The sequence below is a fragment of the Melopsittacus undulatus genome, chromosome Z (genome assembly GCF_012275295.1).
Source record: "Melopsittacus undulatus isolate bMelUnd1 chromosome Z, bMelUnd1.mat.Z, whole genome shotgun sequence".
NCBI lineage: Eukaryota > Metazoa > Chordata > Aves > Psittaciformes > Psittaculidae > Melopsittacus > Melopsittacus undulatus.
In genome coordinates, this window is record NC_047557.1 from 13,148,790 (window position 1) to 13,267,148 (window position 118,359).

At 37.5% G+C, this 118,359-nt stretch overlaps 1 protein-coding gene across 1 annotated transcript; it reads left to right on the plus strand.

The window, feature by feature from the left end:
• The first annotated feature begins 55,048 nt into the window (after positions 1-55,048).
• SLC1A3 (solute carrier family 1 member 3) lies at positions 55,049-117,298 on the plus strand. The gene is given in 11 exon segments (XM_005151991.4): positions 55,049-55,186; positions 56,729-57,003; positions 76,015-76,152; positions 97,256-97,460; positions 99,398-99,440; positions 108,518-108,813; positions 110,247-110,343; positions 110,345-110,481; positions 111,720-111,914; positions 113,358-113,492; positions 114,691-117,298. Coding segments are annotated over 10 exon segments (1,632 nt in total). The 5' UTR covers positions 55,049-55,186; positions 56,729-56,822; the 3' UTR covers positions 114,896-117,298.
• Positions 117,299-118,359: the final 1,061 nt, after the last annotated feature.

Sequence of the window (118,359 nt, forward strand, 5' to 3'; positions counted from 1 at the left end):
TCCAACCTCAAGTATTCAATCATTCAATCATTTAGTTCATGTCATAAATTCCTCAAAACAGAATTTTATATTAATAAAGCATAATGTGACAATCTACAGAAAATTCCAATGACTGGTTCATCTGCACTCTGAACTGATGCAGAGGCTCATTTTACACAGTCTTCACTAGGCTATCTAAAAAAAAACATGATAATTCAGTTTGTACTTTGCTCATCATACAGACCAACAGTATCTCAATGTCCCCTTGTACTTGTGTGATCGTAACTACTGTCACTTGTTTTATATTGTTAGATTTTTAACAAACATTCATGCAGTGGACTCCTGGTCCATTAATGAGGCTTACTGGCATTAAAATAATGCTATTATTACTTTGTGAGTTAATGTAATTAGGTAATAATAGTTACTAAACTATGATTAATAATATTGAGATATTTCTTTAAGCTATTCATCTTGCTAAAGTATAAAAACTGACAATACCATAGAGTAATAAATTCAAATGCAGACTTTCAGTAATAAGTAAATGGGATGTCCTCTATGCCTATAATCACTGAGAAATACTAGTTTTTTCCAGAAGATGGTGCTTATGTGCCACTAAACACAACAGAGTCGTCCAATTTCAGGCAAGATTCCCACATGGTAGAACAGAAAATAAAACTTAATTCATTATTTTTGTTTTTCATTTTGAAAAGATTAAATGAACTGTCAGGATAAGGAAACAGCATCTTTCTTTCACATGAGATGAATTCTTCAAGTTTTTTAAACTGGGCATTCACTGAAATACTTTTTTAGTGCTGCCAAGTACTAGTAGTTAATGCACAAAACAATGAGAAATAATTTATAGTTTTTCTACAAGAACAGAATTGTAACGTGTTGTAAAAATGGATTATTTACATTTGCATTAGTAAACACCTGATGAGAAGCTGCAGTTTCAATAACTCATTTTTACTACTTTGGGTTAAGAGAATGTTTTTTTAAAGCCAAAAGTGAAGATAAACATACATTCTCAAAAATTAGGTTAGAAGGGGTACTTTGAAATTAAACTGCGAGGTCGTGTGCGTGTAATAAGGATCTACAAGAAACTAATTTCTTTTAAACAACATTTTCATTTATGCAATATCATTTACCCCACAGCAACACAAAAATTATTTTAGAGGCTTTGGTATCTAACATTTGGAATTTCAGAAGTTTTATTTAGAAAGCTGATTTGGAGATGTGAGTATTGCTCTCCTGCTACCTGTTGCCTGTAAGGTCTTGGAAATAACCTGTCTTGTTCTGAAACTTTACTTAGACCTCCTTAAATAAATGGTCTCATTCACTGTTTTGAAACACAGGACTAAAAAGGCACAAGAGAATAGGAGTGCTCTTCTGTTATGTCTGCGCCTACAGAGATTCACTGCTAGCCCAGAACACACCATCTCCAGAAGCAGTCAAACTATTGTGGTATTTAAAATGGCATGATGCATGGCAGTGCTGCAGTTACCATAGTTCGTCTTAGACGTATGCCTGGTTCTTGCTCCATAGGTATGCAGACCTCTGTGTCTTGTTCAAATTCTTTGCTGAGTAAGGTCATTAAGTTGAGTTTATAGCCGGGATGGTAACTTTGTGATGAATCAGGCAGATAACTCTGCAGTCTTGGTAGGGTAATGTTTGCCTGCTTCTTTTGTTCCATGATGTGACAATTATTCTGTGAACCTGAATTAATCAAAAGCTTAAAAAAAAAGAGGGAATCCCAGAGTGTCTGCAAAATAAACAGCACTTCCAGATCTATATTATTTGTTGTATATGCATGAGCAATGCAGGGAGTTGTTTTCAAACCTGGTTTGGTAGAAGGTAAAGTACAAAAGGAATATGCTGCATGAGGAAGGAGAATTACATCTACCAGCGTTATCTTCATTTTGCTTGCAAAATCAACTCTACTTCTTTTGGTAGAACTTAAATGACTTAACATGTGAATTACATATACCTAGACTTTGCCCTTCCTTGTTAGGAGGTTCTTTTCTCTCACCTGTTCTCTACGGAGCTTAGAAACACCTATCTTGTGTAGTTGCAGTGGTGCAGTGTTTGCTCTCCTTGAAAGAATGACATAGGGCTCCCTATAGGGCAGTCTCAACAGCTGCTCCAGATTTTTTTGTGTGACTTCTTCAGGGAAAAAGGCTTATAAAAGATCACACTCTCTTTATCCAAGTATTTGTGAGCCAAGGATTCTCCTGTTAGGCTTTCAAGCATCTCAGACAATACAAGGTTAAACGGAACATTTTCCCACACACAGCAAATACATTTCCAGTGTTTTTCGCTCATTTACTGGTGTCTGATAAGGGCTGAGCTGAAAGCATAAGCTCAGCATGATTCAGTTAAACAGCTACTCAACCAGTGCATACAAGAAACCAGGCTTCACCAAGTCCAGCATTCACTGAAATACTTCTTTTTCCGTGGAGTCACTCCAGTATCCCTGGCAAGGATGTAGTGGCACTGCCTCTCATCCTGCCCATTACACCTGGAAGTCCTTGAATAATAGACTGTAAGCATTTCTTTCACAGAGCTTCCCAGTATGTGGCCTGGTCACTCTTTCCTCGCAGCTACTTTATCTACCATTATAATGGGACTGTAGCATTTGTTCCTCTTTAAAACCTGAACTGGCAGAAATGCACTTTTCAGTGAAGTGTTCTAATGGAAACTTATGCTCAGCCTCAGCCACCATAGCTGAAACCTGTGGCCAAGAGGCTGGCATGAGGCTTTGTGGGATGGCTGGTACAGAACTGTTAAATACAACAAGAGTAAACGCATGTGTATACTGGGTGTGGAGTTACTCAGCCCACACAGAGCCAACAACTTGCTGCCTCCCATGTGGAGACATACTGCAGTCCTTCCTAAGGAAAGCTGTGAACCACAGATCTTGATTTTTGCAAAACTACACAGACCGCTGACTAGACCAAAATCCCAACTTCCCTCTTAAAGTAAGGTCTTTTCTATCCTAATGTATACTCTGTAGACAAAATAGCTTAAAGCATTAAAATACACCCTGTCCTTTCTTTAACTGCCAGTCTTCTGCAGGATTCCTCTGTCAGTAGTTCTGAGAGGCTTAACAGTGGTATAAATACATGCAGCAGCTACTGGATGTAGCTACCTACAGACTACCCTGGACTGGACATTCCTGCATCCCAGTTTCATAGAATGATAGTTAACAGTCAGAAAAGACCTTAAGATCATCTAGTTCCAAACCCCTGCCATGGGCAGGGACACCTTGCACTAAACTATGTCACAAAAAGCTCTGTCCAGCCTGGCCTTAAACACTGCGAGGGATGGAGCATTCACAACTTTATTAGCCAGCCCATTCCAGTGCCTCACCACCCTCACAGTAAAGAGCTTCTTCTTTATATCTAATCTAAACTTCTGTTTGCCAAACACCTAATTCATACGTTTAAACAGAATTTTATACAATTTTCCCCCCACATATATTTGCCTTTATACAAACACCCATAATATGGGGAACAAACGAAGAATTAGAGATGTGTGCATGTCTATGGGGATATAACATGTATCACAGAAACATAGCAAGATGGCTCCTATAACTGGAGTGTTGGAATGGAAGGTTACAGGCTCTTCAGAAAAAAACAGGCCCAGCAGATGGAGAGGGGGAGTTGCTATTTATGTTAGGGATAGGCTGGAGAGCATGGAATTTTGTCTGGGGACAGGTGAGCAGTTAACAGAGAGTTTGTGGGTCAGGGTCAGAGGGGTAACAGCAATGGGGGATGTTACTGTGGGGATCTGTTACAGACCACCTGATCAACAAGACTCTGTGGATGAAGCGTTCTATAGACAGATAGGAGCAGCCTCACTCTCACAGGCCCTCGTCCTCATGGGAACTTCAACCACCCCGATATCTGTTGGAGGGATGATATGGCCTGGAACAAGCAATCCAAGAGTTTCCTCTATTGTGTGGAAGACAGCTTCCTTCTGCAAGTAACAGAGGAGCTGACAAGGAGAGGTGTCATGCTTGACATGCTCACCAACAGGGAAGGGCTGGTTGGAAATGTGATGCTCCAGGGCAGCCTTGGTTGTAGCAATCATGAGACGGACAAGGTTGAGATCCTCAGGACAGTGAGAAGAGTGTGCAGCAAGCTCACTGCCCTGGACTTCAAGAGAGCAGACTTTGGCCTCTTCAGGAACCTGCTTAGTAAGGTTCCATGGGATATAGCCCTATAGCAGAGGGGGCCCAAGACTGTTTTCTGATATTCCAGGATCACCTGCTACAAGCTCAGGAGTGCTGCATCCCAACTAGAAGAAAGTGCAGTAGGAGGGCCAGAAGGCCTCCCTAAATGGATAAGGAGCTGCTGAGGAAACTTAGAGGGAAACAAGAGGCTTATAAAAGGTGGAAGCAAGGACAGGCAGCCTGGGATGAATACAGGGATGTTGTCCAGGAAGCTAGGAACCAGGTTAGGAAAGCTAAGGACCAGTTAGAATTAAACTAGGCTAGGGATGTTAAGGATAACAGGAAGGGATTTCTATAGGTACACTGCAAACAAAAGACAGACTAGGGAGAACGTAGGCCCCCTCCAGAAGCTATCAGGAGAACTGGCTAGCCTGGACTTAGAGAAGGCTGAGATTCTCAATGACTTCTTTGTTTCAGTCTACACTGGCAAAGGCTCTGCTCGCACCAACCAAGTCTTGGAAGGCAGATGCAGGGACGGTGAGAATTAAGACCTTAGGGTCACTGTATGAGAGGATCTGGTTCGAGACCATCTTAAGAACCTGAACGTGCACAAGTCCATGGGACCTGATGAAATCCATCCGCGGATCCTGAAGGAGCTGGTGAATGAAGTTGCAAAGCCACTGGCCATCATATTTGAAAAATCATGGCAGTCAGGTGAAGTTCCCAACAACTGGAAAAAGGGAAATATAAGCCCCATTTTCAAGAAGGTGAAAATGGATGACCCAGGGAATTACAGACCAGTCAGTCTCACCTCTGTGCCTGGAAAAATCTTGGAGCAGATTCTCCTGGAAGGCATGCTGGGGCACATGAAAAACAACAAGGTGCTTGGTGACAGCCAGCATGGCTTCGCTAAACGGAAGCCCTGACTAATTTGATGGCCTTCCATGATGGGGCTACAGAACTGATGGGCAGGGGTAGAGCAGTTGATGTTATCTACCTGGACTTGTGCAAAGCGTTCGACACTGTCCTGCATGACATCCTTGTCTCTAAATTGGAGAGACATCAATTTGATAGGTGGATCACTCGGTGGATAAAGAACTGGCTAAATGGCTGCACAGAAAGAGTTGTGGCAAATGGCTCAATGTCCAGCTGGAGACCAGTAATGAGTGGTGTCCCTCAGGGTCTGGTGTTGGAAATGGTCTTGTTGTCACCTTTGTTGGTGACATGGACAGTGGGATTGGGTGCACCCTCAGCAAGTTTGCTGATGACACCAAGCTGTGTGGTTCTGTTGATACGCTAGAGGGAAGGAATGCCATCCAGAGGGACCTTGACACGCTTGTGAGGTGGGCTGATGCCAACCTCATGAAGTTTAACCATGCCAAGTGCAAGGTCCTACACCTGGGTCGGAGCAATCCCAGGCACAGCTACAGGTTGGGCAAAAAGGAAATTCAGTGCAGCCCTGTGGAGAAGGACTTGGGGGTGTTGGTCAGTGAGAAACTGAATATGAGCCAGCTTCAGTGTGCACTTGCAGCCCAGAAAGCCAACTGTATCCTGGGCTGCATCAAAAGGAGTGTGACCAGCAGGTCAAAGGAGGGGATCCTGCCCCTCTACTCTGCTTTCTTGAGATCGCATTTGAGTATTGTGTGCAGTTCTGGTGTTCTCAACATAAAAAGGACATGGAACTGTTGGAACAAGTCCAGAGGAGGCCACGAGGATGACTGGAGGACTGGAGCACCTCCTGTATGAAGATAGGCTGAGAAATTTGGGGCTGTTCAGCCTGGAGGAGGCTGCATGGAAACATCTTAGCAGCCTTCTAGTATCTGAAGGGGAACTATAGGGGTGCTGGAGAGGGACTATTCATTAAGGACTGTAGTGATAGGACAAGGGGTAATGGTTAAAACTCAAACAGGGGAAGTTTAGATTGGATATAAGGACTGGACATAAGATGTGCTTTACTGTAAGGGTGGTGACACACTGGAATGGGTTGCACAAAGAAGCTGTGAATGCTTTATCCTTGGCAGTGTTCAGGACCAGATTGGACAGAGTCTTGTCTGACATGGTTTAGTGTGAGGTGTCCGGGCCCATGGCAGGGGGGTTGGAACTAGATGATCTTAAGGTCCTTTCCAACCCTAACTATTCTATGCTTCTATGAATTTTGACTGACTTTTAACTGCTGGTAACACTACATTTGCCTACTAATCTTAACAGTTCTTTCTCATCTTCAAGTCTCTGCATGCATTAACTAATATAATCCTCTTAATCCTCTTAATTAATCACTTTGTTACTTCTTGTTATTGCCCCCACCACCCCAAAATGTTAAGGACTGTCCTGAAGAGTTGCTGCTTAGGCTTTTTTACTGCATACAAAATAACAGAGTCTTTGAGAAAAGGTAGTCACTGCAAAGGTGTTATAGGAATTATAAAGAAAGCCTAATACTGATGAAACACAGGTGACATATGCTTTTAAAAGCTCATTGTATGTGCATCATCTTTTATACAATTCTTTAGTATTGAAAAGTACTGCATATTGAAGAACAGGTTCATTCTCCAACCTAATGCATATTTTCTTCAGAGGTAACAAAAGATAAATACCTAATAAAAAGAGAGAAAGAACTAGTTAAGGACAGGCAAACTTGCAGGTTTTTCTGAAATTATAAAGTGCACAAACACAATGGCTTAATGCTTTAAAAATAACCAAAAGATTTTATTTCTTTGAGGAGAAAAGGATTTTCAGTGAAGTCATGTATAAAAATAACCAAAGCTAATTCTAAATTAAGTTTGAAAACTGAGAAAAGAAGGACCGTCTATCCTAATAATGCTGTCTAAAGTGCTGTCACTTGGAATGTTAAGTTTCTTTTCACAATAAAACTTGGATCAGAATGGAAATTAAGTGTTTGCATTTTAAGGACTGAGTCAATCTTTAGAATATTTTCTGCAATTACTCTTTCCCTGTAATTCTTTCTTGAGCTTTTATCCTGTGTAATTTTCACATGAGTGCACTGCTTCTTAAATCATTAAGGGTTTTTTTTCCCACCTTGTTTTGAATGGACCAAGGACTTGTTCCAATAGAGCAACTGCTGTACTCTAAATCAGTAGCTCTCAAACTATTGTTTGCAGTCATCCACAGAAAGCTGGCTTGTCACATGGTGCTGGCTGTAACCTTGTAAACAGAAATAAAAAAACACTAAAAAGATGTATTAAATGCCTTCCCATGACATGGTCTCAGCAAACAAAACTGAAGTGATCATGCAGTGCTCTAAGAGAATTGTGAGTGTTCTTTGCCAAATCTTGGAGGTTGGCTGTAATTTTGTGCACTTTTAAACATCAAGTGCTTCCCTAGAGTATCAGAACTACTTACACAGAGAAATCTGTTAGAAGAGTAACAGTGAAGAGTGGTGAAAAAAGAGAGGAAGGCAAAATAAAAACAATACACTTCAGGATGGTAGATTCCAACAAACTCAAGGAAACATTAGTTAAGAATTTATGGGAGGCAAGTTCATAGGGAAAAGGAGTTAAAGAGACCTGGCAATTCCTCAAAGAAATGGTATTGACGCAGAAGTACAAGCTGGCCCAATGCAGAGGAAGGATGGAAAAGGTAGAAAGAGACCAATCTGGCTAAGTCATGAGCTTGTTATTAGCCCTAAACACAGGAAGAGAACACAGAGAAAGTGGAAATTAGGTTAGACTGCTAGGGAAAGTATTTTTCAGAGGACACAGAACTCAGGCCAAGGTACAAACAGCTGCAATTAGAAGGAAAATCAAGAGTAACAAGAAATAAATATGTAAGTAATAATTATATTATTAAGAAGAGCAAGGACAACTGTCCCAAGTGACAGCCTCATGAACAGCTCATGGAAGCTATGTCTTGACTTTCCTAACACAGAGTGAATGCATAATTTGTTGGAAAATCATACCCAGAGTATACCTATTTATGTTTAGCTGTCAAAATGGAAGGAAGTATTGAGTGATACCATGATTGGAATGAAGCTCAGCAGGCATGAATACAAGTACTATGTGAAAGCAGAAGCAGTGACCAATCACCTGTACAAATACTGCACATGAACAGCTGGCTAAGGAGGAAGCAGAGGTAAATCACAAGCTGCACAAGGCCCAGGACTGACTTGCTGTTCCAGAAGCAGCAAAGCTTAGACTGAGTTACATAAATAGCCCATCTACCTTGGAATAAGTCAAGTAAACTGTCTGGTCCAATTAACACTGATAAAAGCACAGGGCATGCAGAATACAGTATCCAGCTTGGGGCATTGCCCTTCACTTAGATCCACTGGGCAAACTTAACAGAGCACCAGGATATTCAGACAGCTAGAAAGCAGAAACTAAATAAAACAACCACAAGAAGCCTGAAATGTGATAATAATCAATATAAACATTACTGTAAAGTGAATGTTTTTCTCTGTATGTGCATGCAAGTGCTATCAGCTGACCCTATGCATTGTAATTCCCAAATCTTAAGACACATTCCTATGGCTCCCCTTAGATACTAAAAGAGTTGTAGCAGACAAACTGAAGTTTGTCTAAACCAGTGTTCATGCTTTCATTCCTATAATGAAAATATCATATTATATACCACTTTTATTTTCATAGTTGGAACCAACTCAACGGTCATGTTCTTCAGCTGAAGCAAAAAACACACACAAATACTGCTCTCAAATTCATATTTATTTAATGCTTCTTCACTTTCCTTTTAAGGCAAAACACCATCCAAAACTTAGTAATGCTCTTCTTTCCAGCTTCCATTCACATTCCTCTCCCCTATACAGCAGACTCTAAAACTGTCAGCTTTTACCTACGGTAACCACTCTTACACATACTTGGAAAGCTCCCTTGAAACGTCTCTGAAAAAAATAAGACTGCTGATTTCCTGATCACTCTGCAAGACTTGCTTTCACAAATAAGCTGGTGCATCTAAAATAGAAGCAAAAAATTGGGAAAATTCACAGCAGACCAACTATGAATACCCTTATGCTTAAAATTTTACTCTGGAATGTGATAATGGAAAATTTGTGGCTACCTCAATTCAGAGTTTTTTTAAATAAGGTTTATCCACTGACCAAAGACACTGAATAATCAGATATCATGCAAATATAAAGCACTTCACAAGTACCAGATAAGCTGCTTTTACCATTCATTTTTCTTTACTTCTTCTCAAGTTATTCTACAAGGCATTAAAACAAACAGAATACCTAGTCTAGTAGCTCACCTGTGCAAGGCAAACCATGTTATGGTTGAAGGCTGTGCCTCCCATTTTGTATCTCAGTGTGCAAATCTCCTCAAATCTCTTTTCAAGAGCAGTTCTTGGTGGTGTTGTGGTCTTTTTTCCTGACATGGAAATGAGAGAGAAATCCAGATTTAAGAAACATCACTTTCAACTGTGAGAGCCGATTTAGTTTCCTGAACAGCTAGGCTAAAAAAGACACAGTCATTGATATGTTACACAGTGGATGCACAGAAAGAGCTTTTGGAAAGAAAGAGATCCACTACTGCTTCAAAATCCTATAGTCAGAAAGGGTCCATATTTCAGAATGTCAGCAAGAGAATTAATACAAAGTAACTCATACTATGTTTTGCCCATTCAGACTAAAGTCTTCCCTCCCTGAAATGCCAATCCTATAATTTGAAATGGATTTGGAAACTGTTCAGAAGTTTTTTTTTACTGTACTCAGTCTGTGGTCCTTGTAAGAAACTGAGATTCTCAGATCTCCGCTGCTACTACATTTTGAATGGTTAGTTAACAGATACCCAACCAGGTGCTACAGAAGAATTTGAGATTTCAAATAGTATATAAGCTACTACTTTTTCTGCTGTCATCAGCAGATAGTAAAAAATCAGCCTTTCACAATATATAACTACAAGAACACATTTAAGGGCACGTACACATGAGTGCAATCGTATAGGTACTAGAGCATAATAGAGCCCTATTTACAGCATGAGTGCATACTGTGTTCTTGGGGACAAGGGGTTTTAAATACTTACAGACAATACCTACGTAACAAGCTAATGAGTTAGATGCAGTAGTTCCGTATTTAGGGCACAGCTATGAAAACTTGACTAAGGATGCAAAAATCAGCCACTGAAGAATTTAGTGGCATGTTCATGATTCAGACAGTTTTTGAGTTCTTGTATTTTCAAGTGAGACAAAGATAGTTTCTTCTAGTGTCATTTTGGCAACAGGTAAGCTAACACTCCTACAGGAAACTAAGGCCCAAGACATACGAAGTTGGGAAAAACTCTTGAGTACTGGAAAAGATGACTTTATACAATTTTAACATAAAGGTGAGGTAAATTTATTAGTAACAATTATGTTACTAACATAGACACAGGCACTGACAGACATACACAATTTCTTCAGATTGGCAAAAACATTAGAGAAACTTCGTGCCATTTTGGCAGTTACAGTACTACTAAAATAGAGAGAAGTATCTATAATTTTAAAAATAGAGACGCATCCCTAACATAGATTTGTCCTGTAGGTAGCAAGTGGACAATTAAATTTCTGTGGCGACACTTAAATTCTGACTGCACATGGCATAATCTGTTTTTTTCAATTTAGACCAGCAGTACTTTTATGATGCAGTGATCTGCATAATGCAGTGTTCACATTTTTTGTGAGGGATTTTACTGTCTTTTCTTCTCATTTCAATGTGCTTCCTTTTTCAGAGTGCTGTTCTCTCCTGGTGAATCACTTGCAAGTACCCTGGCAATGCTACATCTTGCAACCAAATGAAGGGTTTTTCTCTCTCCCTTGTTCTGGGGGTCTCTAATTTGCATTTGGTGCAAATAGGATGGCAGTTACTGTATGCTCAACTGATTTTTTTACGGACATATTTACTGATTGCCTAAGGGAAAGGCAAAATCACCTATCTGCTACTAAGTAGGATCTTGCTCTCCCTCAGACATGAGAAAAAAGCTGTAGCCATTTCTAGTCAAGGCTAATTGAAGAGAATAGCAGGAATCTGAAGTTTAATCCAGGAGGATCCCAGTAACAGCACCAGTTGCAGTGTGCTGGTCATGTTTCTGTCCTCAGAGTGACCCTGCAGGACTCCCCTTTCCTGTCTCAGCATCAATGCAGGCAGTCCCCTGAGGATGGACATTCCCTAATCTACCTTCAAGATGCTAGAAGGATTAAATAATAGATGTAAAATTTATTTACAAATAACTAGGATGCTGCAGTGTTACATTTCTGTGCCACATCGTTCAAAAGGTCTTACAAAACACCAGATGATAAGGCTGGCAATGAAAGGAGGCAATATAAGTAGTTCAGCTAAAAAGGTAGGAAATAGATTTTTGAGGCGAAAACAATGTTCCCGTGAAATCAACTGATTCAGTGACACCAGCTTTTCACTCCAGAAAAGTAACTTCATTTGTTTGTAAAGGTAGCTCTAGTGTTTGTAAAGACTGAGTAAGAATATAAACTTGATTTGTACTATTATTTAGAATTTTTCCAATTTTGGTGAATGAATACACACACTATACCTTTAGGACACAAGTCTTACTTTAGACACTAAGCATATTTTTGAGGAAAAGAAACACTCCATTTTATCAACAGAATTCTTATATGCAAGTGCTTCTTTTCAACTGTACTTGTACCACCATAACAAGCATAGCAAGTCTCTGAGCTGAAAAGAACTGAGTGTCGGTAAATGTAACATTTACTTGCCTTTTCCATTCTCCAGCCTTCCATTTATGACCACTGCTAGAGACAAGAGTCTGATGGACACTTCTGGTGTGGTGCAGAATGGTCATTCTTATATTCTGATGTGGTAATCCTTCCTATTCAGGAATGACTGATGTGATTAGCTGCACCTTAGCAGAAGGAAATTGCACTGCAATATGTTAACCTTTTATCCCACTCAGACAGGCAATGTTGTCTTAGCTGTGTTAGGTCACACTACTCTCAAATCCTGATCTGCAAAAATGCAGGTTTTTATGTTTGGGAGGCTTAAATCAATTTGTGGAAGTACCATAGAGGTCCAGCTAGTTGTTGCTTCCACTGTAATTCCACATGTCAAACCTAACTTGCCATGGGAACAGGAGAGCCTGTCTACATAACCTCTAAGTAAAAAAGTCTTGTACTTTAAGAAAAGTGTTGATTTATTTTATTTGCTCCTTGTGACATCATCTTAGCAATGTACTTGTGCACAACTGAGAATAAAGTAGAAAAATAGCTACAAATAAAGATAGGAGAAATTACAAATTAATCCCAAGTAAAAAGATCTGAAAAGTTCCCAAATGCATGGCTTACATACTCACCTTTTTCTAAAGAGACCTCTGAAGTTATTTACTCCATTCATCTACGTAGTAATTGGAGTAAAGCTAAGATGCATCTGCAGGTGTACAGTTATCTGCAATAAACATTAAACACTGCCCAAATCAGAGATGTTTAATAAATGTAAATTAAAGAGCATAACACGGGAAACAGAAGACTACTTGAAGCTTTAGAAAGGTTAAGTATTGTGAAAGGAATATAGTCACAATGCCTGCATTACTGGTGGGTTTAGAAAACATTTTTCAGTGCAAAAGGAGCATATTGTTTCATCTCCTGATTAGCATCCCTGAAACTTGAACACCACCAAAAGCCATAAGAGGAAATAACTGAAGGGTCCTACAGTAGCACAGATCCTGTCTTTGTCTTGCATACTAGTGAGACTTTCATCGTTTGTCTGAATGGTGTATTTGAATTGCTTTCAGTGCAAGCATTTGCTGCCCCCAAGAGTTGACAGCTCAGTTCCCATGGTGCTGTGTAGTTTCTTAAAAGATGTTTCAAATGTACAGTATCACATTCCTGTGGTTGCTATAGTAATAAAGCACTTGACTTTTACAACCTTGGACAGTGAAAAATGCTCATATAAACCATGAAGAATAAATACCAGAGTTTCAAGCTCATTTCTGAGGGGATTTTGGTTACTGATGTGTACTTTCTGTCCAATATTAACATGAAACTGAAGTAATATAATCAAAATAACCTCTTCATCTAGACAACAGAAGTTCTGCCAACCTAATTTGTGCAATATTAGCATAAATATATACCTGAATATGTGTATTTGTGAAATAGTGCCAATAACTGATTAATTGTACATTTTCCTTTACAATATACTCATCCCATTACTTTCTAATGTGCATCTTTATTAGTGATTTTACTGAAAAATGACCATGTGGCTATTTGTGTCCAAAGCGAGAACAGAATGCAATCCCTGCACTATAGAACTAGTATACTGAAGACTAAACACCCCACCCAGACTCATATAGGAGGGAGCAGAGTGTCCCTCACCTACAGAGAGGAGATCCACCTGGGATAGCATATTTTTCAAGAAATCCAAATATCAAAGGCAGAAAGAAAACAAAGGAGTGGGACACTGACAAAACAGAAGTGCAAACCCTAAATAACAAAACAACTTCTCTTCAGGGAAAATAAAAACCAATGTGGAAGTGATTCAGCATCTCTCACACATACCTTACAGAAACACGTGTAAACACAGAAAAAAGAAGTATAAATGCATCATACACCTAATGAAGAATAAAGAAAAGTGAGGGAAGAGGCAAGAAATGAGCTGTGAGTGTGCAGTGATATGGCTAAAAACGTAATACTTTTTTAATTGCTTATGCTTATGCCCAAGTAATGGGAATGTTGCTCATAGTAGCAGTCCTAGAAATTTAGCACATTTATAAAGTCCTGTCTTACTTTCCTAGTGTGTTTTTCTCTGGCATTTATTAATATATTATCTAAGTTGCTCTCTCTTGTAAATCTGACTTTTACGACACTCATGAAATGAAGGGGGGATGTACCACTTTACAAATACAATAAAGCGATGGAGTAGATACTCATTAATTGTAGGCAATTACTCTGAGGTGTGCACTCTATTTCCTACTTTCCCTGAAAGCAAAGAAGAAACAACAAACAACAAAAAGTGCCCAGCTTTTGTAATGGGGTTTCCCTTTTTTCTTTTTTTTTTTTTTAGCTTGTTCTTGCTTGTTCTTAAACCAAGACAACAAGAATTTTAGACTTATGGCACAGCAACTGTGCTAAAGGAGTAACTCACATCATTAGCAGTTGTTGTCCTTCGGAAGGCCCTGAGAGGTATCAAGACAAACTACTACTTAATCAGATGCACAGATACTTGTTAGGAGAACACTGAAACACAGAAAACCTGGATACAAATTAATGTTTTTAATGCGTTCTTTTTCACATCTCTTGTTTTCTGCATACTGCATTATGCTAAAGGGTGCTAACTTAATGCTGTGGAGAATGTATCACATCTTGACACTCATGGGTCTGTCGCAACGACTGCACTTTTTTCACCTCCCATCTGTGCTGTGGGGCTACATCGTCCTTCCACTTACTTCATGCTGGAATTGGCACTAGTTGGATACCTTGAATGGTCACTTTCACTTTTGTCTGCCAATATTGCTCAAGTTGGGCAGGTTTCTGCTGAACATAGTGCATTACGGCAGCTAAAGGTAGCATTATCAGTGACAAGGCAAGATACAAAATAATGTACCCTGTGCAGGAGGGGGAAAGAGCAGGCAGGTACTGAGGATTAAGGGATGTGACAAAGATGATCTCCATCTTTGTTTGCTCACCCTTGTAAAGAACTGCCACCTAAAACTTGTATCTGTCTACCTCTGCATTTTCCAGCCTCATTTCTTATCAGTTCCCTGCTATAATGTTGTGCCATTTGTGTGTGTCTCCACGCTCCCTCTGCCTCCCCGCAGCCCGTTCAGTAGCCCATTCCCCTTGCTCATCTGTCCCACACAGGTGTTGACTCAGCTCCCCATACTGCCCCTAGTTCAAGTCCTTGTCTCTGCTGCACTCCAGCCAGGTATTCTCCTGCTCCTGCACTTCCTGCACAACTGAGCTCAGGATAGACCCTGGTGCTCCCAGGATTTGCTTGCCTGGAACTCAGCTACCAGAAACTATGCTGCGAAAGGTTCTGTACCTCGGCTACCACACAGCACGCACAGCCATGTTTTCACAGCAATGTGTACAGGCTGGCCAGCATCCAGAACTGAGAAAAGACAACTCCATCAATCTTTAGATTAAGGTGCAGAACTCTTAATAGGTCTTGGAGCATATTCCAAGTGAAAAAATTGATAGCATAACTTCGTATATGTGGGTGAAGTTCCATGGGAGTAGCTATAAGCAGGCTCTCTCTATTTGCAAAAAACACAGTAAAGAAATAGCAGGCTTTTCAAAGAAAAGCTTGATACATATCTTTTTTAATTTGAAAGAGAAAACACTTTCTCCACCGGAATAAAAGCATTAAATACAAACACATTCCTCCAAATATCCAATCTGTAACACACATTCAGCCTGTAATGTGAGCAAAAGCTTGACAATGCTATATGCAACCAAAGGTAAATTCTTAATAAAAATGTCAGTCAACCTCCATAATGGAAAAGGCTACCAGCCCTACCTATAATTACTGTTGTATACATTACAGCTGCAGGGTTGTGAGTTTTCCTGCAAGCTTATGCAAGTTACAGCCTATTTCTTGCAAGTCTAAGGAAGTGGGTCTCAAAGAATTATCTGATAGGAGAAAATTCCACAGGAATTAGTTCAAGCAGCGCATCCACACAAATTCAAAAAACTAAACACCTGAACAACCATGATGTTTCAAGAAACTGTCAAATACAAAGAAGCCAAGATTAATACCATTTCTAATGAGGCAATATGATATCTGCACAGACAAACAGGGAGTTTTCATTATTACAGAATTCTGAAGGGCTTGAAATATAAGAATGTTAGGTAATGGCATTATTCCAAGTTGTAACTAATGCAGTCAATGAACTAAAAAGATTTCATTAATTATTCTGAAAACTGCAAAAGGTTATAGTGTAGGTATTCAAAAGGCTTGTTTTAATACTACAGAAATCCAGCTTAAAGCAATTTACATGGCATACTAAGACAGCAAGAACTTCATATTTAGACCTCCTTAAAATCAGACCTTCCTCCAGTTTTTTACCTGATCTTTGATATAATCTAAAAAACCAACCTAGGTATGCGAAAGATGACCTCTCTTTTCAATGTGTTGCTAATAAGACTTGTTCATCCTTATAGTTTGAGTTTACAGCAACTATAAGAATAATTATAGAAAGTACTTATAGTATTTTTAATAGCAATAAATAGACAGTTCCACTCACAGATCTCTGAAGCTTTGGATCACATGAGTAGATGTAAAGTAAGGCCAATACTGATTGATTCTGAAAATCTTTGCCACATTATTTTTACCTCTGGATTTTTTTTTTCTTTACAGCAGATCTTTACACCAGCATGGCATGAAGTCAACCTCTGCAATCAAGTGAACAACTGATCCTTTGGTTCACTGGACAGAAAAGAGACCATTTTGGATCTTGAGGTCCTTTCCAATCCTAACTATTCTATGATTCTATGGATCAAAATTTCCTGTTGGCTAAAATAAAATGCTACCCCTTGCTGCCAGGTGTTCAACTTTTCTCAGCTAAATGCAGATGAGAGAGACATTTCAAAACAGCAACAGAAATAAGAAATATACTTTTAAATACACTGTATTTTGCTTTGAAATTACTTCTTGGGTTGGACAAGTTTCACCTAAGATTACTTTTCAAATGACAGTTTATTTTCTAAACCATCCCCACTTCTGTCCATTTGATCATTTTAAGTCTTGGTTAAGCTGATCTGAAAATTAACACATTAAAATTAATTTTCTTTGGAGAGAATTTAAGTAGTAATTTCTTTTGCAGCTGTAAGTATTCCCCTGTAAGAAACGATAAATGTAATAAATGCAGTTCAAAACAGAAAAAGACGACAAGAAAATCTCCAAATATACCAAACTGCTGCTGCATCTTCTGCTACATTGATTACTTTAGTCCTGCATACCTCTAAACACATGCATGATGAATGAAGAAAGCTAATAAAGATCACCAGCAGTAGGGATTGGTTCTGAAAAGTAGGCAGCACTATATGGCTAAACTAGGTTCTTCTAGTAACTAAACAAAAGCTGTATCTATGAAACGCTTCATCGAAAGCATGAACTTGATCAAAAAATGTAATCTAAGCTAGTCCAGTATTTTTCCTGTGAAAGTAACAGACATACTCACATGTACTACACGCTATTAACAGAGAAAATACCATTGTGGCCAGGTTGAATTCCTACTGGGGTAAAAAAATAAAAAAAAAAAGAAAAAAGAATGAGATACTTTGAGCGTCGCTGTTTTTTTGGAAGTTTTTTTGATTTTATTTTTTAAAAGACAGCTTATAAGAAGTCTGATTTTGGTGACTGTGGGAAGATTGAACTACATCATGCAATCATTGCTCAGAAACCCAAGACTGTCTTTCCAACTAGCATACAGAAAAAAATCTCTTCCACTCCCTGCTTGCTTAAATCACAGTATGTGTGTTTCCACCAATCCCCCGCTCCTTAGATACTTTTAATGCATACACATACCTTCGTCCTCACCTTCCCTTTCATAAATCTTGTGCAAGACTCAGCAAGTACCCAAAGCCTCAGATAGCAATCTATAAACAACTTAGCCTCTAGATACTGAAAGGGCACTCAGTCGTTATCCTCCATCTGCCCAATAAATACCTCTCATGGCAAAGCTCAGCATCACCGAGGATCAGCAAGGAAAATTGCAGTCTGTATCTTGTTAGCAGCATTTATGCCTCAAAAGTTACTGGCAAACTTTCCTTTCCTAACTGGGGAAACCAGAGTGGCCTTGTCCACAGAACAATCTAAGCAATTCCTCAGGTTTTGTATTTGGATGATGCATCCCTCTTGGTTTAGCTACCAGTCAAGGAATGGTACATATACATGTTTCCGCATTTTGACTGAGCAGGTGGCAGCAACGTACCTTACAGCTTGAGTAAAGTCTGAAACCTTCCTAGATCAAAGATACACTTCCTAGCAACCATTCAACAGCTAACATAATGTATTTAATTTTTCCACTAATGAACTAAAAGCAGAATCCCATCTGCACATTTGACTGTGCTGGAAGAAATAGTCACAAAGAATACATGACACGAACACAGCTCCAGCTGATCAAAGATAAATTGTTTGCCCAGCCTAACTTGCTGGGACAAGAAGGTTCAGAGGGGTGGAAAACATCAGCAGAGAAAACAAGAGACCACTGAAAGAGAGCAGGTCTTCCAGCCTGAGAGCAAACTGCTGTTTGAGACTCGACTGACATCCTGGAGACTAAATGGGTTTGGACACTACCACAGCTTCAACAAGATATAGTGTGATGCAGAAGGAAAGCCCAGGCAAGGCAGGTCAGTGGTCCTGCCTGTCGATGGACACAAGCTGCATGGAGCTGCAGTGTCTCTCTACCACCCCTACCCCTCAGGCACTCCAGGAGCCTTCCAGTGCCCCTGCTGAGACTACCCGGCAACTGAAGATGAGATGGAGAATTGGTTCTGATTGGCTCAAATTCCTGCATGGCCTGCTGATTGGCTGCTGCCACGCTCGCAGCCTGCCCTTCGGGAAGGTTCTCCAGACACCAGGAAGAGTCTGTCAAGGGATGAGGGTTGGGGGGGCATGTGAAGTGACCAATGGAGGGCAATGTCGTCTGTGACCTGCTGATAGGCCTCATCTAAGGAGTGTGGACTCTGTGTTACACGGAAGGTACAGTCATGGGTTAAGGTTTCCTCAGCAAATAACTGTCCATTGCCTGACCTGTGGTGACTGACCATTATGTTTCCAGTTTTTTCAGCTGTTTTATTAATATTTACCACCATTTGAAAACCAGAGTAACTGCATTAAGGCTGTTACTCCTGAACATTTTTTCCCATATTTGAGTCATTTTCACTAATGCTGCTCCACTCTTTAAAGTATTTAATTGACCATTACAAAAAGCCTTACTTTAGCTGTAGGAAGTACAGCATACAAACAGTCTGAACTGTATGCATGCTTGTCAACTGCTATATTACTTTGTAGCTGAAGGAAATCTTTCAAAGCAAGCTACAAATTAGACAGTAGTAAATGGCTATTGCTGCCATAGGAAGGTGAACAGAAATCGTTCGGACCAAAACTCAAACCCAGACACTGTACTTCCTGTCTTTTAGATTTTCTAACATGTAAATTGACCTTTACAAAGAGGATTAACTACTAGAAGTGTACGGCTGAAGCCCAGCATTCAGCTCTGCTCTTTATTGACCACTAGAGCAGGTGTCCAGAATCCTAATGCAGGGTTCTGCAGTTGGCGTTTATATGATCTGCATACTAAGCAGAAGTCACCATTGTCTTCTAGTTTTAATTTATTGATGGCCTTAACAACGGCTATTTTGTTTCTAATTATACTGTAAATTGCTAGTACAAAATTAAACGGCACTTTGGACTCTAAATACGCACTTCCATGAAGTACATTTCTTTAAAAACTATTTTATCAGATAACTAGATTTATGCTCAGAACTTTCAGGCTTTCTCACAGAAAATTACCTTGTGGTATTTTTGTTACGTTAATGGCTTACGTGTATCATTATTTTCTCAGGAAAGCTTTTTAGTATGTACTAGGTAAGAGATGGTGGTGTAAGAAGGCGTTTTCAAAAGTTGCAATAATTACAGGCACATTTGTGTCATTGCAAGATGAAGTCTAAGGCATTTGAGAATCTCCTCTCTTAGCAGTTCTCGCAAAAACAGGCCCAAATATTCCAATAGATTCCAATAGATTAGAAAGCCTGTTATTTATCTAAAGTCACCATGCGGCTTCAGTTTGTAGTTTAAAGTATATCTCATCCAGGTGGCCATGGGAAAGAGCTGAGGGCTGACAGGGAACATGGAGTCCACCATCGCTGACTGCAGATCTGGATGTTACTCTGGTTCAGACTAGTCCATGTCTTCCAAGAAGTCATCTCTACTTCACATGTGAATTTAAACTAAATGGCTTGCCAAATGCTTTGTGACCTGTCTTGCTGAAAGACACTCTGAAGTAATAAGAGTTAGGTTCATTCCCTGGAGCTCAGAGCATTTTAAACATCTAGAAAGGTATGTCTCATATTAGCCCATTTTTGTGGATGAAAAACCCCTCAGGTTTAAAGATTATAAGTAACTTAGCCTGAGCGATACTAAGCACCCCTCCAAAGTTTAAAGCAGACATTCCATCTCTCATTTCTACCCTGTGTTCCCACCAGAAGACCATTTTTCAGTGAAAACTGAGGGTCATCATGTCCTACAGAAAATAACAGGGGTTAGCATATAACTCAGAAACTAGGTTTACTCTATGGAACGCAAGACTGCATGCCTACTCTTCCAGGGCCTGCCTTCATTTTTCTTCTTAAAAGTATGGAGGTTTTGCATTTCTCCCATGTTTACCAGATGTGCAGTTGCCCATGGTGAGAGTATCATTTCTAATGTTACAGAACTGCAAGGCCATGAAAATGTAGTGAGAACTACGGCAGCCATACAGTCAACTCTTGGTTATGTCTGGGTAGTCATTTGCTCTGTACTCCACCTTGCCAGGCAAGCTTGAGCCCTTCTGCTATCAGAATGGCAAAACAGTTGTTTTCCATCATGTGGAATATGGTCCTCATGTTGCCAGTCACATAATAGCTGGCAAAATGAATAACTGAGTAAAGTGCTTGGAATAAAAGAATGAACAAAATTAAAATCTAAACATAAAAATTAATTCCGAGGGGGGAAAAAAAGACTAAACCCAAATCTTATCTCAAACTCACATCATAAAAACAAAATCCTGGTTGCAAGTACCACTTGCAAAATTATAAATTCATTACAAAATACTTTAGAAAAATGTTTTAATGAAATTCTTTAAAGATTAAACCTGGGTTTAGATCTGTGAACATCTGATGGGGTTTAGTATATGATAAGCAGTAGATTTAAAATTCTCTAGGGAATATGTAAACTCAGATATACTCTGCCTCTTAATTCCCAGAACTGAAATCCTCCCCAAATGCATTGGAATCTCTGTAGTTTACTTGAACAAATGTACCCACTGCTGAAATGTAGACCTTCCTCCTCAGCCCCTTGCACTGTGAAGAGGCATGATTAGTTGTTTAATTCCATGCAGAGCTCAGTGCAGAGTGGGGAAAAAATGATAGGCTTACATCAACAGATAGTAACCAGGATGGGTTTGGGTTTTTTTTCAGTTTAACATTGGCAGAGGCACAAAGGTAATACTATATTCTTAAGAAAAGTCCTGTAAATATCTTCACTATTCATATGAGGGCAAGGTCTTGATTTCATATTTCTTTCAATTGGTACCAGCATCTAGTCTGCTGTAACATTTTTTGAGACAGTTTTTAAGATAATATCTAGCAAGAGAAACTACTACAAGCTGAGATGCTAATGTGGTAGCAACAGCAGGAACACCTTTTCCTAGCTATGACATACAGCTTTTGAACCTATTAGGATAATTTGTGAGACTCTGTTTAGATTAGAGACTGACATAGGATTTGGTTAGAGACTGACATAGGATTTGGTTAATCTGTGTAACACCTGCAGAGTTTTCTACAATGAGAAAGGGTTGAGCAGCTGCACAATGACGCTTTAAACTGCGTTATTGGAAAATCAGCGTCAGGCTTGAAAAAAGGTCATTAATCATTCTTGCTGCTACTCCACTTTCGAGGCAAGAAGAATTAAACAATCATTATTTCTAAACTGACAAATGTAATCAAAGTACTGAAACTTAAGTTTTCCAGATTCCTGGTTACTTGTCTTTAGAAGATTGATACTGTCATGTGATAGGTGTTTAGCTCTGCTTTGTGCACAGTCCTCCTCTTGTCAGTATCTAGAGCTGAACTGAGTTATAAACACCAACCTGTGATTCTTTCTCATATGTTTAAAGTGTGTTGTGTGTAAATAGAAATGAAGAAAGGAAAAAAAAGCCTGGAACAGGGATGCAGTGTTACAAGCTGCTAAGATTGAAAAATACATTTATTTTAAGGTAATATATCATCTCTGTACATCATGTATTAAGAATTGTACCCATTGTCAGGCTGTTCTACAAATCTGTGAAAGAAAGGTAAGATGATTACTCTGGCGGATACACATAGACATATTTGTATTTTAACAGTGTTCTCACATTGCCTGTTCTGTGTTTCTTGCCTTCACTCCAAAAACCTTTGAGGTAACTCAGATAGTATGTGTATTACTTGCTAATAATTCATGTGTCTAAGTTACGTTTAAAACACATCTGGTTTTATAATCTAGAATAATACACATTTATGTGGCACTTCCCATTGGAGGAGAAGTAAGTGCTTTTCAATGATTTGTGAGCTGAGGTGTGGAAGACTTATGAAATTTCCTTCATTAAAAGATAAGGCACAGAAAGGTTGAGATATTTATAATGAGACCCTGATGCTGAGTCTTTATCTCATTGATTTGTTTGAGTGGTAACTGTAGACAGCTGGTCCTTTTGAAAACCAATGAAACAGATCTTTTTAATTGTCTATAAAAATGGTTTTGAACTACATGGTATATCAAAAAATACTCAGTAGTTCTTTGAAATATTCAATATCAGAACATAACACTTCTGAATATTATTCCAGCCCCTGAATTCTCTACACTGCCTGTTTATTGCTCTCAGTGTTCAAATTTGCTCTGTGGTGGTCAGCAAAAGGGACAGTGCACAAGACCTACGCTTTAGTAGAAGTCAATTCTTTCCATTGAATTTGGCATTTTACTGCTGAACAGATTGAAGGGCCTTTTCATGGAAAGATATTTAGTTTAAGGAGTCAGACAAAAGAATAGAAAGTACGTTTTTCTGAATCCGTAAACAGACTTCTGAACTTCTCATTCTTACCAGTCATTTACTGAAGGATAATCTTTCACATCTCCTTTTTCAAGCCCAGCGATATAGCCAAGTCTATAACATGGTATATCCATAGCATATTTGAAAGTGGTATGAAATAGGTATAACAGGAAAGCATCTGGCTCCTATTTATGTTAGTGAGACCCATATACATGCCCCAAGTGATTTGCATGGTTGGGGTTGGTCCATATCTTAGAAAGAAATTAAAAGATTCGCATTGCATAACAGAATTTTTACAATGGAAAATTTACTGTCTAGTTTACCCAGCCAACACTGATAGATTTCAGTGGGAATCACATATCTGCTTACAGATGTGCAAAAGCGTTATATTTTAAAAGCAATGAAAATACTCAGTTTCTTTTATTTCATAAAATCACAGAATGGTTTGGGTTGGAAGGGACATTAAAGATCATCTAGTTCCCAGCTTCTTGCCATAGGTGGGCACACCTTCCACTAGACCATGTTACTCAAAGTCCCATTCAGCCTGGCCTTGAACACTTCCAGGGTTGGGGCATCCACAACTTCTGGATGCCCACAACAGGGCAACCTGTTCCAGTGTTGTTCCTTATCACTAGAACCATGAAATTCTGTAGGAGTGTCTTTTCTCAGAGGGAACATTTCAAGGAGATTAGTTCAAAAAGGTCCATTAAGGTCTGGGTTGCAACAACTACAGGGGCTAAAAGTGCCACTGGTATCCAGTCACTTCTGTATCTGGGTCATTCTTTGATTATTCTGTTTAAATGGCTACAACTGAAGCAAAACATCTTTATTTAACAAAAATACCTTTTTTTAATTTTAGTTAGAACACATATTCAAAATATTTTCTGTCATGACATCTAACTTCCGTTCATTATCAGTTCAGAGATTCCCAAAATATTTTATGTGTAATTCAGATAAATACAGTTTAGAAGGGAAGCAGAATTGAACTAAGTGCATGAGTTCTCTAGAGACATCTCTTTCAGTCCCTCCCATTCACTGCCCTATCCATACATCTAAATTTTTACTCAGTTTAGCACTGAAGTTAGCTTACCAGCACTGTAAGCATGCACTCCCTGGTACTTTTCACTTAAGTTGTAATTTTAAAAGGGGAATGACTTATTTGAATAATTCTTCCCTCTGTGTAAATACTATTTGGGATAGTTTATTTGCTAAGCTGAAACTTGTTTTTCCATTCACACAGCAAAAGCAGTCTTTGTGATATAAAATAAATGAAGCCACTTGTGCTAGAGGGCATAAAGAAATGCTGAGAAATAACCAATGCCAAGACCTTTCTCTTCCCTTTACTATGGTTTCTTCAGCTATAAAATGAATAAAATATACTGAGGGGCTTTGTGAAATATTTTCAAATTTACAGATGGGAAAGCACTACATGAGAACTAGCTATTGTTTTTATTATAATTGATTTAGTAGTATGGACTAAAATCTGCATTTTGGGAGGTTAGATTGAACACAGAAGTTTTGCTTATTTAGTCACTCTAAAGAGATACAGGTAAATATAAATATACTTTAATATGTCATCTCACATCATACACTGTCAAAGCAGCTATACAGTAAGTGAGGATTTGACAAACTGAGCTTACAGCAGAATTCTTTTATCAGGCAGAATCCTTTCTAACAGGAGACAGGATTCTGCCTAATAGAAGAATTTTGCTGTAAGCTCTGTTTGTCTAACAGGAGACAGCATTCTGGATGTGTGATGAAAGGCAACAGTCTTAAGAGACATGCCTGAAAATTTGAAACCTTAGGAAAATGTTTACAATAATCTGGATAATACATGCAATACACATAAATGTATACGTGTCCTGTGATGTCACTATTTGCCTAAGAATTGAAAACTAAGGCCCAATAGAAGTTTCCAGATTTCCACATATATGCTGCCTTCCCATAGATACAGCTTTAACTGTAGTTACAACATTCCAGGAAAACTCTTAATTTCTTTTTCCTTTGTTCAGATATCAAAGCTCTTTATTTAAGACAAACTACATTTCACTAGAATGATCTCTTTTCATCTCTGCTCTATAAAGTAAAATACTACATGCTGTAGCAGTGAAATGAGCAATACTGACCTTTACAGCAGAATATAAAACAAAACTGCAGTATTTCTTCATATAAATGGTAATTTATGAATGTTATTTAATTTTAAAATATTGCCATTCTTCAAGTTGTGAACACCTTCCGTAATACATATACCTAGGAATTTGGGGGGTTTTGCTTTGGTGTATTGCTTTTACATGTCTGGACGAAAGAAATGGAGTTATCACTAGCGTCATAAGAAATTTGCAGTACATTCTCTTGCATAATTCTTTCCACCAGGCTGGCACTAATCCATGGACAATGCAGATGAAAGTGTAGCCAGCAGTTTGGTGAATAAAACTGAAACCAACCCATAACTTTTAGTGGAGCTGGAAACAGTAAATTCTGTGAAGACTTGACTATGGCTTTTACAAGTTTTAAATAGTTGGCTACTGTGCAGGTATGCTGCCTCAGGATCACATCTGAAACCAAAATATAAATCACTCTACTGCAATTCAATCACCAAGTTTCCTCAGTTCCATCTCTTTAAAGATGTCAAAACCACTACCCTTGTCTTAAGCATTTTTTGTACCATTGCGTAAATTTGCTGAACATACTTTTTTTTCTGAATGCATATAAACTTGTCTCAGTTAAATGAGAAACTGTAAAAATTCCAGATTCATATTTAATTGCAGATTGGATTTGCAATTAGGTTTATTTCATGAGATGCTTTTGATCAACAGTTCAGATTAGAAGGAATTTTGGGATTAGAAGGAGTCAACAGATCAGAAGGATTTTTTTCAATTTGAGAAGGCAATAATGCTGACTATGTAGGCAAAGAACCTATAGCAAAAAACCACAATGCAATTCCAGCATCTCCTGCTAAGTATTATCTGTGAATTATACTAACTTCTTTTATTTGTTGTTGATTTTAATTGCTCAGTTATTAATAAAATTATGGATTTTAAACTGATTTTCAAGATGCTGCTAATACTTCTCTACTAGAATGATTTTTATTATTGTCTGGTACACAAACAGACATTGAATCAATTGTGGATATGTATCTATTCTACAGAAATGCTTTGGGCAAGCTTCAAGAATATTCTGGGACATAAACTGGGGAAAAGTTAAAGTGACATGAATATTCTCATTAACTGCCTTCTTTTTTTTCCCTTTTTTTTCAGAATTTTTCTGATAAGCAAAGCAGAAATATATTTCAGGTGCCCATCCAAGCAAATAGTATCATAGAACAGAGACACTTGGTTGGAATGGACTTCAAGGGCCACCTGGTCTAACCATTCCAGGCAAAAGCATGGTCTAGACAAGATGTCATGACACCTTGTCCAACTGAATCTTTAAAGTGTCCAAGGCTAGGGAATCCACCACTTCCCTGGGGAGATTACTCCAGTGGCTGATTGTTCTCATTGTGCAAAATTCTCCTCTTGTGTCTAATTGGAATCTCCTCAGGAGTAACTTGTGCTCATTACCCTTATCTTTTTCCATGTGATTTCTTATAAAAAGGGAGTCTGCATCCTCTTTGTAGCCACCATTTAAATACTGGATCAGGGTGGTAAGGTCTACCTGAGCTTTCTTTTCACAGTGCTGAATAAGCCCAGCTCTCTCAGCCTTTCCTCACACAATAGGCTGCCTAGTTCTTTGGTCATCTTTATGGCCTTTCTCTCAACATTCTCCGGCCTGTCCACATCTGTTTTGTATATTTGGGACTAAAACTGATCACAGTAATCCAGGTGTAGCCTCACAAGTGATGAGTAGAGTGGAATTATGACTTCTTTATGTCTGCTGGTGATGCTGTTGTTGGTGTAACCCATTATTCTGTTGGCTTTCTTTGTTGCAGCTGCATCACATTATTTACTCCTATTGATCTTCTTGTCCACCAGGACCTTGAGGTCTCTTTCCACAGAGCTTCTCCCTAGCTGATTAGATCCCAGCCTGTGCTTTACTCTTGGACTGTGTTTACCCAGGTGTAACACCTTATGCTTGTCCTTGCTGAACTTTACAAGATTCTTGTTAGCCCACTTTTCCAGCCTATCTAGGTCTTCCTGCAGGCTCTACCTTCTTTCCATTTGCCCACTCAGTTTGGTAATGCCAACAAACTTCAGCAGGGTACACTTGATCCCATGTTCCACATTACTTAGGAAGATATTGAATATCAAATAGTGTTGGGCCCAATACAGTTACCCCACTTGTGACAGGTCACCAGCTGGAAAAGGAGCTATTCACCACCACTACCCCATGAGTGCAGCTGGTCAGCACACTCCCCACTCAAGACTAATAGCAGTACTATGGAGACCTTCATGACAGACATCAAAACTATCTTCAATATATTATCTCCTGCATATTTTGTGGTATTTGCTTCATGCTAGGCTTCACAGAAATACAGTACTTCCCTGCCATCTAGCTTACTAGTGGACTGATAGCAAAAGATGGAAACAAACCTATACAGAACACAGCGACATACTCGTGGAAGCTGCTCTTTGGCAGACCTACACATTATATAAAAACACTGCAGAAATTTAACCTCTGAGGCTGGGTTGCCTGCGGATTCTAATCATGACTGAAAACTTACAAAAGATAGGCAGAATGAAATAGGAAAATGAGACAGGTATGTAACTTGTGTATGTGCTCTGAAGTGCAACAAATACCAACAGAAAGGTGGGGATGTCTTCCAGTAAACTTTGCTGCACTAACATTTTATAGTAAGTGAACAATAATAACAAGTGTTCGCAGTCTGTGTCTTCTACTGATAAAAAATCAGTAATGTACAGCTACTGGCCATTAGCTATTGAAGTAGTTGGGAGATTGCATTTTTATGTGTTAAATTAGGTGTAAGTACATCACACGTATGGGTTTTGGGCACATTCTGGTGGAAAAGTTTTTTCAGAACTTCGTATTTTTGTAGGAGGCCTTAAAACCATGGATATAAATGGATGCAAAAATGCACAAGCAAGGTATATAAGGAAATTGGTCTTTATTAGACTAACTAATAAAGTTAGAAAAATACAAGTTACTTTGGTTTTACTTATTTTGAAATTATTTTTATAGAACTATGACAGTTTCATGCTAGGAAATTATTTTCCCTTTGCAGTTTCTCTTTTAAGTGGCTGGGCTTTTTCTGAGATCTTGGTTTCAAATTAAATTTATTAAGGTTCCAAAATCTCTCAGATAGAAAAAGACATATGGGAGGTTTTGCTGATATTTGAAACTTCCAGATTTCTCTTCATAAAACCATTAGTATTAGCAAGTCAAAGCATGTGTCTCATTTATGTTCTGACTTTTTCAACTGTAATTTCATAACAGTATTCTGCGAATTTTCATGCCATATTAGCTTTGATTGATTTCTTCAGTAATTTTTTTATGTAAGGTTTTCATTTCCACAGCAGGAGGAAAACTGGGACAGAACCAATCTCCATATGTAGGACTAGCACTTCATATTAATATTCAGATTAGTGGAAAAGATAGGATCAGCTTCCCTTTTTTTCAAGGGGGTTTAATTCTGAGAGGGTAGCTCTTGTTCCTGGTATACTATAATGATTTGTTGTTCCTTTTAAAATACAATTCCATGCAGACATACTTGTCTGCATTTTGATGGTAAAGTGAGCACAGGAATCCAGAAAGAGGAATTAAGATGCCTGTTCAGACATCTCTTCTATTTCACAGGGCCTATCCAAACTGAGCAGTTACACAGCTGTCTTCCAACTGAGCAAGTCTGGATGCTGCGGGAGGATGCATTTTATGCCTGAAAGTTTTCAGGTGCAGCTGTGGTCCCTTGTAATTTATTTTTTTTTCAGACTCAGCTGAGCGCTGGTTGTTTCATACTGAAGGCAGTTATGCCGCATGATATGTTAAAACCAAAATGCAGATAAATTCTCAAGAAAATGCTAGACCTTTTTATTTGGTTTTCACACTGATAAAAATTGCAGTGGCTGGATGTGAACTTCAGAGTCCCAAGGAAGAGGAAAAATGGAAGAATCAATTCATGGAAGCAATATGATATTGTGTAACACAGTGAAAATGAAGAGAGAAATCATGAAGCAGGATATAATATCTAGTATTTTTCTCTGCACGGATACATTACAAATAGGCATGAATAGTAATTCCAGAAAAATGCAACAGCATAAAGTGTTATTTTTTTATACAATGGCTGCAGTTTTGAATATACATTGCCACAAAATGAAGCCTATCACCTGTAACTGAATCCTGCTACTCCCAGTGCCCCAGGGAACCTCTGTTCATTTTTATATGCCACTTAAGAATGGGAAGTATTCATTTGTTTTAAAAATACACTTCCTGCACATTTTGGTAGTGAAAGGAACTGCCCACAGGGCTCTTCTACCACTTCCAACTTTTGGTCACATAATTAATTTGTTTACAACTACTATGGCAACGATGACTGCTATGGCAACTCTTGATAAACTGCCAGAAGAAAAGGGAAGGGAAGGAAGGTTAGAAGAAAACGCATTTTGCAATAAACTGCAGGAAGATAAAGCATTTTTATCTTCAGCTCATGTGCTGCAGGAACAGATTCTGTTCCCCTTTCTCACTCAGTGACTTAAGGCATAGAACTGATTATGGAGCAAAAAGCTAGCAGGAAGAATCAGGCTGTCTGAATTTTTTTCACAAGCTTAAATTTCCCACTTCTGTGGAGCTCTTTTCAACTCTCACTATATTGCTGACTGAAGAAACTTAATAAACCTTAGTTTAAAATCAGTCAGCATTACTTTTTTTACAAGTTACATGGATCGTGCAAGTACACACCAGAAAATTCTTCATGTATTTAATTTCATAAAACTCCTGTACAAGCACTCCAGTGAGCCAGACATGCATTTTGCAGAAGGAAGACTGAGATAGATAAAGGAAGAGTGAAGTATCAGACGCTTGGCTGAGTGCATACAGACTTGGATTGCAGTTGACAGCAAAAGCACAGTAGCACTTTATGCATGTTCCAAACCATGGCAAACATGGATTACATGCATCACCTAATAGTTCAGAAATGCCTTATGAGAAATGTCATGGTATCTTAAAGCTTAAGAAATAAGACATGGAACCCAAATCTGTTACAGCAGTACTTCATCACTACTGTGCTCAGACCCAGAAGGCTTTAAACGATATGTATACGTTATTTTTGTTCATAAAACAAACAGTTACCTGCATAAGTTATAAGTTTCAATTTAAAATTTAAGTTTCAAATTAAACTCCAGCTCAAAGGGTAGAAAAGATTATTCTTATTTAAAATATCAATAGTTCTTAGCAGGTTGTGTCTGTTGCTTGGACACCAAAAATTGAGATCCTTTGTGGGGCATGCTTATCATCTAGAATGACTCCTGTGCCTGTTGTGCTCTGTGGAACTCAGCTGGAGGTGTGGGGGGCACAAAGTCATGCAATCTCCACTAAGTCTTCTGTCTGTTCTTGTATATCTGCCTTGTTTGAGGAATAAGCACCGTTCTCAGCTTTTAGTACTAGGGAGCATCCCTAGGGTTAACTTACACGCATCCATGCCCAGACTCTCCTATCCTGACACCTTCTTTTGTAAAAGAAAGTCATTTAAGCAAAAAAAATCTCTCTCCTGAATCTCATCTTTTGGAGTTCTTTCTAACTGTTCTTCTGAGCTTACACATTGTGCCTCATTCAGAGCTAACTCATTTAGATTCTTTAGATGCTTTATGTTCCATCACTTTCTTAAATAAAAGCTTACTACTCACATACCTCCTAGAGGCATTAGCAGAATAACCACCACCACTAAACGCATACACTCTCACTCTGGCATTCTCAGAGGAAAGCTTGTGTCTTTTCAGCATAATGCCAGGTACTTTCCACTTTTTAGAAGCTCTCATAGAATAAGAGGACATGTTGTTAGATAATATTTGACATTTACCTCAGGAAGACTACACGTCAGAGGGCAAAACAATAACTTGAAGCTGGGAAAGCACCTGGGACAGCATAGACTCCAAGACAATGTAAGAGGCAGACAGAAAAGACAAGTCATTATTCTCCACCTTCTGCCTTTGAACAGCTGTTAAATCTATATAGTTTCCTATCAGTAACTATCAGTGGCAAATACAATGGCAAAACTTTGATCTTCATATCAAAAAGAGATCTTTTCAAGGGGTACTGGTATGAGAGGGAAAATCCAGCTCTCTATTCATAGGTTTTCAGAATGCTTAATTTACATACAACACAGGGGCAAGTTAATTATATAAGGTTCACTTTTTTTAATTTTTTTCAAAACATTGTGAATATAAGGTAATTTTTATATTAGTATCTTTGTAAAAAGGAGTCTAAACTCAGGATTTATTTAGAAGACTCCATATGCCTTTGTAATATGAGGTTAGCAAACAAACCAAACCAAAACCTAGTTGAGAAAGTAATAAGTAGGGAAATTCAGAGTATGTTGTAGGTTTTATATATGATATATAATTACTGTATTGTATCAAATGATGCCACATACCAGTATCAGTTAGCATTTTTCCAAACCATAGGTTTATTTCAAGAATTATTTTTTGAAAAATGTCTTTAAGTGGTGTCAGGTGTGATCTGGCGTAATAGAAATTACCTGAGCTTCCTTATAGACAAAAGTAATAACACAGAAATATTCCATTCCTTTTCTCCACTGCTGTTCCCCAGTAGAATGAGTAACTAGAGATTTGGCATACTTTCTGTAATCTTCCCTGACCTGTCGTCTAATCTCATTCATTAGGTGAGATAAAAATAATGTGTTTAGCATGAAGATGCTAAATGCTTCACTGCCTTAAAGTAAAAATCCAAGGCACTTATGCATTTGCTTGGAGAACCACATTCAGATTAAGGAGGTGATTTAGCAACTTGCAGTTTCGTTATTGATGCCACAAAGTTAATTCACAACCAGATCAGTCCCTAAAATTGACCAACTGTTTAGCTTGGCTAGAATTCATTCTGTCGAATAAGACTTTGGGCAGCAGCTTGAGCAAAGACTTAATGAAATCAAGAAACTGCACCTTAAGGATATCGTACAGTTATGTGCTTTTAAAAGCTGAATACTGCTAATGGGCAGGATAGCTCTCTCTTCTGTCCCTGTTCGCATATTTCTACTCCTTCTCTTACATTAGCAGTGGTGCTTTTTTGACACTTCAGTGGTCTGGGTCAGGAAGCTAAACTGACATTAAAGTTATGGGGAGGGGGAAAGCTGCATTCCAATTAGATCTCACCAGTATCTCCACCTCCATTTAGATATCTGGCAAAACAGTGAAAAGTGCGATAGGGCTCAGAAAGATGAGGTGAGGGCAGGAAATGCAGAGAGCAAAGTGAACACAGGCTGGACTAACTGCTAGAGCAGTTGGAACTGTTCAATGTAGATGTTGGATCTGCTGTTAACATCAAAGAGCATTTGAGTGCTGGCACACAGATCATTGTTTTCTCCTTACAACATAAAAGAGTGTAAATAGGGTCTGGTAGTTTTACCTTTCACACAGCAGTCGTGATTTGAGCATTTTCCTTGTCATTGGAAGATATAGATTGTATTAAGTCTGCCTAGTGATTGCATGTTTTTTTAATTTTTATTTTGGACTTACATCACACATAAAAGACAAATGTGAAACAAGAGCACATGGAAAGTTTATTTTTGAGTATTTTGGTCTTTATAGAGTCAATAAAGATACCTGAGTAAAGCATCCTACTATTCATCAGAAGGTAAATGAGGTATCTACAGTGTCATGTGGGAACTAGAAAAGAGAATTTTTAATGTATATGCAGTTAATTCTGTAAAGATCAAAGCTCCCTTTATAAAATGAATTGACTTTGCACTGTGCTATGACCTTCCTGTCCTGTTCTTTGGGCTTTTTCTTTTGTTTCAATATAGAAATCCCTGGATAGTGAGTACAAAATAACACCACCTTTTTGTTTTCCACTTTCCTTTGGGTTTGCAACTTAATATGCAACACTAGTTAGCCTTAAAAATGTTTCTCCAGGTTTAAAGGCATTCAGCCCATTGCCGACTTACTGTTAGGAGTCTTCATAGACATCCAAGTACTAATAAATGCAAAATAACCCGTTTTTCATGTTGCCAGAAGAAAACTTCAGACACAAGAAAAAAAAGGAAAGTAAATATTTGTTCAAGACTCTTTGAGAACATGGGTTCTAGTAATTGAGTTCTAATAATAGTATTTCCTGCATTTTCACACACGTCCCTCAACTGAAAAAATTTATGTGTGAATAAAATTACAGTGTGTAGCCATTGCTAATCATATTATGCAGATACCAGAGTCACAGCTTCTATGATTTCTTATTTTACCTCTTCAGAAGAAGAAGCAGAATAGGAGTACATTTCAAATATTAATTAAAAGTAAGCCTTGTTTTCTTTTTTTTATCCCTCATGATTCTAAGCATGGTTGCAGGAAAAGAATTGCAGCCTTAACAATGTACTACAAACCTTCATGCACAAATGGCTGAAAAGGACCCAGCCACCTAACATGCAGAAAGAAGTTACCAATCAACCAAAGAAGTTGATAGCATTTAATAGTTATGACCTGACAGATATGTCTAACATGAAGAACAGAGCAAAGAACTAGAATGTTCATAGTAGATTTAAAAACTGACATCTAAGACTTTGAGAACCACAGGGACATGACATCTGAATAAAAAGGAAATATGCACAAATAACAAAACACTATAATCTAATGAAGAACCCCGAAGCAAGGGGTAAAGTCTTTGTGAATATTAAACACTGAATGAATGTTTTCCCAAATCTTCAAAATGGTGAGGAAACAGAAACCCAAAACTCTATATGTATATTGGACATACTAGACAGTTTCCTTAGCCTTTCACAAGACAGCTGCAAAATAGCAATGTCCTCTAATGCTAATTCATTGTTAGAATATAATAATGGCTGTTCTGGGTCAGACTGAAGATCCCTCTAGCACAATATTTTGTTTCCAGTAGTAGCCAAAAAGAGGATCCTTAGGGAAGCATGTAAGTACAGAACATAGAAGAATAGAGCCTGCACAACAGTGAGTTCCCACATACTCACTCTCTACTGCTGCCTTATAGTTGGTCCAAGTATGTCTTAGAGGGTTATACTAAAACCAGAACACACTAAAGCTGCAACATGAACAGGGTTTGTTTTTTAAGGGTATTTTCAGGGTTTTCAAAACTGCATGGCAAATATTAACAGTGAAACGTAGAAGTCTTGAGCAGATGTCATACAGAGAATCTATGCTTAAGTTATGAGACTATTAACCAAAAAAGCCCTTCCATTCCCTTGGTCATTCAGACCAAGAAATTACCAACACATTTCCCCCCAAAAGGAACACTCAGCCCATGTTCTAGGAAGAGCCAGATGAAAATGGTAATTCCCCTTCAGCTTTTCAAGTCCTAGGGTTAGTCACAGACCTGCCTTAGAGGGAGGGAATCTTACATGGGTGCTTGGCCAAAGTTGTTTACAGCTTGAAACTGAACAGCCAACCTGCTGAATATGAATCTTATTTAACAACAACTAACTCCACAGTTTCCTATAACTCAGGAAAAGATGGGAAATTACAGATTTCATACATGCACAGAACTTCTTAGTCTGTGGACAGCTTGCAGTAGTAGTCCATAGCAAAATCTGTAGGAGGAGAGTAGCCACCACACCCCTTATTCCAGGATCTGCAAAACTCTTTTGTAAATCACCAGCAGAAAAGACGTAAGTAGACTGAATCCAGTTTCCTGCATGGTTGGCAGACCCACTAATGACTGATGTTATCTAACTCCACTCACTTCAGCAAAACATACATAAAATCAGTAGCTGAGGACAGTTTTGGTAACTGTTACTCTCTTCAGCTGGTTATGGTCTTTATCTGCAGTATGTTGCTCCCAAAGGAACATCCTGTCTTTGTCATCCTGTTGAGGGAAATGCCCTCAACACAATAATGCTATGCGAAGCCAACAGTGTGCCAACAGAACGACAGATCTGTATGATTTAAAGCATTGCTGCTTGGAGCCTTCTCCAACCAGATTTTGAGTATCTTTACTGAGAGAGAGTTCACAAGCTCTCTTGTCCCCTGTTCCAAAGTCTATCACCTTTATGGTAATAAAAAATACTCATATGAAGTCAGAATTTCCCTTGATCCGACTTGTGTCTGTTGTCCACTTGTCCTTCCACTGTGTACCTCTGAGAAAAGACCCACTTCACAGCTTCCTGCTGGACTCACTCCAGCATGTGTCTTTCTTGTAGAGGAGTACTTTCTTATACTTGATGCAGTAGTCTGACTGAGGTGTCACTAGTGCCAAGTAGAGGAGCAAAACAAATTCCCTTGAGCACCTACCTACACTCTAAGTCTTCTTATTAATGTGCTTGGCCTTCTGCAAGGACACACTAACATAACTGTGAAAATAGGTTATTCTTAACAGAGGCGGGTACTTATGTGCTGACCCTAAGTTACAAGGCCAGTAAAAAAAAGGTTCCCTTCTCATTGTACACTTAAATGTATCATCAGGACTTTCTTATTCAAATGTAAAACAAAATAATTATGCATCTCTTAAGCATTACTGTCCAGCATAGGACACATTCTCCTTTCAAGATGGCAACTTACTCCTTAGCCCCTAAGAGAAAAATAGTACAAACGTTATTTGATCCCAAATACTAAAGAATGCAGTAGAAAGAAACAGTTCAAGGGGAGAGGTGTAATGAGAACCAGCAGGGAGGACTAATAGCATGGGAAGAGAGGAAGAGGGACTAATGAAATGGCAAAATGCGAAAAGACAGGGGAAAGGGCAAGAGATTATTGTAGAGGTGAAAGGTAGGGAAGAAATAGTCCTTAGTCTTCATAACCATCTGGAAAGTCTGGCAATACCAGCAAAGGCCACTGCTCAAAACCTACTGCAAAAACAGACCCTGCTGACCTCCTCTTTCAAATCCTTTTATAGTTCTAAACACTATAAAATCTATCCTAGTGTTTCAAATAAACTCAGTGACTGCTTGCAGTGCGTGAATCCTTGATCAGTCTTTTGGCTCTGCATAATCAACTTTCCGCAGTACACTGAGACTCTGGCATTGCTTCTCAGTGGCCAGTGCCAACAGTAACCTGAGTTTCAACCATTTTATATTTGGTAAGATTAAGAATTTGCATCTAAATCCAGTCACTTGTTTGGCCAGAAAGGGACAGTTTATGCTTCAATTTTATTTATCAAAACCAATAACTCTAGCAGTTTTCCTGAAACCAGTTAATTTTCTGTTAATTTCCCTTTTCAGCTTCAAAACTCTGCTTTCAAATTACCCCCCTTTTTTTTTTAGCCATTTGCCCCAACAGGATCAAACAGGGCATTTTTGTGTAATGAAGTCCTTTCTCCATGACCACAGCTTTCACTGTGGACAGCAAGAACGTTGCAAATCAGGCTTTATTTATTTATTGTATTTGTTATATAACACCCATCCCCATGTATCTGGCTGCCCTACAAAAGTTAAAGACAAGAATAAATAAGGCTATACCCAGTGGCCAGAGAGAAGCAGCTGTTCTGCCAAGAGAAGAGCCAAGAAAAAACAACTCAAAGAGAGAAGAGCCAAGAAAAAACAACACAAAGAAAAAGAACTGTTGAGAAAATCAAGATAAAATGATCAAAGATGCACTGTCTAGAAGGGTCAGCAGAGTTTATTATCCAGGCTTTTGCATGCCCTTTCTGCTTGACAAGGATTTTATGGTCAGCCCTGAAGGCTAATGCAGGTGGAGATGCTGTGCAAACCTATCAGTGGAACAAAAAAAATGCTGTGCAGCTGTCCAGAATTCATGGCGGTGTGAAAAAAAATTGAAAGAATCATTACAGTCAACTGTAACTTCTTAATAAAGTTGAGGAAAGTTTATGCTCATTTGTCAGAGCCACTGCAATAAACAGTCATGTTAAAGTTACTGTGATTGCATAGCAAGAATCAAACAAAAGGAAATAATCTTTGCTACTAAGTAAATATTACAAGTAATGTAGAAATTAATTAATTTTGAACCCCAAGAGTAGAGCCATATGGTGTTAAATTCTTAGACAGTTCTGATGCCAGCCAGATCCTCCCAGCTTTTTAGTCAGTGTGACTGTATAAAGATGTAGAACCCTGCCTGGAAGATGCACAGTTTACATCTGAGCTGAATTACGTCATTCATACTACTGGGCAGGCAATGAGGCTGATCTGCTGTTTTGCTGCTTTTTCCTCATGTTCACTGCTGACCTGGCATTTTCCACTGGAGATCCATACTTGTACAGCAACAAAATGTGAGTATTTTAGTGCAAAGATTATGCATCTTTTCTGTTTGCAGCTCTGCCAGCTCAGCTACAACTCCTGTTTATTGCTGGCTACTCACTGGTGCACCCCTTCCAGTGTCTACCATACTTTCTGTCCTGCCAGCAGTGCTTCTCTGCAAGCACATCCTAAAACATTTCAATCCAACTGAGTCAAATGCACAGGATTCAGTGGGAATCTTGCATATTTGTCTAGTTACTAAATAAATCCTAATAGCTCAAAACAGCATGGATGCAGGCTAATTCATAGTAAATAAAATACACAAAGTCTTGACACCATATATAATAATACCTGTTCATTCTCTTCCCTTTTATCACCAAAATCCTAAGCACTATTAAAATTTGTTCTATCATAAATTTGTGGTTTGGAAAACCTTCTGAAAATTCCAATAAATAATTGGAAGTTACTTTATCTTCCACCAGATCCCTCCCTGAGGCCTCAAGCTCGTGGCAAATTTCCAGCTATAAAGATTTTGTAGCTGTTTCCCATTCCTGTATTCCTTTTAATGCTACTTCCTTCCCAATCTCCAGACTCTGGAAGAAAAGCCAAAGAAACAAAGTGCATTCCATTCAACTCTTGAGAGCAGGGCCAATTCCCCAGCAAATTGATTTGTGATGTGCAACCTACCTTTATTCTGTGTTTCAGACAGAAAACCCTTCAGGGCATAGTCTGACTCTTTTCTGTGCTTAAAGGACACAAAAGGCCCAACCCTTTTGGGAACCTAGATGCTATCTGGATTCTGAGAGATGCTTTGATCGCCCTCCATTATCAGACCATCCCAACAAAACAGCAGGTTTAGACTGCTGAGGCAGTTGCTATCAGACATTAAATACATACACAAATTAATATATATTTCTTCTTTTTAAAAGACTCCTTGTCGTTATTCTTCATGTATGTTGGCCTAAGAACAGCAAATCCACCCCTTCCAATCTCTGAATCTCTGCTCACAATTAAGCAGGACCCTGTAGCTGCATGTAGCCAAGTATGAGTTGGCCTGGCAGTCAGAAACCAAACCTCTCAATACACATATCCAAATACAGATTTTTGAAGATGTAACAGTTGCAGATGGACAATTGCTGATGCAGTCATGGTAGGAAATACATGGAACACAGATCCCTGTGAGCATTTTGACACCACTGTCCATATGGAGTTACGAAATCACCATGCAAATAGAAAGGGTGTTTCTAAAATGCTCATCACGCTAGGCCCAAAACGAACACATGCAAAGACTGAATTATCTCTTGTCCATGGAGAAAATATTACTTTTGATTGCAAGATTGAGGTTTTTGGCAGGGTACCAGTGAGCTCCCAGTGTGGCTGCCTGTATGACACAGAAGTGTATATGTCTAGAAGGGCAAGCATAAGATTCCCACTGTGCCAACATATCAACCTTTGTGAACACAAACATGTAATGAAAAATAAGAAGCGGCAAGACTATTATCATGCCAGCAGTACATGCTGTATTTATTATTCCAGTGCATATGCTCTGAATAAAAAGATCTTTGCAGGAGTCCCACTGCCATTCTCCTTCAAAATTAGGCATTTCTAAATCCACAACAGCTGATGAGAATACTTTTCAAATTGAAAAAGATCCTATGCTGAGAAATCTATCTTAAGAATGTCTATTCTTTTCCTGCAGTCTTTTCGGTTTATATTTTGTCTTTGTGGTGTATCTCATATCACTGTCAGTTATTGAAGTGTATCCAAAAGGTACTCTTGCAATGCAGTGTTTAAGGACAGCATCTCTCCAAGTCTCCTCAGGCACAAACTGGCTGTCATTGAGCAGGTCATGAAGAAGATGCATAATGTAGAAATAGAATTTCACATTAACCATCTGTGGCAAAAGAAATTTTAATAATTTGAATTGTTCCTCTTCACAGTTATAACTTAATTAGAGCTTTAATTTGAAACAGATCTGAGGAAAAGAAATAATTTTCTGAAGTTGTTTTGATTGTTTGATTTTTAAATTTTGATAGAAGATATCATAATTGTAGCAAAAAAAATTGATAACCATTTCAACCCAGTTTTACTCTTTTCAGTTAACTTAATTTGCATCTACGTTCTATATAAAACATCTTCACAGTAGTCCTGGGAAGGAATTCTTAGCACTTCTTGTAAGTTATGTGCAATGTCTTTTTTTTAATCTGAGTCTGCCCAGAGACTGTACATTTTTCTGAAAACAAAAGAGCAAATTGCTATACTTTGTTGGAATCACAACTCTCACATTCTTATGTACTTGGAGACTCTACTCTTTACTCTTCATTCACAAAGAATCCACAGGCACCACCGGAATGAGAGCTGTGCCAGGGGTAAGGCAGCTTCAAGATCAAAGTGCAGATTTATCAAGAAAACAATAAAGAATAGGAAAACAAAAACACTTTAACTATACAAAGTCATTGTACATTCAGAGCAAGAAGATTTCACTCATTACCACATTTGTGAACAAAAGGGAGAGGCAGGCATAAAGAGGAAAGACAGAATTCATTAATGAAATTGCAAAAATGTAGCTGAGATTTGTCCCTCAAGTTTCAGTGGATGTAATATGATCAGTAATGGATTAACATGCTGGAAGTGAGAGGTTTGGAAGCTTTTCTTAACCCAGAAGGATGTCTGATTTTAAAGTAGTGCTGTAGCTGTTTGGAAAAGTCTCCTCTAAAAGTTTCTGAGAGTACCTATGGGAAAAATATTGCCATATTAAACTTTTCTAATAACGTATTTGTTTTAAACTTGGTAGAATCTACAACAAAAAGATGCAGAAGTACCTACAAGGAGAAGGAGTTAATGATTTCTTCAAGCCAAGAATGTTCAAGACAAGAATTGTTCAAATATATTGCACAAAATGCTATACAGATGGCCCCAAAATACTGTAAAAAACATTTTCCAAATTATGCGATCAAGTCAGTTTATAACAACAGACAATAGTGCAATAAAGCTAGAGAAATGGTATATAAAAGTCATTCTAATGCCTTATTCTTTGAGCATCACTTTTAAGACTTTTCTGTCCCAAATCCATCATCCAGAACTTTTCTTTTTGCATATTTCCTGATCAGTTGTGCAGGTTGCACGGAACTCCTGTGATTCAAAAGTCAGTGTGTGTACTGACTTTCACATGTACGAGTGAGGGGATAAACCAGGGGATTATTTTACATATATTGCTGAAAAAAAAAAAAAACAAACCAAAAAAACGAGAAACCATTATTGGTAGGGGGGAGGCTGGTTTTGCTTGTCTGTTTAGGAAAGGCCAGGCTGGTTTTGACTATGTGGATCACAGGAAGAGAAGGATATTATTAAGATAGCAAAGTAGGCAGGATGTAGCCTACTCAGGTCTAGCTGTTACCATTAATTCTGAGTAAAACTGTCCTATTTTCTCTGTCCTGTGGTAGAACTAACATTCCTGTCCAGAGAGTGAATGACTTCAAATATCTTTACATAAGACGAGTGATTTTTAGATTAGCATATATAACTTGTTTAGATGTCTAGGCTTAGGTTTAGAATCACAATGTTTGCACTGGCTCTACGGCAGCATCCAGATTTCACTGAGTATTTCTGTCACTCAAGAGCTGTTTGACCTGTTGGTAACAGTAAAAGGGGGCAAGTAAAGGTGTAGAGCCCTCAGCATTTCGCCAGTTTCCAGAGCAGAAGCAGATTGTCGACAAGAAAGGTGTTAGCCAGGTACTATTTTATTTTCAAAAATGTGTAGAAGATCCTGCTTTGCTGAGTATTAAGCATATGAGCTAATAGTGGGTCATTCCCATGTTCAGAACATTATACATTTCTAGTGAGAACTGTTTTCTAAAGAAGCTCTGACCCTCAGCTGCCATATAGGACTGTGCTCAACATTTCTGTTTGTTTTCTCTCTTGCTCTTTGCCTCTGGCAAGCACACACAGCCTGTCAGTCCTGCAGCCTCATGTTTGTTAATGCGCCAGCCTGTTCCACGTAGCTTCTCATTGGCTCTTCCAACTCAGCTGTTACTTTGGGCTGCAGTTCCTGTTGGTTCATGAAGGAGAATCTGACTATTCCTTCTTTACTATTGTTTTTAAAAATAAAATCTATTGTATTAAAATTTTATATTATTCTCATAACAAACACTGACATCTTGTTTATGAAAAAAACCTCATCTGTTGGCATTTACAGACATTGTATTTGTGGCCCAAATTATAAAAACATGTACTACATAGGGATATTAAATAACACATGAATAGACTTATACATGTAATCAATTGTCTGCAGCTTTCTGAAAGACAAATGGAATTTTCATTACGCACAGCACCAAAGCTCATTTTGAAATAAAGTTCATCCAAAAGGCATTTCAAAAATTACATGAATGACATCTGAGAACTGTTAACACTAAGTCTTTGACATGAAAGCATTTAGAATTGTAGTCAAGGACTGATACACAAATAAACAATGAATAAACAATGGAAAAGCAGCATTCTGAGTGTTAGTAAACACAACATATGCATAAACATGCTTCTTTGCTTCCCTGGAAATATTTTAATATGTTTAACCCTATGCAGTTAATTTCATAAGATGGGTGAGGTCAGCAAAGACCACAGCTCTTCCAAAGGGTCATCTTCTCTCAGCTTTGCCTTCCTTTCTACTGCCAGCTGCACTCTCCTGTCTTTTGTTCTTGCCTGGCTATGATGCTTGCTGTGATTCGGTTCAAGTTACAAATCAATAAAGAGTTTTGAAAATAGGAAGGTTCCTAAATGATTTGTAGATGACTTTGTAGCCCAGGTTATATTCTAGTAATCTCATGTATGATTGTCAAAGATTTATTTAAGACCCATATACAACTATGCAACTACAACTACATATACATATACAACTGCAAGTTTTGCAGGCTCATAAAAGGCAAATACAGATGTCAGAAAAGTCTTCTCTTCTGTGGACTTTTCCTAGCAAGTAATGTGATCAACTGGCCACCTACAAAGTATTCATGAAGATAATGGTCTTTTCTAAAAAACCTTTCTTAATATCCAAAGCAATTGGTGGATACCTTAACATGTTGTCTCAGATGAAAGAATATCTTCTGAACAAGATAAAAATCAGCTACTAAACAGAAATTTCATAGGATCCTCCACAGTGACACCTTTTCAAAACATCTAGCTTTCAACACAGTCAAAGATACTGACTTACACCAATGCCAAACAAAATCATAAGCTTTTATCTGCAAAGGGTCTAAACAATATTGAAAGGTGTTGAACCCCCCCCCCCTCCCGGTTGAATATGTCTTGTGTCTTCTTGTTCAGAAACTTGTCAAAACAATGGTATATATAGATAACTTACTTTGAATTTGTAAGTAAGTTCTGTCTGCATAATCACTAAGTATGATTGTTCAAACAGAATTACACTTGTGTGGTTGATTCATACAACATTTTCCATGTAGAGAACAAAAGTTGCATCATATACAGAACATAATTGGCAATATTCCACAGTAAGTTGAGATTTCGCCTTACTATTTTATTTTAATCAGTTTATGCAGTAACTTTATACTAGTTTTCTTTTTTAGTAGAGACTCTAAAGTCACTATTTTATTATAGTAGTTACTCAAAAACTCTAAAAGTTATTGTTTTATTAAGCTGCTATAACCTGATACAGGCTTTAAGGTTCAAATCTGAAAAATCAAAGCTCCAAGAAACACACAGTTCACTATGATTTTAATAGTTTCACTTTCACAGTTCTATTTCACAAAATACCAACCAAAACAAAACCCATTTTCTCACATTGGGCTCCTTTTGTGGCAATAATATTTACTTATGAGACCTAAAACCTACTGAATGTTACACTATCTTCAAGAATGCTCTACTATGTCAAATGTTTCTGTCAGTTTTATGTATATACTTTATATATATACTTTACTATGGATAGCTGTAAAGGGTACATGTGGTTTTGCTAAAAGATTCCAATGTGCCATAAATGGTAATTTTATTTTTTTAAATTTAAAAATATCTTGGGGAAATAGTATTAGTATTGCTCACAGTGTCTGTAGCAAACAAAATTGTAAAAAATCATTAAAAACTAACTGAAAATTTATGTTCATGTTGCTATATTGTTGCTATATGATGTACCATAATATGCAATAACATTTATAGTCTGTTGCAAATAGTATTTTTAAAATGGCTTCTATTTTGCATATACATTACACCTATTCAAACTCTTCCTTGCAAACAAGTATTCCAAGGAAACCAAACAATTATAATATGCTCTAAAACCAGTTTTCTGTATAGAGCTGTTCTGCTGAATAAGAGGTGAATTGTGCAGTTTAAAAACAAAAAGGGAGAAAAAAAAGGAGACAGATTGGAATAGAAATAATTGTGCTGCTTGAAGATTGCTATGCATGCTGCATGCTGAAATCTCAGCACAAAGTGATATATGAGAATTCTGAAAATTCTGCTGCATTGTACTGTGTTAAAAGTACCAGAATGAAAAGAATAATTTTGAGATGCTGAGACTGGAAGAGGCTATTATCAGATACTGATGCCCTGTTCGGAGAACTGAGTATACCTCTTCTCCAGAGCTCTTATCTGAAACACTCAGAAAATGAATAGTACTGTAAGATGTTTTAATATTACCTAGAAGTCCGGAGCTGAAATTTCAATCTGGAAAGCAGTTTAGTAATAATTAAAAAACAAACAAACAAACACACAAACAAAAAACCCCCAACCCAACACATGAAGAAGCTAAAAGATCTCATGTACACACCTTCAAGCAGATTTCTTATTGTAATCTGCATAATCACAATGACAAAAGAAAGTAATTCAAAACTTAGAATATACCAATAACTTATAAAGAGAGATGTAAAAATTGGTAATTTTCAGTCCCAATGTGATTTCAGCCGAAAACAGTTCAGGTAATGGTTTGATACTGATAAAAAAAAAATTAAAAAGGGGACGAAGTTTATAGTTACCTTTCACAATTGCATGGATATTTGGGCTTTTATGAAGATTAGTTTACTGTCCAATATGTGGCGTGGGAAAAAGGCCTGTGATTGTCCTGTGTCAACCACAGCAGCCAACATTATAGTCTGGTAGGAAAAGGTTAATTCTGCAGGGAAAAAAGCCCAACTCAAAAAGCCCCTAAAGATAAGTGAAAACCTTACAAGGGAAAGAGCCATCAGCAGAGACCTTTCTCTTGAAGGATGAAAAGCGCTGGAATATTCTTTATGAATGCTATGTCTAAAAATGACCTTACACAAGGGGAGCATAGTATACCAAGTGGGGAAAAAGAAAGAATCATAGAATCATAAAATAGTTAGGATTGGAAAGGACCTTAAGATCATCTAGTTCCAACACCCCTGCCATGGGCAGGGACACCTCACACTAAACCATATCATCCAAGGCTAAAAAGAACCAAAAACCCAATGAAAGCAAAATCCTGATTACTTACTGGCAATAGGAAGCTGATACCTGATCGCCATCCCAGCGTACTGGAAAAAATGCTTTTCCAGAATTATCTAATGATTCCTGTTTAATAAATTCCCTGCTAATACGTTCATCTGATAACACTACATGCTTCATGACCCATATGCTATGCTGTCATTTTTGAGGCTTTGAGGGCCTTACACTAAGCATCTACATTTTTAATGTAATCTCAGGAAAGTTCTGTGATAGGCAAAAAGCTGCACTTCCTGGACCACTGTTCCCACGTCTTAGAGAAGAGTGAGTTATCTGTGGAAGATGGGACACATTGCTACAGATAGTTCCTGGAGTTTTTGGTAATGCAAATGAAATACATTAAGGGTTATGCTTCATATCTATTTAAAGTATAATTTTGTAGTGTGTTTCAAATGTGTAAAAACCAGCATCTATTAAAAATATTTACAGAATATTAAATATACACAACCTACATAACCATGCACTTCAGTGGAACTAATAGAAGTGAAATTAGTAACATTTTGTGCTTCTTTGCACTACATTTATAGAACCCTTAGGTATCAGAGGAAAGAAAGGAATGAAGCTGTTCACACATCACTAATAAAATGGAGGAAATTATTTTTTTTTTAAATCTGAGGCAAAATGTTTTCAATTTTAATGGTATTCACGTGGGTCCATCAAAGTAAAATATCATTCCTGCAGTTCAAACAAGATTTCAAATGTTGTAACTAAATTTTGTGTGCAAACAGGAATTCCAAGTTTCATTTGTTACTGAACCATTATAGACTTTAATAGCTTGTGATGATACAATATTCACATAATTTGTTTTAAGCTGTTTGAATACAACATGACAAAAGCGGCTGAATGCAATCATTTCATTCATCTCTCATTTTATTCTCCTACTTTGAATCACTGTATCACTGGAATTCTGTCTAATAACTTATCAGGAACCTGATCCAATAATTAAATGCTTTCATATTCCTGGGCTTAGAGGAAGTCAAGAATAGCAAATATTTTTCAAAAAGTATTCAGGTCTCAGAGAAAACACTGCTTTAAGGATACTTATTCCAGGATGACACATTCTTAGAGGTGATATGTTTATAATGTTTAGGCTAAAACAGAATTCCTGGGTAATTCTACAAAGAATGCGGTAGTGATTTTCCAGAATTAATGAATCATCAAGAATTTAGTGTCAAAGCACAGCTGACTGAGTTCCTATTCAGCACTTCTGAATCTCTGCTCATTGAGCTAAGCAATCAGTGGACAAACAGGCTTTTTGCCTCAGCAAAATGTGAGTCAGGAGACCTGGATTCCCATTGTCTTCTCTGGGAGTTCTGCCTGTGTATGGAGTGAGTGGGGACTTGTGGTGAATGGGAGCCATTCACAGCATAGCTAAGTAAAGCACCCATCACCATTTTGAAGTTAATACTAGGTGGTAGACATGACTGGAAGAAATACAGACATTTTTGGAGACATGTGAAAGACTTGTATAAAGCAGCACTTCAAATGTATTGTCTCTTATTTCCCCCTGTTTTGGCCTGAACTTTTTTTTTTTTTTGAAAGATAGCTGGCTCTTTTCTCCAACATTCCTGTGGTTTAACAGATTAATTAAAATAATTTCCTTTGCACGGAATTATAGGTGGAAGAGACATCCCTGTTTGGAGGGGATGAGCTGACATCCTTGCAGCTAAAAATGGCAACCTGTTCCACTGTCCATATCGCCTATCACTGTTTAGTTGAAGGAGAGATTTCTAACTACCAGTTTGCAGCATACTGCTATGTAAGTTCATACCCACTGATCTATACACTGACAGCTGTATATTTGTGGTACAAACTCCTCCATGAACACATCAGTATGAGTGAGACTTTCAGTCACATTTTCCAACCCAAGTGAGAGTTGGTATAAGCAGGCAAAAAAGGAGATAGAAAGAAGTAAAGAAAAAAGAACAAAATAGCAGGACAAGAGAGCCTATAGGAGAAAAAAAAAGAAAATGAGAGAAGAAAAAGGAGTATTACAGACTACACACAGATCATAAAGTAAGGGGTGGTTTGGAATAGGTGTTTTTAGAAACAAATAGGGCCAATGTCTAAGCTTCCCTCAAAACTCAATTCACTGATTCAAGTGAAAACAAGACCTGTCCTTAGTTGTTTTTCTCTCTGAGGAAGGTAGTGGTGAGCTAAGAATTGAAAAGGAATATAGACTTAATGAAAATAAAGGGAGAAGGAGAGCAGTGAACCAGCAGAAACCTGGGGAGCTGTAGCTCTACCAAGGAAAATAGGACAATGGGGGTAGAAGTTCAGAGGGAGTAGAAGGGATGGAATAAGTGACTGCATGAAAAACAAGCCTAGTGAATCAGTAAATGGATAGGATATCATACCGTGGCTGAAATACTTGATTTACATCTTTCTTTTAAAAATTTCTGGCCTGAATGAAAAGACTTCTGTTTATGGTCTTTCTACAGATGCATTTATAATATGCATCATTGTATAGCAAAAAAAAACTTAAAGAAAAAAACAGTCTCGAGTGCATTAATCCTTTGTGTTGCTACGGAAAAGACAGTTTTCAAATGTGGACTCAACACATTCTTGTTTCTTAATTTTGATTAATTTTTAATTGCAATTTTCTGCATTTGTTCTGTATAACAGTAATATTAATATCCTTTCAGAAACTGAGTGAAGAGCCTAGTCCTTCTGAACAGAACAACTTGAAGTAATATACGTATCACACCAGTGATACCACTTTTGAAACATACTTGTTCACCCTGCTACCTAATGCTTAATTTTTCTATAGATCTGATGACAGGCTTTTGATCAAGAAGAATTATGAGTAGCAAGTATTAAGGGACTGTTCCTCCTTTAAGTAAATCACAGATTACCAATGAGTTCTGAGGCCCCAGATCCCAGCAGAGAATGGAATTTCAGAAAGAAAAACAACAAAATAAGTGCTGACTGCCACACATCCTGAGTGTCTGGGTGCCAGGGATACTATGAAACAGATATTTTGAGATTTTCTGTGTTATATTGAAATGGGATCACCCAAAAGACCCTAATGACATTAAATCACCTCAGCATATGTGGACTAGAAAGACAGAAGCAAAGGAGACTTTCTTCCATTCTGTTTTCCAAACCTGATGCTGCTTTCTCCCTTGCTGAAAATTTGCATGTTTTCTCAGAGCCTGTTTCTTTCTCACAATAAACAATGCAAAGCCCTCCTGCCAAAAAAATGTCCAAATGCTAAACAGTTGCTATTATAGTCATTATTATAACAGCAACTTTGAGTTCTGTGCTTTTAAATTATAATTATTTTTACAAAAGATTTTTGTATCTTGATTGCAGTAATTATGATACCATAATAGTAAATGCACATTTAAAAAGTCACGTTAACTTACTGCTCCAAATAGATGAGTTTCCTTAAATGAACTTGATAGAGATTAGTGGTCTTCTTTGTATTTATTTTACTTGCTATGCTAAAACACACTAGGAGGCATTAAACAGCAGATAAACCATTGTTTCATTAGAAAAATGTCTATGGACAAAGATGTCAAATGAAACACAGTGTTTTATATTAAATGTATTTCACAGAGCTAATACCAGATTCTAATTCAGAAATGTATATTTCTCTTTAGTCTCATTTCTCACTAATTTGCCCTAGCTTTGTTAAAGAATCACAGAATAACAACGGTTTGGAAAGGGACCTCAAGAGTCATCTGGTCTAATGTTCCAGGCAGAAGCATGGTCTAGACAAGATGTCAGGACACCTTGTCCAATTGAATCTTTAAAGTGTCCAAGGCTAGGGAATCCACCACTTGCCTGGGGAGATTATTACAGTGGCTGATTGTTCTCATTGTGAAAAATTTTCCTTTTGTGTCTAATTGGAATCTCCCCAGGAGTAACTTGTATACATTACCCTTATCTTTTCTGGGTAAGTCCTTGTAAAAAGGGAGTCTCAATCTTCTTTGTAGTCAACCTTGAAGTACTGAAACATGCTGGTAAGGTCTCCCTGAACTTTCTTTTCCCAGTGCAGAACAAATCCAGTGTAATGGATAGGAACCTAGCTGAGAATTTATTCCCTCTCATGACTGAGAGACATAACAAAGTATGTTGTTTGCCACATTGTAGTCATAGAATCACAGAATCACAGAATAGTTATGGTTCAAAAGGACCTTAAGAACATCTAGTTCCAACCCCACTGCCATGGGCAGGGACACCTCACACTAAACCATGTCATCCAAGGCTCTGCCCAATCTGGCCTTGAGCACCACCAGGGATGGAGCATTCACAGCTTCCCTGGGCAACCCAATCCAGTGCCTCACCACCCTTACAGTATAGAATTTGTTCCTTATATCCAATCAAAGCTTCCCCTGTTTAAGTTTTAACCCTCTACCCCTTGTCTTACCACTACAGTTCCTAACGAAGAGTCCATCCCCAGCAACCCTGTAGGCCCCCTTCAGATACTAGAAGGCTGCTATGAGGTCTCCACGCAGCCTTCTCTTCTCCAGGCTGAACAGCCCCAACTTTCTCAGCCTGTCTTCATACAGGAGGTGCTCCAGTCCTCCAGTCGTCCTTGTGGCCCTCCTCTGGACTTGTTCTAACAGTTCCATGTCCTTTTTATGTTGAGGACACCAGAACTGCACACAATACTCCAAGTGGGGTCTCACAGTGAAGTATTTCTTCTTAATCTCTGTTCCTTCTATCCAGTAATAATTTAATGTACTGCTAACTTTCTTCAATACTTTACTTATATACCTGTATCTCTGATTTGCCTTATTGCACTTATTCACTATATAGAGATAATTGCCTAGTTCACATTAGTGTGCTTGCTTTAGTGTGCTTATTTGCTTTAGTGTGTTTGTTTATTAAACTCTGCATATTATACAGCTAGTGTGTGTTCACTTTGAGGTGTAGCCTGTTTGTCAGTAGAACACCCATGTGTCTCAACCTTTCCTTACACCACAGGCTGCCCAGTCCTTTAGTCATCTTTGTGGTCCTTCTCTGGACCCCTGCAGTCTGTCCACATCTGTTTCGAGACCAGGACTGAACACAGTATTCATGTGTGGCCTCACAGTTGCTGAGTATAGTAGAATGATAACTTCTTTATCTCTGCTGGTGATGCCCTTGTTGAGGTACCCAGCATCCTGTTGGTTTTCTTTGCTGCAGCATACTGTTCACAGTGTTTAAGTGAGGTCATGTAAAGAAAATAGAGCAGTGAAAAAGGAATCTAAGACCTATTGTACAGTCTAATACATGTACTAATGATAAGCCTATACCCTGTGTAAAGAGCATCTAATATAAATGGCACAAGATCTAAGAAATGGACTTTTTCAACAACCAGTCTGGTAGGGAATAAAGACAGAAAATAGTTCAGCCAGAGGGACATCCACCAACGGTGCTATTATTCCAATATGGGACCTGTGTGGGATCACTGATCTGTTGCTACCGTGACCAGCAGGGATTCGAGGTCACCATTTAGAGTACCCGTGGCAGTTAGTACTCCCAGCCAGATTTCCCAAGGGGACTGTTAGTAGCTCTTGATTCACAAGCTACTGAAGTTTATAGCTATTCAAAAAGAGGTTGTTTTTTAAAAAAAAAAAAAAAGAAATCAGGAAGAGGAAACAGAGAGGGACATGAGAGAAAGGGGGTAGCAAGTTTCTGGCTCCAACACCACTCTGTTTTGTAATTTGCCACAATGCTGTATTAAATTTTACAATGAATCTGTCTATCCCTCGACGCCCATTTAAGTGGTTGTCACTAGCTGTGAGAAAGGCAGTGAAGCCATACTATACAGTGTTTTGGATCTGAAACGCTATCAGCTATTGATGTAGTTTTCTTACAATGACACAATCCCATCCTATCTCCCGTCCTTCCAAGATAACCTTGCCTATTCTTTGGTGAGAACTGCGCCATTGTACATGCAGACATTCATAGTTGTGATAAGACAGTAGGGAAAAGTTCATGAGCCTCATCTTCTGCTGGTATAACTTCATTTCCCTTCCCCCTTCTCCCAAGAGTGAGTGGATGATCTGTCTCCCTGTGTTGAAAGGAAACAAGGTTCTCTATTCAGCTGCATTCAAACATACAGTATGTGTTAAGGCCCAGACAGCCCATGATGCTGAGTGGAGATACTAAAGGTTCATGTTTCTCTGCTGGGAGTTTTCACAGAGCAGAAAAGTAATGCCACTTTTTTGTTGTGCAACTTCCGACTGACAAGTGGCAGAGCATAAAATCACAGTTATTCTCATGGTGCAAGGCCTCAAAATGTAGGGAAAAAAATTACCAGGAGGATTTATTGGCTGGCTTGAATGAGCAATGTTAATACTGTAATGGGACACTAAATAGAAATGCTGAAATGGGTCACTGAAAATCTGAGTCCTGCTGATTACATTGGCCATTACAACTAATCATTTTGCTTAATCTCAGGCAAAACACTTTGCTTTTGAAATGTTCTTTTGATTGAATATAGCATTTTAAAATAATAATTCAATCTTTATCATCAACAGAAATTTTACAACATAATTTCTATTGATAACTGAGCTTGTCCAGTGATCTTCATTGTATCAAAGATAAACTCAAGTTCAGCATAACTTGTAAAGGAAGTTTCCTACTAAAAGTGACCAACAGCAACATGCTTTGATTCACATCATAGAGGGCTGTTAGGAGGTGTGAACTGCACCCGTTTAGGAGAAACAAAACCAGATCATACAGTCCAAGAACAAATGGCTGTTCGGGTCACCAAACAAGGTTAGGATTAATTCAGAGTAACACTTCTGCAGTGCCTACATTGCAAACGTTACATCCTCGATACCAGCCATGGATCTACATATGTTTTCCTGTAGCTCTTCATATTTGCTAACAGAACAGTCTGTATCTTCTATGATGTGTGTAGAGAATATCAAGTATATAGATTACAGCACACAATCTGTTCCCACTATCTTCAATACAGTAATTACTGAAGTAAATTCCCAATTACTTCAATAAATAATGTGGTAACTGTAATTGAATCAGATTTTAATAAAAAAAAAACAAAGTGTAGTTTTTACTTTTGGCTGACCATAACAGAAGTATTTGTCAAATACCACTCTGATAAACAGATTTGAAAAGAAACAAGTACTAACCCTCAATATCTCATACTCATTTTAGCATGTTCAAAAAAGCAAGAGCTAACCAAGTACCTCAGGAGAAAAAAACATGCCATGGTCCTGTGGAAATATTGAGAAGCCTAAGGCTGTGTCTTAGCTCTGCCAACTATTTGTTAACTTGTATGGATTAAATTTGACCCCTTAGAGACTCAGTTTCTTCATTGCTACAACAGGGTATGATGGTAATTAACAGCTGTAAAATGACTTTGAGCTTGCAAGGAGCTTGAAAAATATTCTTATTTTGTCCAGCTTAATTGAAGACTGGGGACGCACTGACATACCATTTACCACACAGTATTTCACAAGAATTTTTGTTCCAATTTTGACATTTTGGTTTCAGTAATACTTTGCTGAGCTTATACCTAAGCCTCCAAAACTTCAAAGATTCAGCCAGTATTACTTTATACTTCTGGTTTATTAATGTGAAGACTTTGAATGTTAGAAAGTTTGAGTTTTGTTACTATATGGGAAATGAAATGGTTGTGCATTTTGTTGCTTCATTTCCACTTCTTGCATTTTCTACAACTGACTTCCCTGGGTTTTTGTTTGGTATCTCTGGTCAGCTGAAAATTACAAGACTTCATGTTTGAACAGCAGTTTCCAATCTAATACTTTTACTTATTTTACAGAGACATTCTGATAATTTGCTGACACACAGAGTACATTCACTGGCTGATTTTTTTAGCCACAACCGAGCAAGGGTTGAGTTCACCACCATGTGAATCCACACTCCCTGGTGAAGATGAGGTTCAAGTTAAAGCCAGTCCTTATCCTATGCTTGCATTCCCTGTTTTGCATGCCAGCTGGTACATTGTCAGAGAAGGGCTAAAACTGAAACCCAAAGCACAGGGTATAATGCTGAGCTAACAGGGCAATGCAGACAGGCTCATCAAGGCCTTAGTTCATTCCTTGTCAATTTTTATGAAAAAAAAGCCCCACCGCCAAAAACCAGAAACCAAACCAACAACCCAACCCCAAACCAAGCTAAAATACAAAACCAAAACCAAACAAACATGAAGCATCTAGAAATTATTTTGCCAATGCAAAATTGGTGGTATATACCAATGCTTTTGTGTATTCTCAGTGTTGACTGATTCAATTTAAAGTCTGCAATGTTTCTAGTAACTTCCATGGCTTAAGTTGCTCTTCCTAGAAACTAATACCACTACTGAAAATTACAGACAGAAACACTTAATTAGTAACATTTTAATTTTTTCCCAGTGCTAGTATTAAGTACTGTATACTAAATCTGTTTAATCTATTGTATATGTAAAAGAAACTGCCAATTCATTGTGATTTCATATGTTGCATTGTGGCATTGTACTGTGAATTGTGACTCATTTATTACTGTCCAGAGATATCTAAAATACATGTTTATTATAACATAAAGAATAATACTCTTTATATAGTTGCCTTATTTCATCATCAAAGTTTAAATCAATAAAAGAAGTAGATTTCAGGAAATGAAGTGGAGGAGAAAAAAGACAGAAAGAAAATTTTTAGCAAAAATGTGTTGCCAAAAAACTCTTAATATTTGTTTTTCTAAGCACTTTGAGGTATATGTTGCTCACTAAGAGCTAATAAAAGTATCATTGATGAAATATAGCTAAGCTATTTGGCTGCTTATTGTCTATTTTCATTTTCTCTCACCAAATAGCTAATTCCTTCACAGGATTATTCTAATTTCTTGTAAATTCCATTACTAATGATGGCATTAAATGAAGCCATACTTCTAGATCACCTCATTTGAGACTGACTTCTGTCCCATTAAGGCAACTGGAACATTATTATTCATATGAACAGAGGGAAAATAAAACCCTTATCTGTGAGGTTTCACAGAAAGCATGCCTTACTCCAAAAAGAAAGATCAAACAAGCAGATCACTAAAGGCCAAAGGTCAGTTAGGAGGTCAGGTCCCATCTCCAGGCAAAACTGTGAAAGTATTTTAGAACTCCACCAAAAAAAAAATGAGAATGAGATTGAGGTGCTGCCAGGTGCAAGAAAATGCATGTGTTTCTGTCCTTGCAACACAAACTGTCAACATGTCTGCATGCCTTTTAAAGTCAATTAATAAGTAAATTTACATGAATACTCTCTTTCTTAAGTTAGATACCTAAGATCAAGGTTCCGCAGTATACAGTTCAATCTCAAACCTACATTAATCCTGAGTAAGTTTGCATTATTACTTCTCTCTACATTGCACATTTTTATCTGAAGCACATTTGAATTAGAAAACACTTCAGCGAAACTATTACTATAACTGTGTGGAAATAACACTACTCTTATTTCATGGCTAGCTGTATTTTATGTGTCTGACACATAAGATTATTTCTGTACATTTAAAATCACTTTCCAGAGAGAAAAACCCCAACATTAAAAGCCAATATAATATATAAACAAACTTCTTAAATTGAATTTTTAGTGTAAGATTAAATAGATTTCCATTTACAGTATTTGTTCATGTTTTAAGTAAATACAATTAAAAATCTCATGAAAGATGCACTGAAATATAATTGTGGAATATATTAACCTGACTTTACCAACATTTAAAACTGAAATGTTTTTCTAAGAAATGAAAGAAGGCCTTTTGGAATTCCCTTGCCTCTCCTCTGCAAATATCTCTTCAATAGTACATACTTTTAAATGCTAAGAAAACTGAAGGACACTTATTTCTTGAAAGTGAATGTTTTATGCTTTCCCCTTTATCATTCATTCCTTGCTATTGAAGCACGCTGAATGGGGCTTAGTACCAGTGAGTTTACATTGCTAAACAAGAGGCAAGTCTCATCATGTGGTCTGAATATCTACAAGAAACATACAAAGAATAATAGCTGATTTTCTCTATTCTTGATAATGCTCCAGTTGCTTCTGAAAGATATGTCTGGTTCCCCACCCTGAGGAGATCGTGAATAACTGTCCTTAAGAATTAGAAAATGGGTGATAGCCTTATACCCTGTCTCCTGGCAGAACAAACTAGCATGCTCAGATATTTTACCATATATTTTAAAAACTCAGGAATGGTGTTATATAATTATGTTCAGGCTTTTCAGATTGCCAGTCTGGAATGCCTAATGAAGAAGTGTTCCTGCTCCAGCCTCCGCTGCTCTGTGTGTGTGTGTGTGTGTGTGTGATCCTTCAATTCTTCCTGCATTCTGATTTTGCATTTCTAATGAAGCTGAACTGACAAAGCGTGAAAGTGGTCTAAAAGGAAAAACAAAGAAAGTGACCCTGCTTTCACTGTGCCAAGACCAATCAATATTCCAGCAGCTCCGCTTTGCCCTCTCTTCTGATGTGTTTTTATTTTTTTTCAGAGTTAGGCTCACAGTCTCCTCCCCTTTCCTTAAGTTACAGTGATAGTAAGTTGCTGTATTCCAGAGCACATGCAGATTGTCAGTTTGCTCTGCCTCCAGCTCGCTCAGCTCTGCAGCTCTGTTGTATTTGCTGGGAAACCCTCACTTTATCTGCCACCACCGTGTTCTTAGGGTACTGAAGATCTGAAAAGGTGAGCCGATTTTTTCATTTCGTGGGGTTTTCAGTAGGAAGTCTTAGTTTTTTCACTCTGCCTTTGTATGCTACATAATGTACTGATCCTTTTGGCTGTACCCATGCTCTTTCTTTATCTTGGTGTAAGTCGTAAAGGACAGATTAGCTGCATTAATCTTGGAAAGAAAAGTCACCACGAATGAATCTTTACAAAAAAATAAGTAATTGTTCTGAAAAAAATGCTGCTTGCACACAGTAGTCATGTCCAACCTGGAATATTTAATAATTTAAATATCCAGCTCTTCAAAAAAGCACAGAGTTTCCACTCTTCAAAAAAGCAAAACGTACATAGCATTCTGTTAAAAATTAGCCAGGATATTGCACCAAAGTGCCAATCTCGGAACATATGGTAGAAGCAGTGATCAAATCCCATCCAAATAAATTTGTTACAACGTGGTATTTGCTCTAAAACATGCTGTTTGAAAACTCTGTGTACTTTCAGTCTAATTTATTAAAAGTATTAGGCCACGAGATTTAATAAAAGTAAGATGTTATTCGGTCTATGTATAAACTGGGAGATTTCAATGGAAGCACCTATCTTTATCCATTTATTAACTTTTAATTTCTTCACAAAAACATGACAGTGTATTGACAAAGACTTCAGAAAATGGAAAAATACCTTTGTGCAGGATCCATTTTTGAATAAATTCATGCTACCCAGGGAATAAAAGTATAAAAAAAAAACAAAACTAATTAAAAATAATGCTCTAATCAAGGACTTTTAATATTCAAACATTTTAAGGTTGATTCAGTGTGTCATTTCTTACAATCAGATTATATCCCCATAATCACTGTCAGGCCAAGTAAGCATTATTTTGCAATGTGTATTTCTATTGCAGCCTGAAGTGACAAGCTAAGTGGGATATAACTTCTGATGTTTTACAGATGTGCTCTGAATAGTTCATACACTTCAAAGATGAACATTATCAACATAAAACTCTCAAAGGCATATCTTCTAAATAGTGGTTCAGGGATAAATAAACTGTTCCTGCTGCGTTTTGCCATGTGAAAAAGAGGAATTCAGCCAATCCATTCAACCATTTAAAAACATCTGAAATGCAGAACATTTTAAATGTACCAGTTCAAGCAAAATATTTCTCTCCAATGAGTAATGTGAAGGTGAGCTGGAATTTTTTCAGCTAATATGGGACTGCTAAACAGATGAAAAGCAAGCCTGACATATAGTTTCAAACATTATACCAATTTACACTCCTATGAATTTTACTAAATTCACATTTTTTAAAAGTTAATCCTGGGTTTTACAGCATGACAACAATGCAGATTAATTTTTGAAGACACAAGACATGTTTGATCAATTCATATAATCCTTCTTCCAGAGTTCTTTAGCAGTCATTGAGGTTATCTATCAAAAACTGCAATCAACAACTTAGATCCTATAAATAATACAGGTTTTACTGAAACATGAAGAATACTTGCTTCCATATGGCTAATCATTTCTCTGAAAATGTTACTGCAATATGTGGTATTTCTTGTCTTCCAGGTTTCTCCAGTACCTCCCACGGAAAAGAGTCTTCCACTTTTCTGAAGGGATATTGGCAAAAGTTAATTATAGGAGAAAAGTTTCAGCAAGATAGATGACTAAAGGTAACGGAGAAGACCCAAAACCTGGAAGTAGGATGGAACGCATTCAACAAGGTGTCCGAAAACGTACACTTTTGGCAAAAAAAAAAGTGCAGAGCATAACAAAGGATGATGTTAAAAGTTATTTATTGAGGAATGCCTTTGTGCTCTTCACCGTTGTTGCTGTGATTCTTGGTGAGTAATTTATTCAGTAGGAATATTCTGTTCTCCAGTGTATTTGACAATGACAATTTGCCCGGGCAATTTGCATTACAAATGAGATCTCAAATTCTTCTGCACTGATAAGAATGTTCTGGCTTTGAGAGTTTTGGCTTTGACAGCTGCATGTTGAAGTTTAAGGAAGAACCATTTTAACTATTCTAGTATGCCTAAGGAGAATTTGGGTGGAAAAAAAATCAGTTGGTTTATGTCTTCTTCTCTTAAAGAATTATATACAGTAAATGAATTTAATGTTTTCAATTAAATCTTTTTCTACCAAAGCAAGCTGCTGCAAAATGCTTAGTATGTAACTTATTTACCTAATCTACCAAAAAATAACACCTTGCAAATGATAAACAGAAGTCCTCAAGGAATTAAATTAAGTGGCATTTCTAAGCAAAGATATATATTAGAGCCTCAGAGGTTTTGGTTTTCCCCATATAAATGCAAAACAAGCTTATGGTCTCTCAGTCACTCACAATCTTACATGCATCTTTCAGATGTAATTGGGGCAACAATGGCAATGTTACTTGTTCAAAAGACTGCAAGATAGCACCCAAATACATGCCTTTTTAGAGTATACTGAGAGGAATCCTGAACATCAAACAGCATTTAGATTTGGAATGCACCAAAATGTAAATCTAAAATATTGCCACACATTTCGAAAGAGAATCTTCTGAGGAAAATGTACAATTTTTAAAACAAATTTCTTTTATATAATTATAGTATCACTTTTGATAATTTTCCCTTGACTACAGAATGTCAAATGACACCATATGTTTCATGAAATACCATTCTTTTAGTGTGAGCAGGAACATTATGGCTTTAATGTACCACTTTAAGTTTTATTTTCTAATTAGTTGAAAATAAAAGCGAATCTGCTTATAAAAACCCAAATGTCGGTATTTAAAAGTAAAGGTTTATATCCTGCTCCTGTGTAGGCCCTAGTGTCCTTGTTAATGCTGTTCCATATAAATCTGCTTGCAATTTTTCTATAAGTTTTTCAGGAATTAAAATTTTAGGGCGTTACCATTATTGTTGCTTGATGCCACTTCTGCAGGATTATTTTAAATTTATTTCAGGTTTGATGGGCCTTTTCTGGGAAACAATAATATTAATGTATATATTGGTAAACTGAAGTACTTTGTTAAAACAATTTCAGTCTGTTGATATTTATCAACAGTATTTGATCACAAGTGAAGAATTTAAGCATTTTCTCTACAATGATCAGGAAGAGCAGAACTAAATAAGGAGGTTTTGAAACACTGCCCAACCTCAAGTGAATGCAGTTTTATTATTGACAGTTACCTGTCAATACTGCACAAGACCAGTGTGTTCTTGCAGTTTGTTTCTTCACTGTCATCTAATTTCATTGGGACTCCCATAAATCTGGCAAAGTGGGAGCAGAAATGTAGGCTTCACAAAGTGTTTTTACTGTTTTGCATGTTCCAATTAGTTTTAGATAACTAGTAACAAATGTCTGCCCACAGCTCCACTAGCACCTACAGCAGTGGCAAAGTATCAAGTAAGGCTGGAACCGAAGTTGTAGAGCTAATGAAAATGTGCAAACTGAGATGAGCCATCTGCTCCAATTCTGCTAATGAACCTGTAGATGTATCTGGTGTAATATGTAGAAAAAAAGTCTTCTCATTACTATCATGGAAGATTTCACATTTGTTCACATTTTTTCACATTTGTTATTTGTGGTGTAATTTTACAGTACATATATATTAGAACAGGCAATTCACAGTTGGTAGCTTATTAAAAGATTTTTCTGGAGAATCTTTTGCTGTCATAGAAATATTCGCAAGTAGGGAACAGTTGGCTAAAGAGTTTGGAGGTGGTTAAACTCCATCTGTCTAGTTTGGCAAGGACTAATCGTTATCACCTCTTGGTTGTATGGTGATCTGTGAAAAATCAGATGGATCCCTTTCCTACCAGAGAGCAGTCAACATTGTGAAATTAACCCGCCAATTAGCACCACTGGCTGTCTCATCAGAGATGCTTGCATGGAGTGTAGTGTAGGTGGAAACCAAGCTATGCCCAGGCCAGGGTTGAATCATTTACAAGAAACGACGCTTAGTGCTGTCTGTAATCTAAACAAACAGATTACATCAGTTATTAGGACTGTCAGTCCAGCAATTTTCATAAAGACTAAACTCAGGAAAAGCAAACTTTTAGCTTTAAAGAGAGCAACGTTTCTTCAGAAACATTTATTTCAGGCCTCTTTTGTCAAGGTACTGACATGAAAAAGCCTGTTTAATAGATCATTTCCAACTGCTTTGCTGGGCAGGATTGATGCTGGTAGAGGTTAAGTGGTTAAGATCATCTTTCTTAGGTCCATTTACAGGACTGCAGTTTATAATGGAACCTTGAGTTTGTGTCTGTAGAGACTTGCACTTTGTTACAAAGCACATAGCTGCAACATGCATTTGTTTGTGGTGCATACTGATATTCTGCAGACAGAGTAGAGATTTTTCTGGCATTCATATGATAAGGAGAAGTACAGCCATTCACCCCAACTTCTGCCATTACTCTGATTCTGAAATGAAGTCTAACCTGAATAGCTTCTACAATACAAAGCCAATTAATCTTTGAAAACCTAATGAAGTTGCAAGGAGCTGTAATTCATGTTGAGAATTACTTGGAACTATTCTCCTTTTCCCCAGAACCTCATGGAAGGTCCTTCTGACTTCACATTCTGCATAGATAGGATCTGTATAGCACATTGTCATTATCATTGTTGCTATTTTTAGTGAAATTTAAACTGCTTTTGAGCTCTTTGAAAAACTTCAGGAAAAGCATGGTCAGTAGGTAAGTTATGAAGCAATCTTTGGATTCTTTTGGTACACCTAGAAATACTAATTTTCTGCAGTGGATCTTGGCAAGAGCCCATAGCTGAGAACAGTTTTCGTGAGGTGAATTTGGGAAGCAGACCACTGGTAAATTCAGAGTGTCAGGATGACCACGAGCAATTAAAGGTAGGCTAAGGGTCATGGTGGCTCATGGAAAATCTGCAGGAAGTCTTCTGAACTTTGAAGTGCTAGCCAAATTACTGGCAAAATCTCAGACTGTGCCCTCTCTCCCACGCTACTTAGCTCCATCATCCTGTCCCCAAAATGCCTTCCTTTCAGATACCCTTCCTTCAGTGGACAGTCTTGATTCTCTACTTACCTCCCATTTTTTTAAGAAATGCCACAAGGAGTCCAGACTTTACTCTGGCAGGAGTCCTAAATGCCAAAGAATCTCCTGTGGATTCTGAACTTGTACTGAAGGAAAGATCAAGACACACAGAGCTGCTGAGCAGAGATCCTAAGAAGCTGTTCACAGAGAAATACTGTTTTAATTGAGGGAATAGGTAAAATAGAGGAAGGTTGTGGAGCAAGTACTAGAAAACGCAGTTTCTGCATAGTTATGAAATCGCTATAGCTCCAAATGTTTAGCTGAAATTCTTTGTATGCTGCCAAAGTTATATGCTGCAGTTGTCCACTAGCACATTCAAGGGGAACAGAGATAGAACCAGTTCTATTTTCTGGCTACCTGTCCACCTAAGGGAGCGTAGGAGTGGCTTTATCATTGAACCCAGTCTTCTGTAGTTGCAGGCAATCTCACAATAGAGATGAAATGTAGGCAGGCCCAAACATCTGTTCTACAACAGCATGCACCATATAGATTCCAAAGATTCCAAAACTTTCCAACATCTTAAAAAAAACCCAGGCCAAACTAGTTGGAAATACAAGAGGGCAGGAGAGATGAAAGCATAGCCAATGTTCCTGTTTCCTGGAAAAAAGCAAAGAACTAAATAAAGCCTGAAGATGATCCTTCATAATACAGAAGGAAAAACAAACCACAAAACCCCTAAAACATCTGAACAGTGAAAAGCTGGGCAGGGTAGCAGATTCTCTTATATCAACACACTCCTTTAAATGAGTCCTGAGAAGTACAAGTCTGTAATATGCAGGTAGAATTCTGGGTAACACTCACAAAAAACAACAGTCTTTCGTGTGCGAAGTGACATCTTCTCTGCTATGGCAGATCCTCTGTGTCTACTGAAGAATGAGGCTAACATACCCAGAGAAGGGTATTTGACCCCATTACACACTGACAATGAACATGATGACAATGCCTAAGGCAGCTTTGGTAAAATTTGCATGAGAACAAACAAAAGATCCATCACTATAGGGGAAACAGCTGTGGGAGGTGAGACCTGCATGAGAGACTATGTTAAAACATAAAGAATGAAATGTGATACCAGACAGAAGATGAAGACATATACAAGAAAATCAAGATAGTTTGGGGACAGCGAAGGATAGATTAATTCTATTTATGCTGATCTGAGAGGCTGTCTCTGTGCCAGTGCTCCCCTAAATAACCTGCACAGGCAATTGGTTTCTCACCGAGTGACAAAACTTTCCTAAGTAATATTCTGAAAAAAAATTGCTAACCAAAACCTTAATTCTTTTTTTTAAAGAAATCTTTATGATTTGGGGAAAAACAAACAAAACATAAACAGACACTGTAAGATCCAGAGTAACATTTAAAAATTCAAAAGATGATCTTTTTCAAAAAGGAGAAAATGTGTAGAAATATAGGGAACTTCAATTCTGCTACTAACGGTTCAGACTGAAATATGAGCAGTACACTAGTTTAGCAGTTACCATCAAAATAAAGTTACGTTTGTGTATTATCACAATCTGAATTTCTTACTGTACAGTCTAGTGTAACTGCCATACATGACACAGGGTAATAACAATAAATGTGGCTACTTTGTGAATCACAGTTGTGCATTCTGGAGACAGCAGCTGTGCATGTATGCACATTAAAGGTATAAAATGTGCTTAATATAGACTCACTACCTTCTCATTTACTCTAAATTGTAATTCTATGATTCTATGAATTCAGAGGACTGGCAAAGTGGTGCTGAAAAGTAGTATGTCTGAGTGATCATAAAACAATCCAGAGAAACATATATTCATTGCACTCTTCATACAGCTTGTGAAAAAGAAGGTGAGATTCTCAAAATTCTCGCTACAAATTATATTTAAATGCATTTTTGTAACGCCGCTTCTCACAAAGGAGATACCAAGCCTGTCCTGGGTGGAATGCAAGACGGTAACCGCATGAGACATTTAGGATGTTTATGTGGTTTCTCAGAGATTTTACAAGAGAATTCCCTGAATGCCAATAGAATATGACAATCACACTATCGAAAGATGTGCTACAACAGAAACAGTGGTCATTTCAAAGAACATAAAAATATTTTTGTGTTTTTCATCAAAAGGGACTAAAAAGACATTTCTGCATTAAATTAGCTAGTATTGAGGTTGCCAGTCAATTCCACTTTTCAGTAGATAGTCACTGTAGTTACTATGGTGACTGCAAGGCAGTACAAAGTCATAAGGAAGGTGCCAATTATTTGTATGCTGAGTAAATGTTTAAGATTGTTAGATCATTACTAGGACCATAGCTATTGTAAACCTAGAATGAGTTGTCATCTGTACTGGCATGCTTTTGAGTTGGCCACAGTGAAAGTGTGGTGAAAATAGTATGATCTTTTGTTCATGAATTCTTACAAATTTCATTCACGTGGCTTAAATTTCTCACACTTTCTTGAAATCATAGAATTATAGAATAGTTAGGGTTAGAAAGAACCTTAAAATTAGCTAGTTCCAAACCCCAGCCATGGGCAGGGACATCTCGCACTAAACTATGTCACCCAAGGCTCAGTCCAGCCTGGCTTTGAACACCGCCGGAGATGGAGCACTCACAGCTTCCTTGGGCAACCCATTCCAGTGCTTCACCACCCTTCTTCCTTATGTCCAATCTAAACTTTCCCTGTTTAAGTTTCAACCCATTACCCCTTGTTCTATCACTACAGTCCCTAATGAATAGTCCCTCCACAGCATCCTCGTAGGCCCCCTTCAGATGCTGGAAGGCTGCTAAGAGGTCTCCACACAGCCTTCTCCAGGCTGAACAGCCCCAACTTTCTCAGCCTGTCTTCATATGGGGGGTGCTCCAGTCCTCTCATCATCCTTGTGGCCTTGTCTGGACTTGTTCCAACAGTTCCATGTCCTTTTTATGTTGAGGGCACTAGAACTGCCCACAATACTCCAAGTGAGGTCTCACAAGAGCAGAGTAGAGGGGCAGGATGACCCCCTTCAACCTGCTGGTCACGCTTCTTTTGATGCAGCCCAGGATACAGTTGGCTTTCTGGGCTGTAAGCACACTGAAATTGGTTCATGTTCAGTTTCTCATCAACCAACACCCTCAACGGTGCAGGAATGCTCTGAATCTCTTCTCTGCCCAACTTGTAGCTGTACCTGGGATTGCTCCAACCCAGGTGTAGGACCTTGCACTTGGCATGGTTAACCTTCATGAGGTTGGCATCAGCCCACCTCACAAGTGTGTCAAGGTCCCTCTGGATGGCATTCCTTCCCTCCAGCGTATCAACCGAACCACACAGCTTGGTGTCATCGGCAAACTTGCTGAGGGCGCACTCAATCCCATTGTCTGTTCCAATGAGAAAGATGTTGAACAAGACCGGTCCCAACACCGAACCCTGAAGGACACCACTCGTTACTGGTCTCCAGCTGGACGTTAAAACTGGAAATAACCAAGCATCTAAAAGTTTTCAGGGATTTTTATGATACTGAAGAAAAAAATATTTTTATAAAATACTTACATTTTTATGTGAATTATGATGATGTGCATTTGGAAAACCATACAAAAAACCTGAAATTTAAGAGAAGTAAATAAATTCGATCTTCTGGATATTAGTAAAACTGCTAAAAATGTAAAATATAAATGCAGGCATTGTGATAATTTACTGTAGCACTGACTTCTAGGTTAGCCACTGAGAGATACTGACTTCTTTAGTTTTCCATGTCTTGTTAAAAAAAATCAGATATTCTGGTACAACCAGCTGCATAAAATAACCCATGTAGTCACATTACGTGTGTATATCCTCTGTCTGTTTACTGTGCATTCCTTTCAAATATGTATTTCATTCAGAGTTTAAATCGAATTTTCAGATTACAGTTTAGTGCTATGTTAATGGTTGGACTTGATAATCTTAAAGATCTTTTCTGACCTAAACAATTCTATGACTCTTTGTGATTTAGAATATTTTGTCATATATTTGTTTCTCAGTATATTACACTTCTGTTCAACAGGAGCTTTGGAACAACAAGGCACAATGCAAGTGAAACATTAAAAAAAATAATAGGAGCTAAAAGATATCTTCTTCAATACCAGTTTCTCCAGCTCCGTTGTTCTTAGTATATGCTATGGTATCTACAATGTATATTAGAAAACTAATAGGCTCCTGACCGAGGAGTTTTAAATTAGTCTCTGATACAACAAAAATAAATGGTGTGGAATAGGGAAGAAAATATGTAAAATAGGTAAAGAACAAATGAAATTATTCTAAAGGAGTTTTATTAAAAATTGGATTATTATGTCAACCCATCAGACTTGAAGCCATACTGACACTGTTTGTACTTTTAATCCACAGGATGAAACGATGGGGTGTCTAACTTTAAAAAATCTATAAAATATGAATCTACTTTGAAGATAAATTTTGTAAGGCATTTTTTTAACAAACAGGAAAATAATAAACCCGTGAGCTGTACAGCAGTGAAAAGGAGAACAATTAAAAGCAGGAAAAGAGGCAAAGAAACCAAGAAGGACAGCAGTAGAGTCAGGAGAGTAGCAAAGTGTTGCTGTTACTTGTATTTTGTGGTTGTTCTCCTGTGTCTGTTCTCTTAGCAGCAGTTATATCAGCTTTTGAATTCTTGTTAAATTCCGTACATTGAAGAAATGCATTTTCTTGCTTGAGATTTAATGTATTTCCTGTTGGCATGTATAGAAGATTATAAATGGAAATCAGCTTGACAGTTACAAAGAGTGTGCTTGGTTTTCACCATTTAACTTGGCATAACTGCAAGTTTATTTATTAAAAAGTTCTAAAACATGAGGCTGAAATGTTAAGCGTTATTTACACTGAAGCATAAGATGATCCCTCACGCTGGCTCTAGTAATTACTGTGGTTTTATCATTCACAATGACTGAATTAAAAAAAAAAATTAAATTGCCTTTGCATAGCAGGACTAATAACCAGGGGGTTCCTGAGGATACTAACCAGAGGCAGTTGATAAATAATGCTACTGCATATATTTTGATGTCTTTTAAAATCATTTTTACTTAGGAATACATACATTAAACAAGCATAGATATACCATCTACTCTTTCAGAGCCTAAAATGTAAGAAAATGAAACGACATATGGAATCCAAATCTCAGAGCTGGGTGTCTTTCTAGGGCATGAGTGAAAGCTATGAGACTCAGAAGACCCCAGAATTCCACAAGCTAAGTATGTAACTGCCTAAAACTTGCCAGGAAAAAAACAAACAAAAAACCAGGTTTGCATTCCTGCTCCCACTCCGTCTGAGTAAGTCAGGACCATGCCAGATATTTTTCCCCAGTCAAGATCCAGAAGCACAGGAGTGCTCACCTTGGAAATGGTGTCAGCAGTGCTTGAGGAATTGGCTCACTCTTTTCCTTTCGAAAGCCAAGTAACAGGAAGATGCAATTCCACCATTAATTTCAAAGTTCTGTCATCAGGCAGAAGGAAATGCAGTACTTCTAAAGGCAAATACATATGCCAAGAGAGCAAAAGTTGGCAGGACGTTAAAAACAGGTTAAATGCTCATCTGTAACAGGGAACCCCTCTCAGGCTATGAAGTAATCCTTTCAGCAAGGATAAGAACTTGAGGCATCCAAAATCCAGGTAATTTTCTGCATGTGTCAGTCACGTTCAGTTTCTACATCCCCAAGATTTCTCCTGGAGTTAGGCAAATAGATGTTTAAGTCATGGCAATTCTGAGAAAACCACAAATAGAACAGTGAAGTGAGGGGTCTTCCAAAACAAATGAAGTGCGCATTAACTTTGTAGATTTCCAGAACTAAGCTTTTTTTTATCTAGAGGGACTTTGCAGGTCACAGTTTGGACTCAGGTACTTATTCTATAATTGAATATTATTCCACATGCCAGTTTCCCTTTTCCATTTTTTGTGACCTTTAAGATAGGAAAATTCTGCCTCTGAATAACACTTAATGGTGAGAAGATAGGTATTGTAAGCTATATGGAAGCTATATTTAAATTAGTCCTGTATGCTACAATGAGTTAACTCACAAGAAGTCAGATGTGAGACCTCTTTTTGATCAACTGAAATAAAACACTGCTGGAAGTTTTATGTGCTGAAAGAGGCTGCCTGACCAGAAAACTAAACAAATTGAAAGCTCAAGGATAGTTTCACAGTCATATTGAAGCTTTTAGTGATAAAGTGGCTCCAGTAATAAAATCAAAGAGCTAGAGACTGAAAGCATCCTAGCTTTTTAAAAAGATGATAATATGATTCCAGGGATTTTAGTAATGAACCTGATTTCCTTATTAGAAGAATTCACTGAATGGTGAACTAAACATAAATCAAGGATTGGGATAACACACCTGATATGACAAAAGTCATGTATTCTACAACAGGAAATGCATACTGTCAGTCTGTCTAGGTTGTTTTCATGTGTCAGCAGAATACTGGATAAAAAATGGTCTTTAAAATCTTACAACAAAATCTGCCATGTTAATTGTTTTTGATGACCCAAACAGTTCTGGCATAGGCATATCTTGATTCAACAAAATACTTAATGTTTAGTGGCAAACATCTCAGTTACAGATTTAGACTATCAGCACTAGGCTAAATTAACAGGTGGTTTTGTAGGAATGAAAAGTTGGGCTGTTTCCATAGACATGTGAATGCATAATTTGAATGCCCCACAGATAATGGTGTAAAACTGCATATCAAGGAAAAGAAGCTTACAATGAACTGTTTTGCAGTGTATGTCTGAGATGGATTTTAAATAAAGCAAATAAAGGCAATTATCAAGGTCTAACTTAAGACTCTCTGTTAAACTACACTGGAATTTGTTCAGAGCAGAGCTCTGTTTTCTGAGCATGTTCACACAAAGTTCTTGGCACTGAGGGATTTCAGTCTCATTCACTGTGATTCCTCAGTTTTACAATACTGTAAAAAAGAAAATAATACAGATGGGCAGCTAAAACTGTAGTAGAGAAAAACAGAATTAGGTGCTGTTAAAGACTATGTCAGCTTCCAGTTGAGGAAAAACAGGGAAAAAAGAAATGTAAAGGCAAGAAAGAAACTATATAGACTTTAAGAGGGCAGCTCTCTTATTAGTTGGGAACTATTCTTTATGAGAGTAGAAGCATTAACATTAGTTAAGAAGGTGAAGCAGCAAAGTAAACTCAGGAATGAAAAAAACACAATAACTTTGTAAAGCACTAAGTAGCATCATAGTTCTAAATAATACTTCACAAAATAGAATCTGGTATATATCGTGAATGTCTGATCTTTTATACATATATAAGAGAAAAATACTGAATTTTGATGTAATTATTTGTTATTTTGTGCATTTTTTTTCTATAACTCAGAGACTAATAAGAGTACATAAATCATGAGTAGTTTATCTTTCAATGAAATCTTTTGTCTGAGGATGGAATCAGGATAATGTCCCTATTCCATGAAGAACAGTCTGTTTCAGTGGAGCAGTGAAAACCCTTCTTCATTCCAAACCCTCTACAATCCTTCAGTTGCTTGTCTTATAAATAACAACAACAGAGAAATCAAAGATTAGAAATAAATACAGAAACAGTTCAAGGAAAATGGAAAAATTAGAAAAAATTGAAGGCAAAGAAAGAAGCAGAAGTTGGATAAAATGAGAACAATCTTTTGGACATGTTCTCAAAGGAAGAAAATTACTTCTTAATTGGGGAAGAAAGGCAAATGAACAAAATAACCTCAGAGAGATTGGAAAAAATGTATGAGTGTGACACTGGAGCCAGTGAGTAGCAAAGGACAGATTTCAGTGTTTTTTTAATAAAACTCAGATGCTGCTGTATCCCCAGATTTGGTATAGGAAGTGTCGTGGCTTAGGCAGTACCTCATAAAAAAATGTGATTCTTCTCATTCCTTAGTTCCATCAGTTCTTCCTTACAGCTTCAGACTCCCCATTCCAATTGCATGCTTTCTGTACACAATATACATGGAGGAGTTGCTGTGTCTGCAAGTAGAGAGAATGAGCAACTGCCCAGCTATAGTTATAAAGATGTTTCAGAAGTTCAGACACCTGCAGAGTTAGACAGTAGAAGGCTTTGAATGTCTTACTTCTGAGCTGTGAATTACATGCTTATGTGTCTATGTTAATATAGCTTTAAATGCCCATAAAATGTGTTAATATTATTAAATGCCTCTGGACCTTTCGTAACAGTAAATGTGATTGTAACTCAATAGAGATGCTATAAGTCTTGTGTGATTTTTGTAGAAGGTAATAGCTCTCACTGCATAAAGTGAATCTTCAGGGTCCGGTTCAGGAGGCAGATGTTCCTGAGGCACAGTGGCTGCAGCACTGCAGGTCTGTCTCTCTTCAGTATAGCTGAGAGCACCATGCCACTCTTGTCACCCCTCAGGCTGACAAGAAGTTCAACGTGAGCCAGAAGCGTGCGCTTGCAGCCCAGAAAGCCAGCCATGTGCTGGGCTGCATCAAAAGGAGTGTGGCCAGCACGTCAACAGAGGTGATTCTCCCTCTCTAATATAAGAAATATATGGACCTGTTGGAGGGAGTCTAGAGGAGGGCCACAAAGACGATCAGAGGGCTTGAGCACCTATCCTGTGAAGACAGGCTGAAAGAGCTGGGGTTGCTCAGCCTGCAGAAGAGAAGGCTCTGGGCAGACCTTTTTGAAGTTTCCAGTGCCTAAAGGGGCTACAAGAAATCTGGAGAGAGACTTTTTACAAGGGCTTATAGTGATAGGACAAGGAGGAATGGCTTTAAATTATTAAAGGGTAAGTTTAGATTAGATGCTAGGAAGTGTAAGAGGCTAGGAGGCACTGCATAGGTTGTCCAGAGCTGTGGCTCCTTCATCCCTGGCAGTGTTCAAGACCAGGTTGGACGGGGCTTGGAGCAACCTGGTCTAGTGGCAGGGGCTTGGAGCTGAATGGCCTTTGAAGTCCCTTCCAACCCAAACTGTTCTATGATTTTGTGATTCTATGGTATGATTGTGATCTCTTGGATACCTGCCTCTTCTACGGTACTTCTCCCATGACTCCCCACATGGTATCTCTCAAGCAAAATAGAGGTAGCTGTTTGTGTCTAATCAAGCCATATTCCACTTCAGTATAGCCACCTATTAGAACTACTCGGCAGTACAGGTCCTTAATCTCTCTACTGCATTGGCATCATCCACTTAAGAGAGAAGTGAGATATCACACAAAAATATACACATGTTTACATGTGGATTCTCTGCTGGGTCTCTGTCAGATGAGAGCTGTAGAAGAGTAACAGCTAGTTTATTAAGCCAGTTGATGCTTGGGCTTTTAAAGGTCTGAAACAGAGAAGCAAGTTCATATGGAAAACATTTGTTCTAAATTCAGTGTTAAAAGAGAATTAAAGGAATTATAAGCTATCTTCAAACTCTTAACTTTGGATTCTTTTAAAAGAGTAACTGATAAAGATGCTTAAGGGTACATTTCTGTGGTTGATTAATGCAGCCCTACCTATGTCCCTGACTTCATATTTCAACCCTAAAATGTTTGCTTATTTCCCGTGCCATTACATCACCACCATCATCTGGCCCAGCAGTAAACCTGTCCAGGGATCTAATTTGTCAAAAAACTAACCCAGTAAAGAATAGTTCCTCCCTGTTTAGCAGCCAAATGAGCTCATCTCAGTACCTGGCAAGTACAAGTGCATTGAATTACAGATTGCAAGTTTGATTAGTTCAGAAAGGAGGCTGAGGGGTGACCTTCTTGCTCTCTACAGCTTCCTGAGGAGGGGACGTGGAGAGGAAGGTGCTGAGCTCTGCTCCCTGCTACCCAGAGACAGAACACATGGGAATGGTTCAAAGCTGCACCAGGGGAGGTTTAAACTGGACACCAGGAAGCATTTTTTTACCAAGAAGGAAGTCAAACACTGGAACAGGCTTCCTGGAGAGGTGATTGATGCCCCAACCCTGTCAGTGTTAAAGGGGCATTTGGACAATGCATTTATTAACATGCTTTAACTTTTGGTCGCCCGTGAAGTGGTGAGGCAGTTGGACTAGATGTAGGTCCCTTCTGCTGTGATGACTGTCTAACATAAAAAGCAGTTCTCAAATGATAAAGAGCCGTAACCCTGTTGTGATCCTAAATTAAATTAATTGGGTAAAAAGGTAGCTAGTTAGCTACTAATCAGTAATTAGTGCAATAAGAGCTAATCTTTACAATATAATTAGTAAAAATAACAGAAAAATCACACATAATAAAAAAGACTGCTGCAGTATTTAGGAATTGAATATGTAGGTTAGATATCTAGTATGTAGGTTCAACAAAGTGTTTTCAAAGGGGGCATACATCCCATCCTATATAAAGAAAACCAGAAAGTAAGAAAGAACAGGTGATATGCAAGGTGGGGGGAGGGAAAGTGAGAGTGAGGGGAAGGCTCAATATAATATTGTGGGGAAAAAAGAAATTATGAAAATCAAAACCATGCAAGTGAATTGGTTAGTCTGCGGTTCTCGTGGCAAGCATAGAAAGAGATTAAGAACAGTTGTGATTTTGTTGGGAGCTTGAAGTATTTCTTATCACTAGAGGAGTTACTTACCTGTTTGTTTCAAGTACATACAGTTGTGGCCTTATCTGAAATGGTTGTTAGAAGGAAAGGTGTCAGAACAAAATGGTAAATTAAGCAGAAGCAAATGACCCGAAGAACAAAAGCATTCATTCCACAGCTCTGCAGGAACATAAGAATGAAATGGCTGGGCAGCTAACAAAAAATACACAGTGCACCATCAAACTTATAGGAGCCCAACTCTCTTAGTGGCTCTAGGCTAATTTCTGCTACAGAAAAAAGTCATTTGCTTGCTGGTTGCAAGTTTTTCTAGAAGAGTACTATTTACAGCTACTACTTTATTGCACCATTTCACCTACTTGAAGGTATTCTTTTCCAGTTTTTATGAAGTTTTATATTTCATGCTAGAAAAAAAGTAAGTCTTTATCAATAACCTCTTGAAGGTTATTGATAAAGACCTCCTTTAACAGTGCTTTGAGATTTACTGGTAAAAAGCAGAAGTGTATGTAAGTCTGACTGGTGTGTTCTGTTTGAGCTGGAAAGCACTAATATAGGAAAGACATCTCTTGCCCTTTCATTAATACACCACCTAGTATTTTCCTCTTGAAATATGCTTAAATAATTTTTGATCAATTAAAAAGTAAACCTGCTGGATTTTCTACTTTCTGCACGAAAATACAGCAGAGAGCATGAAGATTGTAAAAAGTATTATCTCCAGATAAAAGTATGGTTACACTCGTGTGTTTCTGAAATAAGACAGAGACCAGAGGCTCATAACGTTTAATTTTTAAAAAAACAAGACTTCACTTATTTAAGAAAAATGCTGCTTTTGTTCACTTAAAAACACCATGTCTATTAGGAGCTTCCTTATTCTCTTAAAATTATGAATTATTTGAAGTGAAAAACCCCACAATCTGCTCCATTAATCTTTTATATCTAATTCCTCTAAGAATGCCAAAGAGGAGAGTAGTCTTTATCTTTCCTAAAGTTCTTGAAATAGCATTTAGATCTGGGTAAAACTCCATCTCTCTTTCCTCTTCAAAGAGTTGTGATTTGGTTTCTTTTACTGATAAGCTGTTTTAAACCTATGTGTAGCTATGCAACTTGTTTTATTTATGCAACACAAAGGATCATGTGAAAGAGCTCTCTACTGTTATGAGAACAAGACATTCCAGTTAAGAACAGTTAAGAACTTAATTTTCTTCATGAAGGATTTTAAGGTTCATTTTCAAATTCAATTTAGGAAATTATAAGTTGATGATACTCTGGTAGATCATTACAATATTTTTTTTTTTCAAAAAACATCCAACCAAAAAAGAATAAATATCTCCATAACAGAACTATTCCTAAAAACTGAGTATTAGAAAAGTATTTTTGTCTTGTTCCTTCAAACCCTGATTTTAATGCTCACTTCATCACATTTTGATGTTGATCTGTTTAAGAAATTTTATATAGAAGTTTGTATGCTTCTTATCAATTGCAGGTATACCTGTATCTTTTAAAGCCTGACCTCAAGACTTTAATTTTCTGTTCTGGTATTGCAGCATCTAGAAGTTAAATCCCTAGGACATTCATCAATGTTTTCCTGTTTTAGGAATAAACAATCCCAAATCATATCTGCTATTTTTGCCATTTCCATCCCATTCTTGTCACTGTTAGAATTATTTTCACCTACTGCTACTTTTGAGTTTAACATCATCTCTTCACTTTATTCATACAAACTGAATATTTTTAACACCTATATTGGTAGAAAAATGCAATAAAATTGTGTAGCCCCAGGATTGTTCTGATTATCTTCAGGATTATCTACAAATCAACTTTTCCATGAATTTGACTTTATCACTGACAAGAACACCTCAAAAATCTTTTTATAACTATAATCTGATTTGCTTCTTCATAGTGAACTGTATAAATCATTCAGCAGTATGGTTCTGTTATACAGCTATCCACATGTATAGAATAAATCTCCTTAACTTAAACAACAACTACTGATTTTTGTCCAGAAAAAAACTAACAAATTATATTGAGAAATCTACTCTTCCCTGCACTGCAGAAATGGTACACCATTTACCATTTGAGAAGTCAGGCTCTGATAGCGTTGATTAGTTGTTCTTTTCTGTTACAAAGGGTAGACAGAAACCTGCACAACAGGTTGTGGGAACTTGTTTCACATAAGCCTTTGTTTCATTAGAATTTTCAGAATTAATCAGAAACTTGAAACTTCCACTGAGAAAGGCCAGCTCCAGTATTTAATTCTCCCAGCCTTGGTTGGGGAGGGCACTACGCACTGCAATTCTTACCACACACAAAGACATGGATGATTGTTGAAATACCACACACCTTCCAGAGATTTAGTACCTCTTACCTGGTGTTACTTCCCAATTTTATTTTGATACTCTGTCACTGTGTTTATCTTTAAATCATCGTTGTATGCTGTTATCTCACTATTTTAAACCTGTGAATGCTGGTTCTGAGAAGTGAATTCAAGTAAGTCAAAGCTGCCTTTCCAAGTTTGACTTTTCTGTTTCAAGTTCATGATTTTTCTTAATGAAACTTTGTCAGACAGGATGTAATACCCAATATCTAGGTATTTAAACTCAGAACCAAAAATAAAGTTTAAACTCCACATACTGTAAGATCAAGAGACACTGGTAAAATCATGCGATTCAGTCATTATCTGTTCAATGCTTTCATTGTCACACATACAATGAGGAAATAATTAGCTGAGATCCTTTACTGAGCCTCACTATGTGAAGACATTTTCAGAAACATCAGTAATAACAATCACTACTACATCTATATTACAATCAGAGAAAATGAGTCAGAGAAAAGGTTCTTATGTTTTAGGCATAACTGCATAGAAGTTAATAGCAGTGATAAGGTTAAGGCTGAAGAATTACTAACTATTGGGTGTTGACCCAGTTCACCACAATACACTACCAGGCACATTTTTTCCACATCGCAAAAATTCTTTTTGTAAACTGCAGTGCTGGCAACCCTGTAATTATGCAGAGGGCATTTTCACACACACAAAAAAAAAAAAAGAAAACAGTCATTTTTGGCTCAACAAGTTTACTTGAAACTTCAGAAACTTATTCTCACTATGAATAATATTAATTCAAACAGCCATTTACTCAGGCCCTGATTCTCTCTTAGGCCACTTTGTAATGCTTGAACAGTAGTGGACCAGATAATCGAGCCCTTATAGTATAGCATAAGGACTAGTTCTTATAGTAGCCTCAGAAACCCTTACTAACTTCAGTGAGGCTTTGTGCTAGTGCAGACATTAATTCATGTGGAACTAATTGCAGGACTGTGGCCTAAGAAACTGGTCTAGCTCTATTTGCTTGTTATCCAGTTGTCAAAATGCAGTGCTCATTAAATGCAGAAACAAAGGGTCCAGATGGGTTCTTTATATCTGAGAAATGTGTTCCCCATATAAAAAGAAGATAATGAGTAACACTGCTGTGGAATTTAAAACCTTATTGGAAAGAAGGGAAAGTCTAAGGCAGGTCTTTTAATCAAGAATCGTTCAGAGTCCCTTTCTCTATATATTTTATGATCTACTTTTACCTAAAAAGTAGTTTATGCACTTGGACTACCTGAGCCTTCTTGCAACATGAATGAGACTTACATGCTTTGTAGTCCCATTGCTTTTTTCCACAGTGGGAGCTCTATGCTTGTTTCCAGTTGTGCTCTAATTGCTTTTCTCCTGTCCTGTAACACTGAGATTTTCTGTCCCATGCAAGACATTTCTGGACTTCTTTAACTTAACCAACCTGCATGATCAGACAGACAGGACTCATTAACATGAGAGTTACAGCTATTTCCTTGCATCAGCAGATGGCAATAAACTAGTGTAGGAGGCATAACAGCACATTCTAGCTAGTAAAATTTGGCATGAAGGTATTATCTGCTGTATGGATGTGCCAATCTAAAATCTGATTTTTTAAAAAAGCGCAAAACCACAAAGTGATCAAGAATTGGAACTAACAGTTTACAAAAGTATTCAATGTTACAACAGTTTTAGGATGTACCCAAGTGCTAATAGGATCTAGAAGTGAGCTTGAATGCTCTGCTGTCTAACATCACTGAGGATTCAGTTTCATGAAAAGTTTGAGAAAACTGAAGTCTGTCTATCTACCAAAAAGGGCAGTCCCACTCTTCTCCAAAGCACAATTCTGCCTGTGAAAATACCAACACTTGTGCAGCCATGCAAACAAATTACCTCGGAAAATTGACTTAGCTTCAAATTAACTCAGAAAAATAAATTATTTTTGCAGAATGATCAGTTCTCTGATTCACCTTTCTATACAGTCATAGTCAACACAAATACCAGTGATGGACAGTGGGGGAGAATATGGAGTCATTAATGGGAATGAGGGATGGTTGAGCTTCACAATCTGTATAATTAAAGTATGTTGCCTGGCTGGATATAGAAGACCTACATCAGATAGACACCAAACCATTTTTTAATAAATTGCATCTATTTATGTAAATTAATCAAATACTTAACTAAATAAGCAAAAAAAGCACTTGGTGCCAATTACAGGACAAAATACACGAAATTCTAGCTGAGAGATTTAGGTTGTCACACATCAGCTCATCTGTAGATTCCATTTGTAAATATACCTCAAGCACCATTTATCTGTTGCCAGCAAAATAAATGGATCCACTCCCTTGCTCCACTCCCTCAGGCACTGAAACCCACCACTTGATCATCCAACAAGACCTTCCAACCCTGATTAGCTGCTTCTTTGCAAGTGTTTGTGTAGGTAGGCATGTGTAAAACTACTAACCTCCTGGTGCTGTTTTGCTGTGTAAAGACCAAACCATGAGAGGATTCTCAAATACGTCTACAGAGGTTATCTCATCCAATCTCAAGCTCATCTACAGGATTAGGTCCCACAGTGTAAACATGCATGGACAAGACTTTTGAAGGTTGGGAGCTAGTATGTCTATGCATTGCATGTATGATTACGCTCACAATCCCAGAATGCAAAGCACCTGGCTGCAGTAGCAGGAGCTGTTATCTTTTCATTAATCCTTAAGATATACCTTTAACATTAATTCAGACTTGAAAAAATAGCAGCACAAATAACCTCATTATTCTGTTACAGTGAAAAATAATGTAATGGTTTTAGCAAGAATCATCCTAATAGTAGTTGATATTTGAGAGAACAAATCAAAAGTGCAGTCTGGGACACAGCATGTTATAATCAGATATATCAAGTAAGTACTATGCAGATGTTCATGTTCAGATGTTACTATTACTTTAGAAGAGTAAGTCATGATATCTTTTCCCTCTCTTTAGGTGTAATACTTGGATTTTCTCTCCGTTCATATAAGATGAGCTATCGGGAAGTCAAGTACTTTTCATTTCCAGGAGAACTACTCATGAGAATGCTGCAAATGCTGGTCCTGCCACTAATTGTGTCCAGTTTAGTCACAGGTAAGAAATAAAAAAGAAACTTTCTTTTTTGTTCTTTAAATAATTTGATAAAAATGCACACACCAAATCATAATAAATGAACTTTCCATGTCCTAAAAGTGTTACAACCTGCAGAAGGAGACACCTTTACTCTTGCTGTTTTAGAGGCAATATAACAAAAGGTTTGAATTAATATACAAACAAAGCAATTCCAAGGCAATCTAACTGGACAAATTACTGTATGTAGCTTCTATGAAGATGACCCTGTACTCTTCTTTTTTCTCTTAATTTCTGAACAGATATTTCCTTCACAATGTCCTATTGTTATCACAGATAACGTATCTCAGAAAAATACTTCCAAAATCAAAGAAAGTTTAAACTATGAATTGTGAGCCTAGGTAACCCATGCCTGTAAATCCAGCTTGACAAAACATGTATCTCCCAATATTGGAGACAGATTAGAAAAAATAGGTGATAGATGGGTAGATTGGATAGTTTGGAAGACACTTCATTCCATCAATTCTGTTAAATCCATCTATTCCATTGCTGTTTTCTGGTCAGGAGCTCTATTAAATTTCAAGCCCTCTTTACTAAGTTGTTCCTTGACCTAGAAGTACAATAATTAATTTCTGATGATGAAATATGCTTTGTCATTCCATCTAAGTTTCATAGAAAATCTCTCAGATCTTTTATGAATGTTCAGAATGTATCTGTGATGTATTTATTTATTATAGAAAATAATTGTATTTATTAAAGAAAAGGAAGCACGGACATTGGTTTATCAGCTCATCAGTGGTACAGCTTGGAGAGCTTAATTAGACCACATGCTGTGCAGTCCTATGTTCTAAACACCTTAAACACTTCTTAATTGTCAGCAGGTCCAGAGACTATAAGCTCTTCTTCATTTCATTGACTGCGAAATGCTTTAATACTAAGATCTCCTCTTACAAATGCAAATGAACGTAGACACAATCTTCACAGACACCAAAGATAGTATATATGTATATAAGCTGTTAATACAATAGCAGCTAACTATGGTATTCACAGCTAAAAAATCATTTGCCTTCACATATTTCAAGGGGAAAGTAGTTTGTTTCTATGCACACATATTATACAGATACTGAAAGCTTAATAAACACTGAAACCAGAGAGAATTTTATAAATCCTGTTGGGAAAACAATGACATGTTTAATTCCCAGCAAGTGTATAATTCTATTATATCTCCTTGCTGTTTTCGTGTCCGTTTCACGTGGAGAACTCAGGTTGGCTGGACGCTGATAGAAGAACCATTTAAAATAGAAAAGGAGAGACGTTCACCCCTTCACCTTTCAGTTTCACTGCTTCTTCATCTTGTAGGATGAGTTACTGCAGGAAAATTTGCCTGCAGAGTTTCTTGTAATTGTACCCATACTGGTTCTCTGAAAGAACTCAAGGTGAAGCAGGAAATCAGGCAGATCATTCTACACAGGGATTTGAATTCCCTTTAAAAATTCTAGGTACAGACACTTTGTCCAGGTAAAGATCAACAAAACCACCTCAGGGTCACAAACATTCACAAGGAGCTGGCCTAGTGGTAAACAACACTCATCTGCTGTATCACCAGGTCTCAGCAGAGATTTTGTGAAATACCAGAACAGCGTTTCCAGTTAATTCTATTCTGAAAAGAATCATCAGTCTCTGGATTTAAACAATTCCTTTCATTTTGATGGCTTTTATCCTCCTTTAAGACCTTTGGAGTCCTTTATCCTTTTTTATGCCTTTTTTCATAACAATAATTTCCCTTATTATATAAAGTTTTGGCAAAGAGAAATCTCGTCTATAATATTCATCTTATTAGCATACCAGTGCCTTGTAATAGTAAGTGGACTATTCTTAGAGTTCCCTTTTGAATTAGAGATGGTAATTTGCAAGGTGAAAAAATTTTAAACTTCTTTAGTTGAGCAATGAACAATTAGAAAATACTCAATGAAATTCGGAAATGGCAGATTTCATAAGTAATTTGCTAGTTGCTGCTTAAAACAGGAAAAAAACTTTTCTACACTGAACAATACCTCATGTACTGTACAAATTACTGTGGGTTTTTTCTTTGCTTTTACATATTTGTTGCAGAGCTGTCATACTCAAATAGAAATACAGGTATAATTGAATATCTAAATAATAAAGAACTACATGTAACCTTTACAGGGGTACTGCTGTGCTATTTAATAGAACTTATTGGTTTCTTTTGTTACACATTATTGGATAATTCTTTATGCTTCTCAAGTCAGTCTTCAGTTATTCTTGGCATCCATGAGCCAAAACTGTTATTTCCTATATTTTGTTTGGCAGGGTAAAGTGGGTGTCTCTTAACTAACCTCAGAAGGATTCCTCCAGGGTCTTGAACACTGATAATATAATTGCTTCTTCCAACTGTGAATGATCTGAACAAATAGTTACATTGTTGACAAGAATGAATGTGTGTCCTAGATACAGTGTTCTAGGTTTCCATTTGTATATATGTAAGTGTGCTCAATTTAATTGGTAGTGACAATATCAGCACATATTGTCTCTGAATACTAGAAATAAGCTGGGGAAAGTTATATTCTGTTGCAAATTTTGTGAATGTCAAAGAAATGAGAACAAAACCAAATTAATAATCATACGAGCTAGAGAATGTTACGTAAATGAAACATAAATTGAGAAACTGAAGAATTCTTCTATACAGCTAAATAATTCTTATAGTTATTCACAGAATCTCAGGAAAATAAATTTATAAAAGGTGAAGTCAACCCAGTCATATTCCTCTATAGGCTCTTTTGGTACTTTCATGAAAGAAGCAATGCAGAATCACATTCAGAAGTTTTTAGTCACATTCACCTGATGGCTTATCATTATTGCATGTGGCTCAAGCAGGTATGCACTTTTCTCTATGAGATTTTATCTTCTGATGTGTATGTTACCCGGCATGTACTAACATCTGCTTGGGAAAAAACAGTATATTTGCATACCTTTTACCATCTTTTACTGTTTATAGGAAAATACGTTTATAAGAATATTGGTAGTCTTTATCTTTTGTGGTTTAGATACAAATCCAGCTGCGTACTCTGTGGTTGCTGGTCTTCATTCTCTACAGTCTTTCAAATAGGAGAACTAAGTTGTTATTCCCAATCAGTATGTGTTATGAAGTCAAAGGCAAAAATTAAAGCACAGCATATGGGAAGCAGCATAAATAACCACAGAAACTGGTGAAATTCCCATGGATTATTTAATTCACAAATCTGACCTGAATACAAAAACAGGCTGACAATTTTGCGCCATCTTTGTTTTGAATTTGCTAGAATTATAGGAGTTAAAAATATTTATTTTAACATAAATCAAACTGGGGAAAGAGAAAAGGAATGTAGAAACAGTGAAACAGAGAGGTTCACTGGCTCACCGAAGAATGCACAGCAATAATAGAAACAAGCAAAGATCCCAACTATGAATACCAATACTGTGCATTAGATTATAATACTTATCCAAACTTAATGGGAGTAACAGTAATATAGTACAAATGAATCTTGATCACATACCAGTGTGTAGCAGGAAAAGAAGATGACTACATATGATGGAAATTTTAATGGAGACATGTAGTTAAAGTTGTTCAGTTCAGCAGACACAAAGTATGTATGTTTTAGTTATATCAATGTAGAGAGGGCAAATAATTATGCAAGAATAGTATATGGGGCCACCAGTGAAAGAGTTGCTGTAGAAATACTGCACCCAAAGTTACCTAGTGACTGCTTGCAGCTAGCTGTGATGCTATCACCAATATCAGATATGCATAAATGGACCATGCATTTTTTACCACATACAACTGTTTAACAGGGATGTGTTAGCCATGAATTTAAAAAAATTATTCTGAAGTTAATATATGATGTGATGGACTTAAACTAGGTTGTATGACAGGGAACTGTGATACAACGGCCAGCCTCCCACATCCAGATAGCAGCTGCATCCAGTCTTCTGTAGAGACATAATTCTAGCAAATAATACAGTCTCATATTATTAAATTTAAGAAATTGGGTTTTATATTTGCCTTTCCAATACTTGGAAAGAGGCAGCGAATGAGCCATCAAGTGTAACTGGATGCAAATGCCATTGAATCTTATCAAAACACCTCTCCTCCAGTAAATTATGAGCATTTTTCATTTTGACAATTATAGTGTCCTTTCTTAATAACAGTAAACATAAAGGCCAGAATTCTGAATTTGTTCATCCTGAACCCCTCACATCAGAGAACATGTTAGGAAGGTCTCATAATGAGACGTGCATCACCTCTTTAGAAAAGTGTCAGGAATACATCCTTTGTCTAGGTTTATGGAAGCAGGAGCTATAATACATGAAGTCTCTAGGTAGCTCCAGTGTTCTGTCTGCTTGCCGACAAGTCTATTGTGGAAAAATAGCTCTCACTTACTACTAGGTCCCAGGTGCTGTCCCATATCAGCCACAAATATTTATGGTAATTTCAACAGATAGAAAGTCTCTCATTCAGCAGAATTCCAGAGAGGGGAACAAATGGTATGGAGCCAGATTACCCTTCTAATAGGAGAAAAAGGAAGGGTCAACAGTAACTCCTTTTAGCTCATCCTGGCAGAATGGACTTATAACCAGCACCTGTGAAACATCTTGCGTATTCACAACAAAGCTGAAAGCCAAAAATACTAACAAAAGTCAGTCTTCTGTGTTTCATTTTAAGAAGTGCAGTATTCCTGATTCAGTTCATATAGTTCATACATGAAAACTGAGATACAATTAGGCTGCTATTTAATTAGAACATCCAAAAACGTTTTTCCACAAATAAAGGAAACTCATGTTTTGATTTGGTTTTGTCCAAAACCAAGTCTGGCTAAAAATGTGGGCATGCAAGTTACTAAGTTTGTAGAGATCCAGCCATCTTGCAAACAGAATTTTCTGTAGGAATAAAGAAACAATTGAAGAAATATTACAAGTGCTGATTGATGTTCTGTAAGAGTTTTGTCTCAAGCTAGCATCTAAATGTCAGATTCAGCAGCTAAAAATGCACAAACATGAAACTTCAAACACATAACTACTTCCAATAGTGTTTTCAGTGCCTGTATTACTGTATAAAACAAATATCTATAAGTTCTAGCATATAGCCTGTAATAATCATTATTTAGACAGGCACTCAAAGATTAAAAAATTGCAGTCTTCTTGTACTGTTCCCCTCCACAATCTTTAAGAGAATGTAGCAAAAATAATTTCAATAAATATGTAATGTAATTCTAAGTATTTTGGACAAAGGTTTTAAGAGTTAAAAAAATCAGTTTAGGTAGTAAGCAGCTATATTTAAAAAAATCATTAGGAACAAAAAGGCAGGTTGGAAACGATTCAGAGCCTAGAAACATAATTTGTCAAGTCAAAGCACAAAAAGAACTATGTCCAGATTTAGTGTGTGTTGGCAGTCACTGTGACAATGACTCCTGAATATGTTTCCTGAACAAGTTTTTGCACCAAGAGTGCTCCAGGAGGAAATAAACTATACCCAGTTGCAAGTCTTGAATGTTAGAAAATCATAATGAAGTGTCATGTGTATTTGTAGAATAAACACAGCTTTGGGTGGCACTCAGAAAGTGCTATACAACTTTATTTATGCAAATACCAAAAGTAAATAGTGACAAAAGGATTATAAAATGAAAATATAACTAAATTCTGAACCATTTCTGAATCAATTTTGCATAGGAAACACACAGCAATCTGTCTTCACACAAGCCTGAGAGATCAGTGCTAAGCAAACCTAGATCTCACTAAAAAATAGAATGCAGTAAGAATAAAGATTAAATGTTAAAGATATAATGACAATCTATAAAATAAAATTTTATTATATGCCAAAAAAAACACGCTTAGGTCAAAACCTAAGCGTGGTATACAGCAAAAAAAACACAGCTGTGGTTTTTGAAGTCAGTCTCTGCAAGCAGAGACAGGCACAGACAACAAGGATATTCAAGAGCAAAGTCTACAATAACTAGACAGCAAAATTTAAAAAGCCCTTTAAAATAATTCCAGTTTGCCAGAAGCCTTTAATTAAAGGCTGATTTAAGTTTCATTGCGAAATACAGCTTTTCTCTAGTGGACCACTACTTTGTTTCACAAAGTATTGAATCGGTTTAACAACACTTCTAGTAAGTTTGCAGTCTGAATGGGATTTCAACTTAGTTAATAATAGGTAACAACCTGCCATCCACAAAGACTTAGTTTGATTTTTTATCTTAGTTCAAAAGGATAACACCAAGAATTTTCTTGCTGACCAGCATTTCACTGTCAAAACAAAAAGCAAAAACTGTTTGGAGGAACACGTAAGAGTTAAAACATCTTGCCTGAGCACTGGTGCACTATTGTCAGTCTGCACTGTCTCTTTTTTAACATTTCTATTTCAATCAAAGGCAGAAGGACTAAAAATATGTTAGGTACAACTCAAAACAAATTTTTGAGTTTAATATAAACAAATATGAATTGGTTACAGGAAAAACAGTAGGCTTGAAAATTTAAAAAAAAGAAAATAAAAAATATTACAAATGTGATATCAGCTACATTAGATTGTAAATAGAAAAGACTTGGTGGTGTATTTTGTACAGCAAAATGCCCAAAATACAAACCCAAGGCTCCTCAGTATTTTCGAAATTAGGACACTGAAAACAAGCATTTTATTTATATTGAAGACTGAAACTGTAAAGAACAATGTTGTCACTAATGAATGACTCAGTGATAATGTGACAGTTCAATTAGAATGGTGCCAAGTGCAAGGTAATACACCTGAGAAAGGGGAACATACTACACCTATATTATACCTAATCACAAGCTCTCAGATGGCCATTAGTACAGGGGCAAGAATTCTCTGACTCACTTGCAGCAGCCCGGGAAAGGTGACAGAGCATATTAGTGGAATGGAGTTCTAGTGAAATGCAAGGAGGGATTAAACAGATTACAACTTTATGGCTTGAAAAAGCTATAATTGCAGAAGATGGCCATAAAAGTTCACAGAAAACATTAATCACTTGTTCAGGCTTAGATGAAGTAAATATTTATTATTATATCTCATAATAATTTTTCATAATGAAGAAAATATGAAACAGGGAAATATGAAATAATTAGGTTGAATGAAATAACTAGTGAGCACATTTATAATAAAGGGAAGTATTTTTTCACATAGCACACAACTTGTGTTGTACAGCACCACAAGCCAGAAGTTAATAGTTTCAAAAGGCAAGAGAGTTGGCTTTAGAGATACAGCCATCATGGGCAGCCATGAGCTCAGCAAAATGTTTGCTGAAACCTAGAATCTCTTCACAGAATTGCCATTTTCTTTTACTTGTGTGGGAAGTCTCCTGATGGTAACTTTTTTAGACTCAAACAGTCATGTCTGGTTTTCTTCATGCAAGTGCATCCAGGGTGCTGTTATACTGATAAAAGTTTGATGCAAAACTCTTGTAACATACCACCAGTCCCATAAATTAGTGGGTTAGTTGTGATGGCTTTTTCCAGACAGCATCAGTTATGGCAGGTCTGGGCATAGTCTGCCAGTTCTGGGTGGATTCTGATTCAGATATTTTACATTTAGGGCCACCCTGAGGACACTTTTTCCCCATTTACACAAGGCCTTTTTCATTTTATTCCAGTAGGGCTTGATCTTTCCAGGTTTGACTGAATGACATCACTAATACACTTCACAGCAAAGTTAATTCAGTTTAGCTAAAAGCCCATTTATGTGTCTCTGAAAGGTAGCAAGTACCATCTGAATTCCAGAAATTGGGAAAAAGAAATTCCTACAGTCCCCTACCTGGGGACTGGCTGGCTTTTCTTGAATCACCTATTTCTCAGGAAAACAAAGTTTGTATGTTTAGCATTTTTGATCTTGACCAAGCATTCATCTTTGTCAAGCATGGTGTTTCCATCTGAAAGAGGGACAGAAGGACACATGCTGTCAGCACAGATTCCTCAGAAATTTGCACACCTAGCAAAGCAGAGCAGGTTAGTACACCACAGACTTTCAGTTCCTGCTAATGTGAAGACAGCTATACCTAGAAAAACAAGAAAAGCACCTGTAGTGATAAGCTCTTAAATTCTGGTTCTTCAGCTCAACAGAAACAAAAGTTTGTGTGTTCTTTCTATTTATACTGTCTTGGAAGGACCTTTTTCTCTGCATGAGTCTGTCAAAACCAGATATAGCAATGTTGATCTACAAACAGAAGTAAAGACTACTGAGATACAGAAAGACTTGTGGGAAAAAAAAAAAGAAGTCTCATTATTTATGGGGCTATATTATGCAGGAAAGAAAAAAGAAAGCTCTTTAGTTTCACATGAATGAATAGCAATTCAGTTCTAATATGGAGTGAGAAATACGCAAGTAAGGAAAACAATCGAGTGATCAATTCTGTTGTCAACACAAGCATTCAAATTTTAAGGTTATTCTTAAAGACCCATCATCTCTTAAAATCAAGTATCAAAGCAAGCTGAATTTCTGGCCCCTTAGTTGTGAAGAAAAGCTCAAAACCAGATTCTGACTATATTCTGAAAACTCAAGAGTCATACAACAAAGAGCACTTATGCAAAAAATGTTGGGGTTTAGAGTATTACAGTATTTGGAAAACATTACATGTAGTTCCTGAGTTAGCAGATCTGGTATTAATCTTTAAGAAATATTCATCTTCTCCACTGAAGAGTTTGGAGGGCTTCAAGTGTATCAGAAGTTGTGAAGAGTTTTTTGGACTAAGCACATGAACACAGACATTTATTTAGATACCTCAGTTGAGCATGTTTTCAGAATCAGGCTTCAGTAACAATTATATACTTAAACAGAATTAGTATTTTTTCATATAATTACACCATTTCATCATCAGAATATTATACTGCTAACTAGGGGTAGATAAGAAAAAGTACAGCATAGTACTAGAAGTACACTATTTACAATAGAATTAACATACTGATGCTGATTCTTTTCACCATGAACAGCTCTCTTACTTTCTCTCTACTCATATGCAAAGCTAAACACTTACATTATTCTGACATTTCACCACCCACTTCTAACTTAGATCAGAATGCTTAGATATTATCACAGTTTCTTCAGTGAATATAGTTTCTTTCCAGAGCTAGGGGAAAAATAGGTTTTGGTCAAGGGTTTGCCTAATGAATGGTTGTTTCATGAATGAATACATTCTTGCACTGAAAATCAGCTTTGTCCCATATTTACAATTGTGGTATGTCTTAACTCCCCACCCCTGAAAACAAAGTTGCAGAACATCAGCTTACTGAGTATGGCTAATATCTAAAGGCCGATGAAGCTGTGCAGCAGCCTACATTCATAAAGAAAAGAAACTTTCAAATTCAAGATATGATATTTAATACTTTGTTAAAAAGTAAATAGAGTTCTTTTCTGCAGGACATTACAGTTAATAATAGTGTTTTCTTTCATCTCTTAAGTTAAAATAAGCTAGTATTTTCACTGGTATACCTCAGACCTCCCATTGAAATTTATATCAATCCTCCCTGCAAGTAGATGGTGCCCAGGTGGTAACTGTATAACACCTGAGTTATGGAAGCCAAAACCTGTTCTATACCTGTACTTAGCACTGTTATATCCCAGAAAGAGAGCTGAATAATGTTATTAAAAAGCAGTGATTGCTACTGTCAGGCATTGCAGAAGAAATCTTCTTTCCCTCACCTCCTACAAGCCTGTAAGGTGGAAAAAGACAAAGCAAAAAACTGTACAGCTTTGATGTTGCAAGGCTGAAACTGAATCAGTGACCCAAAGTTCAAGAGGTCAGTGAAACAAAGGAGGGAAAAGAAGGAAAACAAAAGCCTCTTCATATGAAACTCCAATTCCACACTTTCATAATGAGTTCTCAGAACAGCCTTAACATCATTACTGAATTGTGAAAAAAAAAACCAACCCACAATTATAACAACAATTTAAAATGTCATACGCTAATTGCAGCTAAAGTACAGACTCCTTAGTGTTCATATGGCATATTACCAGAGGACCTTAATTTCACAAATAGGAAGCATTAATTTAGGGTGTAATTAAATTACAGTTTAGTCCTATGGATGATGACAAAAAAAGAATAAATGCATGTGATATTCTTAGTTGTTTTAAGTGCTTATGATGTTCTAAATTTGAATGTTCTTACTTATTATTCAGATATTAACTTGTGGATTGTAAGTAGTGTTTTGAAGTGCTGCTTGTTCATAAACTGGAAATTGCTTATACACATTTTTCAAGTTACAACTACATTAGATCCCATACTCTTTAAATAGAATTTGTCGTATTTGATGAAGGAAGTCTCAGATTGTTTCTAGAGTCCTTATTTAATACAAAATTCATTCTTATGCCATATCAAGCTTTATATGTAGAACTTTTCTTATGAAATTCAAGTTAACATGATTCTTTAAAAAAAAAGAATCTAAAAGTGCTCTGTGTTGTCAAATTAGCTACTGTTCTGCAATTTCTATTGCAAGTAAAGAGTTAGTTAGAGACATGAAATAGCTCTATGCATTTCCTTCTGATACGGACAGATAATACTTTGTAGTGATGCATTTGTACCTGAACTGTCAGAGGGACTGAGGCCCCACTATACAAGCCCCTGTACCAAAGTCAATATTATTGGGGTTAATGTCTTTCAGAACAAACTTCCCCAAACTGAGAAGACGTTAGGTTGACAATGTCATAGAGGTAGATAACTGAGCTACTTTTATAACAGTATAGGGAGCTGGATAACAGCAGCATGGAGCTCTGTTCAAAGTGATTTACATTGCTTCATGCGAATGCAGATAACTCTACAACTCACCAGAAATTAAGATTATACTTGAGGCATGAGAGAAGAAGTGTCAGGAAAAAAAATGTAAATCCATCAGGAACAATGCATGGAAAACACATCTACTGTTATAAAATATTGCAGACTGAAAAAATGTGTGGCACATTGGAAGGAATGTGTTGAAGTAAAAGGATTACAAAAACATGTAAACACCAGCAGGGTGTGTGTAACATAGACAAAAATGAAAGCAATAGATCCATGAGCAGTTCACATAAATTTTCTGAAAGATCAAGGAATAAAACAACAGCAGATGAATGAACTGGTAGCTTGAAAGCAGAATGAAAATTTATCACTTTTAAGTTGGACAGATGCACCAGTTAGTGCTGTGACACTGACAAGATTTGTAAAAAAAAGAACAAAAAATAAAATTTAAACAAAGAACCATTTTTATTATTAAAAAGCTTGTAGAAGAATAGACAGTAGCTACTGCAAAAATGAAAAATATGCAGAATTCTTTCATGAGTGGGAAGTTACTAACTTCAGATTACTCAAATAGAAATGTTGCTGAATTAGGAAATAAAAATTATATCAGAGGTTTAAAAATTGTGCTAAAATTAGAATTCCAAGCAGAAATCCAAAGGCCAGGTTTCTACAAGATGCAGTAACGCAGTACCATAAATTCAAACCTTAGTTGAGTAACATCCAACTGGGCAAAGCTTATTTCAAGATGATGACTGCTGCATGAACACTATAAAATTAACTTAACTGGTGTCAGATCCTAGTGGACAATCATCCAAATAAAAGATATTATCACTGCAATAGAGTCTATTATTGGAAGTTTTAGTGAAGAAGCCAAGAACTGGCTGGCCAGCAATCCTGGATCACATTCTGTGTGAGAAGGTGATGTCACCAGCATAGAGCTGTGACAAGTTACGTATCAGTACAGTCCCATACCCTTAGCATTACTAGCTATTGTATCTGTAGAAATACCTCTAATGTCATATCTGTACTCTCAAGTATGTCATTATTTTTTCAATGGCAGCTAAAGTAGACCAAGAGTGACTTAGCATAGTAAAGTGTCTACAGCTTCATACAGCCAGTCAGGTAATAGAAGCACTGTACATTGGTGGAATGTTGTTTCATAAATGCTGCGCATGCAAAACCATGTCTGTGAAGAACTCCAGGCACAGTCTACCGAAACTCAGACCAGTGTTTTAGCAGATTAAAAGCTTACACATGTGTTTTAAGAAATTGTATTAGAGATTCCTATGGAGCACTAATGTGCATAAACACCACCTGCAAGGCAAAGGTATCTTTGTCACTGGTATCTTGCCAGGATGCGTGTGTTTCATGTTTGAAGTAGATGTTCTTAGCAATATGTTCAGAATAACTGAAAATTAGTATTTTCGTCCTTGGGAATAGGGTAGCAGTCTTAAATTCAAGCATATTTATTTTAGTCTTGTAACAACATGTCCTTTAGGACTCAAGCCAACTTAATGTGCTTTGGCTTATCAGCTACTACAATTCACGTTTTTCCTCATTAAACCAAAATAATTTACCATGCTACATTATGTTTTGCTTAAGGAAATGTGCTCCTTTTTTCACTTCTGATACAGAAAATAAGCAGCTCTATGCCCAACCAAAGAACCCCATTTCCAGCAAAGTTTAGTCCAAATGTGTGGACATAAAAGGATGTCATTTTAGAATTGCACTGTACAGGTAGCAGCAGTGTTTTGTTACCAAAAAAAAATCGTGAGCTGCTATTTTCTGTGTTCCTGGGTCTCTGATTCTTGGCTTGAAGACAGTCAGCCCTTTGTACTCTGTTATTACAATGAGGTAACCAAAGAAAGACAGTCTTGGTTTGAGACTGTCAGCTGTTACTAATCACTGCTTCATGGCTTGCTGTGAATCCCTGCTTGCCTCTCCCTCCTGCTCTGCTTAGCACACATAAAGAAGATAAATTACTCCCTAGTTTCCCTTCAGAAAGCATATTGTTTGGCACATTCCAATACTGTGAGCAAAAGATGGAATAATGCGAAGAGTTAAATGGGTATCTAAACAGCCACACAGCAGGGGCCTTCTCAGGCAGATGCAAGTTTCAGGAAATGTTCTTTCCTACTGACTCTCCACATGTATTCTGTTCTATTGAAACCTAAAAAATACATCAACTATACTTTTCAGAATGGTAGAGCATATTCCTGCAGTAACACAGTAAATGCAGCATCTAACTGTACCATATTTACATATTTTATTTTATTGGGGTGATAGCTATAACTTATTGATCAGCAACAAGCATAGTCTGGGTTGTTTTATGGAAGTCTTCCCTCACAGACTGACACTGTCCTGACAGTCAAGAATTTAAAAGGAAGAATCTTACAATAGTTTGGGTTGGAAGGCACCCTTAAAGGCCATCTGGTCCAACACCCCTGCAATGAGCAGGCACATCTTCAACTAGATCAGGTTGCTCAGAGTCCCATCCAACCTGAGCTTGAATGTTTCCAGGGACAGGGCATCGACCACCAGTCTGTGCCAGTATTTTACCACCCTCATAGTAAAGAATTTCTTCCTTATATCTGGTCTCAGTCTACTCTCTTCTAGTTTAAAACCATCCACCTTTATCTTACTGCTACAGGCCCTACTAAAAATCTGTCCCCATCTTTCTCATAAGCCCCCCTTAAGTATTGAAAGTCCAAAATAAGGTCTCCCAGAAGCCTTCTTTTCTCCAGGCTGAAGCCCAACACTCTCAGTCTGTTTTCATAGGAGTGGTGCTCTAGCCCTCTGGTCATCTTCGTACCCTTCCTCTGGACTCCGATGGGTTCATGTATTTCTTGTAAATGGAGCTCCAGAGCTGGATGCAATACTCCAGGTGGGGTCTCATGAGAGCAGTGTAGAGGGGGAGACTCACCTCCCTCAACCTGCTAGTCATGCTGGACACAGTTGGCTTTCTGGGCTGTGGCTCCACATTGTCAGCTCATGTCCAGCTTTTCATCTACCAGTAATCCCCAAGTCCTTCTCCACAGGGCTGCTCTCAATCCTTTAAATCCTTTCAGTGTATTATCCTTAAATACCAGGGGTTGCCCCAAACCAAGTGCAGGACTTTGCCATTGATGTTGTTGAACCTCATGAGGGTAACATGCACCCACTTCCCAAGCTTGCCCAGGTTCCTCTGAATAGCATGTCAGGTCCCTCAGGCATGCCAACTGCACCACTCAGCTTGGTGTCACCTGCAAATTTGCTGCAGGGGCTCTCAATCCCACTGTCTATGTCATTGATGAAAATACTAAACAGTTCTGGTCCCAGTACAGAACTCTGAGGGACACCACTCGGTACTGATCTCCTGTGGAATACCCTACCAGGAAAATATGATAAAAATAGCAACCGATTTGAACCTCAAGCTCAATAAATTTCTAATTAACACTGTATAATATATTTGCCTGCTGCATGTGAATGCTATTGACAGCCCAGGAAACACTTTTTTATAAGATAGCAACTGAACTCGGTGCCCTGAAATCAAAATTTCATAAAGAGAAGCTGTTCCACTGGAAGAGCAGTTATCGGTGATGAATAACAAAATGATCTTTCATTATGCATGGTTAACTGGAAGTGAAAAGTTGCTGTAAAGCCACTAAAGACTGTTTGGGCCTCTACAAGTACATGTGGCAAGATTAGGTTAACATCCTGTAGAAAAAGTCTGTTTTCATCATAGGCAACCTTTCTCACTGTAGTAGTAGAGAATCCACAAAGTAAGGTACATCACTTTTAAGCACTTATGAGGACTCTTCTGCATATTGTTAATGGCACCTTTCTGTTAAAGTCTGTAATGTCTCTCATTCACTCATGCAGTGAGATTTTTTTCTTACATGTAACAAGAACATCTGTGTATTTTCGTAAGTGTATATTTTTATGCTGATGTTTTAAGGCAGTGCTGTTTGAGTAGCTGTGGCCCTCACAAGCTCTCTTGGCCCAGGTGCTCTTTCACACACCCTTGTTCTCTCCTTGTCATCAAATGGTGTTTGCTCAGCTCCTGGTGAGAACAGAGCCAGCTTAAAGATAAGCTGGGAGAAGTGAGGAATACTTAACTTGTTTAGTAGTGCTACTACCAAAGAGCAAAGGATGCAGTTTAACAATATAGCCAACTTGAAGTAATGACAAAGTGCTGCCAAAATGATAGTTTTCTGCCCTTGGCCATGCTCTCCTTCTGGTTCCCTTGTAAAAGTTCCGGTTTTCACATGACACTATTCTGAAATGATTCATTATGACAAACTGGCTGAAAAACTACCCCAACAAATCTCAAAGTTAATAGTTTTCTGGTGACAATGAATGGGGCACGACCACAAAGCTGTGGGGCAAGTCTTGTCCTTGAGGAGCCACTCTTACCCATTTTATTGGCTCATTGAATTGCATTACTATATTCCAGCCGTGGGTTTCATTAGTCAGCTTGACATAATCATGGTCATGTAATTCTGGATCAAAAACAACTGCTAATTTTCCTGTGAGATGTTTTCCCAGTGTTCTTTAACGGACCCAGAAAAACTAATCCAATCTAAAGTTAATAAGTTAAATACAATAAGTAACATTAAATTAATGAAATCTAATTTCATTATTTAAATTTCATATTCAAATAAGTTAAACTGAAATTTAGGAGCAACTTGTCCCATCAGTTAATGCAAAAAGGCATAAGAAGCTGTATTTCATACTTGCATTTTATGTGGCTTCAGGAAGTCATTAGCTGTATTGATTTAATATTAATTAACTTCACCAATGCATGTAGTTCTTAGAAAATGTTATTTAGCTTTTTTCTTTGCAGTTTTATTATTTAATACTACTGCTATTAAAAATAATAATCAAGTTTGGATTAATTCTGAGCCTGATCTTGTCAGGGGCTCAGTTGTCAAAGCTTTAAATATTATTTAACTTCTGTTTTCTGGGAATACTCAGCACCACTCAAGACATGCTCATCATCTATCAGAATAAAGCTCTAGAGCTTAATCATGTTAATTAAATTTGGGCAGTACTTCCACTTTCACCTATTGCTTTGCCTTACAATTTTTCTGCCAGCCTATTTTACCATGACCTTGCACAGCATTATTCATTTCCACAAATCCTCATCAACATACACGAAAGGATTGTTCTCATGGCCTCACACTGTGAGTTTACTCATCACACAGTGCTTAGTGGATGCAGGGGGTCGGGAGTAGCTCATTTAAGACTGCTTCATTAGGAGAATGAAAGACAACCTTAAAGAAACAAAATTAGGGCAACACTCCTAAGTCAACAATTGTCATTATTGCTGTTCCACCATAGGAATCCTTAACAAGCAACTACAATTTCCTAATGAAGAGACCATACGAAGTAAGCAAGAAAATAATTAGCATAAAAAGATGCTATATTCATTATATTTTGTTTTTAAAGGCTGAGTCCAAAACATCTAAATGATTTTTATATAAAAATCTACATTAGCAAGGAAGTGCCATCAATTCAGTTCTAATACATTTGAATAAGGAAATAATTCATCATGATCAAGGAAATCCTCACTTATTTATTTCCAGTAATCAGTATGTATGAGAGCCAGAATACAGTTTGTTCTGCACACTCACTCAGAACTGGTTCATGTTTTGATACATTTGCAGCACCATACAGTTACATCTTGGCAGGATTCTGACTGAGAGGTGTTCAGTCATATGCCCAGAGAAGATAGCCTTGTGTCAATGGATCTACAGCCAAGTGCCCACACCAGGGCTCTGAACCTGTGGTTCCTTTTGAACTGGGCAGCATTGCTCCTATCCTGTGAGGAGAGGCTGAGGGCTCTGGGTTTGTCCAGTTTGTGGAGAAAGAGGCTGAGTGGTGACCTCCTTGCTCTCTACAGCTTTCTGAGGAGGGGACGTGGAGAGGAAGGTGCTGAGCTCTGCTCCCTGCCACCCAGTGACAGGAGACGTGTGAATGGTTCAAAGCTGCACCAGGGGAGGTTTACACTGGACACCAGGAAGCATTTTTTTACCAAGAGGGAAGTCAAACACTGGAACAGGCTTCCTGGAGAGGTGGTTGATGCCCCAGCCCTGTCAGTGTTAAAGGGGCATTTGGACAATGCGTTTATTAACATGCTTTAACTTTTGGTCGCCCCTGAAGTAGCCAGGCAGTCAGACTAGGAGGTTTTTGTAGGCCCCTTATAACTGAAATATACTTTTCTATATTTAAAGTTTTCACCATTATTCCTCAAAAGTAATTTTTAAAGAAACCAAAAATTGAAATTGTGTGGGCAAAATAGTAGATACTCTGTTAAAAGAACAAGAATGTTAATATATGAAAGCAAGCACAGAAACTTCTTATTTTTTCCCAAAGTTTTTAAAAGGCAGCAAAAAAAGATTCAAAAGATTGAAAAAAGACTCATAAATACAATATAAAAAAAATGTAGTTGGCACACACCCAATTAAGGAAAGTTGCTGCATCATTAGTTCAGTCTAATCTGTGGAACAATTATTAAGCCAAGTGAACAATCAGAACTATCAGCTTAACAATTCAGAATTTCTAACAAATTGCCCTAACAAGATTTTTTTCTCCTTTTCCCTGCATCCTTTCTCTCTCCTTCTGTCTCTTGCAATTACACACTTACTTGCTTGCTGCCTTTCCCTACATCCTAAAATATTTTCATTTCTTCTCTGACACCTTTGTTAATGAACAACGTAGTGCTTTGCTTTTTGCCCTGGCATTCTGGAGAACTCTTTGTCATGTCTTTATTTCACTCACAGTGTGAATGATTCCTCACTTCTCAAGAGAGGGAAAGAGTAGGTGAAGGGAGAGGACAGGGGTAAGGGCTTGGGTTTGTTTGCAATTTTACAGACTTAGGCCTGCCCCCTTCTTTCTTTTCTTCCCTTTCTCCCTCCTTGCCTCCTTCCCTCCTCATCAATACTTAAAAAGTCATTCCCATTCATGATGTGTGAGCACACACGCTGGGAGAAATTACAGGCGCTTTGCTTCAGGTTGCCTTGACAACTTCTAGGCATCCCTGTGCATGGGGACCGGTGGCACAGAGAAGTTTCCCAGGCCCCCTGGGGAAAGGGAGGGAAATGGAAGAGAGGAGGCAGGGGTGCTGGAGCCAGCACCCATGCAGAGGAAAGAGCAGAGAGCAGGATGAAGGGACACATACATCTCATGTGGGACAATGGGAGTTTTGCTGGCTGGCTGTGAAAGGACACACTGAGGATACAATGGTCTACAACACATGAAAGCTTTGGAGCAAACTTTATTGCTTCTGTATTAAGGACCCTTCCAGAGTCTCTAAGCTCTAAGCCTTCAGAGTCTCAGCTCTAAGAAATCTTGTCAACATCTTAAAATTTAAAGAAAACAATCCCTTTCAATTTCTTGTGTCTTGAAAACAGATTTAAAATATTTTTTTAACTAATTCTTGTTGGTGATATGCTGGAAGCTTTTGCAGTTTCAGCCCTGTATGGTACCAAGTGTCCCTCCTGTGTGTTCCTTGAGTTGCTATTTAACTTCAGTGGGAGGGAGTGTTTCCCAGCAGGTCCCCAGTAGGGGTTCTCTGAGGTGAGAACTTCCTTCCTCTTCATAAAGCTTTTATTCATACTTAGGCCTGTCATCCCTCTGCTTTTAATGCTTGCTGCTGTAAGCAAGCCACGAACAGTTTGAGTGTAAGATGAGAATTGCTGTTCCCTACTTTCAAGCTGAGAAGTAATTTATATGATAGCAAAAGCAGGAATAAGACTGACCAGCCTAAAATAAGGGACCATGTAGTCACAGCCAGAGTGCACAATAGGAAACCAAGCTGGAAAACAGCTCATAAAGAAAAGAGCATGACTCTTGCTCCCAGACATATCACTTTCCCACAGTTCACCAGTCAATCCCAGAATCAGTCCAAGAAAGAAAGAGGATCACAAGTTCTAATCCTTCAACACAGAAATCTTTAGTGGTAAAATAAGCCGTACACTGACTCCAAGTGATTTTTGGATTGCAGGAGACTCAAATTAGTATCAATTGTGGAGTGCAAAGAAAGATCAGGATTGGTTCGAGCTGTAAGTACAAACTCCTGCAACCCCTCTAGGTTGACAGTGCTCAGCATTTGGTCCTGAATCTATTACCTGGCAAGGGCACAATTCTGGGAACTGGCTGATATAATATCTGTGCATTTCCAAACCTTCCTACCAAACTATATAGGTTAACCTTTTTATGATCAGGATGTGAAACAAGTTTAAAGCTGCTCTTATGCTCTTAGCTAAAATGAAAAAATACACAGCCCATTGATGCTACTTGTGTAAACAGCAGGTAAGAATAAAGAATTAAAATATACAAAGATAAAGTTGACTGGACTTGTATGTATTGATTTGTATTTCACTCTTTAAATTACACTTCAAGTTACATACTTACACTTTAAAATATTTGCAACAAATACTGTCTGGTATGATCATTGTGCAACTCAGTAGCAGATCTGAAATTCTGTAAAAATTACTAACTTTATTTTATACATTGGTTAATTACATTTGCATTATTTTGCATTTGCATTATTTTGAGGACTTTAAAAAAATAATTGATCCTCTACCCACCATCAAGAGGGATACAGGACTTCTTGCTTGTAAAGATAAAAAAACTATACTTGGTAGTATTTACCATTTTCACAGGTTTTCAAAACATAAATGTAGACTTACCATGAGCATTATAATCCAGTTTTGCAGATGGAAAAACTAAGGAGAGGAATGAAGGACCAAGTGCTTCAAATGTTGGATTTCCATTTTCAGTTCCTTTCTCAGTAACACTTTGCTCTTTCACTACAATGGCAGGCATAAATCAAGCATTTCAAGATGCAAATCAAGTGATCTTCCTTTACAGTTCATTTTGTGTGTACAAATTTTGATAATTGTAATGGCTTTTGCCAAAAAGACAGGCGAGCCCTTGCTGAAATGAGAGGGTAGGTATGAAGCATGTGATGAGGTTTATACTTTGGAGGTTTGAACAGTGTCTGGAACGTAGCCTTGATCTCAGTTACATCAGTGACTAAATTACTTTCACTGTAACTTCAGTAGCACATATTTCCTCCTTTAGGAGACAGAAGCACAATACGTCTACAATGATTTGAGAAAATACTTGGTCTTTCCAGTTCATGATTTGTGTTTTGTTTCTGTATTATTTATATTCATGTAGTACTGTTACCTTATTTTAAATGCTTTCTCCTCTGAAACAGGCACCTAGAGCAGAAGGTGGTCAAATTTCATTATATTTTATATGTTCAAAACAGCATATAGATAGGTAGGCAGCCTGCAGAAATCTGGATTAGACAGTGCCATGCGGGGGTCCTTAGGAGGAGGTAATAAAGTGAAGAGATCCTTCCTTGATCTCTTTCTTCATTCTGAACTTTGAAAGCTTGATTTCTGCAAGAAACATCAGCACTGTTTTGAGACAGATGGTGTAACCCTCCAGATGAAGTATGGGGAAGTTATTGACTATTTTAAATTTTAAGGAGGAGGAGCAAAGGGACATGTTAAGGAGAAGAACACTAAAAAGAGAAAAACAATTCCATTTGTGACAGTCTTAATGAGATACCACTTATACAGAGATTCAGAGCTTTTCCCCTGGCAGAAATGCAGCTTCATTTAAAAAACACACTGCAGCCTTGTCAGTGAAGTCTGATGAACAAATGCTTTAGCAGATGCCATAGTGAGCACCCTAGTATTCACATTATATCAGATGCATTAAGACAAGCCAAAAATTGGGATTAATGTTGCAAGGTTTGCAAAGCTTATAAAAGGCTCTAAATGTTTATTCATACAATGGTAAGGATTTTCTGAAAAAAAAAAAAAAAAGCTAACAGCAGTTAATCTGTTTTGAACTCCCATAGCTTGAGACAGAAGGAAATGAGGTCATTCCATTAAGGATTGAAGAAATCTCTTCATACACATTAATTGTAGCTAACATTATTAAAATTACTGGAGAGTACTGTGTTTTCTTTCCTGCTATTTCAGATTAGGTGCAACGCATTTCTAAGTCACATTTTCCAGACTATAATAACTATGCTAATCAAAACCCACAAACTGGCTCTCTGGAATGCATGCAGTACCATATTGCATCAGACCAACAATCTTTACTTTTATGAAGTGTTAACAAAGCAGAGGAAGCTGCAACTCTTGTAATAGAATATCGTATAAAAACAAGCATTAGGAGTGGGATGGCAAGACAGGGGCAGTATGAGTTGCAGAAGAGGGATGACCTACCTTGGGTAGCTTTTCAAATGTAATGGTCAAAACTTTGCACAAAACTGTTTTCATCATGCTGAGTTTATACTCTTTACTCACAACTGTATGAGGTAATGTCCTTGTGCTTAAATTTACTAGGAATTGCTGCCCTGGATAGTAAAGCGTCAGGGAAGATGGGAGTCCGAGCTGTAGTCTACTACATGAGTACTACGATCATTGCTGTACTGATTGGTATAATCATTGTGGTCATCATTCACCCTGGGAAAGGTACTAAAGAAAACATGCACAGAGAAGGCAAAATTGTGCAAGTGACAGCAGCAGATGCCTTTCTTGATTTAATCAGGTATGGCTATGATATCGCACATTTTCTGTACCAAAAGCAACAGTAATAATATTTAAGTTCAAACAAAAACAAAAGTAGAGAGTTTTAGGCAGTAATTGCATAAGCTAGCCAAATTTCTTTCAACTATGTGATACCAGTATCACTAACCCCTACAACACTACAAAAGAATACATGGATATATTTTTGAATCAAGCCATTGCAAGAGAAGAAACTGCTTTTAATATTCAAAAATACTTTCACACACAAAAGAAAGATTTCTATTCTGCTATCTGCATGAGTCTTTTCACCTGCTTCCATAGTACTATCCTATTTACCAGATTCCTTTGCTTTTTCTTATTTCCAACTTCTGACCGTTTTCTCACTTCACTTGAATCCCTGATTTAGCTATTTGTCTTAATTTTGAATCATAGCCGCGAGTCTGGGTGCATCTACTCAACTTGTAAAATTGTACGGATGGGAAATAAATTCCAGGAGCAGGCAAGTAAATGCTTAAAATAGAAGGGCACTGATAAAAATTATTGTTTTCTCCTTGCTCAGAGACTCTGCAATACCTCTTTTATAGAGCTAATATGTCATAGATGTATTCCAGGGAGTAGGGAAGCTGAGGTTTTGAACTCAGGAGCTTTTCCACAGGTAAAGCCACCAAAATTTTGTGTTCCACTAACCCATTTGGAGAAGCCAGAGACATGGAGAAAGGCCTCCAAGAGTCATGCTGCCAGGAAAGGGGACTTCAGAAAGACCCATGAAGAGGTTTGCACTCAGATTCCTCAAGATTTATTTAGATGGGCTGCTTCTAATTCCTTCAGAAATGTCACCATTCTGGAAAGCAAAGAAACAAATCCCCTGTCGTGGTTTAAGCCCTGTTGGCAAGTCAGCCACACAGTTTCTACCCCCCACACACCTCTTTCTTCCCTTACCCCCCCTACCCCTGCTCCCAGAGGGATGGGGAGGAGAATCAAAAGAATGTAACTCCCAAGGGTTGAGATAAGAACAGTCCAGTAACTAAGATATAACACAAATCACTATTGTTACCACCAATAATAATAATGATAAGAGAAATAACAAGGGAAGAGAATATGATACCACCCGCCAAAATGAGCCTGACTGAAAAGAGAGTGCCCTTCTGGGTCCCTCCCAGTTACATCCTGGGCATGACGTGCTGTGGTATGGAATACCTCCTTGGCCAGTGTGGGTCAGGTGTCCTGTCCCTGCTTCCTCCCGGCCTCCCCTCCTCCCTGGCAGAGCATGAGACTCACAAAGTCCTTGGTCAGTCTAAACATTTGAGCAGTAGCTAAAAACATTGGCGCTATCAGCATTGTTCCCAGACCGAAAGCTAAAAACACAGTGCTGCACCAGCTACTAAGAAGGAGAAAAAATGACTGCTACTGCTGAACCCAGGACACCCCCATATGTAACAAGTACAAACACACATACACATGTGTATGTGTTATTATTAAAGAATACTTATACTTCAGAAATACTTATTTCTTAATCGTGAAAGACCCTAAATCAAGTGATGAATGTCATGAGGTGCTAGGCTGCTAGACTGCAAAAAGTGAGAAGTAAGAATGCATCAAATATTACTTTTAATCTGGATTCAGAAAGCATTAATACAAAACTTAAAGTCAGCACTGACCACAGAGTTTTGTTCATTTGGTAATTTAGCTAATATTTTGCTCCATAACCAGGCCTGATATACAATATTTAATTCAGAGATTGCCATTGCCAGGATCTATCCAACCCTACTACATTTCTTCCTGATAAAACCAACCAGGCCAATGCTATATGCAAAGCTCTACTCACTGTATGCATAACTACATATTGGTCTTAGGACTCCTTTGAAAATTAGCTGGTCAGTTCTTTCATTAGCTGTTTCCCTACTTAAAATATTACTAGAATTTTATTGCTTCTAATGTTACTTTATTTCTTTTTCACAGAAATATGTTCCCTCCAAATCTGGTGGAAGCTTGCTTTAAACAGGTAAAAATGCATTGCTATTTTGAACTAAAACATAACAAAGTAAGAAATTGAAATATAACAGCATTTTCTTTAGTAGTATCACATACTTGTACTTACAGCAGAAATAAATCTTATGTATGCTGACAGCTGTCAAAAAAAAAACAACCCAAATTAGACCAGCTAAATCTGTGCTCTTTTTCTATGAGAAGTGAAGAAAACACACTTAGCAAACAAATACAAAGTAAGATTTTTTCAAAATGTCAAGTTAATAAGTCTACAGCAAGCTTCATTAAAGTCAACGTAGAGTTTACTTTTCAAAACCAGTGTTACATTAAATTGGGAGATATGCACCTTTTATACAAAGACTGGAAGTTGTTCATCAGGTGAGAAATGTGCATGGGTTCCAATCAGAGGAAACAATTCTGTGAGCATCAATAATAAAATCGAACTAGAGCACTTCCTGTCACCTACGATAGAAGAGCATAGGAATGCTCTTATGTTGTTCCTGGCTCAAACCAGGACACCATGTGCCTTTATTATTAGCTTGGTCTTAACATAAACTGTTTTACAGAGTAAATAATAGTGACTAGTTGCATTCCTTTTTTAAAAGGAGGACATTATAGATTCAGCAAAACATATGTGTGTTTCCATGATCTGAGTGACCCCACAGAAAATCTTGAACTCATATTATTTACCAGTTATTACTGTAGCAATAAAAAAGCCTGAAATGTGGAGGTCAAGAAGCAAGGGGATAAAGTAGAAACTTCCCAAAGTCCAGCTGAGTTACATCTTGCAGAAGAATTGCAAAGAAATAGGAACATTTTCTTCAGTTATATCAAAAAAAAACAAACCAATAAAAAGCAGTAACTTTCTAGATTAAAGATTTGTTCAAGATAAACTAGACCCAGGTCCAAAATCAACAAATGCTATGCCTCTGTTTTCAGTAAGGGTGAGGATGAACTCAGGATGGTGATCCAGAAGAGCAGTACAAAAATACAAAAGTCTGCATCTAAACTAGAAACAAAATTCAAAACATTTTATGTAATAAGGTCAGCAAATAATGTAATCTTTATCTCAAAATAATGAAATAATTAGGGCATAAAGTTACAGATTTAACAGCATGTATTTTCAATAGATCTCTCAGTCTGGGAAGTTATTATTTATTAGTGGTAAAAGCAATAATATTGCCCTTCAAATCCTAATTTCAAAAAGATTTGGAAATTGATTTAAGTAGTTAATAACCCATTAGCCTGATATTGGGCATGCCAAAGAATGTAAGTAGAAGAAAAGAGTAAAGATGAGTAATAAATGGACGTTAAAAATACATGAAAAGAGATAAAGAATAACACAAGTTTCTGAAATATAGATTGTACCAGAATATCCTTCCATCTTTCTTCTGCAGGACTGCTCATTTTCTTCTTTCCTTTTTTAATATGAGGGAAGTAGTTGAGCAGAGGGTAAGATTATTGTAAGAACTGTAAAATCTGTGGAGGTAGCAATGGAAGTAGCTGAAGGACTGGGTGCACCTCAATTGGTAATTTTTTTAATTACATTGCCATAGGATGCACATTATGAAATTTACAGATGACAAGAAAATCCAAGGACTTTGTATCAAAATATCTAACAAATGCCAAAGAAGTTGATAACGTCCTTTGCATACTGTAATACTACAAAATCAGAACAACAAAGTGAATTGGCTCTTGCAAACACTGGCATTTTTATTTATCTCCTTCAGCACATAGAAATAAATATTTAGAAATTAAAAGTAATTTCTTCTTTGAGATGGGAAGCCATCACCAGAAAGAAAACAAAATTAACACTTCTAATTGAGCTGTAGCATATATTACTGACATAACTCCAAGAGAGAAAATAAACCAGAGGAATGTGACTCTCTGGAATACTAAGTATATTCATGTCATTACATTCATAGGGAGATTCATGCAAAATAAGCATAATGGAGAGAGAAGTTGCTAGGATTAAGAATGCAGTGTATAAAGCAAAAGAAGGTTGATTTAAAAAATATTCAGGTACAAAAAAAACCTGGAAACAGAGCTGTGTAAGATTAAAAAGTTTACACAAGAAGAACTGGAAATTACTATGACTGAATTTAAAGTAGGAATTAGTAAGTTTTTTAACCTGCATTACCTACAATGTGAGGTCCTGGAAAAATCTTCAATTAGGAGTCATGGGGACAAACTACCTCATCAGTTTCAAGATACAGCTTGAAAAATTCTTTTGATAAAGTATCCTTTAGCAACATGAGACTTGACTCAGTGTCTAGCTATCTTAAATCTATGTTCTTAATTAAAGATGTTCTATAAGTTCTGCTTATGTTAAGTATATTGCATTTCCAATGTGTTTTACAGCTTAAAGGGATTTCCAAAAAATGGTTCACAAACCTGGAAAGATTTAATGAACATTTTTTTCTGAATTTCATCAGCAGATCTGCTTATTGAAGCAGGATTTTAAATCTGTCATACTGATACTATTGCATTTTCAATCAGATACCAAACCCTAGGTTTTTAGATATAATTATTCTGTTGTAGCAGATTTATTAAATTATAAGTGTTTTGCAGGAGAAACAAGTATGTGTAAGATTGATAAGTATCCGGGTGACTTTGTACATCTGACTCAACTTTCTTTTCCAAAGTTTACATGAGGTTTTTCATACATTTCTCAGAAGATTGATGAAGAAGGATGATCCATCTGGCAATAATTTGGTTCTGTAACAATATTTGTGTTTGCTGGCCCAAACACAACACAGACTACTCATAGTCATACACACTCAAAGGTGTAATACTGATCCAGAGTTTTGCACAAGTGGAAACTATCACTGGCATTCAAAACACAGCTTTTGATATATTAGGTGCTCACATTCTGTCTTACAGCATCCTTAGGCAGGTTTCTTTCCTGACAGAGATCTGCTTTGGAACACACTGGAAGGTTTTTCTTTCTAACTGTGGCCAGCAGACAAGTCCTCTAGTTACTGTGTTAGTCCTCACAGCAAGGTTTGACTCTGTTACTTTCCCCATCAATAGCAAGCACTTCCCAAAGCACCTCCATTAACACAGAGAACCAGAGTAACACCAAGACATGGAAAATTGTACTTGCCTTTACATAGCTAATTTTAGAGAAGAAAAGTTGATTTTCTGTGTGTGGAATTGCTCTCCTGCAAAACTAAATAGAGTTGTGTGAAGAGGGTAATCAACCTAGGGAGGGCTTCTAGGTGGAGTTGAGCAAGCTTTTGTAGGATTGCTGCTGGGAGAAGAAGAGTCATGAAGGAAGACTGAGACCTTAGGGCTTATTTCGGAAGGATCTTTCTAAGTTTTCTACTGTTCATCATTGAGTCTTCTGGTCCTTTGGATTCACTTTTCTGTTTTTCTTTCCCAATGAGTCTGTGAGGTAAACTGCCCCTCTTGCTTCTTCTCCTCTTCTTCTTTCCAGTTTCTTCCCCAGCAACAGGAAGTGCGGTGCAACAAAATGGCCTATATCCTCCTAAAAGGACTCCCCATTGTGGATCCCAGAAGCCAGGAGGAGTCCCAGTAGGCGAGAAAGAGAAGCCTACAAAAAAGCCTGTCATTCAAACCTTTCAGCTAAGAACTGGCAGAACCATTTCAGGTTTAGCTGGTATATTCAGCTCAATGTCCCAGGAAAGTACAAAGAGCCATCCTTGTCTACCAGATCAAGTTAAGAGAATAATCTGGAAAATGCTGGGCTTTAGCTTCATTCTGTTCTTTGTAAAATATCCAGAGTACTCTCTCTGTCCCTGTGAAAGACCAGAGTCCTGTTGGCACCCTGTCTCCATCAGGACTTCATCCAATTAAATCAGTGGCAGATAGGGGTCATTGGAAACAGCAGATCATTAATCCAAAAAACATACTCTCTGATGCTATTATTTCTATATGACATAATGTTGCTACCTTTGCCATGCACTGATCATACTGATAAAAATCTTTTAGCAGTAGCAGGACAATCTGAAAAGACCAAATGCAGATAAATATTCCACACTTACCTAAAACTGGATTATTTTGCTAAAAATTTTATCTATACCACTATATCCATCCCCAGTTTAGGGATATCTAAATAAAGTTTAGGATTTATCTTTCAGCTTTGGCCATTATCTCTTGATTTCTCTTTCTTTGCTAATTTCAAAAACGGTATCTAGCCTGGGGCTAAGCAGTCATAACCAGCCTGCTTGTTAAGCAGATAGTGCTTTTTAACTGCTTGTTCTTTGTGCTGTGCTCTGGAGATATATCAAAATACAAAAGAAACACAAGTAAACTTGGGACATCAAGAGAAACAAGATCAGTCTAACAATTCGGGGAGGGTCATTCTGTTGTAAGTGGAATTTGATGTCAGCTGAAGCTTAAAGAACTGTAAAGTTCCATCTGATAACTGCATTTCTTCTGAGCTATTTTTAATTAAGTATTCTTTCCTGAACTCATACAGGGGATTAGAAGTGTTAATCACATACCTAAAAATGAATACTAATTAATATATGCTGTCTGTTTCTCATGATAATTTTGGCTAGTTAGGACATATTTTCACCCATGTCATCAGCTCCTGTGCAGGCAGTTTAACACATGTCCTTATGGAAAGAAAAAAAAAAAAAACAACTTAGGGAGATGGATATCGATGACTTATTTTATTTTCATTTTTAGGCTTGAATTTTTTGTAAACTTGTTGCTTTTAAAATCGTCATTCATTAAAAACTGCACCATGATATAGACTTAGCACACTGTGAGAATTACACCATCTCATAGTACTGTTAGTAAATTATGAGTTTTCAGAGGAGTTACTCATGCAATTACCTTGTCTGCAAGTTAACCACTGGAATGTGCTACTGCCGTGTTATAATGTGGCTTCTTAAAAAGTCATGAGATACATTGAAGTCAAATGACTGTGGGTTTCTCATACCACTAATGAAAACAAAATAATAAGAAAGTGTAAACAGCTAATTCATTTTATTATGCAATAAAGTAATTATGTTTTCTATTTCATAATGGGCTAACTTGATTACAATTCATTTTAAAGAGCTACACAAACAGCTGAGAATTCTGATACCCACCAAGACAGAGATCTGACTGAAAGTAGGAATCTCATAAAAACTCATAATCTCTTATTGCCAGTTTCTCTGCAGAGCAGCAATAGTCAACTCTCCTATTACCATGTCTATTTCAAAACCTTTGTAATTTTTATTATCTTAAAGGTGGTCTTTCATTGTCACTTCCTATAAAATGTTGGCTTTTGTCATTCCTTTTGTGGTGATCAAGCAATCTTGTATGTAGTCTTTAGTGTCATCTGAAAAAACACTAACAGGAATAAAGCTTAACCTACACTTTTTCTTTAGTAGATATCTCCTTTGCGTTTTCCATATTTGGCTTTACTTAAATTCTTTTGCTTCACCAGGAACTTGTCATGACATTTGATTGACTACTTTGGGCATAAGAAGACAGACACATACAGAGAGTTATCTTTAACCTCATTTAGGAATAATAGAGCACCAGGCTGGAAGGGACAGCAAGTATCATCTAGTCCAACCTTCCCTGGCAAAAGCATAGTCTAGACTAGATGTCCCTGCACCCTGTCAGCTAAATCTTGAAAGTGCCTCATGCTGCAGAGTCCACCACATTCCCAGGGAGGTTATTCCAATGGCTGATTGTTCTCATCATGAAAAATTTTTCACTTGTGTCCAATTAGAATCTCCCCGGGATTAACTTGTACCCCTTAACCCTCTGCTTTTCCATGTGACTCCTTGAAAAAAGGGAGTCTCCATCTTCTTTTTAGGCATCCTTTAAATACTGGAACATGGTGGTAAGGTCTCCCTGAGCTTTCTTTTCCCAGTGCTGAACAAGCCCAGCTCTCTCAGCCTTTCCTAACACCACAGGCTGCCCAGTCCTTTGGTTATCTTTGTGGCCTTTCTTTGGACCCTTTCTAGCCTGTCCTCGTCTGTTTTGTGCATTTGGGACTAAAACTGAATACAGTAATCCATGTATGGCTTCACAGGTGGTGAGTAGAGTGGGATGACTTCTTTATCTCTGTTGATGACACCTTTGTTGATGTAACCCAGCATCCTTTTGTCTTTCTTTGCTGCAGCAGCATCACACTGTTCACTCTTAATGTGCTTACTGTTCACAAGGACCCCCACAGAGCTACTCCCTAGCTGGGTAGATCCCAGCCTATGCTTCACTCTTGGAATGTGTTTATAGCCAGGTATAAGACCTTGCACGTGTGCTTGCTGAACTTTGTAAGATTCTTGTTACCTCACTCTTCCAGACTATCCAGGTCATTCTGCAGGGTGGCTCTCCATTCCAAAGTGTCTGAATACTTAAGTCTGACCAGCGGGGTGAGTCAACAGATAAGATCTGCATATGTGTGTATCCATCTGCTAGCTGAAATGGGCTTTGCTAAATGAGGTTCTAAAATCTATATTATAAGGAGACCTAACAAATAAAGAATTAAAGGCATCTTCATGCTGGGCCAGAATTCCAGAATCAGCACTGAAAAGAAGATGTATGCTTTTTACAACCTAAAATGATTTCTATTTGGGGTTTTTAAAGGTAAGGAACTTCAGTGATTGTGCTTTCTCCCCTGTAGCTGTCCAAATTGTTCTCTAGTACCCTGTCATAACTTCTGAGCCAAAGGCTAATTTCAGCCTAATTTGATATGAGGGGGGCAATTCTCAGATAAATCAAGGCTTTGCTGCCAACTGAAAGAAGGACACCTCGGACTTAGCTCATGGCCTGTTCCAACAGGCAGCAGCTAACCAGCCAGGCAGCTCACTTCTAACACTAACAGTCTATCATGTGTTTCTTTTGACCTAGTCCAAATAGGCAGGAATGAAAGAAGGACCTGAGGGTAATGGAAAAAAATCAGGACAGTGTCAGTTATGATGTGCTAGGGAAATTAGGAAATAAATAGGAAATTCTGTAGTAAATTAGGCTTTAATTCCAGTCCTCATTAGACAGCTTGCTTTTTTATGTCAGGCTAACCTGTATGCCCCCAAGTCCAGCATAATTCCAACCATCAGATATTCACCTTAAGGAATTTTTTACCTGACTTTTTTTTTCTAGTGAAAAGCAGTAAGGGAAATTAGAAGAATTGGAAGTGTTGAATGTACAGTGTTAGGCAGTATTTTAACATTGCTGTCAGGGCTGAATTGAAAACCCTTTATTAAGAACTTCTAGAAAATTTCTATTTTCACCCTAATAACTCTGTTGCCTCAGAGAAAGAGGCACTGACAAAGGTGACACAGAGGAGAAATCATCACAGATTGGATATGAGTGGGTAAGGGAGTGGAACTGGGCCTTTCTGACTGAGCAGCTCAGCAGTCATCTCTAACCACAGCCCAAGTCTTGAGGCGTTTTAGCAAATTTAATTTAAAACTCAAGAAAATCCAACCTCCATAGATATTTATTCTTCTACACCTTATAGAATCATAGAATAGTCAGGGTTGGAAAGGACCTTAAGATCATCTAGTTCCAACCCCTCTGCCATTGGCAGGGACACCTCACAATAAACCATAGCACCCAAGGCTTCATCCAACCTGGCCTTAAACACTGCCAGGGATGGAGCATTCACATCCTCCCTGAGCAACCCATTCCAGTACCTCACAACCCTCACAGTAAAGAATTTCTTCCTTATAGCCAATCTAAACCTCTGCTGTTTAAGTTTCAACCCATTACCCCTTGTCCTATCACTACAGTCCCTAATGATAGTCCCTCACCAGCATCCCTGTAGGCCCCCTTCAGATACTGGAAGGCTGCTATGAGGTCTCCATGCAGCCTTCTCTTCTCCAGCCTGAACAGCCCCAACTTTCTCAGCCTGTCTTCATATGGGAGGTGCTCCAGTCCCTGATCATCCTCGTGGGTCTCCTCTGGGCTTGTTCCAATAGTTCCATGTCCTTTCTATGTTAAGGACACCAGAACTGCACACAATACTCCAAGCGGGGTCTCACAAGAGCAGAGTAGAGGGCCAAGATCACCTGTTTTAGTTGAAAGTTTGAAAGACTTAAAGCTTTTGGATGTGCCAAATATGTGGAAAGAGTGCATAAAACTATTCAGGTGTGCACAATAACAGAAAATTACATCAGGGTTGATAGATGCTGATATTCAGGTTTCCCATCTTGGTCGTAATTACTCCATGTCACTCAAATACTACTGCAGTGTGCAACAATCTCTAGATGTTAGTAATAATACCACAGCTCCTGGATTTAATATTTGTCTTTTGTTGGCAGGCACAATGGAATAAAAATCCAAAGTTGCTGAATTACCTTGACACCAGCATCCCATTGCTTTAATAGGGCATCTAGTATCCTGAGATACATTTGAAACATTTTATTAATGATACTTAGTATTCCTTGGGTTCAATAGAATTCAATCAGGACAGACTGCAGGGCTTTTTGAGCCGAGATAGAAAATGAAGATTTCCCCTTAGAAAAGCATTAGGTGGTGAAGGACCGTTTTTTCAGAGTAGATGTTTAAGAGCATATTGAGATTTTGAAGTTGATTTACCCACTCCATAATAGAACCATTTAAGGTAGAACCCATTCTTAGTTAAGAAATGTGATGATTTGTTACTGCAAATCATAGAAAACTAATGGCTTTGCCATAGCAAAGGAAAGTAGAGGTATATTATATTTGAGTTACTTTCAATCTATTTTTTTACAATTCAAAAAAGAGGAAAAAATAAGTAAACTCCAGAGCATATAAAATAGTCTCACTAGCCAAAAAAGACTCCTTTATTTAACAGATGTAAATACGTTGTTGGGAAAAATACCAATTTATAAAAATGCAAGCTAAGAAGCAATACTTTTGTCACAAAACTCATGAGCACAACAGATCTGCATCTTCAATTTTGACATACTCATGAGAAAATGAGTTATGGAAACTGTGAAGATTTAGCTCTTGAAGTTAACATGAATTTTTTTTTTGCTTTCAGGAAAGTCAGATTTTCTTTGCAGTACATTTTACTAATAAATATTACACAAATAGCTCAAATTGTTTTACAGTAGTAAGTAATATTTTAATGTGTGATTTTTTCCTCTGTTTGCTATGATTCACAGAATTCCTATCTTTCTATTCTTTCTGTTTTAACAGTTCAAAACTAGCTATGAAAAGAGAATGTTTAAAGTAGGTATTCCATCCAATGACACTTCCACAGTGGCTTCCATAATAACCAATGTGTCAGAAGCAATGGAAACCCTCACCCAGCTGAAAGAGGAAATAGTTCCTGTTCCAGGTTCTGTAAATGGAGTGAATGCCCTTGGCTTGGTGGTTTTCTCAATAAGCTTTGGCCTGGTGATTGGAAGCATGAGAGAACAAGGTCAAGCACTAAAAGACTTCTTTGATAGCCTTAATGAGGCAATAATGAGATTGGTAGCTCTAATCATGTGGTAAGTGACTCTTTGATAAAATACCATTTTAAGTTATTAACACTTTTTCATCACAGTCAGGTACTGGATAGCAACAGTCTATTTGGCAGGAAATCAGACAATAAGATCTTAACTACCTCAAGCTTTTTTCATACATGAAAACAAGAACTGTAATTCTATATGTCTGCAATTTTGTTGACACACAACAAAGCATTGATATTTTGTTCAGTACAATGTCAACAATCTACTCTTTCATTGCGTTTATCTTTAGACATAAGAAAAATCAGGGTCTGTGGCAGAACTGGCTAAACTTATACTGAGACATTCTATGTCTTCATAAGGATAGCAGTCACGACAGTATGCTATCGAAGTTTCCTAATATCTTAATCTGACTTTATCAAAAGAAACCGACAAATCTCTCCCATAATCTTATTTCTACACAGCAAGACCTAGTTATCATTAGTTTCCAACATAACTGGTTCCTGCAGTTGGGTAGTGTATATGCGTGTCCTTGCATTGTAGCTGCACTGCTTAAACACACACATAATTTTCCTACTTCCTTTATTGTGTTCAATAGGTAAATAAACTCAATACCTTTTCCCTTATTAGCTGTGAAATCTTTTCAGTGACAAAGAATCATTATTTGTGGACAGAAGGTTAATTAGAGAGCAGTGTTATTTCTGAGAATTTTTTACATGGATTTGATGGCTTAAAAATGCAATAGAGATATGCTGGGCGAATTTTGTTCTGTGGTAACTTAGTATGAACAGACAAATGGACATTTATAGATATAAAGCTGTACCAAATGTCCAGCTGCAGCAGAATTACATTAGGGTTTATGCTCAGCACTATCTCTTTCTTCATCTATACTTGTGTTTACCCATAAGAAAAAATAGATCATACCACATTGGTTGCTGTCCCGCAATGCAACTAAAATCTGTCATACAGAGGGTTTCATGCTTATGTATTTATCAAGTGCCCCACTGTATAAAATGGCGTATGGCCAGAAGCAGCTTGAAATTATCAGATGTTTCCCAACAACATGGGAAACTGCACTGGTGAGGGGACAGAACAAGGTGCATGGCCTAATCTACAAGTATGTCTATTGAGCCTTCATTCATACAGACAGAATTATAACAGAATCAGCTAAACTAGCTTTTAAATCACATTTGAATTCCAAAGGGCCCCAGTCTCCCTACATATCTGATTGGCATGCTGTGCATCTTGAAATCCTTATCAGATCCTGAATCCAGTGGAGCCTATCAGAAACATTCACCAGTGTGGTTTAATCCAGGTTGAACTGTGAGAAATTAAACTCTTGAAATGCTTCTGAATGATTACAGACATCCTAACTGAGAAATCCTATGATCATTCTTGGATATAAGACAAAAAGTCTTTATGGGGGTGTGAATTTCTACTTTTAGTACAATACTGATTTTGTTTCTTGTTTGAAGGTATGCTCCACTTGGAATCCTCTTCTTGATTGCTGGAAAAATTGTTGAGATGGAAGATATGGGTGTGATCGGTGGTCAGCTTGCCATGTATACCGTAAACAGTTATCATCGGTTTACTAATTCATGCTGTCATTGTCCTACCTCTTCTCTACTTCCTGATCACTCGTAAGAACCCTTGGGTATTTATTGGAGGCTTAATCCAGGCATTAGTCACAGCTTTGGGAACGTCTTCCAGGTATAATACAGTATTTTAAGGCCATATGTTTTTTTATATTGCTGATTTAAAAAACAATTGTTCATTGTAATTGGTTATTCAAGGTTTCACTTGGGCACTTTATTTCTGCTGCTCTCCAATAGAGATAATTGTTTTCATTATACTGACTTGAATTTGATTTTCTATAAAAATCACTAAACAGAGATTAAATTAGTCTGTTTGGTGATGCTGACTGTGTGGTTGGAATCCTTGTGCTTTAGTCTTGATGTTTTAAGATTTTCAGGTAGTTTGTAATGGCATGTGACCAAAACAACATTGATCACATACTGATTTTCCAGCTATTGCTGAACAGTATTTACACAGCATTGAGACCTTCTTTATTTCTCATTCAACCCTTCAGTGAGTAGATAGAGAGATGTGCAATAGATTGAGAGGACACACAACCAGGAAGATTCCATGCCATATACAGTATGCTCAGCAATCAAAAGGCAAAAGAGGTGATTTTAGGTAGGCTAGCCACGTTTTACTAGGGAACTGACTGGGCATTGGTCTTGTCTGTGGGAGGCTGTGATTGCCTTTGCATCACTTGTTCTATTTTGCTTTTTTCTCTTTTCTTCCATTTATCATTCACTTATTAAATGTTTTATTTTAATCCCACAAATCTCAACCCCCGCATCTGCTTATTTTTAGTGTTGCTTTCCTCTTTGCCCCTTTCACTCAGGGTATAAAGGCATGTAAGTAAGTGGCTATGTGGTGCTTTGCTGCCTACTGGTGTTAACCCACAAGTGATGAAGTAATGCAACTGTCCATCAAATGCCCTTTCCAGGGGAACTAGCAAATAAATAAGAGAAAACATGGCTGTTTACTGAAGGCCTCAATAGCTCAATTTGTATAACTTAAGGAAAACAATGCTTAGGGATGATTCAGTAATAACTCCATGACTCAAAAAATGAGAAGTAGGATTCTTCTGCCCAGCAGCAGAATCTCATGACGAATTACTGAAATTTGACACATTCAGACTAGGTGTTGCACAGAGAGTGATAGTAATTAACCAGTGGAAAAAAATCCAAGAGCATCAGGAGAATCTCCATCATTAGAAACATTTAAAGGTCTTTGCTTTTTTTAGAAAAATATTCTGCCAGATCACATAAAAACTAAGGCATACAGAACAATCTCTCTTGTCATCACAGTGTGTGGCACTCTTCATTCCCTTTTTGTAGAATTCATCGTGTATATTAACTTCTTTCTTTTTGTTTTAGTTCTGCCACACTACCTGTTACATTCAAGTGTCTAGAAGAAATAAACGGAGTGGACAAACGAGTTACAAGATTTGTACTCCCAGTTGGTGCTACAATTAATATGGATGGAACTGCTTTATATGAGGCTTTGGCTGCAATTTTCATTGCACAGGTTAACAACTTTGATCTGAACTTTGGGCAGATTATCACAATCAGGTACAGAAACCATTACCTATATCTTATAAAAGTGTTCTGTAATGACACCTTGCTGTTGTATGTGGGATTAAACAAAAGCATCTAGAGCTAAAACCAAGAACTGCTACAGTAGCTGAAGAGCTGTAATGATTTACATCTTCTGCACATACTTTCCATTAGTATACCTTCAGAAAATTGTAACTTGACACTTAGTAGAGGCAACTAGAACAGTTTTCAATTACTTTTACGTTTTGTTTCTTAAGAACTCATGCAGCTGTTGGGAGCTATAGACTTACAATCAGTATCATGTAGTTTATAATGCCTGTACAAAGCAATAGCATAAAGCAGCAGAGTACTAATGCTAGAAGAAGTACTGTTTTCCTAGTCCTGAAAGTACAGGATACAAGTAGAACAAGCTGTGTAAGGAGCAGTAACACCATTAATTACATCAGCTGATACAGGTGGAGAAGATAGGTACATTTTCAAGCACACAAGCCTTTATGTTTGAAATAGAACAGTAAACAACCCACTAAGTAGCACCCATGATAAGTGATCTGCATTTATTTCCTTATATTACTCAAATAGTTAGAGAGAAAAGGGTGATGGGTACATGTGCAGAAGAAAGAAATGTCCATTTCTTCCAAATGTGAATTTCTTCCAAATGTTGGCAAGGCAAAAGAGGGACACTGTAGGACAGGGAGACACATATTTATCACTTGGGAACACTTAAAGTTCATATATGGAAAACTGGGAAGGTAGAAGATTTTTAAGAAGTACTTGTCTCCATAAAAACCACTAGCATAATTAAATATTCATCAACAGAAGGCAAAACTCTGCCTTCATGCTCCGAGGCAATCGTCCACATTCATTAGTACTAGAGCTGCTCCTGCCAAATAACCTGACAAAACAAATTCTTCCTAAACTAGGTGTGAACAATCATATTTATGTCAAGTTACTAGACTGCATGATTCAGGGTTTCTGGCAGGCTTCTGTTTTCTGATGGCAGAACGCCAACTGCTGGAGGACATATACTTCACCTGGTGTGAAGTATATGTACAGTGAGATGGACAGAGAATAAAAGTTCTTGCATTAGATCTGCCAGAACAAAATTACCTCCTCAGATTGTTTTTTAACATGCTTAAGCTTGTGGTGTGAGTTTACTCAGTGGTTTGGGGCAGGTAGGTATAATGTTTTTGTCTGGCCCTTAGCATCCAGCAGGGGATTTAACACCTAAAAAAACACATGTTTCAAGGGTTCTGGATAAAGGTTTAGTGTAAACATTTTTGGGTTAAGATCCACACTCCCCTACAGCTATGCAGTGTTCAGCTAAGGGACTGGACTCATCTTCTTATTTACTAGTGAGTAAATGCCATCTTGTTTCATATCTGGTTTTAATGTTTGCCAGATGATAAGGGGACTTTATTATGGAAGTTGATTAATTGCTCTTGCCGTCTCTTTGCACAGCATCACAGCTACAGCTGCCAGTATTGGGGCTGCAGGCATTCCCCAAGCTGGACTGGTCACCATGGTCATTGTACTTACATCAGTAGGTTTGCCTACAGATGATATCACTCTTATCATTGCAGTGGACTGGTTCTTGTAAGTATTTTTATGGAGTCACTAAGGTCTTGGACCATATTTAGAAGTGCAATTGCCAGGGACATCCTGGCAATACTGCAGTCAATAGTGTACTTCATTTTACTGTGGAAGGCAGTTGGAAAGAAGTGCCTAAAAAAAAAATTAAAAATCACAATTTCTTGCAATTAAGGGATTTTCTTAGAGCAGATGGTGGAGGGTGTTACTTAATGAAAAGGGTTACTTAGAAACCTGGATCTTTAAGGTACTGAGAAAGGTGTTCCAGACACACTGTAATTAAGTTAGCAAAAAATTGCTTCAGTCTTCTGTTTTCTGTAGGATGGTGATGAAAACCCTTCCATCAATCAGGCTCAGAGTTGATTCAGATCCAACCCACTTCATTGCATCCCTGCTGACTAATCTAGGGAAGGTTCATATGTCTACCCTATGGTAATGAAAAACAGTTGTGTAACTCTCTTATCCAGCTACCCAAGTTTTTCCATTCCTCTGCAGAAGACTGACACTTGTATGTATATGGGGAAACACCTTAAGTCCAGGGACTAAATCAAAGCAGAAGGTTTCCTCCAACCTCTCTTTCACCCTGCATTAGCAAGTTAGCATTTTTAAAGGCTTCGGTCTTCTCAAGTGATTCCTGCAAGAAGTTGCCCATGTTGTTTTCAGAACTTAATGTCTTCAAATGATTAGCTAACCCCATGCCCACAGCCTTATGCAGGTAGACACAGTACTGGCTACTCCTTGTCAAGCTGCTTTCTACATCTTCTGGACAGGGCCCTTTAAGAGGGCTAAATTGTTGTAGTTTTATTTTAATAATTTCAGCATAGTTCCACCCTAAATTATTGACTGTAGTTTATGGTCAGCAGAAAAAAGACCCTAAAAAGATACTTATTCGCTCAAGTGTTCAGAGGATATAAACCCAAACACCAGAGTACAGATATGCCTCCAAGAAGCATCTTCCATATGTTCCTCTTGTCACCTCATCACACAGCTATTTCTTGCTATGAAGTTGCCAAGAGTATTAACACATTTTATGACTCCAAATGCTATTATATTTGTTAATCTCCATAGAATGAATCATGGCATTAAAGGTCAAATAAATATACATAAAATAGCTGAAGCAGTAGCTATATTTATTTTAAGAGCTAGTCTTCATGCTTCAGTGAACAAATGGTGAAATCAAAGGTAACTTTGTGCTTCTCCTTAGGGATCGCCTCCGTACCACTACCAATGTCTTGGGAGATTCCATTGGAGCAGGAATTGTTGAACACTTATCACGACATGAGCTGAAGAACAGGGATGCTGAAATGGGTAATTCTGTGATAGAGGAGAATGAAATGAAGAAACCATACCAACTTATCTCACAAGAAAATGAGAGTGAGAAACCACTAGATAGTGAAACCAAGATGTAAGGTAGAGAAAGAGTGAGTTCAACACTACAAATGTGGAAAACACATACTTTTTCCAGCCATTTTTATCTTGAATTCATCAAGTTCACTTATTCCTTGATTTCTCCCTTTATGCTCGCACCAGAAAGAATTAATGAAAATATGTTCCAAATTAGCAGTGATCATGGTGTATGTTGGCTTCCCACTTAAAAAGAGTTAACAGGCAACAACACTGATCCTGCTAGACATGTGCTAACTGGGGATAAAAAAAAAAGAGAGATTGTCATTTAAATAAAAAAAAATCAGTGAATATGTTGCTCAGTCCTCTGCACCTTTTTTTTTTTAATTAACTGGAAGATAAAAACACTTAACAGAGCCTGAAAATGGTTTTATTTTTTTAAATACCAGTTGTAAAATTCCTAACATTTATAAATACACAATCAATACTTTTAACTTGGTTACTGCATCCAGCTAAGTAAATTAACAGTATTTTTCCCTTTTTATCTGTTGGGTTGTTGTTTGTTTTTTTTTTTTTTAGTTGTTCAAATACTAGCAGGACAATAAAAAGAAGGACAATAATTGAAAGGATAAAAAAATATATAAATTTTAAAAAATACCCAACACCAGCACTTTTATCAGCTGAATTGAAATATTTCTGATAAAGTTATTTCATTTAGACAGAGATTTTTGCATTAGCCTCAGCTGATCTTGGCAAAAAAAATACCCGTGTCAGCTCCTACTGACTTGCAAGCATTTACATATGTATATATGTACTTCCAACCTTGATTTGCCCCCTTAATTTCAATATCACAACCCAGGTGAACAATCTGTGTGTGTGTTTGCAGGAGAAAGGCCATGGGCTGTATTGATTCTGGGACAGAAAATGCCTGTTTTCTCCAAACAGAGAGACAGAACATCTCCTGTTGGGGAAAAAAAAAAAAAAAAAAAAAAGAAAAAAAGAAAAAAAAAAAATCCATTATCTACTTTAAAATCACTTACAAGAATAAAAAGCAGTGCAGCCTTCTGGAGAAGGGGCAGACAGGTGAGATGCTCAGATTCTAAAGGGATTAGATTCTAAATCTGGATCCCTGTGACCAACAGGAGGATTTCTGATTGAAAAACCTCCAAATGTTTGGTCACCCCACTGGTAAGTTATAGAGCTATTAGATGGATTTACTTTTTTCCATCGGGAGAAAAAAGCTCCCTGTTTCAATGTGAAATTTTGAAATCATTGTTTATCACTAGCATCTCAAAAAGAAAAAATAATACCATTAGAAGGTAAAATTAATAGGTGCTTTTTTAACAGAAAAAATATATAAATTATGAAATAGTAAATACTATAATAAATGTTGAACTTTTGATTAGAGAGGATTTTAAAGCACAATATTGTAGGTTTCTTTCAGGGAATAGATACGGAAAGAATGAAAAAAGTGAAACAATGCACTTGTAATCTTGTGGCTTTTTTTGTTCATTTCAAGATTATTCTTTGATGAAGCTATATTCTAGAAATAAAAATCATGTATTTCTTCCTTTTTGCCTTGTACTATTATAGAGGTTAAACTGGAAAGTTTTATAATAAAGTTACAACTGGGGGGATGAAAAAATATTAATCAACAGGCACAATAGTGTTGAGTGATTTTTTAATTAAAATGATTGTCTATTGCTCCCTACCCAAAACTTCTGATGGCAGAAATGACGGATTTCCTTGCAATGTCCCAGTTGCCACAAAAAAAACCCAACATTCAATATGTTAGTTCTGTCACTAAATGAATATAAACACGGTGTACAATAACTATTGTGAAAATGTCAGCATGCTGGTTGAAAAGCAAATCTTTTCCCAGGCAAGACTGGGGTTTTTTTTAAGGACTGAAAAATCCTGCCCATCTTCTCCAATTGAGTAACCCAGACAATACGAGCAGGAACTCTACAGTGAATGAAGTGAGCAGGGTTTAATACAAAGTATTGAGCAGTCAAACCAACAAAGCTCTAAATGAATCTCTGACTGAAAGAGAACAAAAATGGGGGATTTTTTTTTTTGCTAACAGAATGCAAATCTAGGATATAGAGAGGCATTTTCTGATATGTAACTAGAGATATTTTTATATAGATACTGTATTCAGAATGTGTGTATAAACATTAACAGTAGAATTTATGGCATAACAATTTAATTTTTTGTGAAGATTTTGTTTGGAAATACATTGCAAAGACAATGTAAATGGCTGTCTTTCTATGACATCAGCTGAGAAAAAAGAATTGTGTCACAAAGAATGTGATCTTTTTTTATACTAACTTTGTTATGGAAATCAGGTATTATAGAAAGATTCCCTTCCCCATCCCTCACTGGTTCTGCATTGATGTGCACCCAGCGTGGATTGAGAAATATTACTTTGTAGATGTATTTTCAATAAAAATAGTTTTACATTACTGTTTTCTTGTGATTTAGAATTTCTGTTAAAGGTTCTGTAATAGAAGCTTTGCACAAACTGAGAGATGACAGACTCATAATATGAGATTTCAGGAATTCTGGGATATTTTTACAGAAAGGATTTGACATAGCAAGGCTTCATCATTTCAAATACTTGCTTACACTTTCATGATCAAGAATAAGCAAACGGGGAGGAGGAGGGAACATTAAAAATTAAAAGAACCAATGTTCATCTACTTACATTCAAGTTCAAGTGTATAAATTCATATTGATATCTGCAAAATACTAAGAAAAAAAAAAAGGTATTGACATTTTCATTTGTTTGGCTACAGCAAAGCTGCAGTTTCATTTCAGATGTACAATCAGATTGGTCCAAAACCCCCTCTGACGGGGGTATTACAGCATCATAACATTATATTACATAGTTATATTACACTGTCATAGAATCATAGAATAGTTAGGGTTGGAAAGGACCTTAAGATCATCTAGTTCCAACCCCCCTGCCATGGGCAGGGACACCTCACACTAAACCATGTCACCCAAAGCTTCATCCAACCTGGCCTTGAAACCTAGACAATCCACTGTTTTTCTCACAGAAGTGGTTTGTGATGGTGTCAGGGTTTATTCAGCAACAATTTCACATAGCAGTTGTCATCTAATGGAAGTGATGTCTTCCCAGGGGACTGAGAAAGTATAGAAGGCATGAGCTGAACCATTTGCATCTGCAAAGCTGATGAATGCAGCAGGGCAAGTCCTACCTTCCTGAACATAAACCAACAAACCACTGGACGATGACCTCTGTGAATTCATATGTGGTATTTTAAGTGAAAACAATATACAATACAACCAGTTTTGTGGAAGAAGAGAAAACCAATAGAGAAGACATGGTTTTCTAATGTCCATAAGCATAGCTGTTCCCAGTTGTTTTCTAGTTATCTACACATTCATTCACTCAATCCAGGTAAGTATCTTTGTTTTTCTAGAACTACTATCATGATTGAAAGAGCTAAAGAAAGAAGGTTAATATATCACTTAGACATGCTATTCTTCTCTGCCCCCATGC